At 38.9% G+C, this 144,179-nt stretch overlaps 5 protein-coding genes across 5 annotated transcripts; all 5 read right to left on the reverse strand.

Moving 5' to 3' along the window:
- Nucleotides 1–14,215: 14,215 nt before the first annotated feature.
- dcaf5 (ddb1 and cul4 associated factor 5) lies at nucleotides 14,216–50,582 on the reverse strand. Its single transcript, XM_088648828.1, has 9 exons — nucleotides 50,178–50,582; nucleotides 46,252–46,395; nucleotides 45,339–45,375; nucleotides 41,464–41,603; nucleotides 35,653–35,782; nucleotides 32,168–32,381; nucleotides 24,668–24,734; nucleotides 21,355–21,482; nucleotides 14,216–16,308 (listed from the first exon to the last, which is right to left on the reverse strand). Exons 1-9 carry the CDS (start codon nucleotides 50,383–50,385, stop codon nucleotides 14,815–14,817), a joined length of 2,562 nt encoding a protein of 853 aa, XP_088504954.1. The 5' UTR covers nucleotides 50,386–50,582; the 3' UTR covers nucleotides 14,216–14,814.
- Nucleotides 50,583–55,388: 4,806 nt separating this feature from the next.
- LOC148653607 (DNA excision repair protein ERCC-6-like) lies at nucleotides 55,389–71,448 on the reverse strand. Its single transcript, XM_088648829.1, has 4 exons — nucleotides 70,679–71,448; nucleotides 67,832–67,915; nucleotides 59,323–65,516; nucleotides 55,389–57,248 (listed from the first exon to the last, which is right to left on the reverse strand). Exon 3 carries the CDS (start codon nucleotides 65,504–65,506, stop codon nucleotides 61,820–61,822), a length of 3,687 nt encoding a protein of 1,228 aa, XP_088504955.1. The 5' UTR covers nucleotides 65,507–65,516; nucleotides 67,832–67,915; nucleotides 70,679–71,448; the 3' UTR covers nucleotides 55,389–57,248; nucleotides 59,323–61,819.
- Nucleotides 71,449–79,869: 8,421 nt separating this feature from the next.
- On the reverse strand, nucleotides 79,870–87,278 carry LOC148653608 (DNA excision repair protein ERCC-6-like). The gene is made up of 3 exons (XM_088648830.1): nucleotides 87,220–87,278; nucleotides 85,737–85,820; nucleotides 79,870–83,577 (listed from the first exon to the last, which is right to left on the reverse strand). Exon 3 carries the CDS (start codon nucleotides 83,565–83,567, stop codon nucleotides 79,875–79,877), a length of 3,693 nt encoding a protein of 1,230 aa, XP_088504956.1. The 5' UTR covers nucleotides 83,568–83,577; nucleotides 85,737–85,820; nucleotides 87,220–87,278; the 3' UTR covers nucleotides 79,870–79,874.
- A 25,789-nt stretch (nucleotides 87,279–113,067) lies between these two features.
- On the reverse strand, nucleotides 113,068–120,662 carry LOC148653609 (DNA excision repair protein ERCC-6-like). Its single transcript, XM_088647351.1, has 3 exons — nucleotides 120,372–120,662; nucleotides 115,118–118,027; nucleotides 113,068–113,356 (listed from the first exon to the last, which is right to left on the reverse strand). Exons 2-3 carry the CDS (start codon nucleotides 118,015–118,017, stop codon nucleotides 113,068–113,070), a joined length of 3,189 nt encoding a protein of 1,062 aa, XP_088503477.1. The 5' UTR covers nucleotides 118,018–118,027; nucleotides 120,372–120,662.
- Nucleotides 120,663–128,236: 7,574 nt separating this feature from the next.
- LOC148653610 (DNA excision repair protein ERCC-6-like) lies at nucleotides 128,237–133,758 on the reverse strand. Its single transcript, XM_088648831.1, has one exon. The coding sequence runs from the start codon at nucleotides 133,382–133,384 to the stop codon at nucleotides 129,692–129,694; it is 3,693 nt and encodes a 1,230-aa protein (XP_088504957.1). The 5' UTR covers nucleotides 133,385–133,758; the 3' UTR covers nucleotides 128,237–129,691.
- Nucleotides 133,759–144,179: the final 10,421 nt, after the last annotated feature.

Here is a 144,179-nt window from a genome sequence, read left to right on the forward strand (position 1 = left end):
GGTATCATTGTGAAATTGTTGATTTTAAACTAATGCGTCTGTGCAGACTAAATGTTTATTCCTATGATAGCTCGGCCTTCGAAGATTTTAGAACAAAGCGTACTGAATATGCGTAAGTTCAAACTTGCAAACTTTACGTTTCCTTATGTAATAAAGATAAATGATGCAGTAATGCAACATTGCATTTAATTTCCTGTCGAACGATCATTGCGACGTACAACTTTTTTGGTAAGCGTTTGTAAATGGTATCCTAGCAACAACAGTGCCTGAAAGTGTTGTATTTAGTTTTACTAGCAATTTATACTTGTATAACACGTTGTTACAATATATGATTTAAAGTAATTTAATTAAGTGGTTATTCATATAACCTGTTTTCAGTTTTTTGTTTAGTTTAGCATTGGTGATTAAACAATATTTTTAAACGGTGGTGACCAGGAGACCCCTGAAATTGCACCAAAAACAGAGATGGAAAGAAACAAAACCCCAATAAAATTGTGAAACAGAAAGTCTGATGTACAGAAATATTTTTTTAAATAGCCACTGTATGTTTAAATCTTTCAATCTATTGTACACGTGGATTTATATTCCAAAAATCTGGGAAAACAACAGCTTCAGATGTAAAAACCCTCAAAACTAGAAATATGAAATTACCAAAGAGCTAACAGCATTGAAAACAGACAATAGGTCTACGAGTAAGGACAGCTCTTAAATGCGAGTATATGACATTAGTCCTGATAATGTTTTATTTCAATACACCGTATGCATAATATGGTGTATCTCTTAATTTTCTAACACTACTGATACTTGCTATTTACATAAATAAATTGTAATTATAACTTTATAACAATGTTTAAAATTATTTTAAACTATTTGAAGTACCAAAATAGGCATTATAATGATGAATGCATTTTTAGTATCAATGAAGATAAGAATGCTTCATTGACTCATTACATTAAGTCTCCACTTAGAAAACACACTGTTGGCTTCAAGAATCTTCCACCAACTCACTATCTGTTGGTGTTTTCTAGTTAGGAAGTCCCCATCAGAACAATATTTCACTAGTTCTTGAATGTACAACCCTCATGTTTGACAATAATGAAGTACAAATTCCTGCCAGAAATGTCCACAGTAGCAAGGGTCTGAGTTTGTTGTGATGTCATCTGCATCAGGTCATCTATCTTTCAGATGTGTACTATAATGTCTCCTGAAACAGGGTGTCTCAATGCAATCTGATAGCCTGGTAACTCTCAAAATCCACAATGCACAATTGTTCCAAACCCTGCACCAGCTGAGCTTTCATTCATCATGAATGAAATTGAAATATCAAGTTAACTGTTCCACAGGCATCACATCTGGACCATTACGACTAGACGTGAGAATTAATCAAAAGAGTAATGAGTTAAAAATTATTGTACTGTATTTAGATAAGATCAAATGCATGTTAACAAACATCCCTTACAGAGTCATATTGTTCATGGAAACCCAGATTAAATTCACCTGTTTGGTGAGACCCTAACAGAAGAACCTGTATGTTCTCCTTGTGAAGGGTTTTACCACATTTCTGGTTTCCTCCCACACATTCCTCAGAGGGGTTAAGGTTTATTTATACTTCGGTGGGGGATAGGTTGTTCCCCCTACAGGAAGTACTTGCTACTGTGGAATCAAATGAGTGTGTTAGGATAAATGAGTTCACCTTTAAATAGAGTGTTCTTCAAAGGTATTATTTAAATGTTTTTACCAAGAATACCATTAGTAGTAAAAGCCCTGTTACTTGCCAGTGAGACATTGCAGATAATTGCTGATGAGCTGATGAATACACATATTCTAGTTGGAAAAAACGTACTATTCCTGTTTTCCCCTCTGTTATATATTTCTAATTGCTGGGAAAGAATAATAGCTAAGTTATTATAAATATATCTGACTGAGTTCATTACTCAAAATAGTTTTTTTTCTTTTCCAATATTTTTTTTCCAGGTGGAACTTTTTTTTACCCACAGTGCTTGTGCATTCCTTAAAATGCTGCCTGAATCCACCCCCCCAACCTCTCCACCCTGGCTCTTCTCTGTCCGCTGTCTTCTCCCTGAACTTACTTTCCAAAGAATGTGGTGTGTGGAGAGGAAAGCTGGAATGAGGCCTGAAACATAAACACGTCTTTGGCGGGGCCAGGTCTCCTGCCTTGTACGGTAAGGCCCTACTCATTGAGAGACAAGAGTCAGCCCAGCCTCACCAGCTGAAGAGAAAGGTGAAACCCTCGCTCTCTTCCTTATATGGAGAAACTTCCAAGGGGCTCTCGTGTTTGGGAAAGTGATGTCACAGATTAAGCAGAAAGTCTGCCAGCTCACTCAGAGAATGTGAGCTTAAAGAGGCAGGCCACTGATTTTGAAAGAAGTAAGAACAATACCGTTCTCTCTGTGGCTTATGTCCATACCAGGACTCACAACATGGGATTAAGAGTCTGTAAAAACGTTTGCTGATATTCCAAGGTTAAATTCTTTACAATTCTTTACAATTTTCTTCTCCTTTTATCATCCAAAGATTCCGTCCATCCATTTTCTAACCAGTTCATCCAATTCAAGGTCAGGGAGGAGCCGGAGCCTTTCTGGGAAAGCAACGGACATAAGGCAGGGTACACCATGGACGAAATCACAGGGTAGACAGACAAACACAAAGACATACTGTACACACACACTAACACCAGGACCGGTATCCCAGAAGCCAATGAACCTAGTATGTCTTTGGACTGTGGGAGGAAATCAGAGCAGGAAATCAGAACACGGGAACAAACTCCACACAGATAGCACCCCAAAATCTGGAATTGAACCCAAGACCCCAGTGCTGCCAGGCAACAATGCTAAGCACTGTAACACCATGCCACCCCTTGTGTGAAGATTACACCTTTTAATTGAAGGTGTGAATGGGGTGACTTACCATGAGTTTTTTTTAATAAATAAACAAAGCTGACATAAAAAAATATATATATTTCTGCTGTTTAAGTGCTGGTGAAAGTAAAAAAGGAACTGTGCAACTAATAATACACAATTTACGTTTGTTATTTATTTTAGTTCGTACAATTTTCAAACATAAAGTGAAAAATAGCAAATAACAAACACGAACCCCCCACCACAAAATTAGGCTGTCCTAAAGAAAAGAAAAGAGAGGCTTAGATTAAAAAAAAAACATCTGATCACAGTCACAGTTTTTGCACCAGAAAAAATACAATTTACTACAAGAACAATTTCTGCAAGTAAATACATCCAATTGTGACTTAATCGCCACATAATCTTGTAAACTTCATATTTTTGACTGCAGTTAGTTTTGCAAACAAAAGACGTCACGCCTGAAGATTGACAGTAACTTGGTGTAACAGGTTCTCTTGTCACTGGCATGAGCGCCATGGCAACCTTTCTCTGGCCACTCACAGCCCACAACTCATCGTTTCCCAGCTCTGCGAATTTCAATTGAGGCATTTTAACTGAGCTGCGGTTGGATTTCTTCTTCAGTCTTGGTGCTTCACTGCTCTAGGAGACAAGAACCTTAAGTCTTCTAACCACATCCCAGAGCAATGTTCACTCCAGAACTGGACTTCCAGCCTTCAGTGCCCTCCTGAGCTTCACTGGGACCTACTGTAGGAGAAATTGTGTTTAAGCCTTAACCATAAAAAGTCCGAGTCCATATACCATACAACCAAACCTACCGTATAACCGTAAACTATAACAACCAATCTGAGACCACAAAGAAAACCATAGACCATAACCGTTAACCCACGAACCTGTTCTCTCTGTAACTGTAAATCATAGTACCAGAGCCAGTCCGTTCTTCCTGTGTAACCAGCTCTTTGCTCTTCTATATGCATCTGAGACTATGGATAACCCAGTTTTGCCTCCCAGCAACATGCTGAGATCAGGGCTTCTCTTTCCCAGGAGACTGATCACCAGACAAATTAACAGATACCACCTCAATTTGACCTGAGTACTTATATACTGTACTACAGGTTCCCCTGTAGTATACAGTGAATTTATGCTCAAGATAACACTTACAATTGCCTCTTTGCATACAGTGGATGCCCTGGAGTCTGGAAATTCTGGCAATCCAAACCCACTCTGGGATTTTTAAGTAAATACCAATACCCCCTTCATAGAGAAAACTAAACCCTGTCTCTCCCTCATTCTTAAACCAAATCTGAACCTTAGTCATTAATATCCATAATCTCGAATAAGCATAATCGCTAGTAGTCTAACCTACCCATCTGATCCTGCTTGGCCAGGGACACTAACCATAACCCAGTGTTGCACAGCAGAAGTCTGTTCAATTTCTCCAGAAAGTTGGTTCAGCTGCTACTGTACTTTACTAGTGTTCTCAGATGCTGATGGGAAACATAACCATCTTACATCTTTGTACCAACCTTAGATCAGACCTCCTAACCACTGCTCCTTCCCTCCCAGTCTTCCCTTTACAAACTAGATGCTCACAGATGTTAACCAACAAGCTAGAAGCTCATTTTGGTTTAGTTGTAATGCAAGTAACTTATTAGGGTGTTCAGCGTGTTAATTATAGAGCTGCATTCTTATATATTAGCAATTATGCTCTAATACAGCTAAAATTCTTCTTTTTAAAGCAGCCAATCTTACTCTCCAGGAAGCTATATTTTTCAGTTTCTTTAGTGTCAAATTTTAACTCCTTATTAATGTTCAATCTACAATCACAAGTTACACAGTTTCTCTTTCTTGAAGATTTTCCTGTGTTCGTCTTTGCATTCTGTAACTTCAGCTTTAATGGGGATCACCCATTGCTTCAGCTTTGCTATTGTTAGTCACAGTTGTTAAGGGTTAATGGACAACTGGCTAGAAGAAGTTCGGAATTAACATGGAACTAAGCGTTCTAAAGCAAAAATAAGTGAATCCATACTTTTATTAAGACATAAAGCCATGGAATCCAATACAGAACCAGCTATCTTTGGGCAAGTTTGAAAAAATGCTTTCAGAATACAGATGGATAAAAGATCAAGGCCCACAGTGACCCAGTAAAAGAATGGAAGTCATTTCTGAGGACACAAGCTTGTGGTAAGATGGGTAACAAAATGCTTTTTCCCATAATCCTGGTGTGCTGTCTGTGCTGTTTGGTTTGCCTGAAAACCAACTTTTCTTAGTTCTAGGCAAGCGTGTCAACCTGTCCCCATAGTGAACCACAAGGAGATTTCTGTGAATTGACCCTGCATGTTTAAATTGATAAAACTGGTCTTCCTTTCCTTCAAGTTGTTTCCTACTGTGTTCCAGCAGATTCAAACAGCCTTCACAATCACCGTTAAGAGTTTAATATGTTTGTGTGAAGTAGGACATGTTGCGGCTCAGCTGCAGCTTCTAAGTACTGACTCTAAAAAACTTAAGATGGGCGTGCTGCCTATTTTATTTCGTGCTACACTCACACAAGAGGACTTCTTGGAGTTGTTGGCAGGAGAGCACTGAAACCTGATGGCAAGCTTTCACACCCGGAGGTGTATGTACTGAAATAAATTTCAAGTTTAGGAGAACTGAGGCTGTGCTGGCTCAGTCTTTGGGTCAAGAGACAGAGTGTGGTTTTAAAAGACTCTTTCAACTGCTGCCTTTAGCCTCATCAGGTAATGGTGAATGCGCGCACAATCAAGCCAGCAGACTCATCCTTCCCTCAGGCCATCTTCACACTAGAGCGGTTAGACACTGAATGTGGTTTTGACTCAGCGTTGACATAGGTGCTTCACAGTACTTTACCACAGCTAGAAAAACACCTGAAAGCCCACCCATTTAAGAGTCCGCCTGAATGTGTGGTTTACAAGACTATGAGCGTCAATGAGATAGCTGCTGTTCCCATGAAAAAGCAAGTTAACTGAGCTGAGAAAGGTGACCACTGTCGTTTGCAGAGACCTGAAGGAAATAGTCTTATAAGCTGAAAAACAGGATATTGAGCATGTTTGCTTTGTGCAAACAATATATCACGAACACATGCAAAATTATATAAAAAGACTTGAAAACCTCTACTAAACATCGGTAAGTTTACTTGCAAAAGATGTTAAACATTTGGTACATTCCTTATTTTAACCCTAGTAATGATGTGTTGTTGCAATAATAATCCTCCTCAGTAAGAGGTGATACATTTGCTGTCTGTACTCGGCTGATGAGCCAATGGTGTGAAACTGCCTTCTGTGGGGTAATGAATGAGCCCTTCTAGATCAGAATCTCCCCTAAAATTTTTTCTATAGTTAGCAAAAGTAAAGGTTAATGATGGACAAAATTTTCTAATACAGGTTATTAACACTATTTCCTGACACTGTTGATTTCCTTTCATTTTTTGTAAGGACAAAGACCTTATAAAGTCTCTTTAATAAGGCAATGGGTGATATGGGAATGTGCTAGCTCTTTCAGAAAACACAACTGTGTTTGAGAAACACCTTTTTAAAACCATTGTCTATGTTTCAATACTACAGACCAGACCTCATTGCTTATGGCTCAAATGCTTATTTTTAAAAAGGTTCAGTTTTCAAAAAATAGGTTAAATAACAATTGGCTCAATAAAAAAAATCTTTTACTTGGTACTTTCATTTGTATTTTAAGAATGCTTTAAGTTTTGATGAGTGCTGAAAGTCACACCACAGGAAATAAGTCACCACAAATACAGAGAGCCAGTACAGAAGAAGATGCCTAATATGGTGTGTATCAGCACATAGCCAAAACCTGCTGCAGACCTCCACAGCTCAGTATTACAGGGTGTACAATGAATGAAGGGTCTGCCATTCTCCACAGACACAAGAGCTCACACATGCTGACCACTGAGCAACTTGTATTTTAAATAAGCTCAGGCACCATAGCATTCTACTGAAGTGTGTGACATGACAAATAACTGTAGAGTTGTGGACATGAATTACTGTCCATGTCTGAAAGATGACATCAGCTGCAGAAATGAATTTCTTTTTTTATTGTTCCTGTTTTTGGGGTGTGTTTTGACAGACAAACCCAAGCTTTACTTCGATCAGCCCTACTTGCTGCTTCACCAACACCAATTGTGGAAGAGCAGTTTTATTTAAACCCTTTTTAAAAGCTGTTCTGGTCTGGCCGTCCTTGGGTTCTGATTTCTGATGGCTATACCTGAACTTCCCATCAATTGAAATGAATACTGTTCAATACATAGCTCATGTGACAATGGAGTTCCTTTTCTAACCAACTTCCTACAGAATGACACCTTTTGAATGTATCACATGATGGCAGACCTTCTTCTTCTCTGTATTTTTGCATTTAGAATAATGAAACAGAACCAGAGGATACACGTGGGAACTATGCGGTGGTGCATTTAAAACTGGGAACAGGAGGCACTTCTTTACCCAAAGGATTGTGGGAACGTGGAGCAAGCTACCAAGCCATGTTGTTGAGGCCAATGATCTGACTTCCATCAAGAGACACCTGGATGAGATCCTTGGATCTACTGGGTACTACCTAACAAATGGTTAGATGGGCCAAAGCTTTCTTTTTTCAAATCAGATTTCATAACCCTCGAGTGGACTAAGTGTACTTACTGAAAACAGGATTGTTGGACTAAATGGACTAAGTTAATGAGAAGAGATGAACACGTGCAGTCTTTAAGCTGCAAATACTAATATCCATCCATTTTCTAACCTTTTTTTCCCAATACAGTGTTGCAGGGGGAGTCAGAGCCTATCATCCACAAGCAACAGGCACAAGGTGGGAAAATAGAGAGTTTTAAAATGCACAGTACTGATAATAAATAATCTGTAACACATGTGTTCTTGCTAAATGAATTTTAATTCATGTTAAATGAATTGGACCAGTTATTTTGAGACAATTTAAATATTTGGAGAAAGCTTGAGATGGATATATGACAATTATACATTATAATTCACATATATGAACAGGTTATCCAATAAGTTTCCATTTGTTTGAAATATATGGTTCTTCCATATAGGGAAGGGTTGTAGGAGCATGGAACAAGATATTGAGCCATTTGGTTGAAGCTCAGTTGGATGAGATCTTTGGATCAATTAAGTATTAACTACCAAGCAGGCTAGATGGGCTGAATGCCTTTCTCTCGTTTCGCAACCTGTCTCATGTCTTCAATCCCATTAGTTCCCAGCCAACAAAGTTTTTGAACAGTCTGATCATAATGTTTGAGCAGAGGTCTGTGTTAGTACTGTATGTGCTGGTCACAAAGGATCAAATAGTGATCAATTCTATACTTAAAAAAAAAACATTTTGGGTGATGGGCCTTCTTCACACCTGCAATGTCGTACTTGTTCTTTCTGCTTTTCAGCATGGAGTTAATTTTTATTTGTTCCAAATCAGAAATTTCTGGAGTTACTACCTCGACCAGTATTGCAATCCAACCAGAACAGTCTTATAAACAGCATCCAGTCCATTTAGTCTGTTCTGTAGTTAAAAATGCCCTATTCATGCCAGGAAGATTCAAATGAATGACATCTATTATATTAATGAGCCTTTTACCCCCGGCTTATTTTCAATGTTGCTCAACATTAATGTAATATAACATACAGACTCGTATAGTGCCTTGAGTCAAAAGCTGAGCTGGCGGAGCAAAAAAAAACCCTCAACAAATCAGAATCCCACCCCTTACAGATAAGTCTTGAAACAGGTTTGAAGCTACTTTTTGTTGAAGTTTGCATAGCATTATTTGGCCACGCTCTCTCCTTGAATAGAGCCCTGCCACCCTCTCTTTGCAACTGAAAGGCCAGAAGCCTCAAGTGTTCAGAACACAAAGCTGGGGCAGTAAGTCCGCCAGACAGGATGGAAACTGAAAGTAACACTGCGAACTGTTTTTGGAAGTTCTGACGCGGCAGTGTGGGTCAGTATAATTTTAACTGATCTGACTCTGGCATTCTCTCAATGCATTCCTGGTATATTATTTTTATGGCATAATCTGCTTTTTTTTGCCACTGTACTCACATAGCCAGAGCTGATTCCTTGTAAGGTGAAACATAGAACTGTGCAATGCCACTATAGCCTTAGCCCTCCTGCTAGGATTTGTCAGAAGGGGCCATTCAAAGGCATTGTCAAAGTCAACTCAATGGATGTCTTCAGAATGAACAGTGAAACACACTCATCCAGCATTGAAAGCAACCAGGGTATCACTTCCAACAGCCTAGATGGGTAGCTTGTTCCACACTCCTGCAACCCTTTGGAAACAGACATGCTGCCTCTTCTCTGTTAAATGCATATCCATTTTTTTTTCCACTTGTGTCCTCTGGTTCATGTTTCACTGACCATTCCAAAGAAATCTGCTGGGAATTTGAAGAAATCTGCTATGATATGTAAAGCACTTTGGGATCACTGGAGATCAACAGAGCTACAGTATATGAATGTAATTACTACCATCCTTTTTTAAATTTGATGATTCTTCTTTTTTCACTCCTTCATATTTGGCAAAGGCAGTCATCCCTTCTACAACATAGGTGAGTTGTATACCGCACACATCCTCCTAATCACTGACCTGTCAACACAAGCAAATTGCATCTTGCAAAACAAGCCCACAGTAAAATACACTATAGTGAGGACCCAGCTCATGGACTGATGCCGCTCTCGATGATGGCCTGCAGACTGTCAGGCGCCTACATACAGGGGCTGTGGAAAAAAACAAAACTTTGCCCACGTCCTACTCAAACCTCCTGCTGCCATGGCATTCACTTTTGGGCATCCATGTTGTAGGTTGGAAGTTTTAGTTCTAGGTAGTATCCATTTTTATTAGGACACAGGTTATTCTCTTGATGTAGTTCAGGTGGGTAGCTGCGTCAGCATTCGTAGGCTGCAAAGGAACAAGTAATAGGTTTATTCCATGCTGAAAAGAAAAGAAAAAACACAACGTTGAAGACGCCATAGTTTTATTTGTTTCTCTTTTCAGCATGAAATAAACCTATTACTAATTCTCTTGATGTCCTTTTAAGGTGGTATAGGGTGTTCTAACTACAGGAGTAAAATTATGTATTTCTAGGTGTATAGTATGTTGGTCTCTGGAAGTCATTGAATTGTACATGTTGTTGTGTAGCTGTGTTTTACTTAACTATTTTTCTATTCATGTTCGACTCTGATTATTCTATTAACAGAGTTGTGCCAGTGAATATTATAAACTCAGTTGATATTTCTCACAAGCCTCATTTTTACTCAGTGCTGAGGTTATTTAAAATAACAAGACTTTTCTCTTTAACACATGAAATGTACAATTGGTCATGTTCGGGAAAGACTAACACAGCTCACAAGGCAAAACTATGTTGTAAGTAATAGATTTCTTCAGGATTTGACTGAAGAACCTCATTTGTTATAAAGTAGGATGTTGTAAAAAACAAAGAACCCAATTTATCATAAAGCTATGTTGTGTATGTTTAGATTTTTAACATTAAGGGGGAAGAGGTGATGCATTTTTGTGGGCCTCAGTTTCCTGAAGATGTGAGATTGTGGGTGTCACTTATTGGAATGATAAACAAGGTGCAAATTCTTCTGCTGGCTCATAGCTGAGGACACTGTTGAAAAGCAGCTCTACAGTAGTAGATGCTACCAAAGATCCACTTCGCCTCCACACTCCAGTTGATTTCCTGCCAGGAATTCGATGTGGGAATGCCGGCACAGCAAGTTCTTGGCACTACAAAGTAAAGTCCCACTGGTAACTGACTGAAGTCATTTCCTCCAGGCCGAATCGCATGCTGCCCTGGGTCAGATAATAAGCATCATCGAGGTAGATGCTGGACTTGCTTTTGTCAGCTAAAAGTGCTCACCCAAGGACATGAAAACATGTAATAGTTCTTGTTTATGAGTTTGTCTTTTTATTGAGACAGAGTCAGACCATTTAAGGACTTTGTGCTTCCTTCATAAGGGCTTTTTGGAGGATAGATAATCAGGAAGCCTGATTCAAGCAGCTCAACTAAGGAATCATTTGCAGGGCAGGTTGAGCCACAAAGTCCACACGTGACCAACTGCTTTCAGTCTGTTCCAGCTGACTACGACGACGTCTTTGGTTACCTTAAATGCAAGACTCATTTTTTGTGCTCCCAGATCTAATTGCTTTTGAAACAATCAGTAATAGTTTTAACCAAGATTACCATTTTAGAACTATTTCCATTTCCACAACATCCAATGGTGGAGCCCAAGCTATGGTGAGTCACATATTCCCCAAACAGGTTTTATGAAATTTTCCGATTTCAGAATGCATACTGTAAGCAAGAAGCAACAAGGCAAACGCAGTATATTGATGGATAACAGAGAAAGCAGTGTTTGTTTAGTCATTAGTAAAGGCAATGCAAACAGATTACAGACTCTCCTGCCTCCTGAATGTCACAGAACACCAGGCCTGCTTCACTTTACCTTTCCTGAAGGATAGAGCTGATGTAACCCAAGAGTTCTGCTTCCACATAGTGCACACTGCGCCGAGAATGCACATCTGTCAGCAAAAAGGAACGCGTTCAATCTTAAAGGCATGTGGATGGGCAGTTTTTATCCCAAGGCCATATATCTTTTACAAGCAATAATGTGCAAACACCTCACCTAATAATAAAATAATTTGTTATACACGCATGTACGCTACACCCGATTCTTTATCATTTAGTTCAGTTTCGTCTACTCGGAATGATGTAAACAAGAATATGGATTTCATCAACACTTTTTATCCATTAATCATTTTCTTACATTTCAGGAAGCAGAATAAAAAAACCTTTGAAGAGATTGAAAATTAGATTTAGGTATGGTTTTAGAGCTTCCTGTACCAATGGTTGCAATCAGATTGCAAAATCTTTCAATGGCCTTTAGCTGCCTGAAGATTTGAAAATTATTTGATAGTATTAGCTCTAGGTAAATGTTAAATTGCATCTGCTGCAGTAAGTCCTTCTCATATAATGTGTGAATAGAGCAGTGCTTACTTTTCAGTTAAAAGCAACCTGTGATTAAAAGACACAAGGCCTTGCTCCTCAATAAAGAAAGAGTAAAAAAAAGCACACTAAAAACCTACCGTGCACGTGAAGGACTAAACCCTAAACTGTCTAGTAGATGTAAAATGATCTCACAGACTTGTACTGTAGATCTCTCAGGGCATGTGGTTGCATCCTTCTGAGTCATTCCTTCACAGCAGAGTGAAACGAAGTCATCAGACACTTGGAAAGAGTCATACTGCGATGATCTTCTGGTGACCAGCCCAGGCAGAAGGGGACAAGTCATCGCAGGATGGAAATTCCAGTAAGATCTCTCACATGAATCAGAACAAGGTAACGCACAGAGAAGATTTATCTTTTTCCTCTTCTAATTGTCCCATAGGTCTTAACGATCAACTGTAAATGCATTCTTAGTACTTATACTGCACAAAAAGACCAAATGTGTGCCCAGCCGTAAAGCACGTTAAAAAATAACTAGTCAGTAACCACAACTTTTTAAATTTAGTCAGCAAACTGAGCATGTTTTTGTGAGTTTGCTTCAATTCCACACAAATGCCGTGGAAATGCACAATGCATTTTTCTTTAGCTTCTTCTAAAAGTAAAAAAGTAAGAGATTTAACTATGTTTAAGCAAACTATTTAGGCATTTTTTGGTTTTCTTCAGCAGTACAGAGATATTGTTTTAGCTTTTATTTCCAATTAAGGCCAAATCAAGGATTTTCTTTACTCACCCAATCCCTTTCCAAAATGCATTTACAATAAAAAAAAGCTTGTGAATCATCACATGTCCAACAACTTGTTTTTAGAAAGTGATCTATTCTTAAAATGAAGAAGCTTTCCCATTTTACCCTGATTTTTAAATTCCAAGCATTACTCACAATGACTTTCAATCTGTCCTAAGAGAATCAAATGCTCACAGCATGGAGATGTGTGCTTTCTGGAATGTCACAGGAGTCATTCAATTTTTTAAATCCAAAAAGAACTAAAGTAAAAGTTCATTTCCAATAAACAAGAGGACATAATTCAAGTATTCATAATCCTCAAAAACAAAGGAGGTCTGAGAATGGACTGAGAAAAATTAACCAGAGGACACAACTGAAAACATAGTTTCCCATAGTTTTACATAGTTTATCCTACTTATTAATAATTAATAATTGCTTACAGTTATATAGCCCTTCTGGACACTCCACTCAAAGCACTTTACAGGTAATGGGGATTCCCCTCCACCACCACCAATGTGCAGCCCCCATCTGGATGATGTGACGGCAGTCATAGTGCCCCAGAACACTCACCACACATCAGCTATCAGTGGGGAGGAGAACAGTGATGAAGCCAATTCATAGATGGGGATTATTAGGAGGCCATGATTGGTAAAGCACAGAGTGTAATTTGGCTAGGACACCAGGGTTACACCCCTATTCTTTTCGAGAAACGCCCTGGGATTTTTAATGACCACTAAGAGTCGCGACCTTGGTTTTATGTCTCATCTGAAGAACAGCACCTTTTTTACAGTATAGTATCCCTGTCACTATAGTGGGGCATTAGGATCCACACAGACTGCAGGGTGAGCGCCCCCTACTGGCCCCACTAACACCTCTTCCAGCAGCAACCTTAGTTTTTCCCAAGAGGTCTCCCATCCAGGTACTGACAGGCTCACACCTACTTAGCTTCAGTGGGGGGCCAGTTGTGAGTAACAGGGTGCAACTCTACAACTTTACCCTAACAGACATGGAAAATGCTGCATTTCGCCAAATGAAAGGTTATCTTGTGAAGTTTCTGATAAAATTGACTACTATAGCTCAAAATAATTAAAAGTTATATTGATAATGTATATATATAAAGTTAAAACTAGGGCAATTAATTTTAAACAGTATTAAAGAATTTAATTTTTCTCAAAAGTATCTCAAAATTGTTTTTAAAACCCACAGTAGCTGTTTAGAAATACTTTTAACTCTAACTCTGCTGAAAGAAAATTAATAGTATATACTGAGAGGCATTAAAAACAAATGAGTTTGGGAACCAATAACACTTGTTTTTTTTAATACCTCTTAACAGGAATTTATATACAGCAAAAATATATAAACTTTTTTTCAGTGGGTGACATGCAGTAACTTTGAATAAAAACTTTAATTTAACTTGTTTCAAATACGCAAAGAATCTTTGCAGTTTGTCATTTAGCAGCTCACTGAAGTTAACGCTTCAAACTAGGAAAGGTTATCATCATATTTTGCCAAACAGGTCAAAAAATAAACTGTAACCTAGTAATAACCCTTTCAATACTGAAAGTAGAAAACAGTGAATGCAAGAATGATGGATGAACACTGGAATATAACTTTAATGCACAATCTTCAAACAAATCTTGTACATTTGGAACATCACAATAAGTTCCGTGGAGAGAGGTTTTGACCATGCCTGATTATGCCATATCCCAGCTCACAGTCCACAAAAGAATCCCTGACTTTCAACTCTCTCCACATGGAACACATCAGAAATCCAAAACGCTTGGTAAGTAGGTCCTTACCTTTGGAGAAAAGTGTTAGATTTTGCTTCGTTAAACTTAAAAAAAGCCCAATTTAATTCTTCTGAACTGAAAACTGAATAATTATCAATTGCACTACTTTTGTTATTATTAATGTCTGCTCTGATTGCCTTCTCTGGAGTTGGAATTCAACTGAAAAATCCAAGCAAAAATTTGAATGACTGCAAAAGAACAAGCCGGCAGGTCCCCGTTGCTCAAAGTAGCTATCGATGGCAAGTCAGGATGGGATAGATGTCTTCTATGACTACCTAAGCTCCTAGATGTTGCAGTTTTTAGTCTGAACTCATACTAAATTTTAGGAACTCAATGATGGCTCTAACACTTAAAAAAAGGCTCTTTTCTCAACATTCAGCCTAGATAGGTTGCCATCATGTTCTGAATTTCTTTTCAGACGGAGAGCTCTCAGAGTCTGCCTCCTCTGGCCCGGCTCGAGTCCGTTTTAGCCCAGCTCCTGTGCTGTGCACCATCCCAAGGGCTTGTGGTCGTTTGGAGGACCTGTCTGCCTTGATTTTAGAGCCCAAAGATTCTGCTTCTGGTTTGCTGTGGCTGGGGATTTGCGACTCATTTGGGGAGGCCTGAGAACTTTCTAACAAGTCTTGATTTTCCCCATCTCCGGGATGCTGTCCATTGACGTCCATATTGTGCTGAATGGTCGAGTTGCAGCTGTTCTCTGAAGGCTGCGAGATGCTGCTCGGCTCCAGAGCAGCAGTAGGAGGTGGGGGTCCGCTGTAGTCCTCCACCTCAGTTTCTGAACCTCTGGCTCCAACACTGCCAGCTCCCTCTGCCATCAAGTCTCTTTCTCCACCTGCCCGCAGCTCCTTCTTGATTGGAGATGTCAGGTCCTCACCAAGAGCTTTACTAAGGGGGATCTGAGGAGCTGAGCTCTCCTCGGCTGGGGCTCTACTCACCCCTGCTAATTCCCTTTCCTCTTTGGGACTCCCTGGAAGGATTTCAGGGATCGTTCCGGGTGGAGCATCATGCTGAAACCCCAACCTGTCTTTGTCTGGGCTCACGCACCTGGCATTTTCAGAATTTTGTGCTTCATCCCCAGAGGATGAGGAAGGGTCCTCTACAGTGATCTTGGGGTACGTGCAGCTGTCCATCCAAGCATAGAGGCCCCTGGCAGTTTCAGGCCTCTCCCCCGTCAGACATGGGAACCTCCTACGGCGCTTCCTGGATGCGTTGCGTTGCCGGGTGCTCACCCTTCTCTGCTCCTCTTGGGCCTCCTCCTCTGCCTCACTGCTGGTGCTGCTACTGCTGGTGCTGCTGCTGGTGGCTGCCAGGGAAGAGGCTGCGCTGGAGAGACTGGAGTTTTCCCTGGGACTTGGAGAGCGAGGCCGAGGAATCGGGTCCGGCCAGTATTCGCTGGACTCGGAGGAGTCGTTCACGAGATCCAGCAGGCGGACGGCTTGGTAGGACTGCGCGCGGTGAGGCGTGGAAAGCACGTCCTCCTCAATGGGACAGGGAGAGCCCGTCTGCGTTGGGGCAGCCAGTGAAGACGAGGAGGAGTGTTCGGAATCGCTGTGGACAGCCGGGGTGGCAGCGGCGGTGCTGGCTGCCTCTCTCCCTGCCCTCCCTGACCGGCGCCCCCGCGCATGCAGCTGCAGGATGGTGCCCTCGCTCAGGTCACTGTCCGAGTCCGAGCTCCAGCCCTCAATCTCCCGGCGCACCAGTGAATCAAAAAAGGCCATCATGCGCGGGTCCTCCTGGATGGACTGGCTGACATAGTCGTGGGACAGGCCACTGCCGCTGTTGAGCACCAGGCTGATGTACTCCTCGTGGGTGTACAGGCTGCGGGACTTGTCCTCCACACGCCCCTCCAGGTCCCCCACACTGTCAGGCTGCTGGTATGGGCTCCACACCTGCAGGACAGAAGAAGGAGAACATAAGAACTGTTACACCAAGAGGTTTCTCTTGGCATCTCCTGAAGAGTACTAGATCTCAGATTCTCATTGACTTCTTGTGAAAAATTCTGAGAGGACCACCTTTGACAATTCAACTGGGTAGATTCCTCCAGAGACCTATTTCTCTGGGAAGGGAAGTGGGAAGTGGGAAGTGCCTCTAATGGTTTCCAACTGCTTTTAATTTCTGCTTGTGACTGCATGTCCGTGTCCACTGTTGAGCCTAAAGCTGTCCTTCAGGTTAACGCAGTATTAAGTCAATATATTATGGAGGATTCCGAGCTTCTGAATCCTGTCCTCTGATGTGTTCATGACAAAAAAGAAACATTTCCTTTAACCTGTATGTGTGCCATTTCTCTGCAAGTAATCATTCTGGCAGCTGTTTTCTTTTTTGAGTCTCTGAACTCTTTCAAGCCTTGTGAGAAAAGATGACCAAAACTGCACACAGTTTTTAAAATGAGGTTTTACTAGTGTGCTTAAGGAGTGGAGCCAGGAGACAAATTTGACAGCGACATGTTACAAACTGGTCTGTAAAACACCTAAAAAAGGTAACACTCACTTGGTGAGCAGAAAACATTTCCTGTCTGCCTGCTTATTCAATCAGCTTCAAACTAGATCAGTTAAAGCAGCTTTGTATAGGAATTTAGAATGTATGATTTGACAGTTAAATAAATACATAAACATGTGAAATACAGATGAATTGGCCTTTTCTGAATGCTTACTGTAATGTATGTAGATTTGCTCACTGGATCTATTTCCTCTGGCAGATGTATACCTCCTTGGAGGGTATATTATATGTAATGTGTAATTGGAAAGAAGTTCTGTGCAGTCCAGTAAATGAGAAGAGCAGCCTGCAACATAGTCCTTGCCTCCCGTTACTTTGTTTCTTTTAGTAGTTCGTGTTATAGCACATACAAGACACTTACAAATACCCCCCTCCAAAATATACCAACCACTTCAAGGATGATTTGGTTTCACATAAACAGTATATTCCTGTTCCCCAGACAGTTCTAGCCATTACTACACCCAGGTCTCCCAAGATTTAACCGCTAAACCACACAGCTTGTCTCACACAGTCGTCGCTCAATGCCTTCTCCTTGGTTTGCACTGCAGACTTAACTGTTAGCTCTAGCAAACATTATATCAATATCTCCCAGGCTCTTTCTTTCACTTCAACCACTAAGACACACTCTGTTCCTGAATCTCAGTCCAATAAGACATTACTCTGCCCCCTGGCTCTCACCAGTAACCCCGTTATTCCTCTGAATTCTACAAGGTATTTGCAAACAGGATCAAAAGCAGCACAAGCCCATGCAAGCAGAGATAAAGGAGGGGTTCGGATTTAGTTTGCTGACAAGACGAGGCCTGCAGTGAGATAACAGAAACTGAGACGTTTAAGAAGCATGTAAAAAATTCCTTTAGTGAAGAGACTGGTCCGCTTATCCCTTTGCTACATTGACCCCCTCCCCTTCTGATGAGTCTTAAGCTAATACTGTTTTTATAAATCTGCTTTTTTGTGTAAATTACAAGGTGCAAACTGCTCAAAGTGTTACACTTACTGTGAAAGCAAGCCTTAGATGTGTGATACTGTGGATGCAGATGTGGGGGAGAATCATACCTTGAACTTTAAGGAATCATTTTTAAATGAAATACATTGTTTATTTACAAGGCCTGGATAAAAGACAATAATAACAGAAAAACAGTCGGCCTGAACACTTCTTATTTCACGTACATGGTCTTGAAATGCCATATAAAAAGCAGGCTGTTAACTAGTTTAAGGCTGATTTACAGTAACCTGGGCAGGAGGCCCTGTCTGAGAAGGCCTACAGTGAATGAAACAGGCATGGTTATAATGAAGTTATTTTAAAAAAATCCTGCATGCACAAGCTTAAATTATATTTAAAAGGATGTTAAGGAGAAAAACAAATTTAATTCTACTTATTTTCCCTACCTGTTCAACAGACCTAACCTGATAGCTGGTTAGAATGTTTTGGTTGTACACAGATTGTGCACATGTGCACTGTAGAAGGCTAATTGTGGTTGTATATTTACTGTGACCGGGATGGTCTAATTCTGACCATCCTGTCAGTGTCCTGTCACAGTGAGTGGATCTCGTCCTGAGTAAAGTTCCCTCAGATCCAGAAGACCCTTCTCCATTTTCCTAACACCCCTTTTCACAAGTGGGCCTGAGTGTTGAGTGAAAGCTGGGGCAGTCTGTTCTTATGAAGTTCCTTTTAAAATCAATGTCCATAATTATTCATCCATTTTCTATTCCGGGTGGTGGGAACCAGAGCCTATCCCAGCAAACAATGGGAGCTAGGCAGGATACACCATAGATGGGATGCCAGTTCATCACAGGGCACACACAGCCACAGTGCTCGACACTCAAATAGGGAAAGGTCTTTAAGAATTCAAGCCACTAAAATCACAAACAATCTGGACCTCCCTGCCCTCAGGAGGGGCTTGAAGTCTCACAATTTAGTTTGATCTGAACAGTGACCGTTATTATTATAGTTCTAGCACAATTAGCTTAACAATTAGTTTTAAAAAGGCACTATTTAAATCCCGGCAAGCATTTAAAAACTCAAGTACTTGGTTTGGGATTGAAAAAGGGACTTGATTAGAGATATATAAGTAATTGGGACCAAAATAACAATTGTGTCATAAGAGAGACAGAGAAAAAAGGGCAGGCAGCAATTACGATTCAAAAGATCTTAGGACAGAAGAAGCTGAACAGCTGAGTAAAGATCTGACAGGAGATGAGGCAAGCTGACTAGATATGTATCATCAAATGAGCCTGAACTAGCAGCTGTTCTGGGCAGTATTATGTTCTTTGGTGAATAGAGGGGAGCTGTTTCACTGACATTATCTGGCTCTCTTATCAGCTCCTCCCAGCAGTATATCAAGGTGACATTGGGTGTTGCAGACACTGATTTTTAAAGGAAAGATTACCCTGGGGCAGTGTTTAGCTCTGGAATCCAGCTCGTTCATCACACAAATCTCATCCAGCACCACGCCTTTCAAAACTACACTGAACTAAGGGGAGAAAGGAGCTATGGTGAGAGCCATCATACCTCCCTAAACATTAACACTATGGCGTGCATATACTCACGGAGCTCCTATTTCTGCAATTTTGAAATAGTGTGTGCATAGTCAGAACATAGTACCTCAAAACCCAGGAAATTTGTCACTATAGTTAAATTAGCCAACTTTAACTCGCCAAACATATGATTCAATTTGACAAGAAAGGAGTAAGGGAATGGAGCTCCCGAACAGTATGAGCAATAAAGGCGCTTGACTAAAGTGTCTATTGGATATCACCAATTTGAGCCTGGGGCCTGGGGCAGGCAAGCACAGGATTAGAAACCCAGGGACTCTTGCCTTTCTAGCAAACAAAGCTCTTGCCTGGCACACCTTACACATGCAGATCTGTAGGATTACTTACAGTACAGTCTTATACCACTCAGGAGGAAAGGAGAGCCTCAGCTTAAAAAAGGTGACAATTCTGAACTGCTTGTCATATAATAAGGAAGTAATTTAGGACAAATCAATCAACAGAAGAAACAGAACCCTGAAGGTGTAATATGAATGCTGCAAAACATAAGTGAAATCTTGGGAAAGTGTAAGTGTTACACAGTATTAACCATAGTCCATCTTGCTGTTCAAACCAGGAAAAACCAATAACAAACAATAAAAGGTTAAGGCTTTTTCTTATCTATATTTAATATTTAGTGTGCACAAAACTAAACTTTTACTTAATTTAAAATATGAGCTCTTATCAATCTGGAATTATTTACATCCTCATCTTTGTAAAAACTAATAACACAGCAACGCACTAAATGATAAATGAAAAACATTAGAAAATGCTGCATCTCAGCCACTGAGGCTAAATGAATGGACTCGAAGCAGCTTTAATTTTAGCATTAATGCAGAAAAAAATAAACAGCTAACTGATCAACTATATATTAAATGGAGGAGCTATCCAATCTCTAAACAGGCTGAGGAAGCGATTAGCAGATGTGAGTTGCTTTAAACCAAACTAACTTCAGAGGAAGAGCTTTTAATTAAAGCATTTTAACCCACCAAAAAAAAACAGCCATTTCTGGTAAAAAAAAACCCCTCAGATGTTCAAATAAATCTGCACATTACTGTACTGGAAACTGCAGCAGGACCAAAACCAAGGGCATCACAGCTCGATAACCCCTTGTCCTTGTGGCTAAAGCTTAATGGCCTCATTGACATATAACAGACAATTAACTATGTTTTCATTAATCATATTTCAGACAACTTTTATGCACTGCAGTTATTGTTTTTCTTATACAGTGCCTATAGAAACTTTTTTATTTTTCATTAATTTAGTAAAATGTCTGGATTTTTTTTACTTTATAGAGTACTTTGTGTTGATGAGTGGCAAAAATTCTCAGTTGAATACATCATGGTTCCATGCTGTAACACAATAAAATGTGAAAACGTTCAAGGGAGCTGTAGACTTTTTATGGGCAATGTATATTTGTAAGCATTCAGAAAATGCCAATTCATCTCACATGTTTATGTATGTAATTAAATTCATGTACATTGAATTTCAGCTTTCAGAATTTCAACAATCAGCTGATTTAACTGATTTGATTTGAAGCTGATAGTATAAGCAGGGACTTGGGAAAAGTTTTCCAATGATTGAGCAGTACGAGTTTTTTGTAACATCCATCCACTAAATCTAATGCAGGGTCTCAGGGGAGCCAGACCCTCTCCCAGAAAGCAACGGGCTCAAGGCAGGATACACTCTGGATGGGATGCCAGTCCATCCCAGGGCAGACACAGACACACGCACTCACACCAGGGCCAGTTTTCCTAGAACCCAGTATTTCTTAACATACCAGTATGTCTTTAGACGGAGGAACGAAACCTCTTTGAGGTGTTTGTGCTGCTCACAGAGCTCCAACATGTATGAAGCAGGGGTTCCTAACACTCCAGCCAATGGGGGCAGTGCTAGGAAGACAGTACACCTACCTTGATGACCTTTTCTACGCCTGAGGAACAGATCATGTAGGTGTGGGGGTTGAAGCGGACCTGGTTAACAATGGACCGGTGCCCCTTCAGCACCATGAAGGCTCCATTCACCACTCTGCCTGGGCCTCCTGTACAGCCAAATACAACAGTAAGAGTTTGAAGCCAATTTACAGCAACACCTCACAGCTCCTGACAGTTTATAACAATAACCAGGAAAGGGTTCTACAGAGCCAGAAAGGAAAAAAAGTGCAGATGTATATGTATTTAAAATCACAGTGCTGTGGCCAAACATCTTGGAAATGTCGTATCCGACAGTGTCTTTCCTAAGCCACACATTTGGTTCCTTTAAGATACAGTAGCAGAGAAAAGGTAGACATGGCAGTAAAATACACGTGCAGACATGTGGTGATGGTGATCTTAAAAAAAACACAGAAGGAACGTTCCAAATCTTTACAAGATAATACGGCTGGATTCATTAGGGACATCCAAAAGCTTCTTATTCAACTGCAAATTCTCTTAAGAAACCAGTATTGCAAACAAAGAACGCCGGCGGCAGTCAAGTACTTTGGAAAAGTATCTGACTTGAGAAGAAAAGACATTTGTGCAACAAAATGTGAAATGTGAATAAACAGACATACAAGTAAATTTAGTGTTAGGAACCACGGCCTGCAAGTTTGTGCATCATGGGAGAGCACTACTCATCCTCCTTGTGGATACCGAATCACAGGGATTTTACAACAAAGCTTGACTCGGTTTAGCTATCAGCAACAAAATGAAGCACTTCTGAATGAGACTTAGTGATTCTCCTAGTCAAATTGTGTTACTCTATTATGTCTGGTCTGTTATGTAATTCAAAAACTATACTCCCTTCATGAATCTAAAAATGTTTTTTTATACCTTTTGTAGTACACACTTTGTTTATAAAAATAAGTTGCAACATAATTTTATATAAATAAAATGATCACATATTACAACAACATACATGTAACAGGAGATTAAGGACAGTAGAAAGTACTGTAGGTGTAGAGCACTTTCCATCAAGAGGATATAAAATACTGAGGACAATAAAACAGAAACTCTGTCATCATGGTCTGGTGCAGACTGGTTTATTGTTTACAGTACCCCTTTGGTGATTTCCCGAATGTTGTCAATCAGAGAACATTTTCCGATGTCATTTCACAATAAAAGTACAATTGAAAGCCTACAGAAAACAATGGATACAAGAGGGACCTTTGAATCGAATTCAAAACAACTCAAGCTTCTCTTTCAGCTGTATCGCCCCAGACAGCTTGTTAATTGCTTCTGGGTTGTAACATGACAACACAAGGCCGAAAATGAAACTGTTAGGCCTAGTGAAAATAACATGAAAACAATACGAACAACACATGAGGAAGGTTTTTCCCTGTCTATTTTTATTACAATTAAAAGCTCATAATTCAAGAAGTTCTGTTTGTAAATAAAGCTCTGTTTGTAAATAATAATAATAATAAACTTTATTTTATATAGCGCCTTTAAAGGTGGCTTCTCAAAGCGCTTTACAGGATGACAATAACAATAAATAAGAAGACTACAACAATAAATAAGAAAATTTCACAAGACAGGACACAATTATAATTACAACAATACAACAATAACAATAGAGGAGACCGTGAAAGATGGTATTAAGAAGAGCAGAGGGGTGAAGAATGGAACCAGTTAAGTAAAGGCTTTTCTGAAAAGGAGGGTTTTGAGTCTGGATTTGAAGGAGTTTAGAGAAGGTGACTCTCTAATATCCTTGGGCAAGGAGTTCCAGAGCTTGGGGGCATAGCAGGAGAAGGCCCTGTCGCCCATACAATGTAGACGGGCTTGGGGGACAGTAAGGAGGGCAGAATTTGAAGAGCGGAGGTTGCGAGGTGGGGAGTAGGGCGATAAAAGTTCAGACAGGTATTGAGGTGCCAAGTCATGTAAAGCCATGTAAATAAAGGATTAATCTTGCCAAGGGCATTTCAACACCTGCAAATCTTTACAGGGGCTAAGAAATAAACAAATCAACACTTCAGAAACATAGAATCAGCCCCATGTTTTGTATCATGCACATCCCCCTACGGCAAACATTATATGGCACTGCTGAATAGTTAAAAAAACAACAAAGAACTTAACTTTGGGAGAAACATTCAATCAAATAACATCCTGCTTCAAACTGTTCTGAAAAATGTCCAAAAAATTAATTCCTATTTCTAGACCTTCTATGGTTTCCTCTCAGTCAACGTAGCCCCCGATAGCCTCTGCTGGACTCAGACCCAGACTGTGAAGGCCATGGCATTCATTTCAGTTCCTGAGCTTGCTTTTTGCTAAACCAGGGGGCTACACCACTGTCAAACCAAAAACTGAAGCCTTGACCTAATCTTCTCTTTACAGATGGTACAGAAATGTGGCAAGTCTTGTATTTCTCCCTTGTGTGGATAACTACATTTTGTAACACCACTAATTAGCTAATTAATAGAAGATGAGGTCGCACTAATATGCAGCCTCAACCCTCCATCACGGATGCCAGAATGTACACGAATGCTGTGGCAGAGAGTCTCCTTTTCTGTATCAGCTGCACAGTCATCTGTCACTGCTGAACAGCCTCAGATTTAGATGTCCTTGACCAGAGGACTTTACTTCAGTTAGACAGCTTCCTGATGTAGCAGGAGCCAGGGAGGGGAAACCAACAAGCAGTGGCTTGTCGGGGTGATGGGGAGAGAGTTGAGGCTAGCTCGAGGAAAAGGTTTAAAAAGGCGTGTTTTCCGGTCTTAGTGAGGGGAGGGCGAGAACAGAACTCTGGGTCGTGAATAACACCAAAGACGTGGCGGTTTGTGTTAGTTTGTTTATGCATAGTTGGTTTATTTGTTTGTTTTAGCTTTTTATTTTTACTTTTTTTTACCATCTTAACGTCCCTTGGTTTTCATTTCTTTGTTATACTTCTAACACTGTTGTTTTCTCTTGAAAATAAATGCTGAAGTACTTCTATCTCTTTTAACTTGATGTGTCTGAACTGGAGAGGTCGTTTAACAATACACAAAAATAAAATGTGTGGAAGTATTCTTGACGGGGCCAAGATAAGTAGAATAAGCTTGTTCTCAGATGTTTCTACAAGTACTGTAACATATTACAATTGTAAGTTAAAAAAAGATTTATATTCATGATTTTTGTCCAATAAATAATCTCTGCTGTACTGTATATAATATATATACTACATTACAGACCCTGACATGGTGGAGCTCTCTCTTTTTCCGAAGTGACAAAAGTTTTTTCCACAACCCCTAACCCCTGCAGCCCCGATTTCACCCACCTGCCTCTGGATCCTTGGGAATTCTCCACATGTACAGGTTGAAGTCATCTGATCCTGACAGGATGTACTGGAAAACAGAAGGAAAGCACATATGTAGGCGTGAAGAGTAATTTCCAAGTTACTGAGTAGTGCAGCAGTTGAGGCTATGATACACATCCTGGGTGCCAGTGCATTAATGAGTATGACACTATAACAATAAAACATTTACAAGCGCTTTGACTTTATTAGTTTAATGAACTCCAGCCAGTTGAAGTAAAAAGAAGCAACATGAAACCCCTTTAAAGCCAAACCCTGGTTCTTAGGGAAAAGATGGCTCCCATTTCTGTTTATTAGATATATTTTATACATGACGAAAGCCGTTATTACCTTAAAGGGATACACAACCATGTACATACATTTACACTCAGAAGTTGACTTTAAGTGAAGATACTAATGGTCACTTGAATTCACTGTATTAAACACAAAGAACGTTTCTATTCTAATACATATGCATGGGATTACCCAACACTATCCATTTATCTAACTGTTTACGACAGCTTTTAACCAATTCAGGGTCGAAGGGTGAACCAGAGCCTATCCAGGCAAGCAGGGGCAGGGGAGGATGCACCCTGGACGGGACGTCAGACTATTGCAGGGCAGACACAGCACACACTCATACCAAGGCCAATTGTCCCAGAAGCCAATTAACCTATCAATATGTCTTTGGACAGCAGGAGGAAAGAGCAGCACCCGCAGGAATCCCACACAAACATGAGAAGAACATACAAACTCCACACAGATAGCAGCCCAGTTCCAGAATTGAACAGAGAGCCCCAGCGCTGTGAGGCAGCAGAGCTAATGACTTTGCACAAGTGCTGCCCATTACCCGAATCACGACTACAAATACCAACTGCACAATATATTTGAATTTTTCTTTTCCTATGGTATTGGTACCATAGATCTTAAATGAGAATCCTAGAAGCCTTGGCAATCAAGATTCCATTAGCAGCTGCAAATGTTTTCCTGTGACTATAAAATTAGGGCCCTAGTTTTTGTCACAGTTTTGCAGTGTGCCACTCACATTCTGCAGTATAACGAGTTTTGCGTGGTTCCTAAATTCATGAGCTTTATAAGAATAAAAGACAGAACTGAGAATACAACATCTTTTGTGACTTGTTATATAGAACACAAAACTGTTTTATATAGCACCTTAAAAAACAAACAAGGCTTTTAGGACTTCAACAGTGAAGTTTTCTGTGTCATAGGGCACCTAAAACAAAATAGCAAGTTGTTTGTCTGCACTGCAGAACAGAGTATGGTTAACAGGCAGAGGAAAAAATCTTTCAGATTTTATTTCTTTTCCTTTTTAAATAAATGGCTTCATTGTTAAGCCTCCTACAGGCTATGGACACAGATTCATGTAGAAAGGTATTGGAAACAGGAATACTCCTGGGGGCCACAGCACTCCCCTCAGACGCAGTACTGTATTTGCTCCAGGTATCTGAATGGTGTGTGCTCTGAGCTTAGCCAAAAGGGCCAGAAAACTAATTAGGCTGGCCTGCAGTTTCTGACATGGAATTAAGGCAACGGGTTTCAGATGATTCTTTTTTTCCAGCTTTAGAAACCAAAAGACCAGCAGACTCTGCAACATAAACATGGCTTTTATTCAGGAAGCTTCTTCAATAAAACATCCAGAGAGAGACTGCAAGGTCACAGCAGCAGATGGTGACACTGAATGGGCAATTAAACCTGATCTCAGGGTTTCACAGATTATTGGTGAAGCCCTTACACACAAATTTAGAAATTTTACATAAATTAAGGGGAATTTTATTCAGGAAAATCTCCCCAGTTGAGTTAACTTCCTGAGCAATAGCTTCTGTTGTTGTACACCATTTTAAAATGTTTTTCCCCCGATTTTCACCTTGACAATATCATTTTACCAACTCTAAATCCAATATGCATGTATAAAATGTTTGTTTTTTAAATAAGACGGTAGTTTATGTTCCAAGACTTTTTTTCTCCCTCTCAGACTGTCAGTAATTCTGAACACCTACTCCTAATGGGTTTTACATACAAGCACAGGAAAGACCTTCTGGACAGGAGGCCATCAGAACTGACTGGACCATGTTCTTTCTGGACACACAGTAGAGAGACCGTTACCAAGAGCACCACGGCCCCACAGCCCGGCTTACCTACCGCATAGAAAGAGCTTGACTGTTTACACTCTCAGGCTTTTGCACATCCCTGAAAAAATCCGAGCACCGGTGTGCTCCAAGGGGGGAAGAGGGGCTCAAAAGTGGAGCGCATTCCTGAGACGCCTGAAAGGCACACTAACATCAACACGCGAGGCTTCTGAATGATGTAATGTCTGCAGAGCTCTGTGAGAGAGAGGCAGCGAACGAAAGGTTTAACCCCAACACACAACACACTTCCCACCAGAGGGCTCTGGACAGGTTCCAGAGGGCAGCGTGCATGTGTATCTGCATTATCTTGTTTTATAGACCACAGTGGATTCCTGTGACTCCATATGAAAAATTATGGAGAAACACACCCTAAAGTACAACACCATTAAGAGAAATGACACAGTAGATAGAGGGGTAGAGGGATATTTTAATTGAAATGGACAATGAAATGTCATATTATTGTAACTCTGTGGTGCTCACTTTTCAACAAAGTGAATGGTCAGAGTTGAATATGGACCAGTTAAGAACAAGAACAGCTACAAATAAGAATATTTCAAATGAAATCTGGAATAAGACTTTTAACACATAATATTTATTTAGTTAAAAACCTTGCCATTGCTCTTTATTGGTGCATTCTGTATGGAAAGCATATTGGTATTACAGGTAAAAAGGATTAATGATGCATTATTAGACCACACCTTTGCTCCAAATGTATAAACTGTCTTTTCACAAACAAAAAGAGAGGATTTTAATTGAAATTTCAAGCAAATACCCTTGAATTCTGAGCGATACCTCTGCATTTATATTAATCTAGCCTGTTAAGTAGTTAGTAGCTAATAGATCAAAGGAGATGAAATAATTCTTGAAAGAATCCAGGGTATCTACTTCAACAACACAGCTTGTTCCACACTCCCACAACCTTTTGGGTAAAGACATGTCTCACACCTCAGTTTTCAAACCCTCCTTTTATTTCTTCATAAATTCCATCTCTAGATGTTTAAAACTACCTTGTAGCAGTTTCTGAGGGAAGTGTTTTTACGTATTTTAAGAAATATGTAATGAGGAATATGTTTATATGAATATGAATATGTTCTGAGGAAGCCATAAAACACAAAGCTCATTCTCTCCTCTCAAGCTTAAGGAATTTCCTCTTTGCAAGGTGGAAAACTAACGGCCAAGAGGCAGGACACTGTCTCACACTGCGTTGTTTCACCTGAATTCATTTTTTATGTAATTGCATTTTTATGAATCTCCTCACTCGTGTCTGAGGCATCATGGGGCCTCGTGTAGGGCATCCATATCTCTCCCCAGGAAATTTCTAAAGCCGCCACAAGACACACATCAGTATTCTTGTCCAACAGCAGTGAACTGTGGGAAGTCCACTGCCTGCCTTTGTACCCACCAGCAATACTCAAGATTCATGCTACTCTAATTCCCCCTTTGCTTAGGGATTCACCATCTTCTTTCATTGGTAAGCTACCTAAACAAAGGATTTCTTCCTTCTCTCCTTCTCTTGATGGCAAACCTTCTGATTGTTTGTAAGGTACATCCTTCCTTTTATTATACAGACAGCAGTGTGGAGCAACAGTCTTGGTTCTGGACTTACAATTGGAAAGTTGGGTTCAAATCCCTGATGAGATGCTGCTGTTGTACCCTTGAGCAAAGCACTGCACCCAGTTGCGGTGAAATACCCTGCTGTATTAGTGGGTGCAAAGTTAAGTTGCTTTGCATAAAAGTGTCGACACAGAGATGTTGTTCACTTAAAAAAGGTATGACTTCCAAGGTTTCTCCTGGGAAGGGGAGTTGATACTTGGTTTGTGATGCACTGATAGCACTATGACAACACTGATCTAAGTCTGTGATGATACGTTCTTGCCTCTTCATGGTAATACCTTTTCCTAAACTCCAGGTTTTCATTTGCTAGTTTTGCTGAGTGTGACGATTCAATTAACCACTGTAGCCCTTGCATTCACCAATATTTTTATTTACGATAATCAATCACTTCCAACAGTGCCTGACAGTGGCAATGTTATAATGGACTTCTCCAAGGCACTCCTCAGATGAGACCATCAGAGTCAAGCCCCTTGTGTGAGCAGACAGATTAAAAAAAAAAAAGAAATTTCAGCAAACTAGGCAAAACCCAAACGAGCCAGGAACGGGCCCACTCAGGCGTGCCACACACCTGGATTTTCAAACATTTGTGTAGTAGACTATAAGTAGTTTTCCATCATTCTCCATGGAGAAACACTGGTATCTTTTGTTTATGTTGGTTGTTGTAAAGCTGTAAATCACAAAAGCAATTGAATTAGCCTATATAATTAGACTGTTTAAAATGTTTTCAGTCCTGAACATTTAGGACAGGAGACTAAATCAGCATTAACATTGTAGCAGAGGATGGACTTCAGAAATCCCTGTACAGGTTTCTGGAGTTTTAATTACTTGAGGCTGAACAGTGCACATGTACTATGGGATTGTATAACAAGATACTAAGGGACTGTATGATACATTGTAATTGTACACTGTATGTACAGTTTGTGCATTACTAAATAGTGGCCTTTAAGGAATGTTTTAGACTAGAGCAGCAACAAGCTGAGCTCTGAGTCAATGCTCAGAGGGAGCTCTGCTTGCTAAAAAATGTCTTGGCTACAGAACACCTAAATAAGGATTTTTCTGAAACAAAGGACAAAAAATCTAACAAAATAGCTAAATTAAGGCTTTGTTAAGCCTCAAGAATTAGAAAACGGTTGGAATGAAATTGTGAAAACACAAGGAATCCAGAGGACCAAGACCTAAACACCCAACTGTTAAAGGGCTATTAGGCGTGTTCCTTAATTGAACAGTACAATTCCAGACTCTATCCTTAATTCTCTGGGTAGCAGCTTAATCTTTTCTGAAGCAGATTTCGATTCAACAGTGAGTGTCTCTGTTGTTGACAGCATGGTGGGCTGTCCGCTGTTCCTCCAACAGCTGAGGAAACATTTAACAATTTTGTTGTGGGCTTTTGTACTGGCACTGCCACTGAGCTAGCGAATGTACTGTAGTGGGCAGCAGTGCACGTGTGCCAACAGCTGACAGACCAGGGTCATCGGTGACGGACCTTAACATGTGGGCCGACCTCAGTGCTTGATGCAATAAGTGCACGTGACAACCACAGGAACGCTCAACTGATCTTTCAATGCCACCACTTCATAAATTTATAGAATAGGAACTATAGGGAAAGGCTGAAAAGTCTGCAAAGGTAATTATGCTTCTTGAAGTACTGCTCACAATTTAAGAGTATTTGCTTGAAATGTCAATTAAGATCTTCTTTTTGTTTGTTAAAAGAAACTGTATTTTCATACACTTGGAGCAAAGGTAATAATGCATAATTAAGCCTTTTTACCTGTTACTTAAATTGCTTCCCATATATAATGCCCCAATAAAGAGCAATGACAAGGTTTTTAACAAAATAAATATTATTTGGTAAAAGTGTTATTCCAGATTTCATTTGAAATATTCACAACGGAAAACGGAACAATAGGAGCTACGGAGAACAAAGCAACTTGACTTCCAGTTAATGAAGACAAATTCATGTGTTTATCACCATGCCGCTGTTTTTCTTTCCCTGCTTTGTCTCTCTTGTGCATCATGTACTTGCCTCCAACACTACAGGTAAGACGCTTGTTCAATCTGCACGTCATGAAAGCACGCACCTGACCTGCCGGGCTCCCCGCTAGGACTCAGGAAGAGCCCAGCCCAAACAGGATGCAACACTGTAAGACAGACTTCCGAAACGCGTATTTAAACTCAGGTTTAATGTCTAAGCTGCGGATGCTTGACCCCCAGAGAGACAACCTCAGATCCAAAACATTTGCCAGGAAAGCAAAGTCCAGATTTCTTATACTCCAAGAGCAAGTATTTTTAAGATCTTGTGACTTGAGATTGGCAGACTGCTCAGACTTCCAACCGTCCATTCGGTAACTGACTCCAACATCCTCTGCCTCCTTTCTCTTATCTTTTCTAACCTCTGTCCTGTCCAACCTGATATTTCTCAAAGCCATTTTTCAAACTCTCCTTCCTGGTTTTTCTGGACACTGGACTAACCTTCTCATCCCCCTCCTGCAGTTCCTTCAGTTCATCACGTGCTTTAATACATGTGACACAGCCGTGAGCATGTGTCCATCTCCAACCGGCGACTATAGAAGCAGACCCTTAAAACTAATTCAGTACAGCGCCCCCACCTGATTAAATCTCCACAGACTCTCTCAAAAGTCAAACTGCCAGCTGTACTGAGGTGAAACGTTTCCACATTTAATCTCAAAACACTTCTTACTAACTGGAAAAATGAAGATATCCCTGCACTTCCCAAACTGGCAAGCCGAGGAAAGGTCTCAGGTGTGCCGTGGACTCAGAAGAAATCCTGTTTAAAATTGTGGATCAGGACCTTTGCATAGCTCCTTCTTTTATCTATCTATTTTCCGCTGAAATTGCAACCCATGTTTTAAAATGTCATTTCTGGCGATATTAGACCTGATTATTTAAAATTCATATGGTGTGCCACAAAATATTTGAGATGTTAAAAGTGTGCCAAAAGGTCTGGGAGCTAAAGAATCCCTCAGGAAAACCACAACTTTGTAACTATCCAGTGCGGGATGCTCCTAACCTCTGTGATTTTCCCATTTGTCCCTCATTGGCCGATGTTTTAAACATGACACATGGACGTGTTCTATCACAGATTCAGAGGTGATCTGCTGACGCAAAATTATTATTCTGGAGTCCTCCAGCTGGCAGTGGACTTTGTGAGGTGCTGCTGTTTTTCTGTTTGGAGATTGGTATGTTTCTTTTTTTTTTTTATTTGAAGCTACAGGGTACAAACGAGCTCACCCACATTCCCCTAAAACTGTCACCTTTAGAACTGCATCTCAGGGACCAATACTGATTCCCACTTAAACAGTAGTAACAGAAAAGCAGTAATAATAAATACTGGGATTTAAAAACAGTGCATAAAATTATTAAGGCAGTCCTGGTGGCAGATTAACATGCGAGAATTGCATATCGAAAGTATTAATGGCACTTTAATGCATCGAGCCAAACTGCTACTTTTGGTACTTTAGGGGTGTTATAACATATTAATCAACCTCTCATCATACCTTTCTTGGCAACTGTGGTTCCTTTTAAACATTAACAGCCTTCACTGGCTACATTGGTACAGGGACCTCACTCATGCTTGTCCTGCGCTGTCCATGACTCTTCTTGGGTACAGGCTCCGTTTACCCAGCAGGGAATTAAAGTGAGCAATCTCAATCAATTTTGGCTCCAATACGGATGTAGGAGACCAGCTGCACTGCGGAGCGCTCACCTGGTCGCGGTCTCCGGCGAAGCAGCAGCTCTTCATGGTGCAGGAGTTGAAGTAGCCCTGGTTGTCGAACTGGAAGCTGGGCAGGCGGGAGTGCAGCTCGTACAGGACAGGGGGCAGGCGGCGGCGCAGGGCCAGCAGCTGGGTGCCCGTGCTGTTGAAGCGGACGCTCATGGCGCTCTGGAGAGACAGGCTGCCTCCGTAGCGCAGCAGGGAGCTGGGGACACAGGGGCGACAGTGAGGGGAAAGAGCACTGGCGCCACAAAAAACCATCAGTGCAGCCTTTCTGGGACAGAAATCCTAGCATGGATCTTTTAATAGTAAGTGGAAAAACTTCACATAACTATTACCAGGCCAAAGTTCACGTTCAGAAAACATCTTGAAAAAGGTAGAGGCTAACTACACACTGAAAAACAGAAAGAAGAAACACAATGTTCGGGCTGTTGTTCAGGTGTGAGACGAAGGCTTAATGTTGTATTTCTTCTTTCTGCTTTTCCCCAGAGCCTTATCCCAGAAACATGGAGCACAAGGCAGGACAACACCCCAGACAGGGTGCTAGTCCCACACATTTTGATACTTTGGATGCTAGGGCCCTTTAGGGGAGCTGAGAGAGCCAGGTGCGGCTACAACTGCTACAGTTCCTCCGTGTCTAGCTGACAGGGCAGTGAGGGCTAGTTGTAAGTAAAAAAGCAGCAATGTATTCTCCACCTTTAGTGGTGCAGGGTCTACAGAGAGAACAAGACCAGACGGAAAGGAAAGACAGTCTAGGCGGAAGTAGAAAGACCAATGAAGACAGCATGTTTTGTTGGTTTAGGCGACTGAAATGTCGAGTTAGGGCAACCAGATGTGGACAGATCTTCAATCTGGTTTCAGTGCATGCTTGAGCAAATTAAAGCACTTAAGCCACAGCACTGAAAACTCTTCCTGAAAATGCTGCTTCACTTTCTATGTTAAAGGATGCAGCTACAAAAGCACAGCTGTAGTGATCAGCAACCTTGAACTTCCACAACACACATGTACACGGCAAATTCAGACACATCAATTAACATAGCCGGCATGCCTTTGGAAGTTGGGAGGAAACAACCCAGATAAAACCATATGGATCTGGAGAAAACATGCAAAACAGATGATACTCCAGTCCGAAATCAAACTCAGGACCCAACAGGTATGAGTCAGTAGCACTAACCATTGTACCACCCTCACATAAATCTTTCTGTATGGACATATAAGAATTCCTATGGCTTTCTTCTTTTTTGGTTATGCAGAATCTTAGGGAGCTTTTTAAAAAAAATGGTAAATGAATACAATTTTTCATACAAACTGTGAGGATTTCAAACCTTTGTTTTATCATTTGTTGTAGTCTTGAAGATATTCTTCTCTACATTTTAACCCCTATGTGCGTTAATGTAATAAACATTAGATTGAAGAAACCACTACATGATATACTGTACTTCATCCTAGTCCTTTTGCTCCCTCTAGTGGAAAATTTAAGTAACTGAATTCTCATGATCATTTATAGATAAAACAAATCGTCACGATTGCAAGGAATCCGAACCCTTATGTCAGTTTTACAATTACATGATTCGTTTCCTTTTTTTGTTATAGATTTATAGTTACAAACTGTATTGTAGTAAGCCCTCTCATTACAAGAAAGATGGATTATTCGATGATTTATGAACTTCCAATCTCCAGCAGCCATTCATTTTGTTCAGAATCGTATTATATGACAAATAGAGATAGTTGCATTAATATGACCACAAACTGCAGAATGCCAACATGCTTATTTGGACTATTTCAGACAGTTATTTCCTTGTTTTTTAAAAAACACAAGGTTACTGGACGTTTACTGTGGACATACATTTTATATACATTTTTATCAAGATACAGTCATTATAGCGTTCTTCAAAGTGTTTTAGTATAATATGGACGTAACACAAAAGAGTGTTTCATTCAACTGCTAATATGTATATACCTCACTGCTCTGAAATACATTTCTTGTAAAATGTTTCCATTAAAATAAAATCTGATACTTTCAATCAAAGGATTACGCTACTTTGTCGAAACAGAGGTGATAAAAGTTGAAACTATTAACAACACTGTCCTCTCTACTAATAATACACCTAATATTTAATGTTTGCTTCAACATGGAAATCTCCAAACTTTTCAACTGTTCTTTCAGAGAAGAACATGCTGAGACAAAATGTTTTCAGTATGGACAATGCTACCTCCTAGAAACAGGTTTTTGTTCATCCTCCAGTCTTCTGTGTTTAAACCTTTATGGCCTTCATTTTTGTTTTTATGTAAACACATAAAATATGATCTTTGACAGAAAAATAACAATTGTTACAGGCAGTGGGAAGTCTCTCTCCAGCTATGGTGAATGTTTCCATTCTAAATATTCTGATGTTGCTAGGCTTGTCAAATGATTGTTTTATAAAAGGTGTGTATATACTGTTTTCCTGGATACATAAAATAATCAGTTTAACAAATATTTAAAGGAATGAGATACCCTACATTCAAATAGTAAAAAATGGCTACAACAATTAAAAGTTCAAAGAAAAAAAACATTTGTGGTAAAATATAAAACAGTATAGCTCTTTATTTCATGTAATTTGGCTGAGATTATTATTTTTGGCACTCAGTTCACATCCGTTTGGGAGCTGAACTTTTGATCTGCAATCTAACATCTTTGGACATTACTGTGCAGTCTTAGCAGACCAGAATATTCACAGACTACTAACATAATATTTCATAATGACAGGACATTTTTCACATTTAGGACTTTCAAGTTCTGGCAGGCCATAAAAAGTTTAACTTCAGGAGAAAGGAACTTTTAAATGTTGAGGGCTTGTTTAAACCATAATCAAAAGCATTTTCCCTGGAGAATCCTTTCAGTTCACTTTTGACCTACCATTATATACAGTATATATACAGTAGCTGTATGTAGTATGTAGTAGTTTTATGTATATCTACATAAAACAGTTATTCAAATCGAACATATTAAAAGGCCTTGAAAATGACTGGTGCAGTGATCTCCACTTGTGCTAGCTGGATATTTAGTCCAATTACTCAAGCAAGTGATAGTTACCATTTGATTTAAGAACGGTTTTGCAATCAAACACAAGCAATGAATTAAGACCTAAGAACAAGGGTACTTTAGGTGTGAAGAATATCTTTGCTTTTTTGCCCAGATGTATTATTTGTTTCTCTTTTATTTCTTCTGACAAATCAGTGATTAATCAATGAAAGCTCTTGTACCCATTTTCTGAGTTTTTCACACCCAACCAGAAAACACAATTAAGCCCCCTTGTAATTTAATGTAACTCTACAGAACGTTAAAAAGAAGATAAAAACTACTTAAATGTATATGACAATCATCATTTTACCAAGAGTAGCAGAATGTATTTATTGCATTACAGCAGGGCCACTGATCTGTGATAGACTAGTGAAGGGGTTTCCTCTGGTGCCACTTCTTAGCGAGAACTCACCTGCGGGGCTTGCGGATGTCCCATAATCCCACTCCCTCTTTGGAGTTGGCAGTGGCCAGGAGCCGGGGCTCAGCTGGGTTGAACATCACACTGTGGAAGGCGGACGGGTAATTTGCCAGACAGAAGGGTTCTGGAAAACACACACAGGAGCTCCAGTCACATGACAGAGCCTGGGAATGGCACAAAGCCATGTTCTTTAAGCCGATACCCTGGCTGCTTTGAAGAAATTGCTGGATGAGATTTTCAGTTCAATTAGGTAACAGCCACAAATGAGATAGAAGAGCTGAATCTTCTGCTATTATTTGCAACCTGCAATAAATAAAACTAGCTTTTATTCTGTACAAATGTAAAACACTGATCCTGCCTTGTATGAAAATGTTCATATATTTGTATTTACACCTTTTTCAAATTTAAGACATTCCTGTATTACAGAGCTCAGTAGACAAATTTCTCTTCACAGAGATAGAGAAGGTTGATCTCAAATGCTTTAGTTCTATATTGATCAAATTATTTGGATAAAAAAAACGTCCGTGTCACCAACTTTTAGATTGATTTTAGTTTTGCCAAATGAACCACTACTGCTGAGCAATTCATAGAATAACAGATAACAGCTTAAAAAGCACTTAAGGAAAATCAAAGTTGAGGAGACCTTTTTCTTTTATAAAGGTATTTGATAGCACTGATTATTAAAATCCTATGCAAAGAATTAGTTTATATTGTTTTTAACACAATCACATGCCTGACAAATTAAAAGTCAGATTGGATACAGGCCCTGCAATGTGGTAGAGGTCTGATCAAAATGCAGGTAGGTTAAAGGATAGAATGATCATACAATTTGGTAAAGGCAATCGAGAATTTAGTCAGAGCTGTTTAAAAGGTGCTGATTATGTTTTGCACACCGTGAACAGATATTCAGATGAATTTTGTCTGATCCCCAGATGACAGACAACTCAATAAAGTTTGCCACTGAAGACATTCTTCATTCATACTGACAGTTTACAGTGTAGAATTCAACCTTTCGGAAGGCTTTGATGTGGCAACAAGTCTTATTTTAACATTCTTCCAAATTTCTTCTGGGTCAAATGTCTTTACTGTCCATTTATGATAATGAAGTTATTATTCAAAGTCTGGCTTCAGAAAAGACTATTGAACACCACAGAAGAGAAGCATCCTTCTATTATATAACTTATTACAAGCACTTTTTAGAGCACTTTGATCTCCAGAGTCATTTCTTGCAAATTACAAAAGACAATATCCACTAGACTAGGATAATAAACATTTTCTTATAATTAAGAAAATAAGATAATTCTTGGGGATATTTAAGTGTTTTTTTTTAATTCTAGTTGCAAAAATTTGATTATAGGCTTTTCAAAACTGGGGTGGGAGACAGTTAATGAACAATGTTCAAAGAGTCGTAAAACATATGCTGTAAAATCAAACTTGCACAAAGAAATGCATTCAGTGCCTTGATTATTTTCAGTTGTATCTAGCTTTCATGTGCTCTCTCACCGAGTCTGGCACTGAATTATCTTAAACAGAAAATGTTTATTTCCCTTACAATCTAAAACAGATAAAACAGTGACCTGATAAGAGTATGCCCAATTTTAATTCAAAATTATTTCTTGTGCAGCACCTATACTATACAGAGATAAAATTAATGTGTCTTACAAATCAGTTTTAGGCAGATGTCTAAAAATTCTAGATGTCTCATGCGTTTCTAATGGAGCAAGGATCTCTATATTTTCTGTTTCTAGATTCCTAGGAGACCACATGATCTTTTTGGATACTTTTTAATATCTAGCTAATATGTACTATATCACATGCCACTTTAATGTTAACTGTAGTGTAAGGGGATAAGAAACCTTATCAGTGATGGACCTCTAATATGGGGGGGAGTGGTTTAAAGGTGGGCAGGTGAATGCAGTCTAATTCCTGTGTGCGGAAGTGGGGACTGTAGCAAAAAGCTCAGACACTGAAAAAAATTACTGGCTATCACAATCTGATTTGGTGATTTGATGACTGTATTTAACACTGAACTTTGAGCTCAATTGTTTTTTAATTGTTATTTTGCATTCATCATTTTTAATTTGTAGTTTAAACTTGTTTTATCATTTATTATAAGCAGAATCTCAAATCCCAGACCAGGAGGGAGGGTGGTCAATTACATAGTGTGAGACTCCAATCATGAAGAGCCATACTGACTTTGGGTTTTAGTTCCACCTGTTATCAATGATCTAATCAAGATAATTATTAGCCAAATTATTTCTATTTTGAACACTCTTTGAAGGTCTTCAGCAATTGTTGATTTAAAATGACCAAGAAAACCTGCTTTCAGGTTCACAAGATCATGACTTGTGCACATATGGGTTGACTGGACAAATTACCCAAATCTTCTCAGCTTTCCAAGAGCTGGTATCATTAATGAGCCTAGAAAACCGTCTGACACACTGTCCTCCAGGACCAGAACTGCAGACCCCTCACTAAAAATGAACATGTCTTCTGTCAATTAATTGACAATTCCCATCATCCATAATATATCCTTTTTATATTCCTTATTTCATAAACTGTATCAAAGTTGTTTCAAAATGCAATATGTATAGCCCAATGTTCTCTTTCTTTTCCTGCCCCTCATTCTATTTGTATGGTAAGTTCATACTGCATCCTGAACAGCTTACCCACCTCTCTGCACCTGCCTTAGAATGGCTACTAGCATTTTTCAACAATTGCCTATTACTAAACAAAATGCCTAAGATCTGGAGAACAGCAAAAGTCATCGCTATTCTTAAACCAAACAAACCACCTGAGGACCCAAAAGGCTACCAGCCAATCAGCCTCCTCTGCATCACCTTCAAGCTTATGGAAAGGCTAATATACAACAGAATAAGCTTTATCATAGACCCACAGCTCCCAAATGAACAAGCAGGTTTCAGGACAAATAGATCAACAACCGACCAGGTCTGCTGTATGGTTAATGATATCGAACAATGCTTCCAAGAAAAAAAGAAAGTGGGTGCTGTTCTTGTGGACTTAACAGCAGCTTATGACAGTCTGGCATAAAGGACTCATACTGAAACTGTTTCGTATTATCCCAAACAAGAAAATGGTCCTCTTTATCCAAGAACTAATCTCTAACAGATCATTTATCCTCACCAACTTCTACAGATGTACGGTGGAGAGCATACTGACCAGCTGCATCACAGTCTGGTACGGCAACTGCACCGCATCCAACCGTAAGGCACTACAGCGGGTGGTCAAAACTGCCCAACACATCATCGGCAGTGCCTTACCATCCATCCAGGAAATATACAACACCAGGAGTCTGAAGAAAGCCACCAAAATTATGTCTGACCCCACTCACCCCAGTCATAACTTGTTTGTTCCCCTACCATCTGGCAGAAGGTTCTGGTCACTCCAGTCGCACACAACTAGACTCCAAAATAGCTTCTTCCCCAGAGCTGTCAAGTTGGTGACTCCCCCACTCCCTCCCACCATATTATGATCTCTCCCAACGTCTTCCTGTACCCACAACGACTGTACTCCTACACCACCACACACACATGTAAGCCGAAATTGTACTGTCCCCTCGATAGCCCAGTAAAACTGTAACAGGCATAATAATATTTAATATTTATTAATTAACCATACTATTTTTAACCATACTATTTTTGCACTGTTCCAAGAATTACCTTGCACTGTTTTTGTCCTGTTATATTTTCTCTGTTTGCGGAATTTTGCACAGTTTTGATTACTTGATTACATGTTATTTATGTTATGTTATTACATGTTACTGTTATTGCTATTGTGTAACTGTCTATTGTCTTATCTTCTGTCCTATTTATATACTGCACCTGAGTGACTAATGAGAAACACTTTTCATTATACTATGCACCTGTGTAAGTTTAATGACAATAAAGTTGAATTGAATTTACCTTAACACTGGGCAACGACACCTCCAGGAAATTTTACCTTAAGAATGGCGTCCCGCAAGGCTCGGTGCTGGCGCCAATGCTGTTTAACATCTACACAGCTGCCATGCACAACTGCCAAAAAGTACATATACGCAGATGACATTGCTATTATGCATTGCTCCACAGACATCAGAGCAATAGAAACTACACTATCGAATGACCTGAACAAGCTGAACTGCTACTTCAAAGACTGGAGGTTAAAACTTAGCATCACCAAGACAGTGAGCAGCACTTTCCACCTCGCCAATCGCCTTGCTAACATAACAATCAATGTCAAGTGCGAAGACAAAACTATTCCATTCGAGAAAAGCCCGAAATAACTAGGAGTTGACCTTGACCGCTCACTGACCTTCAAACAACATCTCGAACAAACAGCAGCAAAAATCCAAGCAAGGAACAACTTCCTGCGAAGACTAGCTGGCACTAGCTGGATTGCAAATTTCACCGTCTTACGAACCTCTGTGCTTTCTCTGGCCTTCTTGGTAGCTGAGTACTGCTCTCCTGCCTGGCACAACAGCAGCCATACGAAGAAGGTAGACACAGCCCTGAACAACAGCATGTGCATTATAACCGGGTGCATTAGATCTACGCCTACTGAATTGCTACTGATTCTCAGCGGCATCTCTCCACCTAACCTTCGCAGAGAAGCAAGTTCCATCAACTTTGCACTGAAAGCCTCAGATGACTCCAACCACCTGCTGCACGATGCCATCTGCAACCAGAACACCACAGTCCTCCAATTAGAAAACCGTCACTCACCTTCTAACACAATGAGGCGCCTTATGAAAGAAGCAAACAACGACAATGGCAGTAATTGGGCTAACAAAAAGTGGCAAGATGAGTGGAATAATAACAACCACAGACTGAATCAATTTATTGACAAAGTATCCAACAAACCTGCTGGAAATGACCTACCCAGACAAGCCTGGGTCAAGCTGAACCGACTAAGAACCGGAAATGGCCGTTTCCGGGCCACTGATGACCCAACTTGTGAATGCGGCGATGGCAAGGAGCAGACGGCTGATCACATCCTATACTCCTGCCCTCGCTTCAGATGCCCCGGCAACTTTATCGATTTGGATGATGCCAGCCGCGACTTGCTGAGGCACCTGACTGTGACAATATAACTATGTAACTTCTGCATGATAAGCTCATACGAATATATATATATATGTATTCTATTTGTGTATATGGTATTATGCCAACTGCATTCATCACTTTTCAATCAGGAAACATGACCAATTTATATCAATCAGCTCTGACCAAGACTAAAAAAACTGAACATATTTCTCCTGTGCTAAAAGACCTGCACAGTCTACCAGTCTCTTAGAGGCAGACTTCAAAATTCTTTTCTTGACCTATCAGGCATTGTCGCCGGTGTACCTAAAAGTTATTATTCCCACACGTTCCAGTTCACTAACTTTGTACCGCTGGTTCTGGGCTCCTTGACATTTGAAAAACTTCAAATTGCATGTTAGGGGACTGGTAGCAACAGCCCTTCATCTCTGAAATACTTTTTACTTGCTTTTATTCTGAAGTGCTTTTTATATCTCACCTTTAAACATATGTGTTTTCAACGGTTTTTAATTTATCAATCATATCTGGTGTATAATTTAAGTAAAGAGCCCTGAGAATGCTTTGTATTGAAATGAGCTATTTATGAATAAGACTGACTGATTGACTGATTTGGCAGGGAATGGTCTTTTCTGTCCAGTGATTGGGTCAGTCAAGGAATGGCATTGAGCGACCAAGGCCATGACCTTGTTCAGCAGAATCCCGTCCACGAAACTCAAACAGGGAAATGTTTGCCTGAGCTAAAGGCAGAAAGAAGGCCTGTTCATACCTCCGTGAGGTGGCTCGCGGGTGTCCCAGATCAGAACGCGTCCATCATCTGAGGAACTGGCAAACACGTTGTCGTTGACTGGGCTGACAGACAGACCGTACACAGCGTCATCATGGAGGAACACATTCAGAGTATCACCCCTGTGGGAGAAGATGATATCAGGAATCAGAGCTGTTAAATCAAGAATTCATGACAGGAAATATAATCTTAAAAGTGTTAAGGGAAATGGCAAGAATCAGGGGCAAATCAAATTATATTAAAGTGGTCATTTATTACTTTGCGCAATAACTTTACATGCTCTACATAAAGAACCAAAAAAGATTACTTTAGATTGACGTCTAAATCATTTTCTCCAGTAATCCTTACACTTTTCTGGACACTCCACTCATAGCACTTTACAGGCAATGGGGACTCCCCTCCACCAGCACCAACATGTTTCCCCACCTCAAAGACATGACAGCAGCCATAGTGCAACAGTACGCTCACCACACATTAGTTATTAGTGGGGAGGAAAACAGAGCCATGAAGCCAATTCATAGATGGGGATTATTAGAAGGCCATGATTGGTAAAGCCCAATGAGAAATTTGGCCTTGACACTAGGGTTACACTGCTACTCTTTTTGAGAAACACCCTGAGATCTTTAATGACCACAGAGAGCCAGGACCTCTTTACGTCTCATCCAAAGGACTGCAGGGTAAGTGCTGCCAACAGATCCTACTAATACCTATTCCAGCTGCAACCTTAGCTTTCCCAGGAGGTCTCCCATCCAGGTACAGGCCAGGATCTCTTCTGCTTAGCTTCAGTGGTTTGCCACTTCAAAACATTTTCATAATACCACACTCAACTAAAAAATATGCCTTCAGTCAGTACATCCTGGGAAATTTCTAATATCCATACATACTTTGCAATGCATTGTCTAGATTGGCTACCTATATTTTCTAATCTATCTTACACAGTTACATCTATGCCCCTAGCAAAAACATGCTAAACAGTATTTAACAAAAAAGGACAGGAGGCTCAAGATTAAAGTTATGAATGTGGAACATGGTTGCCTCAATTTATGACATTTTCTTTGTCCTATGTTGTTCTTAGTCTACAGTTTTTTCTACATGTTAGTGTGTCAACCGATACTGTTATGGGCTTGTAGTGTGAGGCAGTTTTTTGGATAATGGAAACGCCAGTACAAACTTGAGGGTTCAAATCCCAGATGAGACATTGCTGTTGTACCCTTTAGCATGGTACATCACCTGAATTCTCTCAGTAAAATAGACAGCTGTATAAATGAGTGCCAGTGTAAGTTACTTCAGATAAAAGCATCAGATAATAAGTCAGTAGTCTTAAGTGACAGCATGAGTCAGTGTAATGACCTCCCCTTCTTATGCTGGCAGAAAACACCTTCTGTGTCACAGGAAACCTATATTGAGAGGCAGTGTGGCATCATGGAGACATTTTGGAATGCACACCACTTAAACAATGACATAATGTGCTCAGAAGAGCAGTTTGGTATGATTTCTGTTCAGCACAGAATTAAGTCTGCCAGATGTCATATCTGACAGTTATGCTACATGTTAGATGAAAACTGAATATTCAGCTTTGACAGCTGAAATTAAACACCCTGCTGCTCCAGGTAAGGCTACATAAACAGACTTCACAACTTTAAGTTTTGTTGCAATCCCTTGTTAACAGCAAAAGCACATGACTCACATATTGATTCAATTCATTTCATCAACAGATGCAAGATCTTTGCTAAACACTTTTAATGTCTTATCACATATTTGGTACACATAGATACATACATTTCACTATCAAAATCTCTTAAAAAATCCCTGAACTTATGTGTCAGGAGTCTATGCTCCCATGGCCCACATGGAAAGGTACTGTAGATCTGGTGGCCAGAATGCCACAGGATCATTGTGAGGACCAGACCTAACAGGTAGGCCAAATTCTATGCCAAAACCAGAGAAAGTGAACAGTAAAATATGTGGTAAAGACAAGGCAGACATCTGACCAAGATGGCATCACCCTGGAGTCTTGAGGGCTGCCAGCAGAGCATAAACAAATGCAAGCACAAGGATGTCCAGCAGAAGGATTGGAGGACACTGGAAATTAGAGAAATCCTGGAACTTGAACTGTGGGGATTAGGGATGTCACAGTGTGAGATTTTGGTGGTACGATTATAGTCTCAGGAAATAATCACGTCTTTTCAGGTAATTTATTCTGAGACACTATGGAGGGAAAAAAGACACAAAGCACGGCATAATTAAACATTTTATTGTTTTTTTTCCCCATAACATTCTTTTGGTCCTGGAAATAAAACATGTAACCTACTTTATATTAAAAACATAAATATGATGGAGAAAGGAAATATTCAGAGAGGTCAGTCCCAGCCCGTCCCTCTCCTCACTTGGAACTTCGTCACTTGTGTGTCAGTTAAAAGTGTATTTACTTTAATGCTAGGGCCAGTGGATGGACTGGTGGCGAGCACCAATTACAGCTCAGCTGGCTAGTCCAACAACACCTTAGTAAGCCTACAGAGAGCAGACGTGCTGTGAAAATGACAGAAGGATACGACATCTCAGCATTGTATCCACCAAAAAAGCGCCTTAAATCAGCAGTGTGGGAGCATTTTGGATATCTAAAAAATGATCAGGGGGTAGTAGAAGGAGCCAGATATCCAATTTGCAAAACGTGCTGAAAAAAAGTGGCTGCCAATGGTTCAAACACATCTAATCTGCTTTAGTGATCACCGTCTATCCCTCTATACACAAGTCAAGGTAAAAAAAAATACAACTAGCTAACGTTACATAAGTTAGGGCTTGCCCTGGCTGGAGCAGTTCAGAGCTGCATGGAAAAGCTGAGTGTGCAGCCCAGTGCTTCAAGGATAATGAAACCTTAAACATGTCTTGACCCGTTCAGAGTCCTGACCTTACAACTCCTACACAACTCCAAGATGACACAAAATGACAGATAACAAAAATATATCTCAACGACCAACCTTTTTTGCTGGATGTATTGCTCTGTTTGAGAACTGAAAAAGGATTCTTAAACTGATGAGAAGTGCCTTTGACTCTGAAGTCAATTTAGGCAGACACCACATTAAAAATATCCTGAACAGCTGACTTTTGTTACTTGAACTCTTGGTCCAATAACTCTGTAATACAGAGTACATGGAAAAGCAATAAGTCATCTTTTTGTAAAACCATTAACATGTAGCAAATTGTTGTCCCCTTCCCAACTGGCAGTTTGCCTATTCATCAAAATGTGAAATTAGCCAACAATCCCATCTGAATTTAATGGGTGCAGTTAAAATGTTATCAAATCCAGAAAGAAGAACAGTTACAGTGCAAGGCTCAAAAAGACAAGACCACTTGAGATATCTCAATATTTTTCATAGACATAAGAAAAAAAAAGATTTATTTTTAAAATAACATGTGTGGAAAAACCAACCCCTGACATGTTTATTTTACATGTAAAGGTCCATCTGTTGTCCTGAATTATAACCACTGTAGGATATATTTAACTTAAAGCCAGTAAAAGGTAATATTCATCAGGTCAGAGATGGGCAGTTCCCATCCCAGTATAGTCAAATTATGCAAATGAGGTGTTCAGTTCAGTAACTGAAGTGATCTGGATTGATTAAACACTATTCATCAAAAGCTAAAGCTGCCCATCCATTATTCCAGTTATACCGCTCTTTGTATTCAGAAACCCAACATATTTTAAGTTAAATCCAAGCAGGAAGTAGGGCACCTGAAGTCTGAACCATAAGCACACAAATATTTAGAAAATCAGCAACTGCTCTGCTATCTCAGAGTAATTGCTGATATAAAGACTGATAATCTTAAATTGTACAAACATCAGTATGAGATCTTACCTCTCCACATCATGGAGGATGACCTGTTCGTCATTCCCTGAAAGAAGAAAAAAAGAACTGTAATCTAAATTCAATCTGTTTATCTTAAACAGTTGTATTGCCACTGCAGTTTAGTACAGAAATGATCTAGCTCTATTTAATGTTTACGAATAGATCCTATCTTATGTCTCATAGAAAAAAACAATGTTTTTTTTCAGATACAGATTAACAGAACCAAGAACTCAAAAAATGAAAAACTGATTGATCCCCATCAGTACCCATCCCTGCTGCTTTCTCTACAAGGATATATGTGAACAAAGGACTAAACATTCAAAGATCATACACATATACAGAAATATTTGAATTATGAATTGATTTCAGCAGTACAGGCAGCATATTTTTCTAATAATATGCTTTCTTTCTCTAAATCACCAGGGATACCAGAAAAAACAAAGGAGCTAGAGTCCTATCAACAGCCAGGAGGATCTTCGGGTTAAGCCTGTGTCTCTGAGTGAAATAAGCAGGTGACAGCATGTTTTTTTCTAGCGTTTCAAAATTAGATTTTTAGTCTAGGTGGTACGAAATATGCTGGAAAGAAATAACAGGAGGTGGTATTGGGGTTTAGAACAAAAAAAATACCATATTGCTCAAACACATCTTGGGAGTCTGGAGTTAACCATCACTGGACAAAATTATTAGTCTGAGCGAGTGGTTACTGAATGGCTGTCAGGGGCAACAGCAGGTTAGTGGTAACCTGTCAGCTGTCATTTTCTTAAAATACCTAATCAGCTATCTGTCTACTTCTCAAGCCTTTATTAATGTAGGTGCTAAAAATCTTCAGCACTGTGGATCTGCAGGACTAGACTTGACCATCAAGGCCACAAAACTGTTACGTTTTCCTGCAGTGAGGACATGACACCGAGTGGAATCTTACCTCCGGAGAAGACCCTTTTATTGGTGCTGTCAAAGGCCAAGCAGAAGATGTTGGACAGGTGCTCTCCCTTCAGTTTTACCGGTTTGGCCCGCGAGTGGATGGCCTTCTCCATGTGCCAGAGCAACACTCTCCGGTCATCTCCTCCTGAGAGAGGACAAAAACACATCAACCCATCAGTCATGACAGTCAGTAGGACAGTTCTCTTACCAAGAAGACAGCATACAGTAAGTATAGCAACACACAAGGAGAACTGGGTGTGAGCTCCACTGATTCCCAGACTTCTGTATTTGACATTATACGCACAAGTCCTGCTCCCAATAATATTCACATTGCTATAAAATTAAATGTTAAGTCTTGAATGTGTTTTGAATCTAGGGAAAAAAAAACCTTCCTTAATCTTCCTTACCCCAAAAAGGTAACAGTGACCCTAAGGAGAAAATGTGTATTGGAACCGATAACATTGGGTCATCAAACTGATTTTGTATGCAAATCCCCAGTTAATCATGAGTATGACTTTGAAAAAAGTCAGACCTCAATGCAAATATTGCATTCTACCACAACTGTTGTGGGATTTTTTAACAGTGTCACCTCAACAGGAGTATACAATGATTTTGAACACACTCTGTCAGACATTTTTTAGTTTTCTTTCTTCAAGAATGTAAAAGCAACGGCACTGACAGAAGACTTCTTGTGAGGAAGTAATGAATATTTATTTTTTTTAATTTGGCAAACGGTTTTATTTGCAATTCTATGTATAGCACACCAAATGTACAGCATGTCTTTTATCGAATGGAGTGGTAACAAATTAAAACTGTGCTATTCCATTTTTAGATAAAGGCTTTGGTTCTGTAACCAAAGTTTAAATTAATAAAAGTCACTTTTTAGAGTGTTTTTGACAAAAAGTCATTCTTCAGGTTTGTAGAAACAAAACCCGTTGCTTGAAGTTCTGGAGTGAATGTCCAAACAGAATATCCATTCCAACAAGTTCTCAAGTGCCAAGTCAAATAAGGTTGTTTGTCCAAACAAGTCATATTTTAGTGCCTTAAACCTTGCGTTGAAGTTTTCAGGCTTTTATTTTGAATTTTGTGGATCCTTTCATTATGTTTTCTGTGGTGGAATGCCTTAACCTCTCAAACACATATAGGATAGTCACATGTCACTGTTTTTCTTGGGCCAATATTGATACCAAAAAAGCAAACATAGGATCATATTAAAATAGCACTTTTTGTGAAGACGATTGGAAACTGTCTGTAAATGGTAAACCCCAACTGGTTAATGAAAGCTTCAGAAAACAAATTAAATCGGTAGCTGAATTGCAAGATTATTTTTTACATACCATGGTAGAATTACAGTATATTAAGGAGTGTATTATACTATGCTTGGTAAACTGGTCTTTATGATAGTAAATATACTGTATATATTAATTTACATTGCTATGCTAAAACTTTATGAATTATTTTCAATAAGGTGCCAAAGGTGCATAATAACTGAAGAGCTGGAAACAAAGTGGTGACACAGGGCAGAGTTTGCACGTTGCCTTATTAAATTTGTGGTAGTTCTTCAGGAAGTTCCAAAAGAACAGCAGGATGAATGCTATAGAAGGCCAGAAAATAAAACTAACATCTACTGGCAATCCCAGATGACCTGGAAGAACAATCCTCTGCATCCACAAATAACATCTTAGAATTATTATTGTGGGAGATGTTAGAACAGGGAAGGTGGCCTTGAAGAGCCACAATAGACCAATCCATTTAGATCTACTTTAAATCAAGAATCTGTAAGGAACTGCAACATGTGGGGTTTGTTGAATTTATGAAATTAACCGATTCTATAAAGTTAGGAATGCCGAGTTTTGTATCTTGAGAGCTATAGAGCCCTGGCATTTTCATTTAATAGAATCTCTAAATGGGAGGCATGGTGGGGTCAATTTTGGACATGGAGTCCTGTTTGCGGGAGTTTGTACAGTATGTTCTCCCCATGTTCATGTGGGTTTCCTCTGGGTGCTCCAGTTTCTTCCCACAGTCTAAAGACATACTGGTAGGTTAACTGGCTCGTGGGAAAACTGGTCCTGGTGTGAGTGTATGCGTGTTGTGTCTGTGAGAAATGTGACTAAATCCTCGCGGGGTATCAAAATCAAGTCCAATAATCCTAAGGCACGTAATTAGCAATGGTCACTCTGGGATGAAAAATAATTAGGACCACCAATAATAGTCTTCATATGGGAAATTAAAACAAACGAATTTCTAGCAGCAGTGAAAGGCAAACTGGACTTTACTACTGTTGACACTGAGGCACGTAATTAGCAATGGTCACTCTGGGATGAAAAATAATTAGGACCACCAATAATAGTCTTCATATGGGAAATTAAAACAAACGAATTTCTAGCAGCAGCGAAAGGCAAACTGGACTTTACTACTGTTGACACTGTGCTGTTACTAATAATTACAGTAAGTCAACTTTTAGTTTTCATTTTGCTTTATTTATAATTATTTATATCTACAAAGACGTTAATCTTTCCATTGCTTATTTCCAGTTGAGGGACTTGCCGCATGTTGTCAAAAAGTTGTATTTTAGAGCTACTGCAATACCTGATGAGAAACGGGATGGAAATTCAACAAAAAGCCAATTCTCAAGACCCACCGCAACAACCAGAATAAAACATCCAGATCACTAATATTTTGTAACTGCGTCAGTGTTATAAAATCACAAGCGCTCCGAATAGTTACAACGTTATGTGGATTCACCAAATGTGTAATTTGTGTAACTTAAAACTACACATACAGCATCTACTTGTCACAGGACGGCAATCGACTATGTCAGGTTTTTCTACCCCACTTGTCCAGTCTGTCATCTTTAAATAGGTACTCGATTGTTCAACCTGTATCTGGTGGTGTGGGGCCTTTCCCGATGTTTTGAAGCCTGGGGTTTTACTTCAGCACCTGTCCACAGAACCCCACTCGAGATTGTGGCGAAGGAAATAGGTTGCTTTAAGGCCCCCAATAATTAGAAGTTGTTGTGGTATACTGAATGTTTACGGAAAGACACGAATAATAGCATGACCAGTCATCTCAGTGGTATTCACACAGAACTTAAAAAAGTAATGCAACGCTTGTTAAGACGAGCTTCAAGAGCACTTTTACATAACGCCGTACTTTTAAAACACACTTACGTCAGAGATACGTTGAGTTTATTATGCTGTTTTTAATAGCTCTTAATTAATATAAATCTGTCAACATTTTAACTACTTATTAGAGGTTAACGCATTCAGACATCTTTGTTTTCAACACAGGCTAAAACGAAACATCGAACTTCAGAAGCTTTTGGGCACCTCTGCACTGCACGTCCGTTCAAAATAAACTTTCGCGTTTCTGAGCACTTCTCAAAAACGTCTTAAACTCCTAACCAGTTGAGAACTGATCACCATATTATTTTTCTCCATTTGAAGTACGGTGTTACATAGGACATATAAACTAGGCATGATCAACAAACCAATGGAAATTTAAAAATAGAATTACTGTATATTTTGACCCAAATTTTATATTTATGCTTCAGTCAGTTTCAGTTTTATTCAGTTGTAGGGAAAACTTCATATTCTGATGTGAATTGATCTGTGTTAAAAGCAATTCCAAATAAAAAAAATAAATGATCAAAGATAAAATGTCTACATACTAACATTGCTTAACACTAGCTAGTGAATGCACAGATGACGTAGCTTGTCCTGTAAATAATATTTACATAAAGATATGCACTGTTGCATGCCTTTAGTCTTCAAATGAGACGACCCGAAAAACAAAATATGCCTATTAGCATGATTATATCCTAAGATGACGAAACTGTAGACATGGGTTGCAGTCAAATACTACTAATAAAGATAACCATAATGATATGACAAGGAGAGAGAGGAAACGGAAGACATGCCTACATACCGGACACCAGCCATTCCCCTCCATTGTTAGAAAACTCTATTGCATTGACACATCCAAAATGTCCCAGCAGATCCTTCTTGTACAGACTGGTGCAGCCTGCCAGTCGTCGCCTCTGAAATTCGTCCTTCATCAGAGGGTGCCCGTTGATCTTCCTCCGGGACAAGAAGCCCACCGAAGACCGCATACCGCAGCCCTTCACCACCTTCATTCTTCCTCTTCGTTCTTAACTACAATATCCGCAGTGTCAGACGCCGACTGTGTCCAAACATTAAATATGTCAGATTGCGTGCTGCCTATTTGCGGCTACATCGTGGCACGGAGAGTCTCAGTCTCTGCGCTGGATGTTTGCAGTTCACACACACGACTCGCTTCCTGCTCCACAGCCCCCTCCTCCGCCGACATCATCACAGCTGACCGGGGTGAAGTCATTTGACACCGGCGATGCACTTTTTTCATCATTCTTTGCTGTGACGTTTTGTTTGGAAAATTTCCCCGAGCTATGTATTATTTTAAAACGTTTTTTTTCTTTTTGTATAAAATGATAATGATTGTGAGTTAGGGTTTATACACGTTCGTGTCTACAACACATTGAGGATTTATTGGTTTATTGAGTACAGTACATACAGTAGTTATCTGTATTAATCAATATTGTATTTCACAACCTTAAAGCTTGAGTTGACAACGCTGCCTTCTTCTTCCAAAGATGGCACAAAATTGTATGTTCGGTAGAACTGACAGTGACCTAAGAAATGTGTATGATGTGAAACACAATTATTAAGAATATTGAATATTACGAAGATAAGTCTAAATTCCAGGTGCTTTTCCCAGATTCGAAATAGACTCCATATTTTGAGATACCAGTCATTGACCAATGGAAAGTGTTTTGGTCAATTAACAATGACTATTTTTTAATTGAAAAATTATTTGTTTAATTAATTTACAAGCTCTGGCTAAACCCCTTTCAGCAATAGAATGATATACAACTGTGAGAAAAATTGCTTTAAATGTATGTGAAACTGAAATATAAAAAGATACCAAGTGAATACCTTTGCCCATCCTTTTATCTTTTTTAAAAAACATTAAACATTAACTTTTTTTTTGCATCTGTGTTTTGCACTTCTGTTAGGGACACAGAAAATATAATCTTTGCCTTGTTTCACTGGCTTTATGAGAGATTAGGAGTTAGAGTTCTGTACCATTTTTATTAGATGTTATACTGATTATGTATAGAAATCTTTTTTTTTTCTTTTTGGAAGACAAACTCATAAAGCTCTTAGCAGATTGCAGAATAGGCAAAAAATATCCAAAAGTAAAAAGCTGAATTGATGTACAGTATGCTGAATACATCCCAGACCCTAACACCTAATACCCTAACCCTCACCCCTTCAAAGTTTTCTTATCAGCCAGAAGGTGTGTATGGCACTTGTGTGAAAGCAAAGCTGTGTAGACAACAGAAAATATCAGTATGTCTGATTCCTAACAGATCTTTCTGCAAGGATGTGCTTATTCCCAGAGAGTCAGTGAGCAAGATTAACTACTGGTTGCCAAGACTCTCCGGTCTCTGTTTTGTCTTTACTTTAAATTTAAATTTAAATTCCCCAATAATCAGACAAAACTATAAGAGTCTTGAAGTTAAGCATGCTCTACTTGTGTCTCATATTTCAGGGAGTACTTCTGGGTCCCTGCAGCAGTATCCTGTTCATTGATGCCAAATAGTTGCGGAAAAGTCTTACCTGGAGTTATGAGAAGCACACTTTATTTACATGCATAGGAGACGTCTCTCAAGAAACTCTCCATAATGATAAGTTCTTTAATGCAACAGCCTCTTTAAACAGGAATACTGTAAAAGCTTTATGCAGTTCTAAACACCAATTTTATCTACAAAACGATATCCAACCTCTGTCCCTGTTCTCTCTTCTAACATAGGGACAGGATCTATAAGAATATGAAATAAGAAACCTAGTCTAAAATTAAAACAAACTAAACAAAAACAAACTTATAAAAAGTTAATTGCAAAGATGTTGGACAGATGGACATACTGTGAACTTGTATTGCATATTGAAATCATCATTCTAATCAAATCCTGTTCTCAGTTCAGTTAGTTTTCCTGGAATACAATTTGCGTTGTATCCTGCAAAGAAAGCAGGCTTGATTATCTACCAGTTTGTCAGTCTCCACACTCTGCTGTGTGCACAGGGAGAGGTTGGAGTGGCCCTGTTGAACAGAGGTGGAGCTCTGTCCACAGGCCTCAGGCTAGTGTCGCAGGGTTCAGATTTTCTGTTCGGTTTATGCAGTCGGGAAAAAAATCTCCAGGATGTAGGAAAACCTTAACTTGTATTTACTGCAGCTGTTGTTGAGGCAGCCTAACTGACTTTCACCATCCTAGCTTCTCCTGGAGAGATTATAACCCAGCATGATAGCAACAGAAGACAAGTTTTGTGCAATTTTAATAATAATAATAATAATAATAATAATAATAATAATAATAATAATTGCTTACACTTACTGTATATAGCACTCTTCTGGACACTCCACTCAAAGCGTTTTACAGGTAATGGGGACTCCCCTCCACCAATGTGCAGCATCCACCTGGAATGCTCACCACACATCAGCTATTAGTGGGGAGAAGAACAAAATGATGAAGCCAATTGATATATGGGGATTATTAGGAGGCCATGATTGGTAAGGAAAATTTGGCTAGGACACATGCCTTACACCCCTAGTCTTTTTTTTCGAGAAACACCCTAGGATTTTTAATGACCACAGAGAGTCAGGACCTTCATTTTACATCTCATCCAAAGGACAGCACCTTTTTACAGTATAGTATCCCTGTCACTATAGTGGGGCATTAGGATCCACACAGACTGCAGGGTGAGCACCCCCTGCTGGCCCCACTAACACCTCTTCCAGCAGCAACCTTAGCTTTTCCCAGGAGGTCTCTCATCCAGGTACTGACCAGGCTCACAGCTGCTGAGCTTCAGTGGGTTGCCAGTTGTGAGTTGCAGTGTGATATGGCTGCTAGCATAATACATGTCTTGATTACCTGTCTTGCTAAATCTGTATTTTTTAATACATCTTAAATTGAGCATTTCTTTAACACATTTATTAATACATTTAATACCTTTACAGCTTTAATACATTTCGTGCTTACCTGAAGCCCTGCTAAAGCTGTATTTCTTAAGATGGGTAAGAGAATGAAATCCATATCTGGCAATCTTCCAGTTTATTTGATTTGACCTCTGATCTTCTCTGACTGATGTTGTGACACCCAGGGTATCTCAGTCCTCTTTTTCCCTTCTCTAGCAAGTTCTAAATTTGTACCACATAATTGAATTTAACCCTCTGCCTCCTGCACCACTACATTCACTGGGCCATATGTTCTCAGGACCAGCTAGCAAATGACAAGGGCTCTGGTCTTCCACTAAGTGAAATAAGCTGTTCAAACATGTTGGAGAATGCAAACATGCAGGGAGCCAGGGACTTGGGGACTCAAACAATGTCAGCAGTGAAGGGCATGCTGTGACAGCTTCTGATACCATGCCAGATTGCCACTTGGGTTCTGTTGCACCAGGGGAATTGTGGGGGCCTGGCGACAATGAGGAAAAGGAAGGTGCTGTTACAAAACTGGTAATAATCAGGAATTGACAGAGCTGTTTAGCCAATAAGTGAGAAAATCATTCATAACCCCTGACTTGTAAGTGATTTCTAGCAATATACCCAAGTGGCAGGTATAATTAGAGGCGCATGAATTCTTTGTTCTCTGGCACAGCTTTGTTGAGAGGAATAATAATCCAGGCACACTTGGTTAACCAAATGTTTATTACAATGACAAGACACAAACTACACTACACACAACAAAACATACAACACACAAGTTACTTTATGTACAGTATTTACAAACAAGGCATTTCAGAAGCCTAACATTTTGGTCACCAAGACTGCTACTAAGCATTAAACTCTAAATATGCCTCAAGAGGCCACACAAGAGATGAGCTGCCTTCTAACTAAATACAATGCAACCTACAGTTAAATCTCTTTTTCTGCACCCCAGTTGCCACAAGATAAATGGGAGCCTATATCCCTATCCATAAAATGCACCCTATATATTAGAAAGATGGTTCTAACTAAGGTATCTTTTACCCAGGAAACCGAAGTTCCCTAAAAACACAGAATAGCATGCTCTAACAAGGTTCAAAGACTTAGCTCCAGTCAGGTTTGGTTTGGATGATCAAGAAGTAGGGGCTCTTGCCTGGCACAAGCTTCAAGTCCCAACTGCTCCGGAATCCTCTCTCTTCTCCTTGCCCTCCTGGTTTCTTCCTTCTTCCTCGTTGTGCTCTTAATGTGATCTTATATCGTGTCTTTCTGTGCTACTCCTTGCCAATCATTAATCCACAACTTACCTAGGAATACTAAGATAAACTTTACAATTGTTTCTGCTCAAGGGACACCCCAGACCTCAGCTAACACCCTCTCTCCTTTGAAGTTTGAAGTGTTTACCCTTCCAAGTGTCACAAAATTGATCTGAAATCTAAGAGACACTTCAAGTCACCTAAAGCTGCAACCCTGCTCTTGCATGTTGTTCCCTCTTTCCTGACAGGTGGGTCACTGAGCTCCATTTGTTTGTGAATTGGGAAAGGGTCATGTTTTCTAAAGGCACAATGTGAACACTAAAGGTGAGCAGGACAATCCTAATGAATTATCCACCAAAGTGTGTCTCGCCTGTATACTGGAGAACATACTCCAGTTTTAAATGATTTTCTAGTTGATCCATTCTGTTCTCTTTCCGCTGTGTTCACTAACATGTTTATACACTGGACTAACTTTCCAGTGGACTTTCTTTCCAGATCCATAAAAGCTGCTAGCCTCTCTTCTAATCTCTGCAAACTTTCTTATTTTTTAGCTTTTGCTGATCGTTCCTTGTGTCATAAGACCGCTTTTTATTTCAGATGAAAAACTGTTCAACAACTGTATAATGTTATACCTGAGAAGCCTTTGGAAGCTACTGGGGGTTGCTTTAGCTCTGGAGTGGAGTTTTCACTGCTATTCATGCAATCAATGGTAACATCAATCTCTGGGCTCTTCTCACCTTCAAGATCTTTGTGAATAACTTCTGTGGTTGTTAAAAAAACACATTGGGCGTGACATAAATATTACATAACTTACTCTGCTAATCACTAAAACAAGTGTAGAAAATGAACACTCTCAATCAGGTTTGTTGTGAGAAAGGCACAGTGAGTTTATTATGTATGCATACAGGAATTGCTCAGCCACAAAAGCCGTAGTCAATTCAAAGTACAAGCTGGGACTTTCTCCTTTATATAGTCAAGCAGTTACACAAAAACAAGCACAAAGGAGGAAGCGTTTCCCCGAGGAGTGATAGCACTTCAAGGGAGTAGTTAACATATTTGTGCAATAAGGCATTAAGCAAAGATATTGCAGAACAAAGACAGCTTATTTACAGCTCCAGATATCCACCCCCCATTAGTCCTTGAACATTATTTTTAAGTCCGGCACAATTTCAGCTCCAAAAATCTTATCCAACAACTTCTGTTACTCCTCAGGCAGTTTCTATGCCCAACAACAGCTAAGAGCTCCAATATGCTCTTAACCTTTTCCTTTCAATCCCCCCTTAGAAACTACATGAAACATGTGGTTTCTCATTACCACATATTATTATGAACGTCAACTGCCTTTATGTTGTTTTCATACATCGGTGGGGCTGAAGTTGTTGCTTCTCCCGGCCCATCTAATTAGGGGTAGTACGGTAGAGGAGACCCAGTAACAAGGTGTTGTACAAATTGATTTTAAACAAACACAGAGCAGAATGCAGATAATCAATAAAAACAAGCTAATGAATATATATTGCACTTGTGTCCCAAACCCCCCCCCAGACCTAAATACTGATTGTAACCAGACAGTGATTCCTCAATCATCTGGATTGTAATTCTGATCATTTTTGCCCTTCGTTATACAAATGTTGAGCTAGGTCGCCAATATGCTCAGAATTGCCAGGAATATAGGTACAACATTCAAAGCATATTACTGCACTTGTCCCACCTTGGGTTGCTAACAAATAATCTAAAGCCAGGCAGTTATGCATAGCAACCGTCCTCAGGGCAACCATTTCATCATTGACGGCCTTTATACTGGCCAAAGTCTCATTTGCTATTCTCTCCAAAGAGATTCTCTCCATGTTAATGGATTCTTGAGTTAATTTACCAGTACCATACGGAGGAAACACTATAGTAAAAAAACGTCTCAGTGATTTTTCTTTTAACTTTTTCTCCAGGCCTAAAGGGGCTGCACCCATATATGAGGGACCATGTACCCTAGGTAGCATGAGCCAGACCACTCCGTAGGTAGCCACGGGTAGGCGTTCTTCCCGCATACTAAGTAGGTGCCATTAGGTAGTGGCCCGGCTGTCCAGTTTTTGCAGGGCCCTTTCTTGGTAGCCTTTGACCCAAAAACCAAATACTCCACCCAGATTTTTACCTTTTTGGGTGGTAAAGTAATTACATGAGCTATACCCTATGATGGGCCCAGTTTCATTTGGGTTAAAACAGAGCCACCCCGGTACATGCTGGGAGAGTTTAATTAGCACTGGCTTTTATTATACTGTGGGGTATAGTACCCAGAGAAATTGGTAGATGTAATGTTTCATGAGATCATAAAGTCAGTGAAATTATATGTTGACTGTTAAATGTCACCTCCTGTGGCAGCTGGTTCCGCCATTATATTAAACCCAAATAATCATTTTTATTAAAAGGAATGACTCCCATAGGAAGCCCCCCCCCCCCCTGCACATAGATTCCCAGCAAGAGCTTTGATTATTATTTACAGCAGATACGTACGATAATGCTTAAAAAGCGTTAACACTATGTTACACATAACAGGCATAGCAATAGCAACATAGTACCAGTCTGTTTCAGGTGCTGTGGAACGTCGACAGTGTGAGGCGTGGATCCCACCAGTCACGGCCTGTAACTCGGATGGCTGAGTCTGTCGTCAGTATCACATCCCCCCTCGATGGGTGATCCCCAGGCTGCTAGCATCTGCTCTTGAGTTAGTAACCTGCAAAAATGCAACAAAATGTCAATGAGTAAACTTAGAGAACCTGAGGCCAGATCAGCGAACCAGTAATTACTTCAAAGGGGCTAAGACCTGTGGTGCCAATTATTCTGACCTGTTGGCTACATAACACCATGGAAAGGGCATCAACCCATGGAGTCCCATCAGCCTGATACTTAGTCAGTCTGACTTTCATGGTGCAATTGGTTCGCTCGACCTTCCCCACAGATTGGGGATGACGAGGGGCTTCGGAAATCCCACTTAATGTTCAGAACCTTAGTCACGGCTTGACAAACTTTTCCATTAAAATGTGTCCCGACAGGGCAGGCCCCATCGGGGAATAATGTCTGTAAGTAAGTGTTTGGCAGTAATGGAGGCTATGGCTTGTCAAACTGGAAAGGCCTCCACCCATCGCGAGAATGAGTCCACTATTACCAAGAGCCCTGTTTTGCCCCTGCACACTGGCAGGCTTACATAGTCTATTTGAATGAGCATGGGCGCTGGGCACCTTGGCAGGGGCAGGCGCACTTTGTGCTGGTCAGGGTTCTTTTGGCATGCCATGCACCGCAAGACAATGTCTGCTGCGACCGTGGGGAAGCCCACACCACACCTTCGGACCATCTGGATCACTCAGGGGTGTCCTACGGAGTGTACTTGCCGGGCCACAAACAGAATCTGACTCCGGGGGCGCCCTGTCTCCTGGCACCTCTAGATACTGTCCTATGCTAAGCCAGTATTTTTCTTCAGCCATGTCCATTTCACTTCCCTTGGGCCTCTTTCTGGATTTAGCCCCAATGACAACCCACACTTCAGGACAGGGTGGCCACTCCAAGTCAGCTTGGCGGGCTGCCTGGTCAGCCTCGGTATTCCCCCGAGTGAGAGAGGAAATTATGTCCCTCGATTATGTCCCTTACACTTAACAATGGCTACTTCAAGAAGTAACTTCAGGGCTTCTAATAGTTCAGAATCCAGTTCTCCATTTTTTACTGGAGCCCCGGTAAAAATGGAATGGAATCTCGGTTCCACCACAGCCTGCCAAAATCATGACAGACCCCAGAAACATACCTCAAAGCTGTATAAATAGTAACTTGTTTACCAGATGCATATTTACAAGCTTCAATTAGAGCTTTCAGTTCCGCTTGCTGTGCTGAGACAGACGGGGGAAGGCTGCCGGTCACTAGAACATCATATTCTGAAGTAACTAGCACCTTCATCCTGCAGCTGTAACCACTGTTTATAATTATGCTCAATCAGGTAGTTCCCATCGGGGTCCGGGAGGAGGATAGTGGGGTTTAAGGCTCCCTCACGTTCAATAACGAGGTCAGCCGCTTCTAATACCACCTGCCATTTAGTCCAGCGGGCCAAGCTCACTTGGGACACCTGGTTCAGTGACAACAGGGTGTGCACTCTATGAGGATAACCAGCTGCTGATCCAGAACTAAGCTATTTACAGCTTGAACTGCTAAACACGTAGCCTGCACAGCCCTGAGGCAGGGCCCCCCCCTTTGGCCACAGCATCCAGGGGCCCTGAATAAAAGCTGACCGGTCTGTGCCTACCTCCGTGTTACTGCATCTCATTCAGACCTTCCACCTTACCCTTTCACTTTATCAACCTCCATCAACTTATTAATGTCCTCTTGGTAGCGCAGATGTTTTCCTGAAATCAATACCCACTGCAATTTCTGGTCGCCCGAAGACTGACCCTTCCATTCAGAATGCATTCTTTTACACTTATCCTCTGTCCATGGTCCATCACTCATCTTATATTTTCCCTTAATTTCTGTTAATGTTTAGCTAATTTCTGCCACTCTGACACCCAGTCAGACACCTCATGCAGCAAGGGAGATAATACTGACGCGGCCTTCGTCATCACGCCTCCTGCTCCTCTGTACTTGCCTTACAGTACAGGAAAACCAGTCATCCGGCGCACATCACGGCTCAAGGGAAACCTCTTTTCTTACCGGCTAGCCCTTCCTCAGAAACGGGGAAAACCCAAACCCAAGGACCTCTCACACACTGGTATCCCGCAAAAGCACCTTGTCCTCTGAATCAGCAGATGAGAGACTTTGGGACTTACCTCTGATTAAGTGCACGCTAGAACTGCCTTTCCTGCTGTCAGGGAACGCGGAGACTTGGGCATCCTGTTTGTGATGCTAGATTGTAGAAAATGAACACTCTCAATCAGGTTTGTTGTGAGAAAGGCACAGCGAGTTTATTATGTATGCATACAGGAATTGCTCAGCCACAAAAGCCATAGTCAATTCAAAGTACAAGCTGGGACTTTCCCCTTTATATAGTCAAGCAGTTACACAAAAACAAGCACAAAGCAGGAAGCGTTTCCGAGGACTGATACCACTTCAAGGGAGTAGTTAACATATTTGTGGAATAAGGCATTAAGCAAAGATATTGTAGAACACAGACAGCTTATTTACAGCTCCAGATATCCATCCCCACTAGTCCTTGAGCATTATTTTAAAGTCCGGCACAATTTCAGCTCCGCAAATTTTATCTGACAACTTGTTACCCCTCAGGTAGTTTCTCTGCCGAACAACAGCTAAGAGCTCCAATATGCTCTTACTCCTTTATTTCAAAGGGAATTAGAAATGTTAGTCATTATGCACTCCATTTTTCAGACATTGTAAGGCAACAATGCAATAACTAAGTGAACAACTTTAAAAAATCTAGCATATCTACTAGTATTATTTACAGATAATTACAATCCAATACTGCAGTGGTTCTCAAACTTTTTGGACCAAGTACCACCCCTGATCAAACCAAAGCATCCACGTACCACCTACAAGTCATCTTCTCATAGGAACCAGAGAAAAACGACCAACATGAGCACGCACACACACATATAATGAAAATAGCTCTGCGCACTTCCCATTTCAGTGAGGGGGTGTGCCTGTTTAGTCGAACAAAGCCTTGCAATGTCAGAGACGAGGGCAGAGAGCTTTAAATGCAGACCTGGCTCCGCATCCATTTTGTTGCAGTACTTTGTCTTGATTGCAGTGAGAGCAGAGAAGCCTTTCTCACAAAAAAATGGCAAAAGGCATCAAAAACCGCACAGCCTTTAATAAGAGGGCTGGGTATTCACTTTGTCTTTGGATCCAGAAATCTAACAGTTACTGTCGTTTCAATTCCGACATCAAAGTCTTATTAGATGATAACTCGAGAAACTTCTCTTGTTCATCACAGGTCAGATCCTTGGGTATTCCTATGACATCAACAGTAAAGGGGTTCCTGATCCACTCTGGTGTGGTCTCAACTGGAAAAAACTCTGAGAACTGTACTTACAATGACAAGAGATGCACTGCATTCACATCGTGAACAGCAGCATCAAGTGCCACACCATATGTGTGTGTAGATGGTTCTGCAAAGTTGGAAAAGTAGAGACATCACTTGCATTGCTTTTATTAACAAAAAGCTGCAGCTTTTTCTTCATAGCAGTGATCTTGTCAGACACATCAGAAATTGTTAAAGAGAGCTCCTGCAGTCCCATATGCAGCTCATTCAGATGTGAGAATATATCAGCCAGGTAGGCTAATTTTACCAGCCACACTGGATCATGTATAATCCTCCTTGTTCTCAACAGGTGTGCATGATCTATCAGAGCTGGGGTCAGTACTCTTGGTGTCTATTCCTTTCAGCCATGATATAATAATTTATTTTTGCGAGGTATTCATTTTCGATCAATTGTTCTGTTGGCAAATGTGGCGCTGTTGGAGAAATGTTTCCCCGTTTCCCCTTAAAAAAGACAGTCAGGGGTCCGTCTCAGAAGTTAAAATAAGTTTTTTTTTTAATGAGCATGGGAACGAAACACACAGAGATGCTCATTGTATTTTTCTCAAAATAATTAACCTAGAACTGTCCTTAAATATTTGTCCGTTATCCATCACGCTTTCCTGTGCTTACAAGATGGGCAGTGTTCCAAAATTCACACACATCCTCATACCTCCCTATTTGCTAAAGATAACTTCTTTCAATACAATTGGTTACTCACTGTAGGTTCGTAGCACGCGTTCCTATACAATGGTATATACATAGTAGACCTTGTGTCTACTCAAGTAAAAGTGCGTGCTGTGTCGACGTAGCCAAGTACTTAAGGCTGCTTATTTGACACATTAAACTAATTTTATTAAAATAGAAAATATAAGAAACAGTCTCAAGCTTTCTGAAACCAATTAAGTAAATTACAGCTGAAATATTTACATAATTTTTAATGATTCAATTTTCAATTCCCAATTTGTCAGTGCACACAGCAAATTTCCAGGGTCATCTGGCATACCACTTGGGGGTGCTCCACATACCACAGTTTGAGAACTACGGTAATACTGTAAATGGAAAAGAGCATGGGTACCTTTTTATCTCATGAAAGATCCTACTCTGGTCTGAATTCCTCTGTAAAAACTGATACTAAACAAAATGGGAAACTCTTCCCTTATTCCAAAAGAATGTAACAATTCCACAATTATTAGACTTAACATTTAAATATAAATACTGCGATACCCCTAACACTAATCGATATGTACTCTCAGAAATGCTTGTAAATTTCCTTTTTTCTTCAGATCAGACTAGAACCTGTTTATTTCTTTTACGTTTAATTTTAAAACTTGCTTTAAAAGTATATCTGCTTCTTGCTGTCTGCCTTTCCTCTCCAGTTTGACTGCTTGATTAAGTAGAGCTTTACGCACATCTATAAGGGTTTTTTCAATGACCTTTTCAGGTTCCTGATCGAAAGAGCCCTGCATACTCCATGTATTTGAGTGGCTGCAATCAATATTGGAATCGTCTTTACTAGTTAACAATTTGCTTGGGAGATCACGGACCATGCAGCCCCCTTCACATCTTATCTGATCATTCTCATTACTGGCTCCCTTTGCCATTACGGTTCCTTCTACAGTTCTCAGCTGAGGAGATCCTGCTTCAGGATTTTTCTCTTTTTTCTCATCTGTGTTTCCTGCTTTTTGTTCATTGGCTTCCAGGTCTTTTCCATTGCTGTGACTGACTGAGGCACTTTCAAAGGGCACAGGCATCCAGTCCACACCATCAGGAAACAGTGGTGGCACATAACCTTTGTTTGACACACCAGCCTCTGTTGGTTCATTAAGGTATTGAAGGATCTGAAAAAAGCTGTCTTCTCCATAATCTGTGGCCTGTTCCTGTACCTCTTTATCTGTAGACTGTATAGGAGATGTTCCTCCACCACTAGTCACATTGGCATTCTCAGAAATCATATGTCTTTCTAATAAAGCTAATACTGTGCTTAAGTTGTGGTCATCATTTTCCAAGTATGATTCAAACAATGGATCGTTTTCGTTCATGCAGACAGGGAATGGATCATTCAGAAGTTCATCCAATAAAAGAGTGTCCCTCTTCTCTCCTGACAATTCAGGTTCTTCAAAGTTAACAGTAGGTTGTATGTGGCTTTCAGTTCTCTTTACCTTGTCAGAAGGTAGAGTGTGTTCAGTGGGATTTAGTTCTCCTGTACATTCTTCATCAAAGTGCAATTTCCTTGCATACTGGGTTGTCATCTCTTTCTGTCCAGCTATATTTTCAAAGAATACAGGGCTTTTAGCACATGGAGAAATGGTCAATGCAGCTCTGCCTTCACTGCATGGCTTGTCCTGTAAAGAAACAGCTTCAGTTTCATTAGAAGGTGATTTATTGTTACTGTCTATTAGAGATGACATTGAACTTGAAGTCATAGAATAATTACACAGTATAGGCAATTGTACAGGTGTGTGATGACCTGACTGCTCAGACAGCATAGACACATCATTTGTTCCTGTAGTATTTCCATTTTGGACAACAGGTTTAATGGAGTCAGTTTCTAACACTTTTGTTAGATTTGTTTTCTCACAGTCCTCAGCACCAAGCCTTTTTGATTGTTGGGCTGGAGTGGATGTCATAATTAAATCAGAACCTGGCACATTGAAAGACAAATGGGTGGCATCCTGAAATTCCAGATTAGTTGCAATTTCACTACCTGTTTCTACACTTTCATCACTCCTATCAACAGCAGATGACTCATCTCCAGTTAAGTCAACAATTGCAAAGACATTGTTTCTGTCTTTGTTAATGGATTTTGTGGTCAGTTTGTGCCCAGTATGAAAATTGTCTTCATTCATGGAGAGATCTTTTTGACTCATGGTAGCACTGTGGACGTGAGCTGAAACTTTGCATTTTTTCTCAAGTTTGGTACCTTGTTGAGAATCTCTCAATTCTGCATCTTCTATGGGATCTGAGTCACTGTCACTGGAGTAAGAAGATCTTTCTCTCTCTGTTGTTTTTTTCTTCTTTGTACTCAACCCTGTTTTGTGACAAAAGCGGTGCAGTTCTGCTTCCTTTTGCTCCTGGGGTTTTTGCACTTGAAGTTGATCTGTATTCTGTAGTGATTCTTTGTTAAAATCATTTTCCCTGGAGGCTGAGAAAAAGAAGTTGTGATCCGAAATCCCAAACATTTTCAGGCTGTGCAGGTAAGCTAAATGATCACCCAAGGTTTTGTCTGTCTCTTGACGATCACAGTGCAGGGTCTGGAAGAGACGTTGTATGGAAGAAGATTTTGTGTCCCCTAATGTAAAACACTGTTTCATGTCTTGTTTGTTGAAATACTTGATAAAATTCCCATTCTCACCCATTGCCTGTCTGAACAGCGAGTTTTTGAAAATCTGACTGCGGTATTTTTTTTCCTCAATCGTCCCACAGGTAATCAGTCTGTAAACTATCACATCTTTCTGCTGTCCAATTCTGTACATTCTGTCTAAAACTTGACTGTCTGTGGCAGGATTCCAGGATGGATCAACAATGACCACCCGATTGGCAGCTGTTAGATTGAACCCTACTCCTCCTACTTTAGTTGTCAGTAAGAAGACTGTATACTGGCTCTGTGTCTGAAACAACGTGACACGGTGGTGACGCTCGGCAGCAGAAAATACTGTCCCATCTACTCGCAGCAACTTAAATTCTCTTTCTTCCAAAATGCGCTCAATAATACCCAGCATTTTTACAGACTGAGAGAAGACAAGAACTCGATTACCCTCCTCTCTGAGCCTTTCAAGTAAAGGCACAAGGAATGCTATCTTTCCTGATTCTTGAATAAGATTTTCACTTGGAATCCGGAACATGTTATTCTCATCAAAGTCCTCGATAAATTCGCTATGTGAAAGATCTAAACCCAACTCATCCCAGTCAAGCAACTCACTGTATTCTCTGACAGTAAGCAATCTAGGATGATTACAGATTTTCATCAGACTATCGCTGTCAGTTAACTTTAAGTCAGCAAGACATCTTGTAGAAATGAACTTTTTATACAGTCTCTCTTGTAAGGGGCTGAGATAAACCCACACCACAAGATCATTCTTCTTGGACATCTGGGCCATCTTGACAGAATCAGTAGCAACCTGATTTTCTTTGTCTGGCTCGTGCTCTTTGCTTTCTCTCTGAATGTTTTCATTTGTTCTCCTCAGGTAGTAGGGCTTCATCATTTTCGTCAAGCTCTCTGATGTCTGCAGGCCCAATGCTTTCTCTGAGGGACTGGCATGCTTCTCCCTTCCTCTCATTATTGGCTCCTCGTACAACTTTTTAAATGTTGAGTACATACCAAGGAGACTTCCCTGGGAGGCAAGGTGGAACAAAGACCACAGCTCTTGAAAGTTGTTTTGCACTGGTGCACTGGAGAGCAGAAACCGGGTCTTTGCTGGGATCACATCTGCTGCTTTAAAGCTCTTGCTAGATTGGTTTTTGATCTCATGAGCTTCATCAAAAATCACACAGTCCCAAACAAATGCTTCTTCGTTATTGTTGGAGAATGTCTGCAAGTTAGTAAGTAACATTTTGTATGTGGTTAGGAGCACATCTCCTGTTTGCTTCACTTCGTTCAAATTCCTTACTCGATGTTTGTTTGTGGTATGAAAGGTAAAGAAATTTATATCCGGTGTCCATTTTGTTAACTCTTCAATCCAGTTCTTCAGCAGTCCGAAGGGCATCACAAGCAGGACAGATCTAATTTGCTTCATGTTTTTCATTCCGGCCAAAAACACAACAATCTGTACAGTTTTTCCCAAACCGGGGTCATCAGCTAAAATCACACCCTTTTTATTTTTTTTGTATGCTTCATAAAGGAAAGCCAGTCCTTTTTTCTGATGCTCATACATTTTGTCAAATAATGATTTAGGTAGTAAAAATCCACTATTGAGGACATCCACTAACTGCTCCTGGGCTGCCTCTTCCAGCAGTTCTCTGCTCTGTTTCCGCTCCATGTTATTTGACCTATAGAGGAAAATGAAAAATTTCCATGAGGAAAATGAACAACTTCCCAACTGCCTCACTATGAACTAAGGATGCAAAATACATTTTATTTTCTTCACCACAGCTCATCATTTCCAGTCTTGGGCATTTATGGCTGGTTAGTTTCTGAAATGACAGATTCTGAGATTGCACACAGTTTTGTGTTGGTTAAGGGATCAGTTTTGGGTCTGACCTGATAAGTCTGAGTCTGATGTGATAAGTATGATTGCAGTGCTGCCGAAACAGATGGAAGTACTGTAGCTGAAAAGAAATATGATAGCAGATAGCAGATAGCAGATAGCAGGAGGCCAAAATAAGTCTGTTAATGCTTTATTACCCCTCTTTGGGTTAAAAGTGACCCACTGAAATCCTTACCAATTGACTTTCAAGTCAAGGATGGATAGGCGACCTGTAGGCTCTGGGTAGCCCTGTGTTATAGGTGCTTTCATGGATGCATTTTTATGGGTGTTTCTATTTTTATGGGTATATAGGCAGGGCCGTCTCAAACGGGAGGGCGAAAGGGGTGGACGTCCAGGGCCATGTGCTTTGGGGGGCCCAGAGCAAGCAAGCCCCCCACCATCCCCAATCCCACTTCACATACTCGCATAGTTATATAAATACATTCATGTTTAAGTATTTTAATAAAGCGACACACACATTTATTTTAACTCAAGATGAAATCTAAACTTAGTGGGAGAGCAGATGTTTTATTCAGAACTGGAGGCGTGTCCCGCACTAACTACTGTACATCAGAGGCCATCAGTTGCCAACTAAAAGTGATTGCGGCAGAACTAAACTAGCTTGGGAAAAAGTTAGTTGGTGGAAAACTGGCGAGCACAAGCAGAGATAGGGACAAATTTTGAAAATACTGCAGTGGGAGCGAGAAAAGAAAAAGGAAGCAGAAGAGGGAGAATACACATGGGGCCTTTGAAGGGTCTTTGGAAAGGTTCACTCTAAAAACCACGAGCGAAGAAGAAATGGACTTGGGTGGTGATCTTGACCATGACAAGGATGCTAGCATTGAGACACCTGAAGGTACCAATAGCATTAGCGACAACGGCGATTAGTAGTTGTGTTTGGTTCAGTATGTCTGTTTGCGCAGGCCAGTCAGGTAGCTATTTCATCACCTCAATGCTGCTCCCCGCCGCCACAACTACACACAAGAACCCCCCCACCCTGGGGCCTGCCCACCCCTTGAGACGGCCCTGTATACAGTATAGGTGATATTTTTTGGGATAGCCTTTCCTTGCAATATCTACTGTATATAGCAATATAATGTGTTTAATTTAGCAATATTACATATATATTTAATCAAGAAGATGTTTTTGTTATAGTTGTTTATCATACAAGTAAATAAACATAGTTTTATCATTGTTCCATTTTAAATCCCACAAATGAACACATTTTTTAAAATGGCTCTAAGGCCCAATCTAAATTTATTGAAAAAGTAAAGTTTGGAATCCAATTTAATTCATGTTGTTAGTGGCAATACCACCGATATATCAAATAAATTTATGAAACAAAGTCAAAGTGGTAATGATTTATGAGCTGTTTTTATTTTAAATTAAGGTTCGGTATTCTACAATCTTCTACAATGGTTTTTTCTTCTATCAATGTTTTCACACAGTAATACCTATACTAACTCCAGTCCTAAACATATGAATATAAGAAAGATTACCAATAAAAAGAGCCTATGTTGTCCATCTGACTATTTGGGTAGCTAGAGACAAATTTATGCAAGGATCTCCACCATTGTCATGAATAAGGTAGCTTGTTCCATATTCCAACCCCCACTGGGTCATTTGAGTGACCACTGTGTGTACAGGTTTTCCTTTAAGCTCAATTTTTCACAACTGAATTGAACTGATTATTGGCTTAACTGGAGAACAGTTAAGTCAGTAGTTCTTAAGGTAGCCACCTGATTTAAAGACACTTATAAATTGTACTGTACTGCAGGCCTCAAAGACTGGGAGTTCCTGCACTAGATTTTGTAATCAAACAGTAGCTTTCTCCACTTAAATTTGGTTAATCAGAGACATCCTTAAAAATATTTATCATAATGATCAGCATTTTATATGTTGCTATAGACAAATTTACAACACCAAGGGAATGTTAATATTCTAAATCACTGGAAAATAGACTTGGATTCAGATTGCCCCATCATTTAGGCTTGTAACATTGAAATGAACCTAATCTGGTGTCAAACACATTACAGTTACTATGAGTAGCCATTATTACCGCCTTCTGTAGTTGCAGCATGTACTAAATGACTTAACTAGTATGAAGATGCCTCCTACCTCAGAGAAATTGGAAATGCAGGAATTCAACACCAGCAATTCTAACACAGTGTTACTTTTTATCCGTATGGTGGCAACAGAGACCTGCAAAACACGGTAAAAGCAAAAAATATTTTCACAACAGCAACAAATCTCTTTTTCAATGTACCCTAATCTCCTTTTTCAGCTCTTCTTTCTGAAGGTAATTTGGTTTTACAGAGGGCATCATTTAAATGAAAGTCAATAGCACTGCAAATGTAAATGATACCATTACTGAGGAAACACAGTGAGTTTTAGTTATTGGCTACATTACTCTGCTCTCCTCCCCAATGATAGCTGATATGTGGTGAGCGTTCTGGCGCACTATGGCTGTCGTCGCATCATCCAGGTGGATGCTGCACATTGGTGGTGGTGGAGGGGAGTCCCCATTACCTGTAAAGCGCTTTGAGTTGAGTGTCCAGAAAAGCGCTATATAAGCGTAAGCAATTATAATTAATTAAATTATTATGGACAGGAATTTGCTTCTAATTGTAGATTCAGAGAGGTTAAAATGACTCTTGCCTGAAACAAGAAATTCCTTGGAATTTGATTGAGAGACTAATAAATATTTGCTCATTTGTTTATGCATGTATTTATGACTGATAGCATTACAAAAAGCTTTCAGTTACAGTATATGCAGATTATTGTCTCTGTAATTCCCAGGAACTGTGCAATGCACACTCCTCGAACATATGACAACACAGTGAAAAAAATACAATTAAATAGTTGATTGTTTTACTCAGACAAGTCCAGACTGAGCATTTGGGAAATGTCAAAGTGAAAGTTTTGGAGACTTTGAAGACATAGCTGGCATGCTTACTAAGTGCTGTGCTGTGTTTTCTTTTGCGAATAGAAATGTAAATGATTTGACAGTGCATTCTTTCTATATCAAAAGTTTGCTTTGTTTTTGGAAAACAAACAGAGCCAGAGAACTCAGGCTCATGTTTGGGAGAATTTGAATTTAACAAGTTTTCTTATTTCCAGTACAAAATCAACTTTTCTACATATTTAAAACAAGTAGTAAACATTAGTCATCTTAAAATGAGAAAAAGTTATAATTAATCTGGAAAACAAATTAAGAAAAGTCACAGTAAACAAAAAAACATCTAAAGTAGAGCAGACTTTAGTAGTACTTTACAATGTTAGTTTCTAAAAGTCTGTATGTACTGTATATTTAAAAGGTCACTTTGATTCTTTTATAGGATTTCTTGTGCATGTGAAAATAAACCATTATGTCTTAACTGCTCATACAGTGTGAAGAAGGTGGGAAATGTTGTTGATGGATTAAATGTCATAATTTAGTATTAAGCCAAAGGAAATGATAACCTTACCCTGCAAATGAGTTCTACAGTATAACAATCTGTTGTGTGGTAAGGATTTGTTTGGAATGAAATTGGAACATCAGCCACAGTAAGTTTCTTTACATTTTACATATGCTGGAAATATATTCCACTTTTTTCTCTGCTTTAAAAAAAAATCAGGTAAATTCTTAAAGTGGAAGTGGATTTTAAAGCTAAAGCGGAATTGTGACTTTCCATTTGATGCTGAGACTCTTGTACCAGAGTTTACAAATACTACTAATGAACATTTTCTATGATAAGATTTTCACAGTTTCCTTGGCCCAGTTCTCTGCTAATATTGACACTCATTGACTTATTGTGTTTTTTTCTGTATTTTCTTAAACAAGTGAAACTGCATTATAATATGGAGAAATACTTTTAAAACACTGCCAATGCTGACTAATGTATACATTTGTACATGTATACATTTACTATAAATGATCAAGAGATTTGGTAGGTTGGCAGTTGTTGCACAGCTTACTGAAATTGTGTTTAGTTCAGTTCGGTTTAGTGCAATGAAATGTTTAGAAACCCAGAAACATGGATTTGTCATTACATATTTAACTGATCAAACCACAGGCTGAAAATGCAATGGCATACAACAGCGGTTCTCAAACTTTTTGGACCAAGTACCACCCCTGATCAAACCAAAGCATCCAAGTACCACCCACGTCATCTTCTCATAGAAACCCCAGAAATTCTCAATGACCAACATGAGCGCGGGTGCGCGCACACACTCACATACACATAATAAATATTATCATAATAAACTTTATTTGATATAGCACCTTTAAAGGTGGCTTCTCAAAGTGCTTTACAAAAAAAAACAGAAACAACAAATAAAAAAAAACAATAAAAAAGCACCATTTCAGTGAGAGGGGTGAGCCTGTTTAGTCGAGCAAAGCAGATGTGAATTCATTTTTCGAGCCTTGATACAATTCACAACAGAGTCTAACAGATTTTAAATCGTCAGGCATTTTCTTGACGCCAAAGGTATCGCTGTGGGTGTTGCAATGCGTCCATTCATTTCTGGAGCAACCTCTCTAATTTGTGCAACTACACCGCTGTGTCGCCCTGTCATTGCTCTAGCACCGTCTGTAGAAATTCTGACGCATTTTATCCAGTCGATGCCATTCTCTTCGATAAATTCATTCAGAAGCTGAAATATGTGCTCTTCTGTAGTTCCCGTTGGTAGCGGCTTACAGAACAGAAAGTCCTCAGGGGACATACCCTCAAACTCGTATCTAACGTCAACGAGCGAATTGGCCAAATCGACTACAGACTCATCTAATGAAAAACATCTGCTCATCTTAACGCGCTCTACCAGAGAACTTTTGATATTATCCGCCATTTCAATAATTCAATTAGTGACTGTCTTTCAGAGGGGGCAGCAGGTCGAGCTGTTTAGCAGCTTTTCCTCCACACATAATACGTGTCAGCTCTTTTGCCAACGGTAAATAAGGTTCTTCATAAATAGTGTGGGGCTTACCTGCTTTAGCAATCCGCAAGCTTGCATTTTCCCCTCGTTTCCGTTTCAGGAGTCTGTCTCAGAAGTTAAAAGAAGTTTTTATTTCATGCGCATGGGAGCGAAACAGAGACGCTCGGTACATGGACTTCTGATGAAGAGCAAGCTGTTTCTGAAACACACATTAAAGATATGCAGCAACATATATAAATGTATACATTTGTACATATACACATTTACTATAAATGACCAAGAGATTTGGTAGGTTGGCAGTTGTTGCACAGCTTACTGAAATTGTGTTTAGTTCAGTTCGGTTTAGTGCAATGAAATGTTTAGAAACCCAGAAACACGGATTCGTCATTGCATATTAAACTGAAAAAAAGCACAGGCTGAAAATGCAATGGCATACAATATTCTCTGTGATTAAAATGAAAAACAGGTTCAGGAATTTCTTAATAAAATCTCATATTCAAATGATAAATTTGTTATACTTACATTCAAGATGCAGCTTCTAATACTGTTGACAGACCTTCTATCATATCATGAACCTGTTTTTCACCACAGGTGTTTCTATTTGTCTAAAGCATTTGTCTTTTAGCACCTCCCTTCAGATCTATATAAATGCTGATTGGACAATACATTTTTAAAAATAAATACCAGGATGTTTACAAGGGAATGGTGAATTTAAGAGAGGTCTGGGGGATCATTTAGGGATTTTCCTCTGCATGTTCCACCATTAAACATAAAAAAGCATTCGATCAACATTTCTAACTTTTAGCTGCATAATTCAAGTAATAAAGGAATCTTTACAATAATTATTCTGAAGTCAAACTTTTGGTTTAGTAACAGCAACCAAGTATGTTTGAAAACCTTCTACTAATTATATAGAATAATGTTTTATTCTAGATTTGAAATAATATAGTCACTCACAAATAGCTTTTTAGTGGTGGTGGCTATCAACCAGGTTTCTGGTTTATCAATGTAAAATTAGTTTTTTTTTCTTGTTTTGATATTTTGCTTTGTTTAGAGCAAAGCACACAAGTATTTGTGTTTATTCCTCGTCATTTTTAATGGAATTCAATAATTTGATTTGAACTCTGTGAATATAAAGTTGAATAAAGGCATGCTGAGATTTTTAATGCATTTTTGTCAGTTTATTTTATTGGGGGTTTAAGAAACTTAATCAATTATGATATTTTATTAATGCTATTTATGTTACCATTCTTGCATGGTATTTACCATATGAAGTGTTAACACATGTTGGTGCAAAAACACTATGTTATAAATGCCCCTTTATAAGTATCATTTATGCTAACACTTTTACCCAACATTTAAAACCAATCATATTTTGGGTATTTTATTAGAACAATTAGTACAACAGCAGTATCTTACATTTGAACCCACAAGCCAGAAACACAACCACTGCTCCACACTATTACCCTTTTCCAGCTTTTTTGTAGTAACAAATAAAACTATCTCTTTTTGTGTTGTGCTTAGGCCAATTAACCTACCAGTATGTCTTTGAACTATGGGAGCAAACTGGAGTACCTGGAGGAAACCAGCACCAACCAGGGAAGAACATAAAACATTTTGTTTTAAACAGTACACACAGATATCACCCTAATCGAACCCAGAGCCCCAGTGCTGCGAGGCAGCAATGCTGTCCTGTCCACGGTGTCACCGTTCCACCAGCCCAGCCTAGTGTATGTGGCAAAGGTCTTACTTTCCCCTTTTGGAAAGTACCAGAAAAAACAAAAAAACCTGCTACCAGAAACACCTAAAAAATTCCCTTGCCAAGCCTAACGCACGAATACAATAAATAAGTAATGAAAAGTGAAAGGAGACAGAGAGATGAGGGGAATATCATTTTTGGGTGTGGTATTCTCATCGATTAACAAGCAATGCAGTAAATTCTCAGCCCTTAGATGTGTTCCTTGCAGCAGCCATGTCTAGACTAGTCTCTGGTTGTTTTGTCCTTTTTACATAGTATACAATATAAAGGGCTGTTGGAATAAAATGAGTTCCATATTACTTATTAAGAAAATGCATGTCTGAGTTTTGAAAACTTGAGTTTAATTGCACATGTACAAATGGCCTTTTTATTATCTTTGTTGCTGGTTGCTGAAGATGATTCTGACTTTGGAGATATCAGGTTTAACATGTTGCAAGTCTTTCTGAAGTTTGTTTGTAGAGAGATGCTTGTCTGGATTTTTTAATGTAAAACATTCTCTGTAATAATAATTGATAATTCCTTAATTGTTTAATAAGTTTCAGTAAATTGAAACAGTTTTCAGTGATTTAGAAAAGTATCCTACTGCATTGCTAAAATTCACGTGCCTTGCTACTGCAGTTTCATATTAAAGCAGTAGCATGCAAGTGGAGTTAGAAACTGCTTTAAATTATATAAACATTAATTTAAAATTTAAGATTGTTCTCAGATTATAATGCATAGAGACTTCAGCACTTTGCTGACCTTACAGCAGGAATGGGCCTAAGGCAAAACACAGATGCCTTGTCTGTGTCATATTCTTTATACAAGCAACTAAAAGGTGGATGTAGAAAAAACAACAAATGGACGTTCTATATTGTTTGCAAAAATATCATAGGAAAATGATACGGCTATCAGTATTAAGAGATGCAGAAACAAATCTGTCCAAAATAATGACAGGGTTTTATAGATGCCATTTATAGGTTTTATAGATAAATGTTCAAAATTATTCACACCACAGGAATCTGTATTTTGTTGATTCTACTTTGGCTTTGGAAACTTAGAGAAGACACTTCCTGCAACCTTTTAATAAGTTTAGCTATTCTTCTCAATAGGCATGTTTGACTATTTTGGGACTTGCTCAGATTCAGCAAGTTGTGCTTGTTGTGTTGTAGATCACACCACAAATGTTCTATTGGACTGACGTGTGGAGGTTATGAAAAGTAATCAAGAACTTTGATTTTACTCTCAACCATTTCACAGTAGATTTGGAGAAGTGCTTTGTGCTTCTTGGCAAAGAGAACTAGGGTTTTAGATGAAATATCTTTATTTATTCTGGAATCCATGTGTCCCTCGGTTATAATAAGGGCACCAGGAAGTGAGCATACAACACAGTCTCTGAGCAAAACAGACTATGCTTCTTAGAATGAATAACACTCATTTTCAACATGAGATTCTCCTTTCTGTGCTAATATTACCACTGGTGAGACTGTCTGAAAACTCATTTGGTCTTTCATGCAACCACATCAAATGGTCCCAATCACCACTTATCCATTTGTCAAAACACAGAGCTGTGGGGGGAGCCGGAGCCTATCCTGACAAGCAATGGGTGCAAGGCAGGACACCAGTCCATCACAGGTCACATACAGACATACACACACCCACACTCACACCAGGGCCAATTTTCCCAGAAGTCAATTAACCTGCAAGTGTGTTCTTGGACTGTGGGAGCTAAGCCATGTGAACACAGGGGAACATACACACTCTACATAAATAGCACTCAAGGTCTGGAATTGCACCCAGGGCCCCAGAGCTGCAAGGCAGCAATGCAAACCAATGTGCCACTGAGCTCTTTAGCTAAATAGTTGTTATTTGGCAAACTCATTTTACACTTGATATTTTTTCACTTTTTCTGACCACAATTTTAAATGGATTGCTTCTGTGTACAACATCCTTATATATTCAATAACTATCTACTGTGACACAGTGGAAGGAATCTTACACTAGAGGGCTCCTAACACCATCAAGGCAGTCCTCAAAATGATTTCTCTCTCCCTGATTGTAGCGTGAGAATATTCATCAGCAGCACCACCTGAGCTTCTAATTAAGAGCCTCTCTGCTTTTCTTAGTACCACCAAGTACTCTGTATACTGTAAATGTGTTTTATCTTGTGTTTTCTTTTTATGTATTGTTGTTGTCATTCTGCGCTTTGAGAAACCACCTTCAAAGGTGCTATATAAAATAAAGCTCATTATAGTTATTATAATAAGGGCCTTGATCAATATCACATTTGTTTACCTCTTTTTAAAATCCTTTGCAATTGAAGAAATAATTAATAACTGTGTATGCAAATACAGCACTAAATAAGCTATTTCAACTTTCACCAAAATCAGAGTCTTCTTAGTACATGCACAGAGATCTTCCACAGTCTGGTAATCTGTCCTTCAGGGGTAGGACTGTAGTACAGTATCTCTTTGTAATAAATTAGATTTCCCCAAAATGCCCAAATCAGTGATTATGGTGTGTGTGCAAGTTTGTTGATGGAGATTTTGTGAAGTACCACTTCATTTGTTTTTAGATAGATTAAGTATTCTTCAATTCAACTTTTCTTCATCCTGACAAGTCTTCCCTTTTCAATATGGCCGAGTGGTATAAGGTGCCAGACTCAAGGACTCGTGTCTTTCCAATTCACTTGGGTGTTCTGGTCTCTGAATGGAGATGTGGGTTCAAATCCCACTCTTGACAGCTACACTTTATCCAGCAGTTATATCACCTTGAAACTCACATCTGGCAGCCCACTGAAGCTAAGCAGGTGTGAGCCTGATCAGTACCTGGATGAGAGACTACCTGGGAAAGCTAAGGTTGCTGCTGGAGGAGGTGTTAGTGGGGCCAGTAGTGGGTGCTCACCCTGTGGCGTATGTGAGTATTAATGCCCTAGTATAGTGATGGGGACACTGTACTGTAAAAAGGCGCTGTCTTTTGGATGAGAAATAAAAAACTGAGGTTCTGACTCTCTGCGCAAATAACTGCAAAGCACTCTGTAGTAACCTGTTCCGAAGGGAAGGACTGTGTATTACATTCTGTAACCTACAGGCCTATTCATGGATCAAACGATTATTTTCCCTGGATCGGTTACTATAACTACAATTACTAATACTAGCACTACTACATTGCTGTCTTGCAGCTCTGGGGCCCAGGGAAATGAAGTTCTGTGGAAATGAAGGGTTTCCTTTGGATGCTCCAGTTTCATTGCGCAGTCTGAAGACATAGTGGTAGGTTAAGTATTGGCTTGTGGGAGAAACTGTCCCTGGTGTGCGTGTTTGTGTCTGTGTGTCCGCTGCAATGTACTTCTGTCCCACCTGGAGTTATCCTGCTTCACACTCATTGATTGCAGGGATATGCTCCGGCTCCCCTACAGTCCTGTATTAAAAAGATACAGTGGGATCTATGGCATTATTTAGTTCATAATGATAAAAAATCTAAAGTGAATACACCTCCTCATGCTTTTTAACAGTTCAGATTGAGTGGTAGTCTGCTATCTCTGTTTTAAAGCTGCTTTCTCCTTTGGGTATATTAAAATTCTTTCATCCATTAAAAAAAAAAGTTGTTTTTTAAAGTGTCGCGTTAAGGCAAAAAGTGAGACAGGATACCAGTCTGTAGGAGCACCAGTTCACCCTGGCAAAATGTGTTTGGACTGTTGCAGGATGCTGGAGCACCTAGAGAAATCACAAAGGAGTGTGGAGAGAACTTGGAAGAACAGAGTGTGGAGCTGTGAAGTGACAGCGCTACCATACCACTGCGCCATCAGACAATATTAAAGTCATTAACACACATTCAAAGATATGGTTATTGTGATTTTGTTACCAGATATTCAGATATAGTACTTTCCATTGTTATGCACAAGAATTCACAACCACAGTAGCAGCAGGATTTGTTACTAAAGATGAATGTCTCAGTGTATGAACAGGTTATAATAAATAATCTGCTTCGGTAGAGCAACCAGAATATCGAGAACTGATTGCAGTTTTCTATATAATATTGGCACCATCCAGTCATTTCTTAGAGCCTGATTAGCAGTTATTCTTGGGCTTTTGTTAAATCAGCCAAGCATATCAATCAGTATTTAGTTTTGGTCTCTGAAACCATGACTAAACATTCCTAATGTACATCAAACTAAACACAAAGATTTGCCAAAAACAAACAAATTGAATTAATAGTAAACATTTCCTTTTACTTAAAAAAAAAAATTAAACCTTTCTTTCTTCTCAACAACAATAAAAAAATAATATTAATGATCATAAGAAGAAGACAAAGAAGAAGAGCATATTATATATATATATAATATATTATAAATATAAATGAATGTCAGACAAGTTTTTTAACAGCTGGGGAAAAAGGCTTTGTTGTTGTCATCCCCCTGAACATCAGTTAAAAACCTGTATTTATGGCATTACAGCGACCCCATAACACTCCATTACCTGTTCACCTAAATTCACCTGTTCCCCGAAAGAAAAATGCTAAGATTAAGACTCCAAGCTTTACTGCTTTATTTAAAAAAAAAACAGAGAAACCAAAAAATCCTTGTTCCAACAGTAAATCTTAGTATTTGAGTTTTGGGTAGACATGCAATGTGCAAAGCCGAAGTATGAGATGAACTTGGGTGTACCAGTTTACTGACTAATTTTATGTAAAAAATAAATCAAATAACTAAAAATGTAGAGGAGTGTATTGGTAAGCAGTTATTAGTAAATTTGGTTTTGTATCATTATTGTAGCTATAAAATATTTGTTTTGAAATTGTTTAATTGTTATGTTTCTTTGTATTAAAAAAAAACTTTGTGAAGTGAACTGAACTTTTGCATTTTTTTATATATTTTGTATCTGTGCTTATTCCATGAAAAAACAAGCTACACAAGGAAAGGCCCATACTGTATATCCTTTGTTTTACCACTGTTTTCATCAATGCATGAACATCTGACCACATTACATCTTGCCTGTAGACAAAGTTAGCAGCTGATGTTTGCTCATTGGCCTTGCTCATCATTCTTGTATGGATCTCTCCTCGAGCTGGCTAGACCATACAGATAGCTCATACTAGTCAACAAATGTCCTATTCTCCATAAGGGCAGCCGGGACATTCACAGGCCTTGTAGGAACTACATTGAAGTTAAAAAGTACAGGATTCAGCCTTGCTACCTAGACTGTGCTTGTTCTTTGCATAATAATCAAACACTATAAAGGCAGACTGCCAATGTGCCCAAAACACATCAGTATTTGATGATTAGTTTAAATTCTAAATCATAAGAAATAATAAAAAATAGGTAACATTATTGCACAGTGGTTTTATTCTAAACAGCCAAAGAAGCAGTTATTCCAAAATGTCCTCAATCAAATGCGTTTATAAACATTTAAGTCTCTTGTGCAAAAAAAACTATTTTATTTCCCATTACACATTTCAATAGATGTATAAAATGTGTACGTGTTACAATACTTGTACATGTTACAATATGAACCTGAAACCACAGCTTTTACAAAATACCTATTTATTCAGGAATATCACTTAATTATTGAAACTCTTGTTGTAGTATATGTATAATAAGAAAATTAAATTGTTGTTTTACAAATTTAATAGGATATATCCTTTAATCCCACAATCCATAAAAACACAAGGTTAGTGTTTATTACAAAATACAACGAGGATTAGTTTTCTGAAAAAAAGATATCCAGAGCATTGTTTCTACATAAAGAACAAAAACATATTATATAAAGCAGTTTATTTTCTTAAGATTATGGAATATTAACATCTTCCAGTAATCCACAACACACATTTTTCTGTTACTGTTAAAGAGATACAGCAGTTAAGGCACATCGTCACATACTTCAAACAAATCATACAATGACTTTACAGATAATGAAATTGAAGGATATCTATACATCAAGGACCAGTTGACAAGTAAATATTATCTAAAGAGACAAATGTATGTTTACTAAGATAAATTATAATACAAAATCATTTTTTTCATTCAAGGGTCTGATATATACTGTACTGTAGTAAGAATGACAAAAGAAAGCAAGCATTAAACATAAAAACAAATTTAACAAAGATGACAGTGGATGTATCCAGCAAAATCTCTGAAACAATCTAATTTAAATAGCTCATTTCAAGTCAGGGTGATTTGCTATTTTCTTTTTAAGATCAGTGCTCTTTGGAAGAGAATCACCTCTTTGTCCAGCTCCCCAATTTGCTCAAACAGGTATTCAAAAAAGTGGGTGCAAGAGTCCTGACTTTCAGTCTGATAGACGTTTTAGAGGAGTCCTCCAATTTCCTCTTGATCTTCCTGTCATGAACGTGGGAAAATAATCTCCAGGATAATTTGTATTTGCAGCAGCTTTTGTAGAGGCAGCCTAACTGACTTTCAATACAATATTTCTCCTGGAGAGATTACAACCAAGTACGATAGCAACAGAAGACAAGTTTTGTGCAGTTTTAATAATAATAATAATAATAATAATTATTATTATTACACTTACTGTATATAGCACTTTTCTGGACACTCCACTCAAAGCGCTTTACAGGTAATAGGGACTCCCCTCCACCACCACCAATGTGCAGCATCTACCTGGAACGCTCACCAGACATCAGCTATTAGTGGGGAGGAGAAAGGAGTGATGAAGCCAATTGTTATTTGGGGATTATCAAGAGGTCATGATTGGTAAGGGAAATTTGGCTAGGATGCCCACCTTACACCCCTAGTCTTTTTTTCGAGAAACGCCCTAGGATTTTTAATGACCAGAGAGACGGGACATTAGTTTTATGTCACATCTGAAGGACAGCGTCTTTTTACAGTATAGTATTCCTGTCACTTTAGTGGGGCATTAGGATTCACACAGACTGCAGGGTGAGCGTCCCCTACTGGCCCCACTAACACCTCTTCCAGTAGCAACCTTAGCTTTTCCCAGGAGATCTCCCATCCAAGTACTGACCAGGATCACACCTGCTTAGCTTCAGTGGGTTGCCAGTTGTGAGTTGCAGTGTGATATGGCTGCTGGCATAATACATGTCTTGATTACCTGGACCAAGTTTGGTGCAAAAGGGTTTATTTTAAAGTGAATAAGTGACTGGTACGTAATAGGACACAAACACTCACAAGGAAAGGGAACTAGAGTGGTCCCAAACAAAAGAAAATAAACAAAATTGAGCTCGCTAAGAAAGTGAGGGGAAGCTGACCTACTGTAACTACCAAAACAAACACTCGGTCTTCGGCGTCCAACGCCCTGGCTTACCTTCACTAACTACACAAAACCATACAAGACAAAAGGCACTCACTCGTCCTAAACTGGTGTTACTAATACAAAAACCAAATACGTGTGCAGAATGTACCCGACAGCCTAACTGTAACAATTCTACAATTATTAGACTTAACACATAAATATAAACACTGTGATACCCCTAACACTAATCGATATGTACTCTCAGAAATGCTTTTAAGTTTCCTTTTTTCTTCAGATCAGACTAGACCCTGTTTATTCCTTTTACGTTTAATTTTAAAACTTGCTTTAAAAGTATATCTGCTTCTTGCTGTCTGCCTTTCCTCTCCAGTTTGACTGCTTGTTTAAGTAGAGCTTTACGCACATCTATAAGGGTTTTTTCTATGACCTTTTCAGGTTCCTGATCGAAAGAGCCCTGCATACTCCATGTATTTGAGTGGCTGCAATCACTTTTGGAATCGTCTTTACTAGTTAACAATTTGCTGGGGAGATCACGGACCATGCAGCCCCCTTCACATCTTATCTGATCATTCTCATTACTGGCTCCCTTTGCCATTAGGGTTCCTTCTACAGTTCTCAGCTGAGGAGATCCTGCTTCAGGATTTTTCTCTTTTTTCTCATCTGTGTTTCCTGCTTTTTGTTCATTGGCTTCCAGGTCTTTTCCATTGCTGTGACTGACTGAGGCACTTTCAAAGGGCACAGGCATCCAGTCCACACCATCAGGAAACAGTGGTGGCACATAACCTTTGTTTGACACACCAGCCTCTGTTGGTTCATTAAGGTATTGAAGGATCTGAAAAAAGCTGTCTTCTCCATAATCTGTGGCCTGTTCCTGTACCTCTTTATCTGTAGACTGTATAGGAGATGTTCCTCCACCACTAGTCACATTGGCATTCTCAGAAACCATATGGCTTTCTAATAAAGCTAATATTGTGCTTAAGTTGTGGTCCAGGTCATCATTTTCCAAGTATGAATCAAAAAATGGATCGTTTTCATTCATACAGACAGGGAATGGATCATTCAGTTGGTCATCCAATAAAAGAGAGGCCCTCGTCTCTCCTGACAATTCAGGTTCTTCAAAGTTAACAGTAGGTTGTAAGTGGCTTTCAGTTCTCTTTACCTTGTCAGAAGGTAGACTGTGTTCAGTGGGATTTAGTTCTCCTGTACATTCTTCATAAAAGTGCAATTTCCTTGCATACTGGTTTGTCATCTCTTTCTGTCCAGCTATATTTTCAAAGAATACAGGGCTTTTAGCACATGGAGAAATGGTCAATGCAGCTCTGCCTTCACTGCATGGCTTGTCCTGTAAAGAAACAGCTTCAGTTTCATTAGTAGGTGATTTATTGTTACTGTCTATTAGAGATGACATTGAACTTGAAGTCCTAGAATAATTACACAGTATAGGCAATTGTACTGGTGTGTGATGAACTGACTGCTCAGACAGCATAGACACATCATTTGTTCCTGTAGTATTTCCATTTTGGACAATAGGTTTAATGGAGTCAGTTTCTAACACTTTTGTTAGATTTGTTTTCTCACAGTCCTCAGCACCAAGCCTTTTTGATTGTTGGGCTGGAGTGGATGTCATAATTAAATCAGAACCTGGCACATTGAAAGACAAATGGGTGGCTTTCTGAAATTCCAGATTAGTTGCAATTTCACTACCTGTTTCTACACTTTCATCACACGTATCAACGGCAGATGGCTCATCTCCAGTTAAGTCAACAGTTGCAAAGACATTGTTTCTCTCTTTGTTAATGGATTTTGTGGTCAGTTTGTGCCCAGTATGAAAATTGTCTTCATTCATGGAGAGATCTTTTTGACTCATGGTAGCACTGTGGACGTGAGCTGAAACTTTGCATTTTTTCTCAAGTTTGGTACCCTGTTGAGAATCTCTCAATTCTGTGTGCTCTATGGGATCTGAGTCACTGTCACTGGAGTAAGAAGATCTTTTTCTCTCTGTTGTTTTTTTCTTCTTTGTACTCAACCCTGTTTTGTGACAAAAGCGGTGCAGTTCTGCTTCCTTTTGTTCCTGGGGTTGTTGCACTAGAAGTTGATCTGTATTCTGTCCTGATTCTTTGTTAAAATAATTTTCCCTGGAGGCTGAGAAAAAGAAGTTGTGATCCGAAATCCCAACCATTTTCACGGTGTGCAGGTACGCTAAATGATCATCCAAGGTTTTGTCTGTCTCTTGATGATCACAGTGCAGGGTCTGGAAGAGACGTTGTGTGGAAGAAGATTTTGTGTCCCCTAATGTAAAACACTGTTTCATGTCTTGTTTGTTGAAATACTTGATAAAATTCCCATTCTCACCCATTGCCTGTCTGAACAGCGAGTTTTTGAAAATCTGACTGCGGTATTTTTTTTCCTCGATCGTCCCACAGGTAATCAGTTTGTAAACTATCACATCTTTCTGCTGTCCAATTCTGTACATACTGTCTAAAAACTGACTGTCTGTGGCAGGATTCCAGGATGGATCAACAATGACCACCCGATTGGCAGCTGTTAGATTGAACCCTACTCCTCCTACTTTAGTTGTCAGTAAGAAGACTGTATACTGGCTCTGTGTCTGAAACAACGTGACACGGTGGTGACGCTGGGCAGCAGAAAATACTGTCCCATCTACTCGCAGCAACTTAAATTCTCTTTCTTCCAAAATGCGCTCAATAATATCCAGCATTTTTACAGACTGAGAGAAGACAAGAACTCGACTACCCTCCTCTCTGAGCCTTTCAAGTAAAGGCACAAGGAATGCTATCTTTCCTGATTCTTGAATAAGATTTTCACTTGGAAGCTGGAACATGTTATTCTCATCAAAGTCCTCAATAAATTCGTCATGTGAAAGATCTAAACCCAACTCATCCCAGTCAAGCAACTCACTGTATTCTCTGACAGTAAGCAATCTAGGATGATTACAGATTTTCATCAGACTATCGCTGTCAGTTAACTTTAAGTCAGCAAGACATCTAGTAGAAATGAACTTTTGGTACAGTCTCTCTTGTAAGGGGCTGAGATAAACCCACACCACAAGATCATTCTTCTTGGAAATCTGGGACATCTTGACAGTATCAGTAGCAACCTGATTTTCTTTGTATGGCTCTTGCTCTTTGCTTTCTCTCTGAATGTCTTCTTTTGTTCTCCTAAGGTAGTAGGGCTTTATCACTTCTGTCAAGCTCTCTGATGTCTTCAGGCTCAGTGCTTTCTCTGAGGGACTGGCATGCTTCTCCCTTCCTCTCATTATTGGATTCTCGTACACCTTTTTAAAGCTTGGGTACGTACCAAGGAGACTTCCCTGGCAGGCGAGGTGGAACAAAGACCACAGCTCTTGGAGGTTGTTCTGTACTGGTGCACTAGAGAGCAGAAACCGGGTCTTTGCTGGGATCACATCTGCTGCTTTAAAGCTCTTGCTAGATCGGTTTTTGATCTCATGAGCTTCATCAAAAACCACACAGTCCCAAACAAATGCTTCTTCGTTATTGGTGGAGAATGTCAGCAAGTTAGTAAGTAACATTTTGTATGTGATTAGGAGCACACCTCCTGTTTGCTTCACTTCGTTCAAATTCCTTACTCGATCTTTGTTTGTGGTATGAAAGGTAAAGAAATTTATATCCAGTGTCCATTTTGTTAACTCTTCAATCCAGTTCTCCAGCAGTCCGACGGGCATCACAAGCAGGACAGATCTAATTTGCTTCATGTTTTTCATTCCGGCCAAATACATAAGAATCTGTACAGTTTTTCCCAAACCGGGGTCATCAGCTAAAATCACACCCTTTTTATTTTTTTTGTATGCTTCATAAAGGAAAGCCAGTCCTTTTTTCTGATGCTCATACATTTTGTCAAATAATGATTTAGGTAGTAAAAATCCGCTATTGAGGACATCCACTGACTGCTCCTGGGCTGCCTCTTCCAGCAGTTCCCTGCTCTTTTTCCGCTCCATGTTATTTGACCTATAGAGGAAAATTAACAATTTCCATGAAGTCTTGTCCCAGCTGCCTCATTATGAACTAAGAATCCAAAATACATTTTATTTTCTTCACCACAGCTCATCATTTCCAGTCTCGGGCCTTTATGGCTTGTTAATTTCTGAAATTACAGATTCTGAGATTGCGCACAGTTTTGTGGTGGTTAAGGGATCAGTTTTGAATCTGCCCTGATAAGTCTGAGTCTGATATAATAAGTATGATTGCAGTGCTGGAAGATCTGACGAAACAGATGGAAGTTCTGTAGCTGAAAAGAAATATGATAGCAGATAGCAGGAAGCAAAAATAAGTCTCTTCATGCTTAATTACCCCTCTTTGGGTTAAAAGTGACCCACTGAAATCCTTACTAATTGACTTTCAAGTCAAGGATGGATAGGTGACCTGTAGGCTCTGGGTAGCCCTGTTTTATAGGTGCTTTCGCGGATGCATTTTTATGGGTGTTTTTATTTTTATGGGTATATAGGCAGGGCCGTCTCAAACGGGAGGGCGAAAGGGGTGAACGCCCTGGGCCCTGCGCTCTGGGGGGCCCAGAGCCGGCAAGCCCATCCCCAATCCCACTTCACATATTCGCATAGTTATATAAATACATTCATGTTTAAATATTTTAATAAAGCGACACACACTTTTATTTTAACTCAAGATGAAATCTAAAGTTAGTGGGAGAGCAGATGTTTTATTCAGAACTGGAGGCGTGTCCCGCACTAACTACTGTACATCATAGGCCATCAGTTGCCAGCTAAAAGTGATTACGTCAGAACTAAACTAGCTTGGGAAAAAGTTTAGAAAAACTGGCGAGCACAAGCAGAGGTAGGGACAAATTTAGAAAATACTGCAGTGGTTGTGAGAAAAGAAAAAGGAAGCGGAGGAGGAAGGACGCAAATGTGGCACTTAAAGGGTCTTCGGAAAGGTTGACTCTAAAAACCAGGAGCGAAGAAGAAACGGACATGGGTGGTGATCTCGACTAGACAAGGATGCTAGCAGTGAGACACCTGAAGGTACCGATAGCATTAACAACAACGGCGATTAGTAATTGTGTTCGGTTCAGTATGTCTGTTTGCGCAGGCCAGTCAGGTAGCTATTTCATCACCTCAACACTGCTCCCTGCCACCACCGCAATATAATATTATATATATATATTTAGTCAAGAAGATGTTTTTGTTATAATTGTTTATCATGCAAGTAAATAGAAATAGTTTTATCATTGTTCCATTTTAAATCCCACAACACATTTTTTAAAATGGCTCTAAGGCCCAATCTAAATTTATTGAAAAAGTAAAGTTTGGAATCCAAATTAATTAATGTTGTTAGTGGCAATACCACCAACATATCAAATAATTTTATGAAACAAAGTCAATGTGGTAATGATTTATGAGCTGTTTTTATTTTAAATTAATGTTCGGTATTCTACAATCTGCTTTTCTTCTATTAATGTTTTCACACAGTAATACCTATACTAGCTCCAGTCCTGAACATACTGTATGAACATAAGAAAGGTTACCAATGAAGGTAGCCTATTTAGTACATCTGATGCTTTGGGTAGCTAGAAACAAATCTATGCAAGGATCTCCACCATTGTCATGAATAAGGTAGCTTGTTCCATATTCCCACAGCCCCAACTGGGTCACTTGAGTGACCACTGTGTGTATAGGTTTTCCTTTAAGCTCAATTTTTCGCAACAAAATTGAACTGATTATTGGCTTAACTGTAGAACAGTTAAGTCAGTAGTTCTTAAGGTAGCCACCTGATTTAAAGACACTTATAAATTGTACTGTACTGTAGGCCTCAAAGACTGGAGCTGGGAGTTCCTGCACTAGATTTTTTAATCAAACAGTAGCTCTCTCCAATTAAATTTGGTTAATCAGAGATATCCTTAAAAATATTTATCATAATGATCAGCATTTTATATGTTGCTATAGACAAATTTACAACACCAAGGGAATGTTAACGTTCTAAATCACTGGAAAATAGACTTGGATCCAGATTGTCCCATCATTTAGGCTTGTAAAATTGAAATGTACCTAATCTGGTGTCAAACACATTACAGTTACTATGAGTAGCCATTATTACCGCCTTCTGTAGTTGCAACATGTACTAAATGACATAACTAGTATGAAGATGCCTCCTACCTCAGTGAAATTGGAAATGCAGGAATTCAACACCAGCAATTCTAACACAGTGCTACTTTTTATCCGTATGGTGGCAACAGAGACCTGCAAAACACGGTAAAGCTAAAAATATTTTCACAACAGCAACAAAACTCTTTTTGAATGTACCCTAATCTCTTTTTTCAGCTCTTCTTTCTGAAGGTAATTTGGTTTTACAGAGGGCATCATTTAAATGAAAGTCAATAGCACTGCAAATGTAAATGATGCCATTACTGAGGAAACACAGTGACTTTTAGTTATGGACAGGAATTTGCTTCTAATTGTAGATTCAGAGAGGTTAAAATGACTCCTGAAACAAGAAATTCCTTGGAATTCGATTGAGAGACTACTAAATATTTATTCAATTGTTTATGCATGTATTTATGACTGATAGCATTACAAAAAGCTTTCAGTTACAGTATATGCAGATTATTGTCTCTGTAATTCCCAGGAACTATGCATTGCACACTCCTTGAACATATGACAACACAGTGAAAAAAATACAATTAAATAGTTGATTGTTTCACTCAGACAAGTCCAGACTGAGAATTTGAGTGCTCAATGAGTTTTCTTATTTCCACTACAAAATCAATTTGTCTACATATTTAAAACAAGTAGTAAACATTAGTCATCTTAAAATGAGAAAAAGTTATATTTAATCTGAAACAAAATTTAGTCACAGTAAACAAGAAAACATCTAAAGTAGAGTAGACTTTAGTAGCACTTTCCAATGTTAGTTTCTAAAAGTCTGTATGTACTGTATATTTATTAGGTCACTTTGATTCTTTTATAAGGTTTCTTGTGCATGTGAAAATAAACCATTATGGTCTAAACTGCTCGTACAGTGTGAAGAAGGTGACAAATTGTGTTGATGATTTAAATGTCATAATTAATTTAGTATTAAGCAAAAGGAAATGATCATCTTACCCTGCAAATGAGTGCTACAGTATAACAATCTGTTGTGTGGTAAGGATTTGTTTGGAATGAAATTGGAACATCAGCCACAGTAAGTTTCTTTACATTTTACATATGCTGGAAATATATTCCACTTTTTTCTCTGCTTTTTAAAAATAAATCAGGTAAAATTTTAAAGTGGAAGTGGATTTTAAAGTTAAAGTCGAATTGTGCCTTTCCATTTGATGCTGAGCCTCTTGTACCAGAGTTTACAAATACTTCTAATGAACATAAAAACTACGGAAAATGCCTCTGTACATTTTCTATGATAAGATTATCACATTTTCTTTGTCCCAGTTCTCTGCTGATATTGACACTCATTGACAGGTATCATGTACTGTACTTACTGTGATTTTTTCTGTACTTTCTTAAACAAATGAAACTGCATTATAAAATGGAGAAATACTTTTAAAACATGAGTGTGATCTTAATGCCCTAACAAAATTAAAAAATATTTTCTGTCAATGCTGACTAAATTATTAGCGTCAAATCAGAAATGTCTTATACCTACATTCAAGATGCAGCTCCTGCAGCTTCTAATACTGTTGACAGACCTTATACTGTATCATGTCATGAAGGTGTTTCTATTTGTCTAAAGCATTTATGTCTTTTAGCACCTCCCTTCAGATCTACATAAATGCTGATTGGACAATACTTTCTTAAAAATAAATACCAGGATGTTTACAAGAGAATGGTGAATTTAAGAGAGGTCTGGGGGATCATTTAGGGATTTTCCTTTGCATGTCCCACCGTTAAACATAAAAAAGTATTTGATCCACATTTCTAATTTTTAGCTGCATAATTCAAGTAATAAAGGAATCTTTACAATAATTATTCCGAAGTCAAATTTTTGATTTAGTAACAGCAACCAAGTATGTTTGAAAACCTTCTACTAATTATATAGAATAATGTTTTATTCTAGATTTGAAATAATATATTCACTCACAAATATCTTTTTAGTGGTGGTGCCATCAACCAGGTTTCTGGTTTATTCATGTAAAATTAGATTTTTGTTCTTGTTTTGATATTTTGCTTTGTCTAGAGCAAAGCACACAAGTATTCGTATGTTTATTCCTGGTCATTTTTAATAGAATTTCAATAATTTGATATGAACTCTGTGAATATAAAGTTGAATAAAGGCATCCTGAGATTTCAAATGCATTTTTCTTTTATTGGGGGTTTAAGAAACTTAATCATTCTTGCATGGTATTTACCATATGAAGTGTTTACACATGTTGGTTCAAAAACACTATGTTATAAATGCCCCTTTTTAAGTATCATTTATTCTAACACTTTTACCCAACATTTGCACCCATTCATATTTTGGGTATTTTATTAGAACAATTAGTACAACAGCAGTATCTTACATTTGAACCCACAAGCCAGAAACACAACCACTGTTCCACACTATTAACCTTTTCCAGCTTTTTTTGTAGTAAAAACTGTTTTTGTATTGTGCTTAGTTTGTTGAAAGTCTCTCACCTGGGCCATCTTTCTCAAAGGCCAATTAACCTACCAGTATGTCTTTGAACTATGGGAGCAAACTGGAGTACCTTGAGGAAACCAGCACCAACCAGGGAAGTACATAAAACATTTTGTTTTAAACAGTACACACAGATACATGTATCACCCCAGCAATCGAACCCAGAGCCCCAGTGCTGCGAGGCAGCAATGCTGTCCTGTCCACGGTGTCATTGTTCCACCCGCCCAGCCTAGTGTATGTGGCAAAAGTCTTACTTTCCCCTTTCGGAAAGTACCAGAAAAAACAATAAACCTGCCACCAGAAACATCTAAAAAATTCCCCTGCCAAGCCTAAGGCACGAATACAACAAATAAGTAATGAAAAGTGAAAGGAGACAGAGAGATGAGGGGAATATCATTTTTGGGTGTGGTTTTCTCATCGATTAACAAGCAATGCAGTAAATACTCAGTCCTCAGATGTGTTCCTTGCAGCAGCCATGTCTAGACTAGTCTCTGGTTGTTTTGTCCTTTTTACATAGTATACAAAGTAAAGGGCTGTTGAAATAAAATGAGTTCCATATTGTCTTACTTATTAAGAAAACACATGTCTGAGTTTTGAAAACTTTAGATTGATTGCATATGTACAAATGACCTTTTTATTATCTTTGTTGCTGGTTACAGAAGATGATTCTGACTTTGGAGATATCGGGTTTAACATGTCGCATCTCTTTCTGAAGTTTGTTTGTAGAGAGATGCTTGTCTGGATTTTTTATGTAAAACACTCTCAATAATAATAAGTGATAATTCCTTAATTGTTTAATAAGTTTCAGTAAATTGAAACAGTTTTCAGTGATTTAGCAAAGTATCCAACTGCATTGCTAAAATTCCCATGCCCTGCTATTGCAGTTTCATATTAAAGCAGTAGCAAGCAAGTGGAATTTGAAACTGCTTTATATTATATAAACATTAATTTAAAATTTCAGATTGTTCTCAGACTATAATGCATAAGAACTTCACCACTTTGCTGACCTTACAGCAGGAATGGGCCTAAAACTAAACACAGAGATGCCTTGTCTGTGTCATATTCTTTATACAATGCAACTAAAAGTTGGATTTACCAAAAAACTACAAATAGACATTCTATATTTTGTCGTAAATATAATATGAAAATGATACGGCTATCAGTATTAAGAGATGCAGAAACAAATCTGTCCAAAATAATTACAGGGTTTTCTACATAGATAAATGTTCAAAATTATTCACACCACAGGAATCTGTATTTTATTGATTCTACTTTGGCTTTGAAAACTTAGAGAAGACACTTCCTGCAACCTTTTAATAAGTTTAGCTATTCTTCTCAATAGGCATGTTTGACTATTTTGGGACTTGCTCAGATTCCGCAAGTTGTGCTTGTTGTGTTGTGGATCATACCACAAATGTTCTATTGGACTGACGTGCGGAGGTTATGAAAAGTAATCAAGAACTTTGATTTTACTCTCTCTTAACCATTTCACAGTAGATTTGGAGAAGTGCTTTGTGCTTCTTGGCAAAGAGAACCAGGGTTTTAGATGAAATATCTTTATTTATTCTGGAATCCATGTGTCCCTCGGTTATAATAAGGGCACCAGGAAGTGAGCATACAACACAGTCTCTGAGCGAAACAGACTATGCTTCTTAGAATGAATAACACTCATTTTCAACATGAGATTCTCCTTTCTGTGCTAATATTACCACTGGTGAGACTGTCTGAAAACTCATTTGGTCTTTCATGCAACCACATCAAATGGTCCCAATCACCACGTATCCATTTGTCAAAATACAGAGCTGTGGGGGGAGCCGGAGCCTATCCTGACAAGCAATGGGTGCAAGGCAGGACACCAGTCCATCACAGGTCACATACAGACATACACACACCCACACTCACACCAGGGCCAATTTTCCCAGAAGTCAATTAACCTGCAAGTGTGTTCTTGGACTGTGGGAGGTAAGCCATGTGAACACAGGGGAACATACAAACTCTACATAAATAGCACTCAAGGTCTGGAATTGCACCCAGGGCCCCAGAGCTGCAAGGCAGCAATGCAAACCAATGTGCCACTGAGCTCTTTAGCTAAATAGTTGTTATTTGGCAAACTAATTTTAAATGGATTGCTTCTGTGTACAACATCCTTATATATTCAATAACTGTGGATGGAGATTTTGTGAAGTACCACTTAATTTGTTTTTAGATAGATTAAGTATTCTTCAATTCAACTTTTCTTCATCCTGACAAGTCTTCCCTTTTCAGTATGGCCGAGTGGTATAAGGTTCCAGACTCAAGGACTCGTTTCTTTCCAATTCACTTGGGTGTTCTGGTCTCTGAATGGAGATGTGGGTTCAAATCCCACTCTTGACAGCTACGCTTTATCCAGCAGTTATATCACCTTGAAACTCAAATCTGGCAGCCCACTGAAGCTAAGCAGGTGTGAGCCTGGTCAGTACCTGGATGAGAGACTACCTGGGAAAGCTAAGGTTGCTGCTGGAGGAGGTGTTAGTGGGGCCAGTAGTGGGTGCTCACCCTGTGGCGTATGTGAGTATTAATGCCCCAGTATAGTGATGGGGACACTGTACTGTAAAAAGGCGCTGTCTTTTGGATGAGAAATAAAAAACTGAGGTTTTGACTCTGTGCAAATAACTGCAAAGCACTCTGTAGTAACCTGTTTCTAAGGGAAGGACTCTGTATTACATTCTGAAACCTACAGGCCTATTCATGGATCAAACGATTATTTTCCCTGGATCGGTTACTATAACTACAATTACTAATACTAGCACTACTACATTGCTGCCTTGCAGCTCTGGGGCCCAGGGTTCAGTTCTGTGGAAATGAAGGGTTTCCTTTGGATGCTCAAGTTTCATTGCGCAGTCTGAAGACATAGTGGTAGGTTAAGTATTGGCTTGTGGGAGAAACTCTCCCTGGTGTGCGTGTTTGTGTCTGTGTGTCCGCTGCAATGGACTGGTGTCCCACCTGGAGTTATCCTGCTTCACGCTCATTGATTGCAGGGATATGCTCCGGCTCCCCTACAGTCCTGTATTAAAAAGATACAGCGGGATCTATGGCATTATTTAGTTCAAATATAAATTTCATTTCTCATGCTTTTTAACAGTTCAGATTGAGTGGTAGTCTGTCATCACTGTTTTAAAGCTGCTTTCTCCTTTGGGTATATTAACATTCTTTCATCCATTTGAAAAAAAAATGTTTTTTAAAGTGTTGCGTTAAGGCAAAAGGTGAGACAGGATACCAGTCTATAGGAGCATTAGTTCACCCTGGTAAAATGTGTTTGGACTGTGGCAGGATACTGGAGCACCTAGTGGTAGTCTACTTTAAAGCTGTTTTAAAACTGCTTTCTCCTTTGGGTATATTAAAATTCTTAAATCCATTTGAAAAAAAGTTGTTTTTTAAAGTGTCACGTTAAGGCCAAAAGTGTGACAGGATACCAGTCTGTAGGAGCACCAGTTCACCCTGGTAAAATGTGTTTGGACTGTGGCAGGATACTGGAGCACCTAGAGAAATCTCAAAGGAGTGTGGAGAGAACTTGGAAGAACAGAGTGTGGAGCTGTGAAGTGACAGCGCTTCCCTACCACTGCGCCATCAGACAATATTAAAGTCATTAACACACATTCAAAGATACAGTATGGTTATTGTGATTGTGTTACCAGATATTCAGATATAGTACTTTCCATTGTTATGCACAAAAGTTCACAACCACAGTAGCAGCAGGATTTGTTACTAAAGATGAATGTCTCAGTGTATGGACAGGTTATAATAAATAATCTGCTTCGGTAGATTATTTATTATAATATATCACCAGAACATCGAGAACTGATTGCAGCTTTCTCAATTTCCTTTCGGGATCAATAAAGTCTTATTGATCTATTTATATAATATCAGCACCATCCAATCATTTCTTAGAGCCTGATTTGAAGTAAATCTTGTTATTTTGTTATATCAGCCAAACAAGTCAATCAGTATCTAGTTTTGGTCTCTGAAACCATGACTAAACATTCCTACATCAAACTAAACACAGAGTTTTGCCAAAAACAAACAAATGGAATTAATAGTAAACATTTCCTTTTTTTTATTTTAAATCTTTCTTTCTTCTCAACAACAATAATAAAATAATATTAATGATCATAAGAAGACGACGAAGAAGAGAATATTATATATAGTATATTATAAATATAAACGAATGATGTCAGACAGGTATATTTACAACAGCTGGGGGGAAAAGGCTTTGTTGTTGTCATCCCCCTGAACATCAGTTAAAAACCCGTATTTATGGCATTACAGCGACTTGTTTCTGCTGTGGTATTGCTTTAGTTAACCCCATAACACTCCATTACCTGTTCACCTAAATTCACCTGTTCCTCCAAAGAAAAATGCTAAGATTAACACTCCAAGCTTTACTGCTTTATTTAAAAAAACAGAGAAACCAAAACATCCTTGTTCCAACTGTTAATCTTAGTATTTGAGTTTTGGGTAGACATGCAATGTGCAAAGCCGAAGCATGAGATGAAATTGGGTGTACCAGTTTACTGACTAATTTTATTTAAAAAATAAATCAAATAACTAAAAATGAAGAGGAGTGTATTGGTAAGCACTTATTAGTAAATTTGGTTTTGTATCATTATTGTAGCTATAAAATATTTGTTTTGAATTGTTTAATTGTTATGTTTCTTTGTATTAAAAAAAACTTTGTTAAGTGAACTGAACTATTGCATTTTTTAATATATTTTGTATCTGTGCTTATTCCATGAAAAAACAAGCTACACAAGGAAAGGCCCATACTGTATATCCTTTGATTTACCACTGTTTTCATCAATGCATGAACATCTGACCACATTACATCTTGCCTGTAGACAAAGTTAGCAGCTGATGTTTGCTCATTGGCCTTGCTCATCATTCTTGTATGGATCTCTCCTCTTACCTTAGTGTCTGACAGTGGGAGACAACTCACATCTTCTGCTGTAATACAGGAACTGGCTAGACCATACACATAGCTCATACTAGTCAATAAATGTCCTATTCTACATAAGGGCAGTCAGGTAATTTACAGGGCATGTAGGAACTACTGTACATTGAAGTTAAAAAGCACAGGATTCAGTCTTGCTACCTAGACTGTGCTTGTTATTTACATAATAATCAAACACTATAAAGGCAGACTGTCAATGTACCCAAAACACATCATCAGTATTTGGTGATTAGTTTAAATTCTAAATCATAATATTAAGAAATTAAGAACATTAAAATGTTGTTTTACAAATTTAATAGGATATATACTTTAATCCCACAATCCATAAAAACACAAGGTTAGTTTGTATTACAAAATACAACGAGGATTAGTTTTCTTAAAAAAAAGATATCCAGAGCATTGGTTCTATATAAAGAACAAAAACATATTATATAAAGTAGTTCATTTTCTTAAGATTATGGAATATTAACATCTTCCAGTAATCCACAACATACATTTTTCTGTTACTGTTAAAGAGATACAGTACAGCAGTTAAGGCACATCGTCACATACTTCAAACAAATCATACAATGACTTTACAGATAATGAAATTGAAGGATATCTATACATCAAGGACCAGTTGACAAGTAAATATTATCTAAAGAAACAAATTTATGTTTACTAAGATAAATTATAATAAAAAATTAGTTTTTTCATTCAAGGGTTTGATATATACTGTACTGTAGTAAGAATGACAAAAGAAAGCAAGCACTAAACATAAAAACAAATTTAACAAAGATGACAGTGGATGTATCCAGCAAAATCTCTGAAACAATCCAATTTAAATAGCTCATTTCAAGTCAGGGTGATTTGCTGTTTTCTTTTTAAGATCAGTGCTCTTTGGAAGAGAATCACATCTTTGTCCAGCTCCTCAATTTGCTCAAACAGGTATTCAAAAAAGTGGGTGCAAGAGTCCTGAATTTCAGTCTGATAGATGTTTTAGAGGAGTCCTCCAGTTTCCTCTTGATCTTCCTGTCATGAACGTGAGAAAAATCTCCAAGATGTAGGAAGATGGAAAACAATAATTTGTATTTGCAGCAGCTTTTGTAGAGGCAGCCTAACTGACTTTCACTATCTTAGTTTCTCCTGGAGAGATTACAACCAAGCACGATAGCAACAGAAGACAAGTTTTGTGCAGTTTTAATAATAATAATAATAGCTTACACTCACTATATATAGCACTTTTCTGGACACTCCACTCAAAGCGCTTTACAGGAAATAGGGACTCTCCTCCACCACCACCAATGTGCAGCATCTACCTGGAACGCTCACCAGACATCAGCTATTAGTGGGGAGAAGAACAAAATGATGAAGCCAATTGATATATGGGGATTATTAGGAGGCCATGATTGGTAAGGAAAATTTGGCTGGGACACATGCCTTACACCCCTATTCTTTTTTTTCGAGAAACGCCCTAGGATTTTTAATGACCACAGAGAGTCAGGACCTTCGTTTTACATCTCATCCAAAGGACAGCACCTTTTTACAGTATAGTATCCCTGTCACTATAGTGGGGGATTAGGATCCACACAGACTGCAGGGTGAGCGCCCCCTACTGGCCCCACTAACACCTCTTCCAGTAGCAACCTTAGCTTTTCCCAGGAGGTCTCCCATCCAAGTGGGAGACCAAGATTGGTGCAAAAGTGATTTATTTTAAGGTGAAAAAGTGACTGGTACGTAATAGGACACAAACACTCACAAGGAAAGGGAACTAGAGCGGTCCCAAACAAAAGAAAATAAACAAAATTGAGCTCGCTAAGAAAGTGAGGGGAAGCTGACGTACTGGAACTACCAAAACAAAACCCGAAACACTCGGCCTTCAGCCTCCAACGCCCTGGCTAACCTTCACTAACTACACAAAACCATACAAGACAAAAGGCACTCACTCGTCCTAAACTGGTGTTACTAATACAAAGACCAAATACGTGTGCAGAATGTACCCGACAGCCTAACTGTAACAATTCTACAATTATTAGACTTAACACATAAATATAAACACTGTGATACCCCTAACACTAATCGATATGTAATCTCAGAAATGCTTTTAAATTTCCTTTTGTCTTCAGACTAGACCCTGTTTATTCCTTTTACGTTTACTTTTAAAACTTGCTTCTTGCTGTCTGCCTTTCCTTTCCAGTTTGACTGCTTGTTTAAGTAGAGCTTTACGCACATGTATAAGGGTTTTTTCATTTACATTTTCAGATTCCTGATCGGAAGAGCCCTGCATACTCCATGTATTTGAGTGGCTGCAATCACTATTGGAATCGTCTTTACTAGTTAACAATTTGCTGGGGAGATCACGGACCATGCAGCCCCCTTCACATCTTATCTGATCATTCTCATTACTGGCTCCCTTTGCCATTAGGGTTCCTTCTACAGTTCTCAGCTGAGGAGATCCTGCCTCAGGATTTTTCTCTTTTTTCTCATCTGTGTTTCCTGCTTTTTGTTCATTGGCTTCCAGGTCTTTTCCATTGCTGTGACTGACTGAGGCACTTTCAAAGGGCACAGGCATCCAGTCCACACCATCAGGAAACAGTGGTGGCACATAACCTTTGTTTGACACACCAGCCTCTGTTGGTTCATTAAGGTATTGAAGGATCTGAAAAAAGCTGTCTTCTCCATAATCTGTGGCCTGTTCCTGTACCTCTTTATCTGTAGACTGTATAGGAGATGTTCCTCCACCACTAGTCACATTGGCATTCTCAGAAACCATATGGCTTTCTAATAAAGCTAATATTGTGCTTAAGTTGTGGTCCAGGTCATCATTTTCCAAGTATGAATCAAAAAATGGATCGTTTTCATTCATACAGACAGGGAATGGATCATTCAGTTGGTCATCCAATAAAAGAGAGGCCCTCTTCTCTCCTGACAATTCAGGTTCTTCAAAGTTAACAGTAGGTTGTATGTGGCTTTCAGTTATCTTTACCTTTTCAGAAGGTAGACTGTGTTCAGTGGGATTTAGTTCTCCTGTACATTCTTCATAAAAGTGCAATTTCCTTGCATACTGGTTTGTCATCTCTTTCTGTCCAGCTATATTTTCAAAGAATACAGGGCTTTTAGCACATGGAGAAATGGTCAATGCAGCTCTGCCTTCACTGCATGGCTTGTCCTGTAAAGAAACAGCTTCAGTTTCATTAGAAGGTGATTTATTGTTACTGTCTATTAGAGATGACATTGAACTTGAAGTCATAGAATAATTACACAGTATAGGCAATTGTACAGGTGTGTGATGACCTGACTGCTCAGACAGCATAGACACATCATTTGTTCCTGTAGTATTTCCATTTTGGACAACAGGTTTAATGGAGTCAGTTTCTAACACTTTTGTTAGATTTGTTTTCTCACAGTCCTCAGCACCAAGCCTTTTTGATTGTTGGGCTGGAGTGGATGTCATAATTAAATCAGAACCTGGCAGATTGAAAGACAAATGGGTGGCATCCTGAAATTCCAGATTAGTTGCAATTTCACTACCTGTTTCTACACTTTCATCACTCCTATCAACAGCAGATGGCTCATCTCCAGTTAAGTCAACAATTGCAAAGACATTGTTTCTGTCTTTGTTAATGGATTTTGTGGTCAGTTTGTGCCCAGTATGAAAATTGTCTTCATTCATGGAGAGATCTTTTTGACTCATGGTAGCACTGTGGACGTGAGCTGAAACTTTGAACATAAGAACATATGAACATAAGGTTACCAATGAAAGGAGCCTATTTTGTCCATCTGACGCTTAGGGTAGCTACTGTAGAAACAAATTTATGCAACGATCTCCACCATTGTCATGAATAAGGTAGCTTGTTCCATATTCCCACAGCCACCACTGGGTCATTTGAGTGACCACTGTGTGTGCAGGTTTTCCTTTAAGCTCAATTTTTCACAACGAAATTGTGAAGCTAGGAGTTCCTGCACTAGATTTTTTCATCAAACAGTAGCTTTCTCCACTTAAATTTGGTTAATCAGAGACATCCTTAAAAATATTTATCTAAATGATCAGGATTTTATATGTTTCTATAGACAAATTTAAACACCAAGGGAATGTTAACGTTCTAAATCACTGGAAAATAGACTTGGATCCAGATTGTCCCATCATTTAGGCTTGTAACATTGAAATGTACCTAATCTGGTGTCAAACACATTGCAGTTACTATGAGTAGCCATTATTACCGCCTTCTATAGTTGCAACATGTACTAAATGACATAACTAGTATGAAGACACCTCCTACCTCAGTGAAATTGGAAATGCAGGAATTCAACACCAGCAATTCTAACACAGTGCTACTTTTTATCCGTATGGTGGCAACAGAGACCTGCAAAACACGGTAAAAGCAAAAAATATTTTCACAACAGCAACAAATCTCTTTTTCAATGTACCCTAATCTCCTTTTTCAGCTCTTCTTTCTGAAGGTAATTTGGTTTTACAGAGGGCATCATTTAAATGAAAGTCAATAGCACTGCAAATGCAAATGATGCCATTACTGAGGAAACACAGTGACTTATAGTTATGGACAGGAATTTGCTTCTAATTGTAGATTCAGAGAGGTTAAAATGACTCTTTTGCCTGAAACAAGAAATTCCTTGGAATTTGATTGAGAGACTACTTAATATTTACTCATTTGTTTATGCACGTATTTATGACTGATAGCATTACAAAAAGCTTTCAGTTACAGTATACTGTATGCAGATTATTGTCTCTGTAATTCCCAGGAACTGTGCAATGCACACTCCTCGAACATATGACAACACAGTGAAAAAAATACAATTAAATAGTTGATTGTTTTACTCAGACAAGTCCAGACTGAGCATTTGGGAAATGTCAAAGTGAAAGTTTTGGAGACTTTGAAGACATAGCTGGCATGCTTACTAAGTGCTGTGCTGCATTTTCTTTTGTGAATAGAAATGTAAATGATTTGACAGTGCATTCTTTCTATATCAAAAGCTTGCTTTGTTTTTGGAAAACAAATGGAGCCAGAGAACTCAGGCTCATGTTAGGAAGAATTTGAATTTAACAAGTTAAGTTTTCTTATTTCCAGTACAAAATCAACTTTTCTACATATTTAAAACAAGTAGTAAACATTAGTCATCTTAAAATGAGAAAAAGTTATAATTAATCTGGAAAACAAATTAAGAAAAGTCACAGTAAACAAAAAAACATCTAAAGTAGAGCAGACTTTAGTAGTACTTTACAATGTTAGTTTCTAAAAGTCTGTATGTACTGTATATTTAAAAGGTCACTTTGATTCTTTTATAGGATTTCTTGTGCATGTGAAAATAAACCATTATGTCTTAACTGCTCGTACAGTGTGAAGAAGGTGGGAAATTTTGTTGATGGATTAAATGTCCTAATTTAGTATTAAGACAAAGGAAATGATAACCTTACCCTGCAAATGAGTGCTACAGTATAACAATCTGTTGTGTGGTAAGGATTTGTTTGGAATGAAATTGGAACATCAGCCACAGTAAGTTTCTTTACATTTTACACATGGTGTAAATAATTTTATTCCACTTTCTTCTGTGTTTTTTTTTAAATCAGGTAAATTCTTAAAGTGGAAGTGGATTTTAAAGTTAAAGTGGAATTGTGACTTTCCATTTGATGCTGAGCCTCTTGTACCAGAGTTTACAAATACTACTGATGAACATAAAAACTTCGGAAAATGCCTCTGTAAATTTTCTATGATAGAAAATTATCACAGTTTCTTTGTCCCAGTTCTCTGCTAATATTGACACTCATTGACAGGTATCATGTACTTATTGTGTTTTTTTCTGTACTTTCTTAAACAAGTGAAACTGCATTATAATATGGAGAAATACTTTTAAAACACGAGTGTGAACTTAACGCCCTAACAATATTTTAAAATATTTTCTGCCAATGCTGACTAATGTATACATTTATACATATATACATTTACTATAAATGATCAAGAGATTTGGTAGGTTGGCAGTTGTTGCACAGCTTACTGAAATTGTGTTTAGTTCAGTTCGGTTTAGTGCAATGAAATGTTTAGAAACCCAGAAACATGGATTTGTCATTACATATTTAACTGATCAAAACACAGGCTGAAAATGCAATGGCATACAACAGCGGTTCTCAAACTTTTTGGACCAAGTACCACCCCTGATCAAACCAAAGCATCCAAGTACCACCCACGTCATCTTCTCATAGAAACCCCAGAAATTCTCAATGACCAACATGAGCGCGGGTGCGCGCACACACTCACATACACATATAATAAATATTATAATAATAAACTTTATTTGATATAGCACCTTTAAAGGTGGCTTCTCAAAGTGCTTTACAAAAAAAAAACAGAAACAACAAATAAAAATAAACAATAAAAAAGCACCATTTCAGTGAGAGGGGTGAGCCTGTTTAGTCGAGCAAAGCAGATGTGAATTCATTTTTCGAGCCTTGATACAATTCACAACAGAGTCTAACAGATTTTAAATCGTCAGGCATTTTCTTGACGCCAAAGGTCTCGCTGTGGATGTTGCAATGCGTCCATTCATTTCTGGAGCAACCTCTCTAATTTGTGCAACTACACCGCTGTGTCGCCCTGTCATTGCTCTAGCACCGTCTGTAGAAATTCTGACGCATTTTATGCAGTCGATACCATTTTCTTCGATAAATTCATCCAGAAGCTGAAATATGTGCTCTCCTGTAGTTCCCGTTGGTAGAGGCTTACAGAATAGAAAGTCCTCGAAGGGGCAGCAGGTCCAGGTGTTAAGCAGCTTTTCCTCCACACATAATACGTGTCAGCTCTTTTGCCAAATGTAAATAAGGTTCTTCATAAAAAGTGTGGGGCTTACCTGTTTTAGCAATCCGCAAGCTTGCATTTTCCCCTCGTTTCCGTTTCAGGAGAAGTTTTTATTTCATGCGCATGGGAGCGAAACAGACGCTCGGTACTGTACATGGACTTCTGATGAAGAGCAAGCTGTTTGTGAAACACACATTAAAGATATGCAGCAACATATATAAATATACATTTGTACATATACACATTTACTATAAATGATCAAGAGATTTGGTAGGTTGGCAGTTTTTGCACAGCTTACTGAAATTGTGTTTAGTTCAGTTCGGTTTAGTGCAATGAAATGTTTAGAAACCCAGAAACATGGATTTGTCATTGCATATTAAACTGAAAAAAGCACAGGCTGAAAATGCAATGGCATACAATATTCTCTGTGATTAAAATGAAAAACAGGTTCAGGAATTTCTTAATAAAATCTCATATTCAAATGATAAATTTGTTATACTTACATTCAAGATGCAGCTTCTAATACTGTTGACAGACCTTATATCATATCATGAACCTGGTTTTCCCCACAGGTGTTTCTATTTGTCTAAAGCATTTATGTCTTTTAGCACCTCCCTTCAGATCTACATAAATGCTGACTGGGCAATAATACCAGGATGTTTACAAGAGAATGGTGAATTTAAGAGAGGCTTGGGGGATCATTTAGGGATTTTCTTCTGCATGTTCCGCCGTTAAACATAAAAAAGCATTCGATCCACATTTCTAATTTTTAGCTGCATAATTCAAGTAATAAAAGAATCTTTACAATAATTATTCTGAAGTCAAACTTTTGGTTTAGTAACAGCAACCAAGTATGTTTGAAAACCTTCTACTAATTATATAGAATAATGTTTTATTCTAGATTTGAAATAATATAGTCACTCACAAATATCTTTTTAGTGGTGGTGGCTATCAACCAGGTTTCTGTTTTTTTAATGTAAAATTTCGAAAAATTCGATATTTTGCTTTGTCTAGGGCAAAGCACACATGTATTTGTGTGTTTATTCCTGGTCATTTTTAATGCATTTCAATAATTTGATTTGAACTCTGTGAATGTAAAGTTGAATTAAGGCATCCTGAGATGGGGGCTTAAGAAATATTTTATTAATGCTTTTTTTGTTATCATTCTTGCATGGTTTTTACCATATGAAGTGTTAACACACGTTGGTGCAAAAACACTATGTTATAAATGCACCTTTGTAAGTATCATTTATGCTAACACTTTTACCCAACATTTGTACCCATTCATACTTTGGGTATTTTATTAGAACAATTCAGAGGTACAACAGCAGTGTCTTACATTTGAACACACAAGCCAGAAACACAACCACTGCTCCACACTATTACCCTTTTCCAGCTTTTTTGTAGTAACAAATAAAACTATCTGTTTTTGTGTTGTGCTTAGGCCAATTAACCTACCAGTATGTCTTTGAACTATGGGAGTAAACTGGAGTACCTGGAGGAAACCAGCACCAACCAGGGAAGAACATAAAACACTTTGTTTTAAACAGTACACACAGATACTGTGCAATGCTGTCCTGTCCACGGTGTCACCGTTCCACCTGCCCAGCCTAGTGTATGTGGCAAAGGACTTACTTTCCCCTGTTGGAAAGTACCAGAAGAAACAAAAAACCTGCCACCAGAAATATCGAAAAAATTCCCCTGCCAAGCCTAACGCACGAATACAACAAATAAGTAAAAAAAGTGAAAGGAGACAGAGAGATGAGGGGAATATCATTTTTGGGTGTGGTTTTCTCATTGATTACCAAGCAATGCAGTAAATACTCAGCCCTCAGATGTGTTCCTTGCAGCAGCCATGTCTAGACTAGTCTCTGGTTGTTTTGTCCTTTTTACATAGTATACAAAGTAAAGGGCTGTTGAAATAAAATTAGTTCCATGTTGTCTTATTTATTAAGAAAATGCATGTCTGAGTTTTGAAAACTTGAGTTTAATTGCATACTGTATGTACAAATTACCTTTTTATTATCTTTGTTGCTGGTTGCAGAAGATGATTCTGACTTTGGAGATATCGGGTTTAACGTGTTGCATCTCTTTCTGAAGTTTGTTTGTAGAGAGATGCTTTTCTGAATTTTTTAATGTAAAACACTCTCTGTAATAATAATTGATAATTCCTTAATTGTTTAATAATTTCAGTAAATTGAAACAGTTTTCAGTGATTTAGCAAAGTATCCTACTGCATTGCTAAAATTCACGTGCCCTGCTACTGCAGTTCCATATTAAAGCAGTAGTATGCAAGTAGAGTTAGAAACTGCTTTAAATTATATAAACATTAATTTAAAATTTCAGATTGTTCTCAGACTATAATGCATAGAGACTTCAGCACTTTGCTGACCTTACAGCAGGAATGGGCCTAAGGCAAAACACAGAGATGCCTTGTCTGTGTCATATTCTTTAAAAAATGCAACTAAAAGTTGGATTTTGAAAAAACTACAAATGGAAGTTCTATATTGTTTGCAAAAATATCATAGGAAAATTATACGGCTATCAGTTTTAAGAGATGCAGAAACAAATCTGTCCAAAATAATGACAGGGTTTTATAGATGCCATTTATAGGTTTTATAGATAAATGTTCAAAATTATTCACACCACAGGAATCTGTATTTTGTTGATTCTACTTTAGCTTTGGAAACTTAGAGAAGACACTTCCTGCAACCTTTTAATAAGTTTAGCTTTTCTTATAAACAGACTATGCTTCTTAGAATGAATAACACTCATTTTCAACATGATTCTTCTTTCTGTGCTAATATTACCACTGGTGAGACTGTCTGAAAACTCATTTGGTCTTTCATGCAACCAAATGGTTCCAATCACCACTTATCCATTTGTCAAAATACAGAGCTGTGGGGGGAGCCGGAGCCTATCCTGACAAGCAATGGGTGCAAGGCAGGACACCAGTCCATCACAGGTCACATACAGACATACACACACCCACACTCACACCAGGGCCAATTTTCCCAGAAGTCAATTAACCCGCAAGTGTGTTCTTGGACTGGGGGAGGAAACCCATGTGAACACAGGGGAACATACAAACTCCACATAAATAGCACTCAAGGTCTGGAATTGCACCCGGGGCCCCAGAACTGCAAGGCAGCAATGCAAACCAATGTGCCACTTAGCTCTTTATTTAGCTAAATAGTTCTTATTTTGCAAACTAATTTCACACTTTTCTGATACCTGAAAATTCTTAGATTTTCCACCACAATTTTAAATGGATTGCTTCTGTGTACAACATCCTTATATATTCAATAACTATCTACTGTGACACAGTGGGAGGAATCTTCCACTAGAGGGCTCCTAACACCATCAAGGCAGTCCTCAAAATGATTTCTCTCTCCCTGATTGTAGCATGAGAATATCCATCATCAGCATCACCTGAGCCTTACAGCGATTTGTTCTGCTGTGGTATTGCTTTAGTTAACTAAAGCAATACCACAGCAGAAATAAGTTGCTGTAATGCCATAAATACAGGTTTTTAACTGATGTTCAGGGGGATGACAACAACAAAGCCTTTTTCCCCAGCTGTTAAAAAACTTGTCTGACATTCATTTATATTTATGATATACTATATATAATATGCTCTTCTTCTTTGTCTTCTTCTTATGATCATTAATATTATTTTATTATGGTTGTTGAGAAGAAAGAAAGGTTTAATTTTTTTTAAAAAAAGGAAAAGGAAATGTTTACTATTAATTCCATTTGTTTGTTTTTGGCAAATCTTTGTGTTTAGTTTGATGTACAGTAGGAATGTTTAGTCATGGTTTCAGAGACCAAAACTAGATACTGATTGATATGCTTGGCTGATATAACAAAAGCCCAAGAATGACTGCTAATCAGGCTCTAAGAAATGACTAGATGGTGCCGATATTATATAGAAAACTGCAATCAGTTCTCGATGTTCTGGTTGCTCTACCGAAGCAGATTATTTATTATAACCTGTCCATACACTGAGACATTCATCTTTAGTAACAAATCCTGCTGCTACTGTGGTTGTGAATTCTTGTGCATAACAATGGAAAGTACTATATCTGAATATCTGGTAACACAATCAGAATAACCATATCTTTGAATGTGTGTTAATGACTTTAATATTGTCTGATGGCGCAGTGGTAGGGTAGCGCTGTCACTTCACAGCTCCACACTCTGTTCTTCCAAGTTCTCTCCACACTCCTTTGAGATTTCTCTAGGTGCTCCAGTATCCTGCCACAGTCCAAACACATTTTACCAGGGTGAACTAATGCTCCTATAGACTGGTATCCTGTCTCACCTTTTGCCTTAACGCAACACTTTAAAAAACATTTTTTTTTCAAATGGATGAAAGAATGTTAATATACCCAAAGGAGAAAGCAGCTTTAAAACAGTGATGACAGACTACCACTCAATCTGAACTGTTAAAAAGCATGAGAAATGAAATTTATATTTGAACTAAATAATGCCATAGATCCCGCTGTATCTTTTTAATACAGGACTGTAGGGGAGCCGGAGCATATCCCTGCAATCAATGAGCGTGAAGCAGGATAACTCCAGGTGGGACACCAGTCCATTGCAGCGGACACACAGACACAAACACGCACACCAGGGAGAGTTTCTCCCACAAGCCAATACTTAACCTACCACTATGTCTTCAGACTGCGCAATGAAACTTGAGCATCCGAAGGAAACCCTTCATTTCCACAGAACTGAACCCTGGGCCCCAGAGCTGCAAGGCAGCAATGTAGTAGTGCTAGTATTAGTAATTGTAGTTATAGTAACCGATCCAGGGAAAATAATCGTTTGATCCATGAATAGGCCTGTAGGTTTCAGAATGTAATACAGAGTCCTTCCCTTAGAAACAGGTTACTACAGAGTGCTTTGCAGTTATTTGCACAGAGTCAAAACCTCAGTTTTTTATTTCTCATCCAAAAGACAGCGCCTTTTTACAGTACAGTGTCCCCATCACTATACTGGGGCATTAATACTCACATACGCCACAGGGTGAGCACCCACTACTGGCCCCACTAACACCTCCTCCAGCAGCAACCTTAGCTTTCCCAGGTAGTCTCTCATCCAGGTACTGATCAGGCTCACACCTGCTTAGCTTCAGTGGGCTGCCAGATGTCAGTTTCAAGGTGATATACAGTAACTACTAGATAAAGTGTAGCTGTCAAAAGTGGGATTTGAACCCACATCTCCATTCAGAGACCAGAACACCCAAGTGAATTGGAAAGACACGAGTCCTTGAGTCTGGTACCTTATACCACTCGGCCATATTGAAAAGGGAAGACTTGTCAAGATGAAGAAAAGTTGAATTGAAAAATACTTAATTTATCTAAAAACAAATGAAGTGGTACTTCACAAAATCTCCATCAACAAACTTGCACACACACCATAATCCCTGATTTGGGCATTTTGGGGAAATCTAATTTATTACAAAGAGATACTGTACTACAGTCCTACCCCTGAAGGACAGATTACCAGACTGTGGAAGATCTCTGTGCATGTACTAAGAAGACTCTGATTTTGGTGAAAGTTGAAATAGCTTATTTAGTGCTGTATTTACATACACAGTTATTAATTATTTCTTCAATTGCAAAGGATTTTAAAAAGAGGTAAACTATAATAACTATAATAAGCTTTATTTTATATAGCACCTTTGAAGGTGGTTTCTCAAAGCGCAGAATGACAACAACAATACATAAAAAGAAAACACAAGATAAAACACATTTACAGTATACAGAGTACTTGGTGGTACTAAGAAAAGCAGAGAGGCTCTTAATTAGAAGCTCAGGTGGTGCTGCTGATGAATATTCTCATGCTACAATCAGGGAGAGAGAAATCATTTTGAGGGCTGCCTTGATGGTGTTAGGAGCCCTCTAGTGTAAGATTCCTTCCACTGTGTCACAGTAGATAGTTATTGAATATACTGTATAAGGATGTTGTACACAGAAGCAATCCATTTAACATTGTGGTCAGAAAAAGTGAAAAAATATCAGAAAAGTGTAAAATGAGTTTGCCAAATAACAACTATTTAGCTAAAGAGCTCAGTGGCACATTGGTTTGCATTGCTGCCTTGCAGCTCTGGGGCCCTGGGTGCAATTCCAGACCTTGAGTGCTATTTATGTAGAGTTTGTATGTTCCCCTGTGTTCACATGGGTTTTCTCCCACAGTCCAAGAACACACTTGCAGGTTAATTGACGTCTGGGAAAATTGGCCCTGGTGTGAGTGTGGGTGTGTGTATGTCTGTATGTGACCTGTGATGGACTGGTGTCCTGCCTTGCACCCATTGCTTGTCAGGATAGGCTCCGGCTCCCCCCACAGCTCTGTATTTTGACAAATGGATAAGTGGTGATTGGGACCATTTGATGTGGTTGCATGAAAGACCAAATGAGTTTTCAGACAGTCTCACCATTGGTAATATTAGCACAGAAAGGAGAATCTCATGTTGAAAATGAGTGTTATTCCTTCTAAGAAGCATAGTCTGTTTCGCTCAGAGACTGTTGTATGCTCACTTCCTGGTGCCCTTGTTATAACTGAGGGACACATGGATTCCAGAATAAATAAAGACATTTTATCTAAAACCCTAGTTCTCTTTGCCAAGAAGCACAAAGCACTTCTCCAAATCTACTGTGAAATGGTTGAGAGTAAAATCAAAGTTCTTGATTACTTTTCATAACCTCCGCACGTCAGTCCACCGTCAGTCAAACATGCCTATTGAGAAGAATAGCTAAACTTATTAAAAGGTTGCAGGAAGTGTCTTCTCTAAGTTTCCAAAACCAAAGTAGAATCAACAAAATACAGATTCCTGTGGTGTGAATAATTTTGAACATTTATCTATAAAACCTATAAATGGCATCTATAAAACCCTGTCATTATTTTGGACAGATTTGTTTCTGCATCTCTTAAAACTGATAGCCGTATAATTTTCCTATGATATTTTTGCAAACAATATAGAACGTCCATTTGTAGTTTTTTCTACATCCACCTTTTAGTTGCAGTGTATAAAGAATATGACACAGACAAGGCATCTGTGTTTTGCCTTAGGCCCATTCCTGCTGTAAGGTCAGCAAAGTGGTGAAGTCTCTATGCATTATAATCTGAGAACAATCTGAAATTTTAAATTAATGTTTATATAATTTAAAGCAGTTTCTAACTCCACTTGCATGCTACTGCTTTAATATGGAACTGCAGTAGCAGGGCACGTGAATTTTAGCAATGCAGTAGGATACTTTGCTAAATCACTGAAAACTGTTTCAATTTACTGAAACTTATTAAACAATTAAGGAATTATCAATTATTATTACAGAGAATGTTTTACATTAAAAAGTCCAGATAAGCATCTCTCTAAACAGCCAAAGAAACAGTTATTCCAAAATGTCCTCAATCAAATGCGTTTATAAACATTTAAGTCTCTTGTGCAAAAAAAACTATTTTATTTCCCATTAGACATTTTAATAGATGTATAAAATGTGTACGTGTTACAATACTTGTACATGTTACAATATGAACGTGAAACAGCTTTTACAAAATCCCTATTTATTCAGGAAATTCACTTAATTATTGAAACTCTTGTTGTAGTATATGTATAATAAGAAAATTAAATTGTTGTTTTACAAATTTAATAGGATATATACTTTAATCCCACAATCCATAAAAACACAAGGTTAGTTTGTATTACAAAATACAACGAGGATTAGTTTTCTTAAAAAAGATATCCAGAGCATTGTTTCTACATAAAGAACAATTAAACAATTTCAAAACAAATATTTTATAGCTACAATAATGATACAAAACCAAATTTACTAATAACTGCTTACCAATACACTCCTCTACATTTTTAGTTATTTGATTTATTTTTACATAAAATCAGTCAGTAAACTGGTACATCCAATTTCATCTCATGCTTCGGCTTTGCACATTGCATGTCTACCCAAAACTCAAATACTAAGATTTACTGTTGGAACAAGGTTGTTTTGGTTTCTCTGTTTTTTCTTAAATAAAGCATTAAAGCTTGGAGTGTTAATCTTAGCATTTTTCTTTCGGGGAACAGGTGAATTTATGTGAACAGGTAATGGAGTGTTATGGGGTTAACAATACATCATCAGTATTTGGTGATTAGTTTAAATTCTAAATCATAAAAAATAATAAAAAATAGGTAACATTATTGTACAGTGGTTTTATTCTAAACAGCCAAAGAAGCAGTTATTCCTTTTATACATGTATAAAATGTGTACGTGTTACAATACTTGTACATGTTACAATATGAATGTGAAACCACAGCTTTTACAAAATCCCTATTTATTCAGACAATTCACTTAATTATTGAAACTCTTGTTGTAGTATATGTATAATAAGAAAATTAAATTGTTGTTTTACAAATTTAATAGGATATATATTTTAATCCCACAATCCATAAAAAACACAAGGTTAGTTTGTATTACAAAATACAACGAGGATTAGGTTTCTTTTCACGAGGAATGACAGCAGCTGAAAGCTTGGGAGAATTTTGAATCGTTTATTGTGATGTGGAGATTTGGCGTAACCCGCTTGGCTGAGGGCCAACCTCCCGGCCGTTGGACGGGGAGGATAGGACCCCCATGCGACCAATGGGGTAGCTGCAAAGGTGGAGAGGGGGTGGAGGAGGGATGCAGAAAACGAACGAGGAAGAGGAGAGGGTGACGTTTGATATTTATGGAGACCGGTTGCTTACGTCGGGATTAGTGAGAATTGCAGCAGCTGTGTTGAATAAGCGCGGCTGCCTTCATTCCTCCCGAACTTTCATTAAAAACTCCATTTCACGAGGAATGACAGCAGCTGAAAGCTTGGGAGAATTTTGAATCGTTTATTGTGATGTGGAGATTTGGCGTAACCCGCTTGGCTGAGGGCCAACCTCCCGGCCGTTGGACGGGGAGGATAGGACCCCCAAAAGAACCAAGCGGGACCCCCAGTCACCAGTGCAGAAAAACAAAAACAAAAGATTATTGGACCAATTCAGCTGAGGAGAGAAAGTGCCTGCTTGAGGATACCGGGGTTAGTTTTAATGTATGCATGGTAAGCCTCGGAGGATCAACGGCCGAGTTGCTTGATGAGATACTCGGGTATGCCGTGGCGAGCGGCGGAGGATGCAGCCCCTGATCTAAAGGAGTGCCCGGAGAATTGTTTAGGAGGGTGTCATGATACGGCCCTTCTCATTTGCGAACAGAGGGGCAGTAGGCAAAGCTCCAGCAGAGGTGCGAAGATATGCGTAATGGGATAGAGGCTCGTAAGGGCTTATGTAGGAACAGAGTTTGAAATAATAGATGAGAGTGGCAGATCTGAGTTGGTTGGTTTTGCTTTTCTTGAGATAGAAGGTCAGTGTCTCGGAAGATGAGATGGAGATGTTGGATAAGCATCGAAGGATGTGGAATTAGCGGTAATTTCGGAGCACCTTAGGAAGATAAAGAAGGCTAACAAGAATAAAGATTCAAGAGGGCGGTCGACCCAGGGTGAGTGGTAACCAGACTACGTTGATGCAGGATTCAAGGATGTCTGAGGTAAGTGGTGCGCGTAGGTTCGGAAGTGATTTTCAAGCCACTGAAAAGCCTTTAAGGAGAGTGATTCGAGGGTGGATAAGGGATGGACGGATCGTGCCGAAAAGGAGTGGATGCCGCACAGGTATACTTTGGTGGTGGATGCTCGTACCTTGAGTGAGTTTCTACGATAGCGAACGAAGGATGATGCGGTGAGAATGTCGAAAGAACAGAATTTTATGTTCGCAGAGAGGTGGAAGGATTGTAAGCCCTTTCAGGCAGTGCAGTAAGAATCGAGAGTTCAAGGGGTGATAGTTTGCTGGGCCGGCTGGAGATAGCGATGGAAAGGATAATTCGGAGGAACGTGAGTTCCGAATAGGGAGATACTGAGCACGGATTCGGTCTTGCATCTGGTGCCAAGTTCCTGAAGCGAGAGAGAGAGAGTCAGCTATCTCATTAAGGTGACCTGGAATGTGAGCAGCTACGCGAATGAATTGATGTGCGAGAGAAATCCATTTAAGGCGGCAGAGGAATTTCATGATGGATTGGGATGAAGACCTTCCTTTGTTGATTATATGAACTACTGCATGGATGGCCGAATGGATGAGGATGGTTTATGTTTCCAATTGTGGCCCCAAAGAGAAGCAGCAACGACAATTGGAAATATTTCTAACAAGGCTGATGACTGGTTGGCGAGAGGGATTGGAGAGAAATCAGGAGGCCAAGGGGCCGCAAACCATTGGCCTTTGTAATAGCCTCCGAAACCGACTGAGGGGGCTGCGTCTGTGAAAAGCTGGATATCTTCAGTGTCAGAGAGGAGGTCATCGTAGAAAAGAGATATGCCATTCGAGTTGGCCAAGAAAAGCTGCCAAAGCCTGGGCTCGGATTTGCAGTTGGCTGAAGGGCTTACGTGGTGGTAAAGAGAGGGCACGGAAGAGGCGAGGTCGAGAAGGTAGACTGTCCTTGAGGGATGATACGCATGGCGTAATTGAGGTGGCCGAGCGGAGAGAGAAGTTCCCTCTTTGTGCGAAATTTGGCAGAAGAATAGATAGAGATATACATCTGGATCCTGTCGATTTTGTCGCGAGGCAGGGAAGCGGAGAAATTGATGGAATTGAGGGTGATCCCGAGGAATTGGATTATATGAGAGGGGCCAGTTGTTTTGTCCATGGCAAGGGGTACCCCTAGTTTCCTAAAAACGGAAAGAAGTGTGGTGGAGGCTCGTGCAAGTGGGGTGTGAGGAAAGTCTATGGTAAGGAAATCGTTGAGAAGGTGGACGAGAAAAGGAAGCTTATAGTTATTCGAGGGGATCCAGCCGAGAGCTTCGGCTAAGGTACCGAAAATGTTTTTTTTTTTTTTTGGGCTACTCCTACGTCCGAAGGTAAGGCGGACTGCAAAGAACTTGTTCTGCCAATGAACTCCGAAGAGGCGCCAGAGGTCTGGGTCAGGAGGCATAATTTTAACGGCACTGGAGATGTTGGCCTTAGCGAGCCAGGCGCCCAGACGAACCGCTATACCAATGGGATTGATGTGGTATGCGGGGAATGGGGAAGAGTCAAGTGGGCCAATCGTGAAACCAGTCTCGACTTTGGATGCTAGCAAGGAATCAACGGACTGGGGATCGGCGGTGGCAGATTGCAAATTTTTTTTTTTTTTTTTTTTTTTTTGCAAAAGACAAAGGAAGAAGGAAGTGTGCACGGGCCTGGTGAAAATCTGAAGGAAAGGCCGTCGAGTAAGATGTGGGTGGAAGAGGGGTCGGGGTGATGGAGCAGGCCGAAAACAAGAGCGGGGATGTCAATTGGGGTAGACAGAAAAGCCAGTAGTCTTTTGGGAACGCTGAAGGTGGAGCGAGCATGGAAGGGGCCGGCAGGGGCAGGCAGAGCGAGCATGAGCTTCGCCGCAGAAGCTGCGAATGTGAAGGAAGCGACGAAGGGGAGAGGTACGTGTAGAGGAATTGAAGATGTTGGGAATTTGTTGGCCTCTGATCATCACGATGGGGCGACTGCGAACATCTTTGGACCGGGAAGGTTTGAAGAAGACCTGGCGGGAGAATAGATGCTGTGGGGGAGAAGGGGCGGAGTCGAGGTTGGGCTTGCGGACGGTACCTGGGCAAAGATTTGATGAATGTGTCCAAGAGGAACAGAAGTCGCAGGAAAGAGCTTGGACACCAGTGAAAGTGCGACAGTAAAGCTCAATGTCCAGGGCTCCCCAGTAGGTGCGCTGGTTCCGTTGGAGTAGGCGGGCAGCGGCCTCGGCCAAGAACTGCTTATGGTAATCGTAGAACAGGGAGCCCTCGAAAAGGACAGATAGATCGGGGATGCTGTGCATGTAATCGTCGAGTTCCTGACGACGTTGGGGAAAGGCGGAGCACGTGATGTCGTGGAAAATGCTGAAAGCCAAGCAGAAGTCGGAAATTCGAAGGACTGAAGCAGAGTGAGGGTCAGAAGATTTGAGTAATGGAAATCAAGCCGCAGTCGACTGTTCTAGAATCGGAGTTGTAAGTGGAAGAAGAGAGAAAGTGAGCTAGATTGATGTCCGCACCTCAGAATTTGCTGCCGGAGTGGAAAGGGAATGGGAGGAGGACTAAACTTTAGTGTGTTAGGAGGAGCTGGGAGAGGAACGGCTGTTCAGACAAAAAAGTCCTTAGTAAAGGGGAGATTGGAATCCAGGGCCGAAGGCATGGGATGACGGATGCCGTGTTGGACACCGGGGAAGGGAGAAGATGAGGAGAGAAGAGCGGAAAGCAGATTGTGGTAGGAGGGGATCTGGGGCCTGAAGCTCGGTGGCTTGGGATATGGAAGCCGAAGACTGCTGGGAATTGAAGCAGGAGCGAAGGCTGCGTTAAGGACTGAGGAGGCTGCCGGGTCGTCTTGGACGCCAGGGGGTGGGGGAGGGTAAGGGCCGCCTGCTAGCTGAGCTGGGGGTCGTTTACTAGCTGGCCTTCGGGCCGTGGAGACAGCAGCATGGGCCAAAAGAAAAGAAACCGGGGCCGAAGGCACCAAGCTGGCGGAGCTTGAGCCGTGTTGGACGCCGGAGGTAGAGACAGGAGAGTGCAGAAATTAGATTAAGCGGAGAAGGGGGGGGAGGGGCGTGAGCCTGGGGCCTTAGACTCGGCAGCAAGGAGTTTAGGGCAGGAGGCTGGGTGGGAGAGGCTAGGTGCAGTTGTTCAGCAGAGGAATGGATTGCTTGGGGGGGAAGAGACAGACACGGATATATCAGGACAAGACAAGACAGAAGATGCGACAGGCAGAGGCGCGGGCGGCCTCGGGGTCCTCACGTTGGGATGAGTGGCGGCGGCGCGGGTGATGTCATCAGAGAGCGCCGGGGGAAGCTGGGGAGTTGATGTTTCCTTGTGTAGACTGCGGTTAAGTACGGGGAAAACGAAGCTTTTTTTTTTTTTTTTTTGGAAGCGTTTCTTTTAAAATGGACGCCATGTTTTCGAAGTATCCTCTGGAGGCTTGCTACGGTCCGGTTGGAAATCGCGAGAGATGATCCAAGAGAAGGGGGAGCCGATGTGCATGAAGCGCGGCGGCAGGGACATCCTCAAGAGAAGCGGGGGTTATTTGGAGATTTTGCCGTGGAGGAACGGGAAGGCTGGGTTTGTAATGAGAGAGGGACTGCGACGGCGGAACGCAGTCTTCGACGAGGAGTTGGATCTTGTGAGGACTGGCTGGGAGATGAGCGGCGCTGATGTTGCACGGCGGCTGAAGGAGGCGATGAGACGGAGGTGAGGGGAGCTGTGGGGGGTGGACTGGACGAGAAGGGGAGGAGAGTCTCCTGCGCTGCAGAAAAGGTCTTCATCGGAGCGGCGGATTTGTAGATCCATGAGAAGGGAGCACGGATTCGAGCTAGGCAAAAACAAACCATGCAGAAAACGAACGAGGAAGAGGAGAGGGTGACGTTTGATATTTATGGAGACCGGTTGCTTACGTCGGGATTAGTGAGAATTGCAGCAGCTGTGTTGAATAAGCGCGGCTGCCTTCATTCCTCCCGAACTTTCATTAAAAACTCCATTAAAAAAGATATCCAGAGCATTGTTTCTACATAAAGAACAAAAACATATTATATAAAGCAGTTTATTTTCTTAAGATTATGGAATATTAACATCTTCCAGTAATCCAAAACATACATTTTTCTGTTACTGTTAAAGAGATACAGCAGTTAAGGCACATCGTCACATACTTCAAACAAATCATACAATGACTTTACAGATAATGAAATTGAAGGATATCTATACATCAAGGACCAGTTGACAAGTAAATATTATCTAAAGAAACAAATTTATGTTTACTAAGATAAATTATAATAAAAAATTAGTTTTTTCATTCAAGGGTTTGATATATACTGTACTGTAGTAAGAATGACAAAAGAAAGCAAGCACTAAACATAAAAACAAATTTAACAAAGATGACAGTGGATGTATCCAGCAAAATCTCTGAAACAATCCAATTTAAATAGCTCATTTCAAGTCAGGGTGATTTGCTGTTTTCTTTTTAAGATCAGTGCTCTTTGGAAGAGAATCACATCTTTGTCCAGCTCCTCAATTTGCTCAAACAGGTATTCAAAAAAGTGGGTGCAAGAGTCCTGACTTTCAGTCTGTTAGACGTTTTAGAGGAGTCCTCCAATTTCCTCTTGATCTTCCTGTTGTAAACGCGGGAAAATAATCTCCAGGATGTACAGTAGGAAGATGGAAAACCATAATTTGTATTTGCAGCAGCTTTTACAAAATCCCTATTTATTCAGACAATTCACTTAATTATTGAAACTCTTGTTGTAGTACACATATATTAAGAAAATTAAATTGTTGCTTTCCAAATTATATAGGATATATATTTTAATCCCGCAATCCATAAAAAAACACAAGGTTAGTTTGTATTGCAAAATACAAGGAGGATTAGTTTTCTTTAAAAAAGATATCCAGAGCGTTGTTTCTACATAAAGAACAAAAACATATTATATAAAGCAGTTTATTTTTTTAAGATTATGGAATATTAACATCTTCCAGTAATCCACAACATACATTTTTCTGTTACTGTTAAAGAGATACAGCAGTTAAGGCACATCGTCACATACTTCAATCATACAATGACTTTACAGATAATGAAATTGAAGGATATCTATAAATCGAACACCAGTTGACAAGTAAATTTTATCTAAATAAACAAATGTATGTTTGCTAAGATAAATTATAATAAAAAATCTTTTTTTTTCATTCAAGGGTCTGATATATACTGTACTATAGTAAGAATGACAAAAGAAAGCAAGTACTTAACATAAAAACAAATTTAACAAAGATGAAAGTGGATATGATGAAACTAGATAAATCGATATGTACTCTCAGAAATGCTTGTAAATTTCCTTTTTTCTTCATATCAGACTAGACCCTGTTTATTCCATTTACGTTTAATTTTAAAACTTGCTTTAAAAGTATATCTACTTCTTGCTGTCTGCCTTTCCTTTCCAGTTTGACTGCTTGATTAAGTAGAGCTTTACGCACATGTATAAGGGTTTTTTCATTGACCTTTTCAGGTTCCTGATCGGAAGAGGCCTGCATACTGCATGTATTTGAGTGGCTGCAATCACTATTGGAATCGTCTTTACTAGTTAACAATTTGCTGGGGAGATCATGGACCATGCAGCCCCCTTCACATCTTATCTGTTCATTCTCATTACTGGCTCCCTTTGCCATTAGGGTTCCTTCTACAGTTCTCAGCTGAGGAGATCCTGCTTCAGGATTTTTCTCTTTTTTCTCATCTGTATTTCCTGCTTTTTGTTCATTGGCTTCCAGGTCTTTTCCATTGCTGCGACTGACTGAGGCACTTTCAAAGGGCACAGGCATCCAGTCCACACCATCAGGAAACAGTGGTGGCACATAACCTTTGTTTGACACATCTTCAGTTTCATTAGAAGGTGATTTATTGTTACTGTCTATTAGAGATGACATTGAACTTGAAGTCATAGAATAATTACACGGCATAGGCAATTGTACTGTTGTCTGATGACCTGACTGCTCAGACAGCATAGACACATCGTTTGTTCCTGTAGTATTTCCATTTTGGACAACAGGTTTAATGGAGTCAGTTTCTAACACTTTTGTTAGATTTGTTTTCTCACAGTCCTCAGCACCAAGCCTTTTTGATTGTTGGGCTGGAGTGGATGTCATAATTAAATCAGAGCCTGGCACATTGAAAGACAAATGGGCGGCTTTTTGAAATTCCAGATTAGTTGCAATTTCACTACCTGTTTCTACACTTTCATCACTCCTATCAACGGCAGATGGCTCATCTCCAGTTAAGTCAACAATTGCAAAGACATTGTTTCTCTCTTTGTTAATGGATTTTATGGTCAGTTTGTTCCCAGTGTGAAAATTGTCTTTATTCGTGGAGAGATCTTTTTGACTCATGGTAGCACTGTGGACGTGAGCTGAAACTTTGCATTTTTTCACAAGTCTGGTACCTTGTTGAGAATCTCTCAATTCTGCATCTTCTATGGGATCTGAGTCACTGTCACTGGAGTAAGAAGATCTTTTTCTCTCTACTATACTAGTACTAGTTTTTTTCTTGCTAGTACTCAACCCTGTTTTGTAACAAATGCAGTGCAGTTCTGCTTCCTTTTGCTCTTGAAGTCGATCTGTATCCTGTCCTGATTCTTTGTTAAAATCATTTTTCCTGGAGGCTGAGAAAAAGAAGTTGTGATCCGAAATCCCAAACATTTTCAGACTGTGCAGGTAAGCTAAATGATCACCCAAGGTTTTGTCTGTCTCTTGACGGTCACAGTGCAGGGTCTGGAAGAGACGTTGTGTGGAAGAAGATTTTGTGTCCCCTAATGTAAAACACTGTTTCATATCTTGTTTGTTGAAATACTTGATCAAATTCCCATTCTCACCCATTGCCTGTCTGAACAGTGAGTTTTTGAAAATCTGACTGCGGTATTTTTTTTCCTCGATTGTCCCACAGGTAATCAGTCTGTAAACTATCACATCTTTCTGCTGTCCAATTCTGTACATTCTGTCTAAAACCTGACTGTCTGTGGCAGGATTCCAGGAGGGATCAACAATGACCACCCGATTGGCAGCTGTTAGATTGAACCCTACTCCTCCTACTTTAGTTGTCAGTAAGAAGACTGTATACTGGCTATGTGTCTGAAACAACGTGACACGGTGGTGACGCTGGGCAGCAGAAAATACTGTCCCATCTACTCGCAGCAGCTTAAATTCTCTTTCTTCCAAAATGCGCTCAATAATATCCAGCATTTTTACAGACTGAGAGAAGACAAGAACTCGACTACCCTCCTCTCTGAGCCTTTCAAGTAAAGGCACAAGGAATGCTATCTTTCCTGATTCTTGAATAAGATTTTCACTTGGAAGCTGGAACATGTTATTCTCATCAAAGTCCTCGATAAATTCGTCATGTGAAAGATCTAAACCCAACTCATCCCAGTCAAGCAACTCACTGTATTCTCTGACAGTAAGCAATCTAGGATGATTACAGATTTTCATCAGACTATCGCTGTCAGTTAACTTTAAGTCAGCAAGACATCTTGTAGAAATGAACTTTTTATACAATCTCTCTTGTAAGGGGCTGAGATAAACCCACACCACAAGATCATTCTTCTTGGACATCTGGGCCATCTTGACAGAATCAGTAGCAACCTGATCCTCTTTTTCTGGCTCTTGCTCTTTGCTTTCTCTCTGTATGTCTTCTTTTGTTCTCCTAAGGTAGTAGGGCTTTATCACTTCTGTCAAGCTCTCTGATGTCTTCAGGCCCAATGCTTTCTCTGAGGGACTGGCATGCTTCTCCCTTCCTCTCATTATTGGATTCTCATACAACTTTTTAAAGGTTGGGTACGTACCAAGGAGACTTCCCTGGCAGGCAAGGTGGGTCAAAGACCACAGCTCTTGGAGGTTGTTCTGTACTGGTGCACTAGAGAGCAGAAACCGGGTCTTTGCTGGGATCACATCTGCTGCTTTAAAGCTCTTGCTAGATCGATTTTTGATCTCATGAGCTTCATCAAAAATCACACAGTCCCAAACAAATGCTTCTTCGTTATTGGTGGAGAATGTCAACAAGTTAGTAAGTAATATTTTGTATGTGATTAGGAGCACACCTCCTGTTTGCTTCACTTTGTTAAAATTCCTTACTCGATCTTTGTTTGTGGTATGAAAGGTAAAGAAATTTATATCCAGTGTCCATTTTGTTAACTCTTCAATCCAGTTCTCCAGCAGTCCGACGGGCATCACAAGCAGGACAGATTTAATCTGCTTCATGTTTTTCATTCCGGCCAAAAACATAACAATCTGGACAGTTTTTCCCAAACCGGGGTCATCAGCTATAATCACACCTTTTATATTTTTTTTGTATGCTTCATAAAGGAAAGCCAGTCCTTTTTTCTGATGCTCATACATTTTGTCAAATAATGATTTAGGTAGTAAAAATCCACTATTGAGGACATCCACTGACTGCTCCTGGGCTGCCTCTTCCAGCAGTTCCCTGCCCTGTTTCCGCTCCATGTTATTTGACCTATAGAGGAAAATGAACAATTTCCATGAGGAAAATGAACAATTTCCATGAGGAAAATGAACAATTTCCCAACTGCCTCACTATGAACTAAGGATGCAAAATACACTTTATTTTCTTCACCACAGCTCATCATTTCCAGTCTCTGGCATTTATGGCTGGTTAGTTTCTGAAATGACAGATTCTGAGATTGCACACAGTTTTGTGGTGGTTAAGGGATCAGTTTTGGGTCTGCCCTGATAAGTCTGAGTCTGATGTAATAAGTATGATTGAAGTGCTGGAAGATCTGCCGAAACAGATGGAAGTACTGTAGCTGAAAAGAAATATGATAGCAGATAGCAGATAACAGGAGGCCAAAATAAGTGTTAATGCTTAATTACCCCTCTTTGGGTTAAAAGTGACCCACTTAAATCCTTACTAATTGACTTTCAAGTCAAGGATGGATAGGTGACCTGTAGGCTCTGGGTAGCCCTGTTTTATAGGTGCTTTCATGGATGCATTTTTATGGGTGTTTCTATTTTTATGGGTATATAGGCAGGGCTGTCTCAAACGGGAGGGCGAAGGGGGTGGACGCCCAGGGCCCTGCGCTTTGGGGGGCCCAGAGCCGGCAAGCCCCCCACCATCCCCAATCCCACTTCACACACTCGCATAGAAATATAAATACATTCATGTTTAAATATTTTAATAAAGCGACACACACATTTATTTTAACTCAAGATGAAATCTAAAGTTAGTGGGAGAGCAGATGTTTTATTCAGAACTGGAGGCGTGTCCCGCACTAACTACTGTACATCATATGCCATCAGTTGCCAGCTAAAAGTGATTACGTCAGAACTAAACTAGCTTGGGAAAAAGTTTAGAAAAACTGGCGAGCACAAGCAGAGATAGGGATAAATTTCGAAAATACTGTAGTGGGTGCGAGAAAAGAAAAAGGAAGCAGAAAAGGAAGGACGCAAATGTGGCACTTAAAGGGGTCTTTGGAAAGGTTCACTCTAAAAACCAGGAGCGAAGAAGAAACGGACTTGGGTGGTGATCTCGACCACGACAAGGATGCTAGCACTGAGACACCTGAAGTTACCGAAAGCATTAGCGACAACGGCGATTAGTAATTGTGTTCGGTTCAGTATGTCTGTTTGCGCAGGCCAGTCAGGTAGCTATTTCATCACCTCAACGCTGCTCCCTGCCGCCACCACTGCACACAAGAACCGCCCCACCCTGGGGCCTGCCCACCCCTTGAGACGGCCCTGTATATAGGTGATATTTTTTTGGATAGCCTTTCCTTGCAATATCTATATAGCAATATAATGTGTTTAATTACCAATATTATATATATATATATTTATTTAATCAAGAAGATGTTTTTCTGATAGTTGTTTATCATACAAGTAAATAAACATAGTTTTATCATTCTTCCATTTTAAATCCCACAAATAAACTTATTAATAAACATATTTTTTAAAATGGCTCTAAGGTCCAATCTAAATTTATTGAAAAAGGAAAGTTTGGAATCCAATTTAATTCATGTTGTTAGTTGCAATACCACCAACATATCAAATAAATGTATGTAACAAAGTTAATGTGGTAATGATTTATGAGCTGTTTTTATTTTAAATTAAGGTTCAGTATTCTACAATCTGCTACAATGTCTTTTTCTAATGTTTTCCCACAGTAATACATATACTAACTCCAGTCCTGAAAATATGAACATAAGAAAGGTTACCAATGAAAGTAGCCTATTTTGTCCATCTGACGCTTTGGGTAGCTAAAAACGAATTTATGCAAGGATCTCCACCATTGTCATGAATAAGGTAGCTTGTTCCATATTCCCACAGCCCCCACTGGGTCATTTGAGTGACCACTGTGTGTGCAGGTTTTCCTTTGAGCTCAATTTGTCACAACAAAATTGAACTGATTATTGGCTTAACTAGAGGACAGTTAAGTCAGTAGTTCTTAAGGTAGCCACCTGATTTAAAGACACTTATAAATTGTACTGTACTGCAGGCCTCAGAGACTGGAGCTGGGAGTTCCTGCACTAGATTTTGTAATCAAACAGTAGCTCTCTCCACTTAAATTTGGTTAATCAGAGATATCCTTAAAAATATTTATCATAATGATCAGCATTTTATATGTTTCTATAGACAAATTGAAACACCAAGGGAATGTTAATGTTCTAAATCACTAGAAAATAGACTTGGATCCAGACTGTCCCATCATTTAGGCTTGTAACATTGAAATGTACCTGTTCTGGTGTCAAACACATTGCAGTTACTATGAGTAGCCATTATTACCGCCTTCTGTAGTTGCAACATGTACTAAATGACATAAATAGTATGAAGATGCCTCCTACCTCAGTGAAATTGGAAATGCAGGAATTCAACACCAGCAATTCTAACACAGTGTTACTTTTTATCCGTATGGTGGCAACAGAGACCTGCAAAACACGGTAAAGCAAAAAATATTTTCACAACAGCAACAAATCTCTTTTTCAATGTACCCTAATCTCCTTTTTCAGCTCTTCTTTCTGAAGGTAATTTGGTTTTACAGAGGGCATCATTTAAATGAAAGTCAATAGCACTGCAAATGTAAATGATGCCATTACTGAGGATACACAGTGACTTTTTGTTATGGACAGGAATTTGCTTCTAATTGTAGATTCAGAGAGGTTAAAATGACTCTTTTGCCTGAAACAAGAAATTCCTTGGAATTTGATTGAGAGACTAATAAATATTTACTCATTTGTTTATGCATGTATTTATGGCTGATAGCATTACAAAAAACTTTCAGTTACAGTATATGCAGATTATTGTCTCTGTAATTCCCAGGAACTGTGCAATGCACACTCATCGAACATATGACAACACAGTGAAAAAAATAGAATAAAATAGTTGATTGTTTTACTAAGACAAGTCCAGACTGAGCATTTGATTGCTCAATGAGTTTTCTTATTTCCAAAACAAAATCAGCTCTACATATTTAAAACAACATTAGTCATCTTAAAATGAGAAAAAGTTGTATTTAATCTGAAACCAAATTAAGAAAAGTAATAGTAAACAAAAAAGTAGAGTAGACTTTAGTAGTACTTTACAATGTTAGTTTCTAAAAGTCTGTATGTACTGTATATTTATTAGGTCACTTTGATTCTTTCATACGGGTTCTTGTGCATGTGAAAATAAACCATTATGTCTAAACTGCTCTTACAGTGTGAAGAAGGTGGGAAATTTTGTTGATGGTTTAAATGTCATAATTAATTTAGTATTAAGCCAAAGGAAATGATAACCTTACCCTGCAAATGAGTGCTACAGTATAACAATCTGTTGTGTGGTAAGGATTTGTTTGGAATGAAATTGGAACATCAGCCACAGTAAGAGTTTCTTTACATTTTACAGATGCTGGAAATAATTTTAGTCCAATTTTTTTCTCAGCTTAAAGAAAATCAGGTAAATTCTTAAAATGGAAGTGGATTTTAAAGTTAAAGTGGAATTGTGTGTTTCCATTTGATGCTGAGCCTCTTGTACTAGAGTTTACAAATACTACTAATGAACATAAAAACTACGGAAAATGCCTCTGTAAATTTTCTATGATAAGATTATCAATGTTTCTTTCTCTGCTAATATTGACACTCACTGACAGGTATCATGTACTTATTCTGACTTTCTCTGTACTTTCTTAAACAAGTGAAAATGCATTATAATGTAGAGACGTACTTTTAAAACACGAGTGTGATCTTAATGCCCTAACAATATTTTAAAATATTTTCTGTCAATGCTGACTAAATTATTAGCGTCAAATCAGAAATGTCTTACGTACATGGACTTCTGATGAAGAGCAAGCTGCGAAACACACATTAAAGTGATGCAGCAACATATATAAATGTATACATTTGTACATATACACATTTACTATAAATGATCAAGAGATTTGGTAAGTTGGCAGTTGTTGCACAGCTTACTGAAATTGTGTTTAGTTCAGTTCGGTTTAGCGCAATGAAATGTTTAGAAACCCAGAAACACAGAATTGTCATTACATATTAAAGTGAAAAAAGCACAGACTGAAAATGCAATGGAATACAATATTCTCTGTGATTAAAATGAAAAACAGGTTCAGGAATTTCTTAACAAAATCTCATATTCAAATGATAAATTTGTTATACTTACATTCAAGATGCAGCTTCTAATACTGTTGACAGACCTTATATCATATCATGAACCTGGTTTTCCCCACAGGTGTTTCTATTTGTCTAAAGCATTTATGTCTTTTAGCACCTCCCTTCAGATCTACATAAATGCTGACTGGGCAATAATACCAGGATGTTTACAAGAGAATGGTGAATTTAAGAGAGGCTTGGGGGATCATTTAGGGATTTTCCTTTGCATGTTAAACATAAAAAAGCATTCGATCCACATTTCTAATTTTTAGCTGCATAATTCAAGTAATAAAAGAATCTTTACAATAATTATTCTGAAGTCAAACTTTTGGTTTAGTAACAGCAACCAAGTATGTTTGAAAACCTTCTACTAATTATATAGAATAATATTTTATTCTAGATTTGAAATAATAAAGTCACTCACAAATATCTTTTTAGTGGTGGTGGCTATCAACCAGGTTTCTGTTTTTTTAATGTAAAATTTCGAAAAATTTGATATTTTGCTTTGTCTATAGCAAAGCACACATGTATTTGTGTGTTTATTCCTGGTCATTTTTAATGGCATTTCAATAATTTGATTTGAATAAATAATTTGAAAGTTGAATAAAGGCATTCTGAGATTTTCAATGCATTTTTGTCAGTTTCTTTTATTGGGGGTTTAAGAAATAGTTTATTAATGCTTTTTTTGTTATCATTCTTGCATGGTATTTACCATATGAAGTGTTTACACATGTTGGTGCAAAAACACTATGTTATAAATGCCCCTTTGTAAGTATCATTTATGCTAACACTTTTACCCAACATTTGCACCCATTCATACTTTGGGTATTTTATTAGAACAATTCAGAGGTACAACAGCAGTGTCTTACATTTGAACCCACAAACCAGAAACACAACCACTGCTCCACACTACTGACCTATTCCAGCTTTTTTGTAGTAACAACTAAAACTATCTGTTTTTGTGTTGTGCTTAGTTTGTTGAAAGTCTTTTAACACACTGCACAAGCTGTGCTTGAGTATTTGTTAGTGCTGTTGCACACTGAAATTGAGTATCACATGAGAACCAGAGAGTCAGATGAATATTAACAAGGGATATTAAGGTGCTTTTTGCGATGTATAAAATATATTCCAAACTGGCATAGCGCCTGGACTTGCACATTGCGGTTTTCTGTGCCAGGTCCTGGATTCACAATGTACCTAACTGTATTGTTCCAGAAACTGGAAATACCAGTAAAATATTTTTGGTCACTTTTTTCCAGATTGGTTTTCCCGAAAGTGTGCACTTCTCCAATACGAGTCGTAGTTTGTATAGCCAGAAGCATGGAACTTTTGAAACCACAGCAGAAGAGAGCCCACCCTATTCCTGAAATCAATTTTCTAACAGCTTTATTCAGTGTGGGAAAATCAGAAACTATCCCAGCAAATGGGCACAAGGCAGGATACTCCCTGGATGGGACAGCAGTCCTCTGCAGGACACACATAGACAGAAAGACATATACACTCTCACCTGAGCCATCTTTCTAAAAAAACAATTAACCTACTGTACTAGTATGTCTTTGAACTATGGGAGTAAACTGGAGTATCTGGAGGAAACCAGCACCAACCAGGGAAGAACATAAAACACTTTGTTTTAAACAGTACACACAGATATCACCCTAATCGAACCCAGAGCCCCAGTGCTGCGAGGCAGCAATGCTGTCCTGTCCACGGTGTCACCGTTCCACCCACCCAGCCTAGTGTATGTGGCAAAGGACTTACTTTCCCCTGTTGGAAAGTACCAGAAGAAACAAAAAACCTGCCACCAGAAACATCGAAAAAAAATTCCTCTGCCAAGCCTAACGCACGAATACAAGTGATATACAGTGAAAGGAGACAGAGAGATGAGGGGAATATCCTTTTTGGGTGTGGTATTCTCTTCGATTAACAAGCAATGCAGTAAATACTCAGTCCTCAGAAGTGTTCCTTGCAGCAGCCATGTCTAGACTAGTCTCTGGTTGTTTTGTCCTTTTTACATAGTATACAAAGTAAAGGGCTGTTGAAATAAAATTAGTTCCATGTTGTCTTATTTATTAAGAAAATGCATGTCTGAGTTTTGAAAACTTGAGTTTAATTGCATATGTACAAATGGCCTTTTTATTCTTTGTTGCTGGTTGCAGAAGATGATTCTGACTTTGGAGATATCAGATTTAACGTGTTACATCTCTTTCTGAAGTTTTTTTGTAGAGAGATGCTTATCTGGATTTTTTACTCTCTGTAATAATAATTGATAATTCCTTAATTGTTTAATAAGTTTCAGTAAATTAAAACAGTTTTCAGTGATTTAGCAAAGTATCCTACTGCATTGCTAAAATTCACATGCCCTGCTACTGCAGTTCCATATTAAAGGAGTAGCATGCAAGTAGAGTTAGAAACTGCTTTAAATTCTATAAACATTAATTTAAAATTTCAGATTGTTCTCAGACTATAATGCATAGCGACTGCAGTACCACAGCAGAAACAAATCGCTGTAATGCCATAAATACAGGTTTTTAACTGATGTTCAGGGGGATGACAACAACAAAGCCTTTTCCCCAGCTGTTAGAAAAAAACTTGTTTTTTCCAAAAAACGTGTCTGACATTCATTTATATTTATATTATACTATATATTATATGCTCTTCTTCTTCGTCTTCTTCTTATGATCATTAATATTATTTTATTATTGTTGTTGAGAAGAAAGAAAGGTTTAATTTTTTGGAAAAAGTAAAAGGAAATGTTTACTATTAATTCAATTTATTTGTTTTTGGCAAAACTCTGTGTTTAGTTTGATGTACTGTAGGAATGTTTAGTCATGGTTTCAGTGACCAAAACTAGATACTGATTGACATGCTTGGCTGATATAACAAAAGCCCAATAATTACTGCTAATCAGGCTCTAAGAAATGACTGGATGGTGCAGATATTATATAGAAAGCTGCAATCAGTTCTCGATGTTCTGGTTGCTTTACCGTAGCAGATTATTTATTATAACCTGTTCATACACTGAGACATTCATCTTTAGTAACAAATCCTGCTGCTACTGTGGTTGTGAATTCTTGTGCATAACAATGGAAAATACTATATTTGAATATATGGTAAGACAATCAGAATAACCATACTGTCTCTTTGAATGTGTGTTAATGACTTTAATATTGTCTGATGGCGCAGTGGTATGGTAGCGCTGTCACTTCACAGTTCCACACTCTGTTCTTCCAAGTTCTCTCCACACTCCTTTGAGATTTCTCTAGGTGCTCCAGTATCCTGCCACAGTCCAAACACATTTTACCAGGGTGAACTAATGCGCCTACAGACTGGTATCCTGTCTCACTTTTTGCCTTAACGCAACACTTTAAAAAACATTTTTTTTTCAAATGGATGAAAGAATTTTAATATACCCAAAGGAGAAAGCAGCTTTAAAACAGTGATGACAGACTACCAATCAATCTGAACTGTTAAAAAGCATGAGGAGGTGAATTCATTTAGATTTTTTATCATTATGAACTAAATAATGCCATAGATCCCGCTGTATCTTTTTAATACAGGACTGTAGTGGAGCTGGAGCATATCCCTGCAATCAATGAGCATGAAGCAGGATAACTCAAGGTGGGACAGAAGTACATTGCAGCGGACACACAGACACAAACACGCACACCAGGGACAGTTTCTCCCACAAGCCAATACTTAACCTACCAGTATGTCTTCAGACTGCGCAATGAAACTGGAGCATCCAAAGGAAACCCTTCATTTCCACAGAACTGAACTCTCGGCCCCAGAGCTGCAAGGCAGCAATGTAGTAGTGCTAGTATTAGTAATTGTAGTTATAGTAACCAATCCAGGGAAAATAATCGTTTGATCCATGAATAGGCCTGTAGGTTTTTGAATGTAAACATTTTATGTCACAATGCCTTCACCCAGCTGTTAACTCTGTTTCAATTCAATGCTATTTTTATACAGAGTCCTTCCCTTCACAACAGGTTACTACAGAGTGCTTTGCAGTTATTTGCACAGAGAGTTAGTACCTCTGATTTTTATCTCTCATCCAAAGGACGGCACCTTTTTACAGTACAGTGTCCCCATCACTATACTGGGGCATTAATACTCACATACGCCGCATGGTGAGCACCCACTACTAGCCCCACTAACACCTCCTCCAGTAGCAACTTTAGTTTTCCCAGGTGATCTCTCATCCAGGTACTGACCAGGCTCACACCTGCTTAGCTTCAGTGGGCTGCCAGATGTCAGTTTCAAGGTGATATAACTGCTGGAGAAAGTGTAGCTGTCAAGAGTGGGATTTGAACCCACATCTCCATTCAGAGACGAGAACACCCAAGTGAATTGGAAAGACACGAGTCCTTGAGTCTGGTACCTTATACCACTTGCCCATACTGAAAAGGGAAGACTTGTCACGATGAAGAAAAGTTGAATTGAAAAATACTTAATATATCTTAAAACAAATTAAGTGGTACTTCACAAAATCTCCATCAACAAACTTGCACACACACCATAATCCCTGATTTGGGCATTTACGGAAAATCTAATTTAAGATATTACAAAGAGATACTGTACTACAGTCCTACTCTTGAAGGACATATTACCAGACTGTGGAAGATCTCTGTGGATGTACTAAGAAGACTCTGATTTTGGTGAAAGTTGAAATAGCTTATTTAGTGCTATATTTGCATACACAGTTATTCATTCTTTCTTCAATTGCAAAGGATTTTAAAAAGAGGTAACCCTGGTTCTCTTTGCTAAGAAGCACAAAGCACTTCTCCAAATCTACTGTGAAATGGTTAAAAGAGAGTAAAATCAAAGTTCTTGATTAATTTTCATAACCTCCACACATCAGTGCAATAGAACATTTGTGGTATGATCTACAACACAACAAGCACAACTTGCCGAATCTGAGCAAGTCCCAAAATAGTCAAATATGCCTATTGAGAAGAATAGCTGAACTTATTAAATGGTTGCAGGAAGTGTCTTCTCTAAGTTTCCAAAGCCAAAGTAGAATCAACAAAATACAGATTCCTGTGGTGTGAATAATTTTGAACATTTATCTATGTAGAAAACCCTGTAATTATTTTGGACAGATTTATTTCTGCATCTCTTTATACTGATAGGCGTCTCATTTTCATATGATATTTTTGCAAACAATATAGAATGTCCATTTGTTGTTTTTTCAAAATCCAACTTTTAGTTGCATGGTATAAAGAATATGACACACACAAGGCATCTCTGTGTTTTGCCTTAGGCACATTCCTGCTGTAAGGTCAGCAAAGTGCTACCCCCATAACACTCCATTACCTGTTCACATAAATTCACCTATTCCCCAAAAGAAAAATGCTAAGATTAAAACTCCAAGCTTTATTGCTTTATTTAAAAAAAAACAGAGAAACCAAAACATTCTTGTTCCAACAGTAAATCTTAGTATTTGAGTTTTGTGTAGACGTGCAATGTGCAAAGCCGAAGCATGAGATGAAATTGGATGTACCAGTTTACTGACTAATTTTATTTAAAAAATAAATCAAATAACTAAAAATGTAGAGGAGTGTATTGGTAAACACTTATTAGTAAATTTTGTTTTGTATCATTATTGTAGCTATAAAATATTTGTTTTGAAATTGTTTAATTGTTATGTTTCTTTGTATATATATATAAAAAACAACTTTGTGAAGTGAACTGAACTTTTGCATTTTTTTAAATATATTTTGTATCTGTCACGATCACTACTCCTCCTCTAAAGGGCGCTCCAGCTCTTTCTTGTTCTGCCCTATTACCTGCACTTGTTTCCTATTTCCGTTCCCCCGTAAATGCCAGACGTAGACGTCACTCGGGGTTCGTCATTGAATTCCGCTTCGTGAGAGCCCGGGGTCCTGCTGCGTCTGGCTCCGTTATGTTTTTAAACCATCTGTTCCTGATTCATGGTTTTATTCCCTGGATGGATCCCCTGGCCTTGAACTCTTCTGTCTTGGATTACCCGTTTGGATTTTCTCATGGAGTGTTCGCCCCGGATTCACTCTCCCTGGACACCTGCACCCCTTGGACACGGCCCCTGTCTCCATACCCTCTCCTGCATGACTTTTTCCTAGCGTTTCCTCACTCCCTTCCGGATCGTGTCGTCTGCATAGGGCCCAGAAAGAACTCTTCGTGACAGTATCTGTGCTTATTCCATGAAAAAACAAGTTACACAAGGAAAGGCCCATACTGTATATCCTTTGTTTTACCACTGTTTTCATCAATGCATGAACATCTGACCACATTACATCTTGCCTGTAGACAAAGTTAGCAGCTGATGTTTGCTCATTGGCCTTGCTCATCATTCTTGTATGGATCTGTCTCTTACCTTAGTGTCTGACAGTGGGAGACAACTCACATCTTCTGCTGTAATACAGGAGCTGGCTAGACCATACACATAGCTCATACTAGTCAACAAATATCCTATTCTACATAAGGGCAGCCTGGAAATTTACAGGCCATGTAGGAACTACATTGAAGTTAAAAAGTACAGGATTCAGTCTTGCTACCTAGACTGTGCTTGTTCTTTGCATAATAATCAAACACTATAAAGGCAGACTGCCAATGTACCCAAAACACATCATCAGTATTTGGTGATTAGTTTAAATTCTAAATCATAAAAAATAATAAAAAATAGGTAATTATTGCACAGTGGTTTTATTCTAAACAGCCAAAGAAGTCAAAATGTCCTCAATGAAATGCGTTTATAAACATTTAAGTCTCTTGTGCAAAAAAAACTATTTTACTTCCCATTATACATTTAAATACATGCATAAAATGTGTACGTGTTACAATACTTGTACATGTTACAATATGAATGTGAAACCACAGCTTTTACAAAATCCCTATTTATTCAGACAATTCACTTAATTATTGAAACTCTTGTTGTAGTACACATATATTAAGAACATTAAATTGTTGCTTTCCAAATTATATAGGATATATATTTTAATCCCACAATCCATAAAAAAACACAAGGTTAGTTTGTATTGCAAAATACAAGGAGGATTACAGTAGTTTTCTTTAAAAAACATATCCAGAGCGTTGTTTCTACATAAAGAACAAAAACATATTATATAAAGCAGCTTATTTTTTTAAGATTATGGAATATTAACATCTTCCAGTAATCCACAACATACATTTTTCTGTTACTGTTAAAGAGATACAGCAGTTAAGGCACATCGTCACATACTTCAATCATACAATGACTTTACAGATAATGAAATTGAAGGATATCTATAAATCGAACACCAGTTGACAAGTAAATTTTATCTAAATAAACAAATGTATGTTTGCTAAGATAAATTATAATAAAAAATCATTTTTTTTCATTCAAGGGTCTGATATATACTGTACTATAGTAAGAATGACAAAAGAAAGCAAGTACTTAACATAAAAACAAATTTAACAAAGATGAAAGTGGATATGATGAAACTGGATAAATCGATATGTACTCTCAGAAATGCTTGTAAATTTCCTTTTTTCTTCATATCAGACTAGACCCTGTTTATTCCATTTACATTTAATTTTAAAACTTGCTTTAAAAGTATATCTACTTCTTGCTGTCTGCCTTTCCTTTCCAGTTTGACTGCTTGATTAAGTAGAGCTTTACGCACATGTATAAGGGTTTTTTCATTGACCTTTTCAGGTTCCTGATCGGAAGAGGCCTGCATACTCCATTTATTTGAGTGGCTGCAATCAATATTGGAATCGTCTTTAAGAGTTAACAATTTGCTGGGGAGATCACGGACCACGCAGCCCTCTTCACATCTTTTCTGATCATTCTCATTACTGGTTCCCTTTGCCATTAGGGTTCCTTCTACAGTTCTCAGCTGAGGAGATCCTGCTTCAGGATTTTTCTCTTTTTTCTCATCTGTGTTTCCTGCTTTTTGTTCATTGGCTTCCAGGTCTTTTCCATTGCTGTGACTGACTGAGGCACTTTCAAAGGGCACAGGCATCCAGTCCACACCATCAGGAAACAGTGGTGGCACATAACCTTTGTTTGACACACCAGCCTCTGTTGGTTCATTAAGGTATTGAAGGATCTGAAAAAAGCTGTCTTCTCCATAATCTGTGGCCTGTTCCTGTACCTCTTCATCTGTAGACTGTATAGGAGATGTTCCTCCACCACTAGTCACATTGGCATTCTCAGAAACCATATGGCTTTCTAATAAAGCTAATATTGTGCTTAAGTTGTGGTCCAGGTCATCATTTTCTAAGTATGAATTCAAAAATGGATCGTTTTCATTCATACGGACAGGGAATGGATCATTCAGTAGGTCATCCAATAAAAGAGAGGCCCTCTTCTCTCCTGACAATTCAGGTTCTTCAAAGTTAACAGTAGGTTGTATGTGGCTTTCAGTTCTCTTTACCTTGTCAGAAGGTAGAGTGTGTTCAGTGGGATTTAGTTCTCCTGTACATTCTTCATAAAAGTGCAATTTCCTTGCATACTGGGTTGTCATCTCTTTCTGTCCAGCTATATTTTCAAAGAATACAGGGCTTTTAGCACATGGAGAAATGGTCAATGCAGCTCTGCCTTCACTGCATGGCTTGTCCTGTAAAGAAACAGCTTCAGTTTCATTAGAAGGTGACTTATTGTTACTGTTTATTAGAGATGACATTGAACTTGAAGTCCTAGAATAATTACACAGTATAGGAAATTGTACTGGTGTGTGATGACCTGACTGCTCAGACAGCATAGACACATCATTTGTTCCTGTAGTATTTCCATTTTGGAAAAAAGGTTTAATGGAGTCAGTTTCTAACACTTTTGTTAGATTTGTTTTCTCACAGTCCTCAGCACCAAGCCTTTTTGATTGTTGGGCTGGAGTGGATGTCATAATTAAATCAGAACCTGGCACATTGAAAGAGAAATGGGTGGCTTTTTGAAATTCCAGATTAGTTGCAATTTCACTACCTGTTTCTACACTTTCATCACTCCTATCAACAGCAGATTGCTCATCTCCAGTTAAGTCAACAATTGCAAAGACATTGTTTCTGTCTTTGTTAATGGATTTTATGGTCAGTTTGTGCCCAGTATGAAAATTGTCTTCATTCATGGAAAGATTTTTTTGACTCATGGTAGCACTGTGGACGTGAGCTGAAACTTTGCATTTTTTCTCAAGTTTGGTACCTTGTTGAGAATCTCTCAATTCTGCATCTTCTATGGGATCTGAGTCACTGTCACTGGAGTAAGAAGATCTTTTTCTCTCTGTTGTTTTTTTCTTGCTAGTACTCAACCCTGTTTTGTGACAAAAGCGGTGCAGTTCTGCTTCCTTTTGCTCCTGGGGTTTTTGCACTTGAAGTTGATCTGTATTCTGTCCTGATTCTTTGTTAAAATCATTTTCCCTGGAGGCTGAGAAAAAGAAGTTGTGATCCGAAATCCCAAACATTTTCAGGCTGTGCAGGTAAGCTAAATGATCACCCAAGGTTTTGTCTGTCTCTTGATGATCACAGTGCAGGGTCTGGAAGAGACGTTGTATGGAAGAAGATTTTGTGTCCCCTAATGTAAAACACTGTTTCATATCTTGTTTGTTGAAATACTTGATAAAATTCCCATTCTCACCCATTGCCTGTCTGAACAGTGAGTTTTTGAAAATCTGACTGCGGTATTTTTTTTCCTCGATTGTCCCACAGGTAATCAGTCTGTAAACTATCACATCTTTCTGCTGTCCAATTCTGTACATTCTGTCTAAAACCTGACTGTCTGTGGCAGGATTCCAGGAGGGATCAACAATGACCACCCGATTGGCAGCTGTTAGATTGAACCCTACTTCCCTTACTTTAGTTGTCAGTAAGAAGACTGTATACTGGCTATGTGTCTGAAACAACGTGACAAGGTGGTGACGCTGGGCAGCAGAAAATACTGTCCCATCTACTCGCAGCAGCTTAAATTCTCTTTCTTCCAAAATGCGCTCAATAATATCCAGCATTTTTACAGACTGAGAGAAGACAAGAACTCGACTACCCTCCTCTCTGAGCCTTTCAAGTAAAGGCACAAGGAATGCTATCTTTCCTGATTCTTGAATAAGATTTTCACTTGGAAGCTGGAACATGTTATTCTCATCAAAGTCCTCGATAAATTCGTCATGTGAAAGATCTAAACCCAACTCATCCCAGTCAAGCAACTCACTGTATTCTCTGACAGTAAGCAATCTAGGATGATTACAGATTTTCATCAGACTATCGCTGTCAGTTAACTTTAAGTCAGCAAGACATCTAGTAGAAATGAACTTTTGGTACAGTCTCTCTTGTAAGGGGCTGAGATAAACCCACACCACAAGATCATTCTTCTTGGACATCTGGGCCATCTTGACAGTATCAGTAGCAACCTGATTTTCTTTGTATGGCTCTTGCTCTTTGCTTTCTCTCTGAATGTCTTCTTTTGTTCTCCTAAGGTAGTAGGGCTTTATCACTTCTGTCAAGCTCTCTGATGTCTTCAGACCCAGTGCTTTCTCTGAGGGACTGGCATGCTTCTCCCTTCCTCTCATTATTGGATTCTCGTACAACTTTTTAAAGCTTGGGTACGTACCAAGGAGACTTCCCTGGCAGGCGAGGTGAAACAAAGACCACAGCTCTTGGAGGTTGTTCTGTACTGGTGCACTAGAGAGCAGAAACCGAGTCTTTGCTGGGATCACATCTGCTGCTTTAAAGCTCTTGCTAGATCGGTTTTTGATCTCATGAGCTTCATCAAAAATCACACAGTCCCAAACAAATGCTTCTTCGTTATTGGTGGAGAATGTCTGCAAGTTAGTAAGTAACATTTTGTATGTGATTAGGAGCACACCTCCTGTTTGCTTCACTTCGTTCAAATTCCTTACCCGATCTTTGTTTGTGGTATGAAAGGTAAAGAAATGTATATCCGGTGTCCATTTTGTTAACTCTTCAATCCAGTTGTCCAGCAGGCCGACGGGCATCACAAGCAGGACAGATTTAATCTGCTTCATGTTTTTCAATCCAGCCAAAAACATAACAATCTGGACAGTTTTTCCCAAACCGGGGTCATCAGCTAAAATCACACCCTTTTTATTTTTTTTGTATGCTTCATAAAGGAAAGCCAGTCCTTTTTTCTGATGCTCATACATTTTGTCAAATAATGATTTAGGTAGTAAAAATCCACTATTGAGGACATCCACTGACTGCTCCTGGGCTGCCTCTTCCAGCAGTTCCCTGCTCTGTTTCCGCTCCATGTTATACCTATAGAGGAAAATTAACAATTTCCATGAGGTCTTGTCCCAGCTGCCTCACTATGAACTAAGGATGCAAAATACACTTTATTTTCTTCACCACAGCTCATCATTTCCAGTCTCGGGCATTTATGGCTGGTTAGTTTCTGAAATGACAGATTCTGAGATTGCACACAGTTTTGTGGTGGTTAAGGGATCAGTTTTGGGTCTGCCCTGATAAGTCTGAGTCTGATGTGATAAGTATGATTGCAGTGCTGGAAGATCTGCCGAAACAGATGGAAGTACTGTAGCTGAAAAGAAATATGATAGCAGATAGCAGATAGCAGGAGGCCAAAATAAGTCTGTTAATGCTTAATTACCCCTCTTTGGGTTAAAAGTGACCCACTTAAATCCTTACTAATTGACTTTCAAGTCAAGGATGGATAGGTGACCTACAGGCTCTGGGTAGTCCTGTTTTATAGGTGCTTTCATGGATGCATTTTTATGGGTGTTTCTATTTTTATGGGTATATAGGCAGGGCCGTCTCAAACGGGAGGGCGAAGGGGGTGGACGCCCAGGGCCCTGCGCTTTGGGGGGCCCAGAGCCGGCAAGCCCCCCACCATCCCCAATCCCACTTCACACACTCGCATAGAAATATAAATACATTCATGTTTAAATATTTTAATAAAGCGACACACACATTTATTTTAACTCAAGATGAAATCTAAAGTTAGTGGGAGAGCAGATGTTTTATTCAGAACTGGAGGCGTGTCCCGCACTAACTACTGTACATCATATGCCATCAGTTGCCAGCTAAAAGTGATTACGTCAGAACTAAACTAGCTTGGGAAAAAGTTTAGAAAAACTGGCGAGCACAAGCAGAGATAGGGATAAATTTCGAAAATACTGTAGTGGGTGCAAGAAAAGAAAAAGGAAGCAGAAAAGGAAGGACACAAATGTGGCACTTAAAACTACATCTGTTCTCTTCTTTTTCTTTTTCTTTTTCTTTTTCCCGTTTACAACCATTTTTTGTGCAATATATGCCAGGGACCTGTGCAATACATTTATATTTATAGTTACATCTATATTTATATTCATATGTGTGATACGATTTTTCTGTGTACTGTTCTGTTCTAGTTTGTTCTTGTGTGTCTGGACTGTGAGTAACTCTTGTATTGTATTGTATGTATTGTACTATTATTATATAATTCGTTACAATGTGGCTGTGTTGTGTGTGTTAAGCTGCTGTTGCACTGCAATTTCCCTCACGGGATCAATAAAGTATCTATCTATCTAAAAGGGTATATAATGTGTTTAATTTAGCAATATTATATATATATTTTATCAAGAAGATGTTTTTCTTATAGTTGTTTATCATACAAGTAAATAAACATAGTTTTATCATTGTTCCATTTTAAATCCCACAAATAAACATTAATAAACATATTTTTTAAAATGGCTCTAAGGCCCAATCTAAATTTATTGAAAAAGGATAGCTTGGAATCCAATTTAATTCATGTTGTTAGTGGCAATAACACCAACATATCAAATACATTTATGAAACAAAGTCAATGTGGTAATGATTTATGAGCTGTTTTTATTTTAAATTAAGGTTCGGTATTCTACAATCTGCTTTCCTTCTATTAATGTTTTCACACAGTAATACCTATACTAGCTCCAGTCCTGAACATACTGTATGAACATAAGAAAGGTTACCAATGAAAGTAGCCTATTTTGTCCATCTGACGCTTTGGGTAGCTAGAAACAAATTTATGCAAGGATCTCCACCATTGTCATGAATAAGGTAGCTTGTTCCATATTCCCACAGCCCCAACTGGGTCATTTGAGTGACCACTGTGTGTGCAGGTTTTCCTTTAAGCTCAATTTTTCGCAAAAAAATTGAACTGATTATTGGCTTAATTGGAGAACAGTTAAGTCAGTAGTTCTTAAGGTAACCACCTGATTTAAATACACTTATAAATTGTACTGTACTGCAGGCCTCAAAGACTGGAGCTGGGAGTTCCTGCACTAGATTTTGTAATCAAACAGTAGCTTTCTCCACTTAAATTTGGTTAATCAGAGACATCCTTAAAAATATGTATCATAATAATCAGCATTTTATATGTTGCTATAGACAAATTTACAACACCAAGGGAATGTTAACGTTCTAAATCACTGGAAAATAGACTTGGATCCAGATTGTCCCATCATTTAGGCTTGTAACATTGAAATGTACCTAATCTGGTGTCAAACACATTACAGTTACTATGAGTAGCCATTATTACCCCCTTCTGTAGTTGCAACATTTGACATAACTAGTATGAAGATGCCTCCTACCTCAGTGAAAGTGGAAATGCAGGAATTCAAAACCAGCAATTCTAACTCAGTGCTACTTTTTATCCGTATGGTGGCAACAGAGACCTGCAAAACACGGTAAAGCAAAAAATATTTTCACAACAGCAACAAATCTCTTTTTGAATGTACCCTAATCTCCTTTTTCAGCTCTTCTCTCTGAAGGTAATTGGGTTTTACAGAGGGCATCATTTAAATGAAAGTCAATAGCGCTGCAATGGAAATGATGCCATTACTGAGGAAACATAGTGACTTTTAGTTATGGACAGGAATTTGCTTCTAATTGTAGATTCAGAGAGGTTAAAATGACTCTTTTGCCTGAAACAAGAAATTCCTTGGAATTTGATTGAGAGACTAATAAATATTTGCTCATTTGTTTATGCATGTATTTATGGCTGATAGCATTACAAAAAGCTTTCAGTTACAGTATATGCAGATTATTGTCTCTGTAATTCCCAGGAACTGTGCAATGCACACTCCTTGAACATATGACAACACAGTGAAAAAAATACAATTAAATAGTTGATTGTTTTACTCAGACTTTTAAGTCCAGACTGAGCATTTGGGAAATGTCAAAGTGAAAGCTTTGGAGACTTTGAAGACATAGCTGGCATGCTTACTAAGTGCTGCACCTCATCTTTTGTGACTAGAAATGTAAATGATTTGACAGTGCACTCTTTCTATATCAAAAGTTTGCTTTGTTTTTGGAAAACAAAGAGAACTCGGGCTCATGTTTGGGAGAATTTGAATTTAACAAGTTACGTTTTCTTATTTCCAGTACAACATCAACTTGTTTACATATTTAAAACAAGTAGTAAACATTAGTCATCTTAAAATGAGAAATAGTTATATTTAACCTGAATAAAAAAATAAGAAAAGTCATAGTAAACAAAAAAACATCTAAAGTAGAGTAGACTTTAGTAGTACTTTACAATGTTAGTTTCTAAAAGTCTGTATATACTGTATATTTATTAGGTCACTTTGATTCTTTCATACGGTTTCTTGTGCATGTGAAAATAAACCATTATGTCTAAACTGCTCATACAGTGTGGAGAAGGTGGCAAATTGTGTTGATGGTTTAAATGTCATAATTAATTTAGTATTAAGCAAAAGGAAATGATAACCTTACCCTGCAAATGAGTGCTACAGTATAACAATCTGTTGTGTGGTAAGGATTTGTTCGGAATGAAATTGGAACATCAGCCACAGTAAGAGTTTCTTTACATTTTACACATGCTGGAAATAATTTTATTCCAATTTTTTCTCTGCTTTTTTTTAAAAATCAGGTAAATTCTTAAAGTGGAAGTGGATTTTAAAGTTAAAGTGGAATTGTGACTTTCCATTTGATGCTGAGCCTCTTGTACTAGAGTTTACAAATGCTACTAATGAACATAAAAACTACTGAAAATGCCTCTGTACATTTTCTTTGATAAGATTATCATAGTTTCTTTGTCGCAGTTCTCTGCTAATACTGACACTCATTGGCAGGTATCATGTACTTATTGTGATTTTCTCTGTACTTTCTTAAACAAGTGAAACTGCATTATAATGTAGAGACATACTTTTAAAACGTGTGATCTTAACGCTCTAACAATATTTTTAAATATTTTCTGTCAATGCTGACTAAATTATTAGCGTCAAATCAGAAATGTCTTACGTACATGGACTTCTGATGAAGAGCAAGCTGTTTGTGAAACACACATTAAAGTGATGCAGCAACATATATAAATGTATACATTTGTACATATACACAGAAATATTTACTAGAAATGATCAAGAGATTTGGTAGGTTGGCAGTTGTTGCACAGTTTACTGAAATTGTGTTTAGTTCAGTTTGGTTTAGTGCAATGAAATGTTTAGAAACCCAGAAACATGGATTTGTCATTACATATTAAAGTGAAAAAAGCACAGGCTGAAAATGCAATGGAATACAATATTCTCTGTGATTAAAATGAAAAACAGGTTCAGGAATTTCTTAATAAAATCTCATATTCAAATGATAAATTTGTTATACTTACATTCAAGATGCAGCTCCTGCAGCTTCTAATACTGTTGACAGACCTTGTATCATGTCATGAAGGTATTTCTATTTGTTTAAAGCATTTATGTCTTTTAGCACCTCCCTTCAGATCTATATAAATGCTGATTGGACAATACTTTTTTAAAAATAAATACCAGGATGTTTACAAGAGAATGGTGAATTTAAGAGAGGCTTGGGGGATCATTTAGGGATTTTCTTTTGCATGTTCCACCGTTAAACATAAAAAAGCATTCGATCCACATTTCTAATTTTTAGCTGCATAATTCAAGTAATAAAGGAATCTTTACAAGAATTATTCAGAAGTCAAACTTTTGGATTAGTAACAGCAACCAAGTATGTTTGAAAACCTTCTACTAATTATATAGAATAATGTTTTATTCTAGATTTGAAATAATATAGTCACTCACTTCGGATGAGATATAAAACTGAGGTCCTGAGTCTCTGTGGTCATTAAAAATCCCAGGGTGTTTCTCGAAAAGTGTAGGGGTGTAACCTGTGTCCTGGCCAAATTTCCCATTGACCCTTATCAATTATGGCCTCCTAATAATCCCCATCTATGAATTGGCTTTATTACTTTGCTCTCCTCCCCACTAATAGCTGATGTGTGGTGGCACTATGGCTGCCGTCGCATCATCCAGGTGGATGCTGCACAGTGGTGGAGGGGAGTCCCCATTACTGCACCTGTAAAGTGCTTTGAGTGGAGTGTCCAGAAAAATGCTCCTTAAACATAAATATTTATATTTATAAATAAAAATAAAATATAAATCCCCTTTATAAGTATAATTTATGCTAACACTTTTACCCAACATTTGCACCCATTCATATTTTTGGTATTTTATTAGAACAATTCAGAGGTACAACAGCAGTGTCTTACATTTGAACGCACAAGCCAGAAACACAACCACTGCTCCACACTACTGACATATTCCAGGTTTTTTGTAGTAACAACTAAAACTATCTGTTTTTGTGTTGTGCTTAGTTTGTTGAAAGTCTTTTAACACACTGCACAAGCTGTACTTGAGTACTTGTCAGTGTTGTTGCACACTGAAATCGAGTGTCATATGAGAACCACATGAGCGTCAGATGAATATTAACAAGGGATATTAAGGTGGTTTTTGCGATGTATAAAATATATTCCACACTGGCATAGCGCCTGGACTTGCACATTGCGGTTTTCTGTGCCAGGTCCTGGATTCACAATGTACCTAACTGTATTGTTCCAGAAACTGGAAATACCAGTAAAATATTTTTGGTCACTTTTTTCCAGATTGGTTTTCCCGAAAGTGTGCACTTCTCCAATACGAGTCGTAGTCTGTATAGCCAGAAGCATGGAACTTTTGAAACCACAGCAGAAAAGAGCCCACCCTATTCCTGAAATCCATTTTCTAACAGCTTCAGTGTGGGAAAATCAGAAACTATCCCAGCAAGAAATGGGCACAAGCCAGGATACTCCCTGGATGGGACAGCAGTCCTCTGCAGGACACACATAGACAGAAAGACATATACACTATCACCTGACCCATCTTTCTTAAAAAACAATTAACCTACCAGTGTGTCTTTGAACTATTAGAGTAAACTGGAGTACCTGGAGGAAACCCGCACCAACCAGGGAAGAACACAAAACATTTTTTGTTATCATTCTTGCATGGTTTTTACCATATGAAGTGTTAACACACGTTGGTGCAAAAACACTATGTTATAAATGCACCTTTGTAAGTATCATTTATGCTAACACTTTTACCCAACATTTGTACCCATTCATACTTTGGGTATTTTATTAGAACAATTCAGAGGTACAACAGCAGTGTCTTACATTTGAACCCACAAGCCAGAAACACAACCACTGCTCCACACTATTACCCTTTTCCAGCTTTTTTGTAGTAACAAATAAAACTATCTGTTTTTGTGTTGTGCTTAGGCCAATTAACCTACCAGTATGTCTTTGAACTATGGGAGTAAACTGGAGTACCTGGAGGAAACCAGCACCAACCAGGGAAGAACATAAAACACTTTGTTTTAAGCAGTACACACAGATATCACCCCAGCAATTGAACCCAGGGCCCCAGTGCTGCGAGGCAGCAATGCTGTCCTGTCCACGGTGTCACCGTTCCACCAGCCCAGCCTAGTGTATGTGGCAAAGGTCTTACTTCCCCCTTTTGGAAAGTACCAGAAAAAACCAAAAACCTGCCACCAGAAACACCTAAAAAATTCCCCTGCCAAGCCTAACACACGAATACAACAAATAAGTAATAAGAAGTGAAAGGAGACAGAGAGATGAGGGGAATATCATTTTTGGGTGTGGTATTCTCATCGATTAACAAGCAATGCAGTAAATACTCAGCCCTCAGATGTGTTCCTTGCAGCAGCCATGTCTAGACTAGTCTCTGGTTGTTTTGTCCTTTTTACATAGTATACAAAGTAAAGGGCTGTTGAAATAAAATTAGTTCCATGTTGTCTTACTTATTAAGAAAATGCATGTCTGAGTTTTGAAAACTTGAGTTTAATTGCATATGTACAAATGGCCTTTTTATTATCTTTGTTGCTGGTTGCAGAAGATGATTCTGACTTTGGAGATATCGGGCTTAACGTGTTGCATCTCTTTCTGAAGTTTGTTTGTAGAGAGATGCTTATCTGAATTTTCTGAACACTCTCTGTAATAATAATTGATAATTCCTTAATTGTTTAATAAGTTTCAGTAAATTGAAACAGTTTTCAGTGATTTAGCAAAGTTTCCTACTGCATTGCTAAAATTCACGTGCCCTGCTACTGCAGTTCCATATTAAAGCAGTAGCATGCAAGTGCTTTACATTATATAAACATTAATTTAAAATTTCAGATTGTTCTCAGACTACAGTATAATGCATAGCGACTGTAGCACTTTGCTGACCTTACAGCAGGTATGGGCCTAAAACTAAACACAGAGGTGCCTTGTCTGTGTCATATTCTTAATACAATGCAACTAAAAGTTGGATTTACCAAAAAACTACAAATGGACATTCTATATTGTTTGCAAAAATATCATATGAAAATGATACGGCTATCAGTATTAAGAGATGCAGAAACAAATCTGTCCAAAATAATGACAGGGTTTTCTACTTTGGCTTTGGAAACTTAGAGAAGACACTTCCTGCAACCTTTTAATAAGTTCAGCTATTCTTCTCAATAGTCATGTTTGACTATTTTGGGACTTGCTCAGATTCGGCAAGTTGTGCTTGTTTTGTTGTAGATCACACCACAAATGTTCTATTGGATTGATGCCACAGTTAGTGATAGCATAGGGTGTAGTCTAGCAATATTTCTGAGGAGAAAAAATGATGTTTTGACAACATGCTGCATATTTGGGTTGAATTTTAAGCAAGAATTGAGTATCACCACAAGGTTTTTCAATTTAGATAGATACTTTATTAATCCCGTGAGGGAAATTGCAGAAATTCATTTAATTTCATTTAATTCATTTAGACTGAAGCTCAAGTACAGAAACATCTACAGATAGGGTTACAGGATTGGCTTTCCGAAATAAAATTATTACATTTATTCATTCATAAATTATTAAATCAAGCCTCAAAGCATTTGTCTAATGACTCAAAGGTTTGCTTTTTTGGTCTCAAGCTTCCTGTTTGCCAACAAAGGTATCAGTTTCAGAACTGACAGTTAAATGAAACTGTGATTTAGTCATAAATATTTTTTTCTGTTTTGAGATAGAAAACGACTTTTAATAACTTTTTACTTTCGTTAGCAAGGTTTCCTGCATGTTCTAAGAAAGATCAGATGTCTGATGCATATGCAGTGAAATGTGTTAGAATATATGTTATCTCATATGTTATATTTCACATTAACTCTTTTTTTGAGTGAGATTGGTAGCCCTGGCTATAAAGGTATTTGGAGTAAATGTCACATTTCCTGCATGGTTCCTCAGTACCTATTTGAACTATTATCGCCCTACTCCCCACCTCGCAACCTTCATTTTTCTAATTCTAAACTCCTTCTAAACCAGACTCAAAACCTTCTTCTTTAGAAGAGCCTTTACTTAACTGGTTCCATTCTTCATCCCTCTGCTTTTCGTGGTACCACCATCCTCTGTATATTGTAATTGTCTTGTATCTTGTGTTCTTTTTATTTATTGTTGTTGTCATTCTGTAAAGCACTTTGAGAAGCCACCTTTAATGGTGCTATATAAAATAAAGCTTATTATAGTTATTATAATAACTATAATAAGGGGCGGAGTGGTGGCTCTGTGGCTGGAAGGTTGCCGGTTCAAATCCTGCAGCCCGCAGAGGAATCCTACTCCGTTGGGCCCCTGAACAAGGTCCTTAACCCCAGCTGCTATAGGGGCACTGTACAATGGCTGACCCTGTGCTCTGACCCCAAGCTTCTCTCTCCCTGTCTGTGTGTCTGTGTCTCATAGAGAGCAATCTGGGGTATGGGAAAAGACGAATTCCTAATGCAAGAAATTGTATAGGGCTAATAAAGTGATATGATGTTATGTTATGTTATTATAATAAGGATCTTAATCAATTTCAGATTTGTTTACCTCTTTTTAAAATACTTTACAATTGAAGAGAGAATGAATAACTGTGTATGCAAATACAGCACTTAATAAGCTATTTCAACTTTCACCAAAATCAGAGTCTTCTTAGTACATGCACAGAGATCTTCCACAGTCTGGTAATCTGTCCTTCAAGGGTAGGACTGTAGTACAGTATTTCTTTGTAATATCTTAAATTAGATTTCCCCTAAATGCCCAAATCAGGGATTATGGTCTGTGTACAAGTTTGATGATGGAGATTTTGTGAAGTACCACTTAATTTGTTTTAAGATATATTAAGTATTCTTCAATTCAATTTTTCTTCATCGTGACAAGTCTTCTCTTTTCAGTATGGCCGAGTGGTATAAGGTGCCAGACTCGGTATAGGGTTTTAGGCATTCATGTGAAGGAGAGCAGAGCTTTCACTGTCCGATTATCAAACTTTATTGATGAAAACAAAAACAAACTAGCCGACCAAGCCAGAAGAAGAAAAAGAATAACGGACACAGCGCGAGCCTGCATCCTCTCCTCAACCATCCACACCACACTTTTCCCTGGGTCAGAGATTAAATAAAACTTCACTCGCACCAAACAAATTCGAACACACAAAACACTGAACATGTTAACCCAAATATGTCTCACATTTCTAAGTAACATTCCTAGAAGTAAATAAATACATAACTAAACTTTATAACAAGTAACAAATACTAGAACAAACAAGTATTAGATGTAAGATCATTAAACAACATGAAACCACTGAAACACTTTGTGTACATTTTTGTTCAACTTCGTTTTACAATATAATCCCTGAAATGGGCTGGCAACTTAACAGGCCTGCTGTCATGATGATAGCTCGGGGTTATCAGGGGAGCAGGAGGTACTGTCCATTTGAGATGCTACCTGAGCTGCACTGTGATCTGATTCCCCTGGAAGGTGTTGGACGTGTTGTGCAGTGGACTGTTCATTAATTGTATGTCTGGCAGGAAGGTGGCACTGCTTCACACCAGAGAAAATGATGGTAGCACTAGGTACCTGCACATCTGGGTTGTCCTGGGGTGGCACCCTTTGAGTCTGCTGAAGCTCGACAGGTGCATCTGGAGGGAGGATAAGCAGGTGTCAAATAAGCTTTTAGACGGTTGTGATGAACAACTTGGGTAGGTCCATCAGGGGAGTCTTTCTGTCTAATGACATACAGCACCCCATCTCCATCAGCAGGACATATTAACTGGATGATACAGTATGGCCCTTTCCAATGTGGCACCAGTCTACACCGTGAATGAGCTGAATCGTTCAACCAAACTCCCATGTGGTACGGTGAGTACTTTACTTTTTTGTCATACTGGGTCTTTTGTTGTAGATGTGCAGCTTCACAATGTTCCTGGCTTGACTGATAAGCGTGCTGGAGTTTACGACAAACAGATGCAGCATATTCGGTTGGTGTTTCTGGAGATGCTTAGGAGAAAATAATCAGCCTTAGGAGAAAATAATAGATGAACTGGCAACCGAGCCTCATGACCATGCACCAGATAGTACGGTGTATACCCAGTGCTTGCATGTACACTTGTATTGTAGGCAAGCTGAATGGATCTCAGCAACTTGTCCGAAGCTTCATGTGTTTGATATAAACATTTGGCCAGTTGGTCCTTTTGAAACCAGTTAAATCTTTCGATTAACCCATTACCTGCTGGATGGTAGGAGGAAGTTCGGGTTTTTGTCACTCCTAACTTAGAGCACAGTTCTTTTACTAAATCTGACTCAAACTGTCAACCTTGATCTGTGTGGAAATATTCACTCACTTATGTATTGTTCAAAAATAAAGTGAGCGACCGTGACTGCACGCTGGGCTTTCATGGGATACAGGTTCACATACTTAGTAAAATAGTCCTGTATAACAAGAACAT

Source organism: Lepisosteus platostomus, chromosome 10 (assembly GCF_059453375.1).
Source record: "Lepisosteus platostomus isolate fLepPlt1 chromosome 10, fLepPlt1.hap1, whole genome shotgun sequence".
In the NCBI taxonomy this organism is placed as follows: Eukaryota; Metazoa; Chordata; class Actinopteri; order Semionotiformes; family Lepisosteidae; genus Lepisosteus; species Lepisosteus platostomus.

What these genes read in the sequence shown, in the direction of transcription:
- dcaf5 (XM_088648828.1), bottom strand. Translation starts at nt 50,385, where the DNA reads ATGAAGGTGGTGAAGGGCTGCGGTATGCGGTCTTCGGTGGGCTTCTTG. An exon ending in TAAAAGGGTCTTCTCCGGAG is followed by an intron (nt 45,376 to 46,251) that starts GTAAGATTCCAC and finishes TTCTTCTTTCAG; the next exon opens with GGAATGACGAACAGGTCATC. An exon ending in GACATCCGCAAGCCCCGCAG is followed by an intron (nt 32,382 to 35,652) that starts GTGAGTTCTCGC and finishes CTGTGTCCCCAG; the next exon opens with CTCCCTGCTGCGCTACGGAG.
- LOC148653607 (XM_088648829.1), bottom strand. Translation starts at nt 65,506, where the DNA reads ATGGAGCGGAAACAGAGCAGAGAACTGCTGGAAGAGGCAGCCCAGGAG.
- LOC148653608 (XM_088648830.1), bottom strand. Translation starts at nt 83,567, where the DNA reads ATGGAGCGGAAAAAGAGCAGGGAACTGCTGGAAGAGGCAGCCCAGGAG.
- LOC148653609 (XM_088647351.1), bottom strand. Translation starts at nt 118,017, where the DNA reads ATGGAGCGGAAACAGGGCAGGGAACTGCTGGAAGAGGCAGCCCAGGAG. An exon ending in CATGATCTCCCCAGCAAATT is followed by an intron (nt 113,357 to 115,117) that starts GTTAACTAGTAA and finishes GTTTTTGCCTAG; the next exon opens with CTCGAATCCGTGCTCCCTTC.
- LOC148653610 (XM_088648831.1), bottom strand. Translation starts at nt 133,384, where the DNA reads ATGGAGCGGAAACAGAGCAGGGAACTGCTGGAAGAGGCAGCCCAGGAG.